Source organism: Stenella coeruleoalba, assembly GCF_951394435.1.
Source record: "Stenella coeruleoalba genome assembly, chromosome: 4".
Lineage (NCBI taxonomy): Eukaryota > Metazoa > Chordata > Mammalia > Artiodactyla > Delphinidae > Stenella > Stenella coeruleoalba.
Window position 1 is genome coordinate 85,895,359 of NC_137149.1, and position 117,236 is coordinate 86,012,594.

Genomic DNA, 117,236 nt, shown 5'->3' on the forward strand with positions numbered 1-117,236 from the left:
TAATGGGTAGGACCAGCAGTTATATACAAGGAAACAAACAGGACTGACAGCACTTAGGAAGCCGGACAATTGAAGCGTTAGTGAAAGAGTTTTAAAAAGGTAGTGTTAACTTCTAACAAAAGTCCCGAGGGTTATCACTGAATTAGATATGAGATTACATTGACATTTTAGAAAAATGACGGGAAAAAGATAAGATTATATGAAAAGAACTTATTTTTTTTACTTTGATAAGTGTTTGGTCCTTATCACTGGAGGTGGAAATCAGAAATAATTCTATTTTGTGGAGCCCCTACTCATTTACTATGAGTGGTGACTGCAATTGACACAAGCCTCTCTTACTACTACATGAGGATGGCGGAATATGGAGAAAGAGAAGTGGAGCCTCAGATGGAGACAGGGGAGTATGAAGTGGTTCATAAATCCTGGACACACTCCCAGTAGAACAGGAGCAGAGGTCACTGTCTAGAGCTGGCAAAGGACACAGAGTTCACCAGGAGTGCTGGAAGGTTTCTGAAGTGCTGCCAGCTGTAATTTGATGGTAGGTAAGATGAAGAGAGTGTTTCTCAGTATATGGAAGAGCATAAGCAGTGCCTAGCTTGAGTTTAAAACACTTGAGTGCCTGTAGAACTTGAAGGAAATGTGAAAAAATCTTATACTCTATCTTTGAAATAGAAAATTAATACATCCAGACAGCATTTACTAAAGGAAATGATTTTTAAAATTTAAATCAGTTTTATGAGAAAATATCCAAATATATTTTAAGTGTTTTTGTTTCAATGGCTCTAAAGGGAGCTGTTGCAAAAATTAGTTTATATAAGTATTTTGTGGTTTAGCCTATGATTCAAAGTTCAGCTCAGCTACTTCTCAGATATAGCCATTGTATGGCAGTGTGCTTTTTATTGATTTTTTTTCATGTTCAAGTTCACGTCAACGAAGGCACAAATTTCTTTGGTTTTATACCATGTATCAATTAGAATACTTAAATTATTTCACAATTGTTAATTCCTTTATTCTTGAATCATCCTCTCCTGCTTCCCTAACAACAGAATCCCCAGTTTTGCTCCTAATAACTAGCCACTCTTTCTTATTCTCACTTCATAGCTCCTGTTTCTCTGTCTCTGCTCTCAATGGTGACCCTGGAATGCTTTAATTACTCTTCATTTATCTCTCCAGATCTATTATCCTCAATTTTATTTTCTAATTTTGGATCTCAGGATGCTCAGCTTTGTGCACTATATCTACTAAATTCCTCTGCTATGTGGCTTCTGGCTGGATTTAGACAATGGGGGAAGGGTAATTGTATTTTGTCACTGTTCTATTCCTGGATTGGGACCGTGTCTTCAGCAATCTCTTTATCCTTCCATTACTACATTTTTTGCCATCTGTTTCTTCCTCCATGTTCCAAATCTCACTAATTTCTTGGAACGTTACTGCTTTACTTTATGGTTTAGCCTAATGGGATATTAATGGCTTCCACTTTTGCTAGCCTTTGGGTGCCTCACTATTCCTTTCAGTTCCCTTCACATTGTCCAGATATTTGTTAAGTACTCTTTTCATTAAAGTATCCCAATTTGAAATGTCTGAGGTGAAATTTTTATCTGCATGGAAACTCAGTGATTCTGATTTGGTAGCAGTCATGGCCTCAGGAAATAGACTATATAGTTAGAATCTGAGGTTGTTATCATATTTGATTAATATATGGATACTTTCCTTGACAGAAGAAGCTAAAACATTGTAATGTTTTCATATAGTGGTGTATTATTCTTCTCAGGTTGCCATAACAAAATACCATAGACAAGGTGGCTTGAACAACAGGAATTTTATTTTTTCACAGTTCTGGAAGCTGGGATACCAAAAATCGAGGTGCTGGCTGATTCTGGTTTTGGTGAGAGCTGAGGGCTCTCTTTCTGGATTGCAGACAGCTGCTTTTTTCTTGTGTCCTCGCATGGTGTAGAGAAAGAGAGAGAAAGAGAGAGAGAGAGCAAGCTCTACAGTCTCTTCCTAAAAGGACACTAATCCATTGGATTAGGGCTCCACATTTATGACCTCATTTAACCTTAATTACATTCTTATAGGCCCTGTCTCTAAACACTGTCACAAAGCTGGTTAAGGCTTCAACATATGAAATTTGGGGAGGGACACAATTCAGTCTATATAAAGTTGTATCATGACTCTTCAAATAACCTTGGTTTGAAATGTGTTATAATTTGAAATGTGTTGAAATGTTTGTAGTGAGTAAGCTTTGTGAGTTCAAATTAGCTCACTGTGATTTTAATGGAAGTTTCAGTTGGAGATGAGTGCTTCTGACTAAATTGAAAAACACAAAAACAGAACAGATTAGGTTAAGACCTTGAACTCATAACTCATGGATGAAGAAACAAAATCCTGTATGGAAGTTGTAAAATAATACCTTATATGATGTAGCTGAATTGAAATCATGACTATCAGTCCCCACATCTAATAGTGGTGGTAAATTACAATGCTCATTGGATTAGGTTTCTAGGGCTGCCATAAAAAAGTACCACAGATTGTGTGGTTTAGACAGTAAATTTTTTTTTCTGAGTTCTAAAGTCTAGAAGTCTGAAATCAAGGTGTTTCCAGAGTTGTTTTCTCTGGGATCTCTCTTCTTGGCATTTAGATGGCTATCTTCTTGTTCACATAGTGTTCTTTCTCTTTATGTGTTTGTATTGACTATGTTTCCTTATTGTCTGTGTACTTGATGCTCTGGTATTTGGGACCTTGATCCTGGAGGGATCCCGGAGCTGCTCCTCCCAGGTCTAGCTAATTCTTAGAGCCAGCAAATGACTTCACGGAATGATTATTTTTTTAAAAAACACTTAACTATATGCTGTCTACAAGAGACTCACTTCAGCTATATGGACACACAGACTGAAAGTGACGGGATGAAAAATGTTATTCCATGCAAATGGTACCAAAAGAGAACAGTCATTATAGTTTTATCTTTCATTTGAAAAGATACATGCACCCCAGTGTTCATAGTAACACTATTTACAATAGCCAAGAAATGGAAGCAACCTGTGTCCATTGACAGATAAATGAATAAAGAAGATGTGGTACATATACACAATGGAATATTACTCAGCCATAAAAAGAATGAAATGATGCCATTTGCAACAACATGGATGGACCTAGAGATGATCATACTAAGTGAAGTAAGTCAAACAAAGACAAGTATCATATATTGCTTATATGTACAATCTAAAAAAAATGATACAGATGAACTTATCTACAAAACAGAAACAGACTCACAGACATAGAAAACAAATTTATAGTTATCAAAGGGGGAAGGGAGGGATAAATTAGGAGTTAGGGATTAAAATACACACACTAGTATATATATATATATATATATATATTATATATATATAAAACAAGGACCTACTGTATAGTACAGGGAACTATATTCAGTATCTTATAATAACCTATAATGGAAAAGAATCTTAAAAACAGCATATATATATATATATATATATACGACTGACTCACTTTGCTGTACACCTGAAACTAACAATATTATAAATCAACTATATTTCAATAAATTTTTTTAAAAGATCAAACACTAAAATAAAGAGAGCAGTTGTAATGATATTGGACAACATAGACAAAATAGATTTTAAATAAAAAACTGCTGAAAAGACAAAGAAGGACACTAGATAATGATAAAAGTATCAATACACCAGGAAAATAAAAAATTGTAAGTATATACACACCCAGTATCAGAACACCCAAATATGTGAAGCAAACATTGACAGAACTGAAGAGAGAAATAGATAGCAATACAATAATAGTATTCAATATCCCACTATCAATAATAGATAGAAATCTAGACAGAAGATCAATAAAGAAGTAGCATACTCAAATGAAACAATAGACCATATGGACCTAGCAGACATATATAAAACATAGCACCCAACAGCAGTAGAATACATATTCTTCTTAAAAGCAACAGAATGTTCTTCACAATAGATCACATATTAGGTCAAACACAAGTCCTAACAAATTTAAGAAGATTGAAAACATACCAAGTATCCTTTTCTATTACAATGGAATGAAACTAGGAATTAATAGTAGAAGGAACACTGGAAAATATTCAAATATGTGGAAATGAAACAACACACTCTTGAAAAATCAATGGATCAAAGAAGAAATTAAAAGTGAAATTAGAAAATATCTTAAGATAAACAAGAATGAAAATACAAGATACCAAAACTTGTGAGATGCAGCAAAAGCTGTTCCAAGAGGAAAGTTTTTAATGATCAACACTTACATTAAAAAAGAAGAAAGATCTCAAATAAAACCTAACTTTACACCTCAAGGAAGTAGAAAAAGAAGAACAAACTATGCCCAAAATTAGTAGAAAGAAGAAAATAATAAAAATTAGAGCAGAAATAAATGAACTAGAGAATAGAAAAACTATTAAAAATCAATAAAACTGAGTTGTTTTCGAAAAGATCAACAAACTCAACAAAATTTTAGCTAGACTAAAATAAATAAAGAGAAAACTCAAAATCAGAAATGAAAAAGGAGACACTGAAAATTATGCCACAGAAATAAAAAGAATCTTGAGACTATTATGAACAATTATATGACAACAAATTGGTGAACTTAAAAGAAATGAATAAATTTCTAGAAACATACAACTTACCAAGACTGAATCATGAAGAAATTGAAAATCTGAGCAGATCTATAAGTAGTAAGGGCATTGAATCAGTAATCAAAAAGTCTCCCAACAAAGCAAAGCCCAGGAACAGGTGACTTCACTGATGAATTCTACCAACATTTTTTTTTTTTTTTTTTTTTTTTTTTTTTTGCGGTACGCGGGCCTCTCACTGCTGTGGCCTCTCCCGTTGCGGACCACAGGCTCCGGACGCGCAGGCTCAGCGGCCATAGCTCACGGGCCCAGTCGCTCCGCGGCATGTGGGATCTTCCCGGATCGGGGCACGAACCCGCGTCCCTTGCATCGGCAGGCAGACTCTCAACCACTGCGCCACCAGGGAAGCCCTCTACCAACATTTAAAGAAGAATTAATGTCAATCCTTCACAACTCTTCCAAAAATTTGAAGAGAAGAAAACACTCCCAAATTCATTTCATGTGGCCAGCATTATCTTGGTACCAAAGCCAGATAAGGACACTTAAAAGAAAACTATAGGCCAACATCTCTGATGAATATAGATGCAAAATCCTCAACAAAATACTGTCAAAGAAAACTCAGCAGCATGTTAAAAAAGATCACACACTCTTACCAAGTGGGCTCTATTCTTAGGATGTTTCAACATAAGGAAAGCAATCAATATGATACACCACATTACAAAATGAAGGATAAAAAAAATCACATAATCATCTCAATATGCAGAAAAAGAATTGAAAAATCCTACACCTTTTCATGATAAAAACATTCAGCAAACTAGGAATAGAAGGAAACTACCCAACGTAACAAAGGTCACATATGAAAAGCCCACAGCTAATGTCATACTCAATGGTGAAAACATGAAAATTTTTCCTCTAAAGATCAGGAACAAGGCAACGATGCTTACTTTTACCGCATATATTCAATACAGTACTGGATGTTCTAGCCAGAGCAATCAGGAAAGAAACAGATATAAAATCCATTCAAGTTGAAAAGGAAGAAATAAAGTCCATTCATAGAAGGCATGATCTTCTATGTGGAAAACGCTGATGATTTCACAAAAAACTGTTAGAACAAATCAACTGATTCAGTAAGTTTGCAGATTACAATATCAATATAAAATTTTTTCCCTGGACTTCCCTGGTGGCACAGTGGTTAAGAATCCGCCTGCCAATGCAGGGGACATGGGAAGATCCCACATGCCACGGAGCAACTAACCCATGCACCACAGCTACTGAGCCTGCTCTCTAGAGCTCTTGAGCCACAACTACTGAGTCCGTGTGCCACAACTGCTGAAGCCTGCGCGCCTAGACCCCATGCTCTGCAGCAAGGGAAGCCACCACAGTGAGAAGGCTGTGCACCACAGCAAAGAGTAGCCCCCGCTCGCCGCAACTAGAGAAAAGCCCACACGTAGCAATGAAGACCCAACGCAGCCAAAAATAAATAAATAAATTTATTAAAAAGAAATTGTTTCCTACACACTAACAATGAACTATCTGAAAAGAAAATTTAAAAAACAGTCCCATTTATAACAACATTAAAAGGAATATACTTAGCCAAATATACTTAGGCATAAACTTAGCCAAAGAGGTGAAAGACTTGGATAGTTAAAACTACAAAACATTGATAAAGGAAATTAAAGAGGACACAAATAAGTGGAAAGACATTCTGTGCTCATGCATTGGAAGTACTAACATTATTAAATGTCCATACTACCCTAAACGATCTACAGATTCAATGAAATCCTTGTCAAAATCCAAATGCAAATTTTTACAGAAATAGAAAAAAAATCTAAAATTGATTTGGAACCAAAAAAGGCCCCAAATATCCAAAACAATTTCAAGAAAGAATAACAAAGCTGGAGGCATCACACTACCTGATTTCAAACATATTGCAAATAGTATGGTTCTGACTTAAAGACAGACATATAGACCAATGAAACAGAATAAAGAGTCCAAAAATAAACCCACACATATATGGTCAACTGATTTTTGACAAGGCACCAAGAATACACGGTGGGGAAAGGATAGTGTCTTTAAAAAATAGTGTTGTGAAAACTGGATATCCACATGCAAAAAAATGAGATCGGACTCTTACCTTACATCATGCACAAAGATTAACTCAGAATGCACTAAAGACTTAAATGTAAGGCCTGAAATTGCAAACCCCCAAGATGAAAACAGAGGAAAAGTTTCATGGCTTTGGTACTGACCATGATTTACTGGATACAACACAAAAAGCACAGTAAACAAAAGGCAAAAGTAGACAAGTAAGATTACATCTCACTAAAAACTTCTGCAAAACAAAGGAAACCATTAGAAGATTTAAAAGGTAACTTAATGAAATGGAAAAAAGATTTGCAAATCACATATCTGATAAGGGGTTAATATCCAAAATATATAAGGAACTCCTACAACTCAATAGCAAAAATCCCCACAAAACTTAATTACAAAATAGGCAAAAGACTTGAATAAATATTTCTGCAAAGATAATATACAAATGGTGAACATGTATGTATATATGAAAAGATGTTCAACATCACTAACAATTAGGAAAATGCAAATAAAAACCAGTTTGATATCACCTTATACCTGTTGGCAATTATAAAACAAACAAACAAAAAATAACAAGTATTGTCAGGGATCTGCAGAAGTTGGAATCTTTATGCACTGTTGGTGAGAATGTAAAATGGTGTGTCCACTATTAGAAACAGTAAGGGGATTTCCCCAGACAGTAAAAATTGAATTACCATATGATGCAGCAATTTCTCTTCTGGGTATTTATCCAAAATAATTGAAATCACTATCTCAAAGAGATATCTACACTTACGTGTTCATTGCAGCATTATTCACAATAACTAAGATATAGAAGCAAACTAAATGTAAACCCACAGATGAATGGATAAGGAAAATGTGGTATATACATACAATGGACTATTATTCAGCATCAAAAATGAAGGAAATCCTGTCACATGCTACAACAGGGAAGAAACTTGAGGACATTATGCTAAGTGAAATAGGCCAGTCATAGAAGAATAAAATACTGCGTAATTCCATTTATATGAGGTATCTTAAATAATCAAACTCATAGAAGCAGAAAATAAAGTGGTGGATGCCAGCAACTGGAGGGAAGGGACAATGGGAGTAGCTATTCAAGAAGTATGAGTTTCAGTTCTGCAAGATGCACAAGTTTTAGAGATCTGTCGTACAACATTGTGCATAGAGCTAACAATACTGTATTGTACCTGTAAAAATCTAAGAAGGTAGATATATTTTTTAACCACAATTAAAAAAAAAAGAAAGAATATCCAAGTGTACCTGCTGTGCTTGTAGCAGATAGCAGAGAGTTAAATAAACATTTGATAAACGTCAGAAAAATAGAAGTCCTAAGATTCTGGAGCACTACTATGACCTATTTTTCTGATGTCTCTTCTCCATTAGAAGAAACAGTCCCTGGCTTGTTATTGAGCTCTGGTTGAGAATGAATACCTGATCATGGGTACCAAGTGACTATGTTACTTATTATGACTATTATTTTGCAATAACAAAAATATAACTGAACATTAGCAGCAACATTCTACAATTAAATAGATATAGTATATATGAGAACAGGCCAAAGCAGTTCCAGAGAAACAAGTAAATTGTCTCTGCAGGTGGCTTAGACTTTTGTGGAACCTACCAATGCTTTTAAAACCTTTCTATAGTATTTCTGCCAGCATCACAAACCAGGGACATAGTCTTAATAAAAATCATGGGCTTCCCTGGTGGCGCAGTGGTTGAGAATCTGCCTGCTAATGCAGGGGACACGGGTTCGAGCTCTGGTATGGGAGGATCCCACATGCCGTGGAGCAACTAGGCCCATGAGCCACTACTACTGAGCCTGCACGTCCGGAGCCTGTGCTCCGCAACAAGAGAGGCCGCGATAGTGAGAGGCCCGCGCACTGCGATGAAGAGTGGCCCCCGCTTGCCACAACTAGAGAAAGTCCTTGCACAGAAACGAAGACCCAACACAGCAAGAATAAATAAATAAATTAATAAACTCCTACCTCCAATATCTTAAAAAAAAAATCATGGTAATGATATCAGCATTGTGTATGGGCAGGAAACGTATTTACAGCTGAGGAAATTCCACAAAGTCTAATATCCATGAAATTTGCTGATTTTACCAGGTTCCCCATTAGGTAATGAGAGCTTTTCAGGGTTTTAGCTGGGGGCTAATACCCTGTATATTTTAGGTTCTGTTTTAAAGAAGGCAGTGTATGCTTTAAATTATGGCCTGATATACGATATATTCTGTATTTCAGTTTGAATACATGGGTTACGATATCAAGGGGTTGAAAGTGGGAATGCTAACAAGTATGCTTCCCTATTTCCCTTAGACAAATTTGTTTTTCTTTACTACAACTTGGAGACAGGCAGTTTAGAGGGTGCATTTCTCAAGAGAGCAGTGATTCCACCCAGGCATATGGACATAATATACTTAGATTGGAAGCATGCATACTTCTTAATTATTTTGAGCTCCTCTGCATCAGAATTCACTTAGAGAAGGGCTTACTCTCCAGGCTGTGGTAATTTATCCAAAATACCAAAGATAAACTAGGTTGCTGACACATGATAAGTGTAGGCAAAATTATGCCTAGTATCCATCTCAATACTCTGATGTCCAATAGTAAAATGTCAGTGGAAAGCTGTGGCAAACCAGTAAGACAAGATATATTTTCACATTGATTTGGAGTGTACAAAGATTTGGATCATCCTACCAGGTAAAGAACCCTGACCAGAGGATAAACGGCATGTGGAATGTTTATGAACAAAGTAAGTAAAAATATTAAGTTCAGTCTCTTGGTCATAACTACGGTCTGAGAAAGTAAGATTTATGTAAAAGTACCTGGCTGATGGGACTTGGTTTCTGCTTTATTATCCTAGAATGAACAGTTTTATGAATGACTGGTAAGGAAAGTCCGTTCTTAACCTTTTTTTAAAAAAAATCCAAATATATGCTGCAGTTATTCTAGCTAATGCAGTTGGTATCACCCAGGAATTTTTGCCAGATGACTTCTGATGATTCTCAGGCAAAGGAAGAAACCTGTAGATGACATGAGGGCAGAAAGGGATAAATCAGGTGAGCAGCAGCTATGGAGTTGAAGTAAGTCAAACCAAATGGGTGCCTGCACTTGGGCAGTGTTCAGGGCCAGGGATGGCCAGCCCACCTCTCATTAGATCTCAGCTATTTGCTACATTTTAATTACCAAAAATAAATTGAGCATAGAACAAACACAAACAGCTCTTCTCGAAACATAATTGTAAAAGTCAAAACGTATCCGTATGAATCACTCTTTTAGAAAGAAAACATTTAACAAACACATTTTCAGCCTTCACAAAAAAATTTTTAGAATTTATTTGCATTTTCAGTAATGTACATATTCTAGAGGAAATACCTGTACGTTCTGGTGATACAATTATTTTTAAATTGGAAATAATTTTCGATATACCATATTAAAATAAATAAGAATTTCAAAAAATTCAGTAAGCTGATAGATGTCATTTATTTCTTCAATTATATATCAAATACTGAAATTAAAACTTTAATTAGACATGTCATTAAGTTTATGATGGGTAAAGAAAGTAAAATCTTTAATCTATTTGTTAAATTAATGCAAAGCTGAATCCAATATGAACATTTCTCTTTAGTGCTTTGCATTGATGCATGTTTACTACAACATATCTTTGGTCAAACAGGTCTGCTAACATCTTATATCCTTGGCATAACAATTATTGATGAATTTAAATTTGTAGGAGATAGAGACTGAAAAATAGCATAATAATCATATCTTTCAGGTAAATATTTGTTTTTGACAGAAAACTACACTTTTGATTATAAATAGCAATTGTAGATTATGAGCTTTAATGATTTTTAAATATAATGAATTGACATTTAACTTTAAGGTTATCAATTGTACTGTAAATTAAAATTTTCATAAAATTATTTTAAAATTTTCCTATATTTGTTATTTTTTTCTAAAAATTATCTGTTCCCCCTTAAAATATTGCTTACATTCTCTGTCTCTGACAAAAAAATCAATGATTCAATCGATCTCTTGTTTGAAGGCAGTGCTCAGTCTCTTGCACTAAAGGGCACACAAGAATACTTGCTGACTAAAGGCAGAAATGTGGGTATGATTATCTATGTGTTTAATGGAAATTTGTAGACCTTCCCTGGTGTGATGTGCCATCACAATTATTATCAATTCGTGCTCTGACCCCAGTAACACTGGGCAAACAGAAAGACTTATTTTTATGACAAATGAAATCATTACTCTTATGATATACTAGTCTCCTGTGATGGTTTCCTAATTTGTATGTTCTAGAGGAACTTGTGAATTTTTTCTCTCTGTGGTCCCTGCATCTATCAACTTTGGCTTACATTTTGTGTGTTCCCCAGGATTCAGCATATTGTCAGTCAGCATATCACTTAAGGTTAAAAGTAAAGGAAAAATTGATATTATTAATAGAATAAACGTAAAATTATTAGTGAACCTTTGTCAGGAATGTTTGAGGAAGAGGGTAAAGCCACCTGGGAAAAGACAAAAGAAGAAGGGGACATGCCCACCAGTTAATGCTATTGTTGAATTCTAGACTTTATCTCTAGCTTAAGGCAGAGAGGAATGCGAATTTTGAAAACAGAATGAAGATGTTATGTTTTCATTAAGGCCATTGTGGCTAGAATGAACAGAATTGCCCATACAAGTCTTTACCAAACTTAGAAAGATCTATTCTCTCTTTTTCTTCTTTCCTGTTTTAACAAATTTTAGACAAGAAAACAAACAACATTTTGTGACCAAGAATACAGCAGTTGCCACACAGGCCAGCAAGAACCCAATCACATCCAAAGAGTGGTACTGGAACCAGGTGAGGTCGTGGGCAGCTGGCCGCAGGTGCTTGGCTCCTTTGTGGTGAATGACAAACTCGATCCAGAAGACTGCTCGGTCCAGGGGCTTTACAGGCTGATCATGGTGAAGCCGTGATAACCTCATAGCATTCTCTTTATAACTGGTAGGCAAAAACAAACAAAAACATAGAAATTATAGAGCTTTTGTTTTCATTAAAAGTAAGCATACAATACATGATATGTGTTATGCAAGCCAAAATCCATAGGTGTGTTGAGAAAAACATTTTAATTCTTGCTGTGACATGAACTTTGCTGGTCACATAGCATGTTAAGAGTTGTGAAAGAGGGGTGTGGAAGAAATATATTCTTAATGGAGTGTGGTAAAATGCAAACATATAAAAAAGATGGAATAAATCAGTTGTAAATGTATAGCCTCATTTTTCCAAAAAGGAATTTTGGTATTGTGTGAATTATAGTTTCCAGGACTGTTCCAGACCAAGACTCTGAATAACCCTGTTTTGAGAGAAAATACCCATTAGAGAGTCCATAAGCATGGCCTCTAATGTCAGACTAATTAATGATGACAGACATAGAAACTGATAGTCAACAGTAGTGAGACATTTTTGCAATGCCTGAGATCGACACTGTGATAATGCCTCCATTGCACACACCTGTGCCTTTGTGATGCAAAAGACAGTGTCTATAAATTGGCAGTGTCAAGATTGGATGAAGATACTAAGGTAATTTTAGAAATGGCAAGGACATGGGTTTTGAGTTTTTGAGGTAAATAGAAATGTCTCACTAGCATAAAGCCCATAATCAATGTGGCATCACAAGAGCAATAGTTAACAACTCTAATAGTCTCTCAAACACCAATGGTTATAGGTATGTCTTCAAAAGGCATGTTCTGAATTCACTGGAGATTTCTTGATGGCTGAGACAAGAATTAGTATGTTTACCTTTGGTTTTGTGTTAGAGATAAAAGTTCCAGCTTGCAGACATGAAGATGACAGAAAGTAGAGATGTGAAGAGATGTCCTGGTGCAAGTTGGACATTGTTGGGATCAGAGAAGAAGAAATGTAATCATCATTCACCAGTGAACATGATACACAACATCCAGCAGCAAGAGGTAATTTACTTGTGTTCTTTTTTTTGTGCACAGTGAGAAAGAATAGTCATACTCTCTCTTTTTGTTTTGTTGTTTTGTTTGTTTTGTTTTTCGTTGTTTTCATACTCTCTTTCAACCAGATTGAAATATAGGTAGGACTAGAAGAGTAGTTACACAAGTTTCATCCTAATACATTTTAGGCAAACTACAGTGGTGATAAGAGACTATCTGTTCAAATCATATTTTTATTCAAGGTTTTCTCCATTTATAGATAGAGATTTAAAATTTGAAATATGCATATACTTGACAGATACACTTGTACATGTGAATACAAATAAAAATACAGTAAGCCTTCCTACAAATGAGATAGGATAATCTATGCTCATTAAGATGATTACTTAATATTTGTTGTACACTGTTTTATGACAGTTATGTTAAAATATTATGAAATTGCTATGGTTTATGTATTTAAATATAAACTTCGTGCTCCTTAACTCCTTTAAGGAATAAGAAAATGGAATACAAATACATTATATATATACTCTACACTAAACACTTTTGTTCCCAGATAATTTCAGACTTAGAATTAAGTTTAGGGTTAAAGTTAAGGTATTTTTTTGTTTGTTATTTTTGTTTCTTTTTTTTGTTTATTTTCTTTTTCAGTACCCGAGCCTCTCACTGTTGTGGCCTCTCCCATTGCGGAGCACAGGCTCCGGACGCGCAGGCTCAGCGGCCATGGCTCACGGGCCCAGCCGCTCCGCGGCACGTGGGATCCTCCCAGACCGGGGCACGAACCCACGTCCCCTGCATCGGCAGGCGGACCCCCAACCACTGCGCCACCAGGGAAGCCCAGTTAAGGTATTTTTAAAATAAATAATTTCAGGTATTTTCCTGGGAAATTCTAAGAGTATAATTTTTTCACATCAATAGTTTTCAAATCAACAAGAAAATTTAGTAAGCCTTCTATAAAATGAAGTAGAATTTTTAAAAATTACAGAATTTACCTACTCTGATATTTAGTAAAATGAACCAAATTATCAGCAATTAACAATTTGGTAATAGCCTAATAGATTAGACATCAAGATCATCATTTATGAGAAACAAAAGATCATAGTAAGCCTTGCTGAACTCCTAACCTCCCTTTCCAGATCCTGATGATATATATAATATTCTGAAATATATGATTTGAATATATATGTATCTTAACAAAAATCTTTTGATTGCAATGTGAGTGGAAGGGGAAAATGGACCACCAGGGCTGACTTTTTAGGATGAGTTCAAGGCAGATATTGAGTGTCTTCCCTTTTGGAAATGAATACATTGACCACTTTGTCTAGAAAACCTTGCTGCTAGGGCTTTAACAGATGGTTTTTCATAGACTAGTTCCACTAAAGAAAGCTGCAAAAAATTCCATTTATGTTGACCTTCTCTCCTAACTCCTAAATTGCAGGTTTCAGTAATGTGAATGGAATATTACAACTATCCTTCAAGTTTTGCCTCTGAATAAAAATAATTGAGTCTGAGATAAACTGGAAACAAATTTTTTTTTTTTTTTGCAGTACACGGGCCTCTCCCATTGCGGAGCACAGGCTCCAGACGCGCAGGCCCAGCGGCCATGGGTCACAAGCCCAGCCGCTCCGCAGCATGTGGGACCGGGGCACGAACCCGTGTCCCCTGCATCGGCAGGCAGACTCCCAACCACTGCGCCACCAGGGAAGCCCAGAAACAACATTCAAAATAAGGTATCTATACAAATGTGGAGCAAATAGTGAAAGCAAGATGAAACACATGACAGCAACTTACACAATACTGGGGAAAAAACATAAAAATGACAGACTTAGAATGTAATTAGGCATAATACATAATTCAAAAGAAGAGGAAAGTTTGAGTAGAGTAAGAATGTGAGAGTTATGAACAAAAGCTCGAGGATCAGATTATGAAACAAGAGGAGGTAACAAAAGACAAGATGAGCTATTGAAATTAGTTGTTAAAAATAGCACTTTAAGGGATTAATAAGAAAATTACAAACAGTAAGTAATGTTCATGAAAAAGTGAATTTACTAATTTATGGACTATTTGAAGGAATCTCAGTAAATTAAGAAAGCAAAAAATGATTAGAACAATTAGAAAATAATAGAGAAAGAAAACAAACTCAAATATTTTAACATAGGGAATATTAAAATCTGATGTCCCTGAAATAGAGATAAAAAATGGAATTAAAAGACATTTTAATAAACAAAAAAAATTAATTTCTGAAAAGGAAAATTGAATAATTTTCATCCTAGATTAACAGTGGTAAAAGAATACACTATAATCCCAGGAAAATGTAGAAAACAAATGATAAGGATATGCCATGTTTAAGTTTCTGAATTTAAAAAATACTATCTATTTCCAGGCTGAACAAGAAACTCTTAAAAAGTAATACTGATCAGAAAGTCCTCAAAACCCTACAGCAGCATTTAAAGCCAGAAGATCATAAGTAACCCTGCACAGTTCAAAAGGAAAGAAAGTGAGATCTAAGTATGTTATATTCAGATAGGTGTCATTCTCCCATCAAGTCAATGAGCAAATATTGTTAATTGTGATTTCAGGGAGTCCATGACTCTTTGATGAAAGAAAATTCCATATGAAGTATTCAGTTAAGAATGAATTCAAAATATTTTGTAGAATCTCTGATTCAATGGTGATTATTGATTCTCTTAAAATATGTGAAAAGATTAAATTACTGTGAGGAAAATAAGTGCCATAAATATTGACAAATTAAAAATTTAAGTAATATATATTAGAGATGAAATAACTTCCAATTTCAACTATTAGTGGCTAAAATTAAAACACATTGTTAAAAATAAACACTATGTATACATATATTAATTCTTAACCTTGGTGAGACCTTTCAGAGAAAAATATTAAGATATAATCATCTGTATCTAAAGTTCATATAGTTTATAAATGTAGTTTACAAATTTATTTTATCTTTAGCTAAATCAGATAAAATTTAAAATTTTGTTTAAAAATGCATATATAGTATCAATTGATATTTATAAAATTATTAACTACTCTAACTACTCCTCCCTGTATATATGCATATACTGATTAATTATATACACCAAGTGTTAACAATGATTATTTTTGAATGATCAATATTGGGTGAATTATCACTTCCATTTTTGTACTTACTGAATGGTTATAATATTTAAATAAACATATATATTTGTTTATAAAAAAAGCAGATTATCCAGAAAATTATCTAAGAATTTATGTAATCACCAACATTATTTATTTTGAAAAAACATTAATATAATATTTGAAATCTTTGTTTTATCATCTCAGACAATCACTTCAGCAATTTGGGAAATGAAATAATAAAATGATTTTTAAATGGTCATGTTATAGTTGTTATTTGAAAATACACTAGTTAGAAATGCATGAAACATTGGACATTTTTGAGTATGATGGGTAGCATAATTAATGACAAGCCTTTAAAAGTAGTAGTACTTACAAAGGTTCATTAATGACTGTTCTCAAGGCATTGAGTAAATCTGCACTTGTCATTGTGTTTATGTTCACCTCCACAGCTGCTCCTTTGGCCTGCATGTGAGCAATGTTGTCAGGCTGATCAGCAAACATGGGAATTCCCACCATACGCACCCCATGATAGATAGCTTCATAGATTCCATTGGTTCCACCATGAGTGATAAAACCTTTTGCTTTGGGATGACCTAGTTTGGGGATTGGATGAGAAGCAGGTGAGGATTTCATGATACATAATACATTAATAGAATTTCAGAGAGAGATGGGGAAAAAACTATTGGATAACTCAATGAAGAACGCAGTGTTTTCTACAAAAGCCAAGAACATGGGGAATTGCTATCTCAGATAATCATGATCCCCGAAAAAGGTGGAATTAACTTCCTCTGCATTGTCTAGAAAGACTTACTGAGGAGGCCATATCAGAACTGAAATCGAAACTTGGAGAACGGTGAGAGTCTTAACTGAAGATTCTCTTTTATGAGCCAGAGTAAGCATCAATCTATAAAATTAATGGTCCATTCTTTAATTATATCTGCTTTAAAACTGCAAGTAAAATGTGGAAATTTAAATATTTAAAATGTTTATTGAATTTACTTGCTGTTAAGCAGCTACTTGCCCATCATCCAACTGTACAGCTTTTTTTTCTTGGTCTTACCAAGAAGATCATTCTGTGGTATCCAATCATAGAGCCGAATATGGGCTCCTAACGTGGCCGGTTTCTTTCCTTTGTATCTCCATAAAACCTGTGGAAGACAGTGCTTTAATTTTGTAAGTAAAAACACAAAATTAAGGCATTTTAAGGCCATAGAGTTATTTCTAAATCATATAGTCCATCTTAGTTTTTTTTTTTTGACTATTTGAAAGCCTGTGTTGAGGTATTACATGAAGTATACAGAAGTTCATAAAAAGTTCAAACAACTGATGTTCATGTATATCTGTTACAGCAGTTAACTTTAAGTCATAAACAAAAGAATATTGCGAAGAAAGTTTTTCAAGAAAAAGTATACTAAAATCTGAAAACAGCAAATACCACTTGATGTTCTGAAAGGATAAAAATGATAATTTGTAAGTTTTATTAATTTAAGAAACATAGATTGTGTTCTAAATAATTTGTTGGATATTCAAGATATAATATATCATGTTTAAATCTATAACCATTATTTTGTTTTCAGATATTTTATAGCTGAGTGCAGATTACTTTTCTTGCATAAAAATATAATTGAATAGAGAGGGTCATGAGCATAATGTTCTTCCTTATTTCTTTGTATTTTGAGAGGAATTGATAAATGAGAGAAAAGTGCAGTTTGCTTCCCTCCCTGACATGCTCCAAGGCATGACAGTTGTATTCCACATGCTTCAAATAGCTCCTGCTTTCTTGGAATCAACTCTGGGCCTTAATTCCCAAATGGAGACAAGTCCAAACGCTTTTCACTTTCATCTTCTGTTTCAGTTATTTGTGAAACTGATCTAGGTTGCATAGTAGTTTATCAAGGAAGATTTTATTCTAAGCAGAGCTTCAGTCCTCTGTACCTAACAGGCTGAAGATCCAGTGGAGAATCTGATGGTGGAAACCAGAAGCTCTTTTCTAGGGACAGAAGAGAGGGTTTTTTTTTTCAGGTAGCATAAAAGGCTGACTCTCTTGTTCCCCAGGCTATGGCTCCAAGGAGTGAGGCACGTCCCAGGCAGAAAATCAGGCATGACTGGAGCAGAACATCACCAGTGTCATCAGCAAAGAGTCTGGGACATTGACATATTGAATGACTTAACATCCCAGCCAGGCCGGTGTGAGGGGTGCACATGTCCTCCAAATTCTGAGTTCTAAGCATCCTGTTCTGCCCTGAATGGCCGGCAGGTGGTGCACAAACCCGCCCTTTCTCAGCCCATCCTCCTTTACGTGATAGTTGAGAGGAACATACAAAAGAGGTAGTTTGCAAACATTGAGAGATAAGGTAAAACTGCTTGCCTTTACCTTTTTTGAAAGGGCTTATACTAATAGTCTATTAAATATACTATTATCACTTAAAAGCTTTTGGAAGTGAGATTGTGAGTGAAGAAATAGAAAATAAATAGGACTAGTTTAGGCAGAATATGAGGGTTAAAAAGCATTAAAACGAACATGAATACTACGTAACTTTGTCATGAGGCCATCCTAGTTCTTAAGTTTCAAATGTAATGTTTTCCAAAAATATAATTAGCTTTAAAATTTTTTTGGCTGCTTTTTGGATGATTTGTTGCCTTTCTGCCCTCCCTCCCTTCCTTCCTCCCTTTGTTTTTCTTTCTTTCTTTCTTCCTTCCTGCCTGCCTTCCTTCCTTTCTCTCTCTCTTTTTCTTTCTTTTTCCCTTTTTTTGTTTTTGAGGGGGAATGAGATAGAGGATTTGTTTATACTCTATTATTTAATGAAGTATCTTGTTAGGATGCTAACCTTTTGTCACATAATTTTTTTCTTTCTTTTTTCTTTCTTTTCTGTATGACAATTTTCAGATTAAATACTAATAGGTGGCAAACTCTTTATCAGAAAAGTTTAAAAATAAAAATCCAGAGTTTTAACAGGCCTAAATAGTACACTTACAATTATAGAGTTTTATTTACTTTAATATAAAAATATAAAGAGACAGGGTGTTTTGTGAATGGAAGTATATAAAGAGTAGAAATCTAGAATTAACAAAATTAAAGTTAATTGAATGTCATAAATTAGAAAATATATACTGTTTGACAATAACACTAGGATCTTTAATTGTTTTAACTGTAGGAAATTTATCTTAGATAGATTAGGCTTCTATTTCTAAACCAACTATACTTTAATTGAATCCTAATAAAGCCTAGCAATATAAAGTATATTCTTGAACATGATTCTACCCTACTCTATGTGTAATCTCTCTTTTCCTGGACCTTGAAGCTAACACACTTTAGAACTTTTGGGAAGAGTCAGTGCAAGTCATAAGGTTTCAAAGAGTAAAAAGTTATTAGAATCTTAACATTTTCATCTCTATTTCATTGAAAATAAGTGACTTCATGAAAAGATGTATTTTCATAGTAATGCGAAGGCTCAGTAGGCAAATGGTAAAATGTCCCCCACATACATTTTAATGTTTTGAGACATTTTTACTTAAAGGTGGTGCCAGTTCTTCTCAGTGTATGATGAGTTACAACTTTCACCTAGAAAGAGTACTATTAGCCACACACTCTCTCCAGTTGGCAGAGCAGCTGCCCACCATGACTGGAGTTTGTACTAACCTTCTGTGGAATCTGGGCAAGGGCTGAGGCAATGAGATTGGCTTTTTCTTCTGTGAGGGTTTTGACCATTGACCCCAGAGAAAACACCACAATACCATCTTCGCCTGAACTTTGGACAAATTCTTCCATTTCCTGCAGAGATAAAATTCTTTCTCTTACACAAGTGCAGGATCACAGGGGGAAAAAGGCTCTCCTACATTTCTAAATAGGCAGACTCAAGAGAAGTGTCAGGGACATTGTTAGACTGATTCTGTCTTCTGCCACATAGAACCATCTAGTCTCTTTAAGAGGAAATGTATTTCTGAAAACTATGGCTTAAATATATAATGAGTGATTACACATAAAGCCATGGAACCAAACCATTATACAAAATGAATAGGCGATAAGAGGCCGATGTTCTCATGGTACATGGAACTATTACTCCCAAGGCTTAATTTTATGAACCAACAGAGCTGGTGGCAAACTTGTAAAAATATTCCTTGGAAGGAAGACCAAAGAAGGGTTCTGAATGAGGCTTTGAAAATTTTTAGCATGCCAGTTTACATCCAATAAATTATGAATAACTTGATCTAACTTCCTGTTAGGCGTTCAGAATATTTTTCTCATGTTTATTATTTCCCTGATTAATAGGGCTAAAAAATATTTTTTAAGAAATGGTATATATAGTAATACATTTGAAAAGATGATAATGCAGTTAAATTCCTGCTACAATCATGATAACACTTATGAGACAGTGTTTCTCTGCCTTCCCACAAGAGTGTGACACTAACTGCATGCCCAAAATTTGAGGCTTAGCACAGATTCTCTGCAAATAAAATTCTCTTGATCATCACTTACAGTTGTGCAAACTAGGCATAGCAAAGTCTGGGATTGGGGTGTTTCACATAATCTATGTAAATGTCACCCTCTAGAGATATGTCATCTCTTTGTAACTATATGTGGTCACCCTGCAATCACTATGTTTCTCAGTTTAAGGCTAGTAAAATTACAACGGGAAGGACAATGCCATAAATGAAATTAGACTGCTAGTTTTACTTAGTTAATGTTAAGAGAATATCTGATGTCCCAGGAATTGGTATTTTACCATTTTGATTCAACTCCCTAAACAGATAATGATTGAATAAAGAAACATTACACACACACAAGCACATATGCAGGCACATATACACACAGGTATATTAAGATTTACACACTTACCTGTTTGATTTGGATTCTTGATTTAACTCTCATTTCTTTTCTATTCTGTGTATCCGGTGACTGGCATAATTCTTTCATCAGAGATATAAGCCAAGATTGATATTGCCCAAATATCTATATTAATAATTGGGTTTGGGATGGAATAATTTTTCTACCTTGTGACCTTGTGAAACATGTCTGAGTCATTTTTGTGAAATTGTCTGCATGTGAAAAGTGGGGTTGGAAGGATAAACATAATAGTGTGGCAAGGTATTACCTAATGAGCCATGGGATATGTCTTATCTCTTTCTGTACCTTTATTTATTTTAGATATTGGTTTACTATCTCCAGTAATAACACTCAATAGAGCTTGTCTTCAGCTATACCTTAGTTGGTGTGAAAAGCATATTCAGAATCCTGAAGTAAAGTTTTAAACTTCAATATTCATCTTACCCTAAACAGAAATCAAGAACTCACCTGGGAGCACCGTTTAACCTGCTATCTTCTACAGAGATTATGTTTGTTTACCCACAACCCAAGCAAATGAATATCTGTCTCTTCACTGCCTATTGATAAAGATAGTTAAATACAATATTCTTACTGTATTTACCTATTATTTTCCTTTGTTTCTCAATATTATTTGCTTCTAATATTTCTGGCAGTCCATATTTATTCTTTAATAACATTGGAATATGGGTGTATGATTTTCTCTTTTACTCCAAAAAAACCCCTGATATCATGGTCATAAAGAACCAATTCAGCATTTGGGTTTCTCAGTTTTATGATTTCTACTTTATGTTGATGACTCCCAATTTATTTCTAATGCTCTCTGCTGAGACTAAACCTTGTATTAACAGATGACTTCTAGAAATCTCCACCTGAAAACTCCTTAGACTTCTTAAAGTGAATTTGAACTCATCATTGCTATCTCAAAAAAGCTTTTTCAACTAACTGTTTCCTGGCTCAGTAAATCTCATTGCTCTCCAAGAGGCCCTGTCTGATTCCATGTCTTCCATCAACACTTAACTTCTTCTTACTGACCAAAGCCTGTCAGTAAGAGTCTGCCCAAGACTCACGAAAGCATCTTTATCACTCAAATGATCATAGTAAATGTCCCTATTCATAACTCTATCATGCTTGTTAGGAAGACTACAGCAGTCTTCTTAATGATTTCCAAGGCTCTAGCTTCCTGTTCTTCAATCCAATATCTATACTATGGACACAATGATATTTTTAACATGTCACATGGCAGACTTCATTCTCTGCTTAAATATCAAAGTAAAGTAAAAAAAAAAAAAGTAATATCATTCACAAAAGACCCCTATGATTTTGAAAATAGATTTGGTGTAGCAAACTGAAGACATCCAGCAGCATAGCTCTGCTATTGACACTGTGGAGAAGAACGAGTATTTGCAAATTACCAAGTCAATCATTCGTATACACAGAAAACGTGTTTTGCATCCAAGTAAAGAAAAATTCAGATGAGAATGTTCCTTTTTTAAGGATTCTATTCAGAACTGGTGATCATGTATACTGCAGGTTGGATAGCCTCCTTTTAGAACCATTACTACTTTGTAATGCTTGGATATATGTCTGAAGTTATATAGGCAATGATTTAATTTGATAATAAAGAAGCAATTTCCAAGGACACTCACCTTGAAATTGCCAGAGACTGGATGAGAACACTGTCTCACATTTTCCCACCAATATGTTATTGTTCTTTAGATGTCTTGTTCCATGCGTGTGACATCCTGCCTTGATTGCTAAGTACTTAGGTGAAATTATTGTGTAAACATGTAGACCACATTTTAAGAAAGACCTAGCTTAAAGTATTCACTAAGCTTCTATATTTGAAACAGTTATGCGCAGTATGAAATACAAAGCCAATCAAATGTGAGAACAAAACTGAGCAAAAGTATGCAAAAGTTGTTAAATACTTTCATAAGACATTCTAAATGTTATGCTGAGGACTTGCAAAACAAAAATATGGAATTAAACTTTACCGCCAATCTTTTTCCTATAGTTATATTATTACACAAAATGAGTTATGAACACAGTGGAAAATTATATAAATAATTGATAAATGGCCATTAAATTTGAATTACCATTGTTTGAATCTATTACTGTAATCCTACATGGTGAGTTTACTGAGATGCCTTTCAGTTTCAAAGAATTCTTAGAGGTAGCCTGAATGTATGGCAAAAGCCTTAATGTAGGTGAGTTGGATGGAGGGAATTGAGCAGAGGACAGTTACCAATCTCTCGGTGGTAAGTTAGGCAAGCCGCAGATATCAACCTAGAAATAACTTTTCTAGGCTCTTTAGCTTATTCATTCCTTTCAAAGGCATGTGAGAAAACTAATATGCATAATTTCTGTATCACTTTTAAAAAATTAATACTTTACTTTTTTAGAGCAATTTTTGGATCACAGCAAAACTGAGGGGAAAGTGGAAATATCTCCCGTGTACCCTTGTCTTCACACATGCATAGACTCCTTCAGTATCAACATCCCCCAAGAGAATCGTACGTTTGTTGCAATTGATGAACCCACACTGAAACATTATAATCATCCAAAGTCTGTTGTTTACATTATAATTAACTCCTAGTATTATAAATTCTGTGGTTTTGGACAAATAATAAAGACATGATCAATCATTATGGTATCATACAGAGTATTTTCACTACCCCAATATTCTTTCATGCTCTGCCTATAAATCCCCCATCCCCATCTAACCCCCTAGCAACCATTGATTTTTTTTTTTATGGTCTCCACAGTTTTACCTTTCCCAGAATGTCAGAGTTTGAATCGTACAGTAGGTAAACTTTTCAGATTGGATTTTTTCCTTAATAATAGGGACTTAAGGTTCTTCCATTGTTCCATGTCTATTTGTGGCTCAATAACTCATTTCTTAGAGCTGAATAATATTCCTTTGTTTGGATCTGCAACTTGGTTGCTTCCAAGTTTATTCATTCACCAACTGAAGGGCAATGTGATTGCTTCCAAGTTTTGCCAATTACGAATAAAACTTCTATAAATATCCACGTGCACATTTTCGTGTAAACATGTTTTTAACTCCTTTAGTTAAATACCAAGGAGTGTGGTAGTATGGTAAGAGTATGTTTACTTTTATAAGAAACCGCCTAAGTGTTTCCCAAGTGGCTGTACCACTTTACATTCCCACTAGCAATAAGGAGATTTCCTGTTCCACAACTTTCCAGCTTTTGGTGTTGTCAGTGTTTTGCATTTTGGCCATTTTAATAGATGTGAAGTGGTATCTCATTATTATTTTAATTTGCATTTCCCTCAAAACAAATGACATGGAGCATCTTTTTATATGCTTATTTGCCAACTATATATCTCCTTTGTGCAGTATCTGTTATGGTCTTTGGTCTACTTTTTAATCAGGTTTCATGATTTCTTCTTGTGGAGTTTTAAGTGTTTTTAAAAAACATTTTGGATAACAGTTCTTTATCAGACCTGTCTTTTGCAAATATTTTCTCCCAGTCTGTGCCTTGTCTTTTCATTCTCTTGACATTTTATTTCACAGAGCAGAATTTTCTAACATTTTGTTGAGGACTTCTGACTCTATGTTTATGAGAAATATTGATCTGTGGCTTTCTTCCCTTGTAATGTCTTTGTCTGGTTTTGACATTTAGGTAATGCTATCCTCATAAAATGAGTTAGAACTTATTCCCTCAGCTTTTATCCTCTAAAAATGACTATAAAGAATTAGTATAATTTCATCTTTGAATTCATTTTTGTTACAATTTTTTTATGTCTCCTTTTTTGGTTTTTCTTAGGATTTGCATCTCACTGCTTACACAGTTCATCTGTTTTTACATGTTGTCCACTTTTTCCATTTAGAGCCTTTAGCATATTAATCATAATTGTTTCAGGTCCTTGTTTTGAAAATTACAACATTCTTGCCATCTCTGGTGATGATTGTTCTGACTACTCGAAATGTGTTTTTGCCTTTTGGTATGCCTTGTAATTTTTTCTTCATAGCCAGTCATGATGTACTGGGTAAAATAAACTATTGTAAATAGGGCTTTTAAATGTGGTCATGAACTGTGAGGAGAGAGGCAGTCTACAGCCCTAAGATTGGTCTCAGTATTTTACTGAGTCTATGCCTCTGGACTCGTCACAACTCTTTCTCAATTTTTTCTCCCACTTTACTTGGGGCAGGATGGTCTAGAGTTGGGTATATCCCTTTTCCATGTGGTAGTCTAGAGGGACCTGGAGTTGGGTATTTTTCTTCTGCAGGTCAGTTAGGCTCTGATAATACCCCAACACATTGTGTACTGGTTAACTAGTTTACCCTGAGGACAGACCATTTTAGGAAGAAGAGTGCTCTAGTTTCTTTCAAAATGATTCCTTTTCCCCTCCCCTAACTGGAAGTAAGGGATTTTTCTTTGATATTTACTATGGAAAATTGGTTGAGCTCCTGGAAGTAAATCTCACAATATTGTGGGAACTCCCTTATGATTGAGTCCCACTGGATTTTTTAACCCTCAGATTTGTCCACACTGAACCTCCAGCAATTCACCAATTATAGTTTAGGTGTTCCTACCCAGGGACTGGTTCCTGTGGTGATTTCCAATCCTGAGTCTCTGCTCTTGAGTGTTCAGATAAGCTGAAACTCTCTGTATATTCCAAAAGAATATACAGATACATTATTAGAATAGAGTTTGATAATTTCAGTGGATACAAAATATTGTGAAATGGCAACTGAAATTTGTGTGTATGAATAAAAGAAAATATAAGTAAAATATATACTTCAACTTCTAATTGTTGAGTAATTGTATAAGAGTTGTGTAAACTATGTCTGATTAGAATTGTAAAGTCTTATTAAAACCCATTGTATGTCATGAAGAACCTAGGGGTAAGACAGGAATAAAGACACAGATCTGCTAAAGAATGGACTTGAGGATATGGGGAGGGGGAAGGGTAAGCTGTGACAAAGCGAGAGAGAGGCATGGACATATATACACTACCAAACGTAAGGTAGATAGCTAGTGGGAAGCAGCTGCATAGCACAGGAAGATCAGCTCGGTGCTTTGTGACCTCCTGGAGGGGTGGGATAGGGAGGGTGGGAGGGAAGGAGACGCAAGAGGGAAGAGATATGGGAACATATGTATATGTATAACTGATTCACTTTGTTATAAAGCAGAAACTAACACACCATTGTAAAGCAATTATACTCCAATAAAAAAATTGTAGAAAAATAAATAGAGCTATCATGTGCATTGATAGGAAAATCAAAATTCATAAAGATGTCCATTCTCTCCAAATCAATCTACAGATTCCTTGTAATTCTTATTAAAATCTCAAAATCCCAAGGTTCATGAAACTTGATAATTTCTGTAGAATTTTACATTTAATTTAAAAAATCTACAATAGAAGAGCAAAGAGCTAAGGATAACCAAGGTGCTCTAGAAGAGATAAAAGGGGATAGGGTATTACCCTTCTAGGTATTTTGAGTAGGATGACCAAATAAGATGTCTCTCATGTATCCTCCTACCCCTCAACAACAATGATTTGGCATTTATCCACAGACAAATGTACCTTTGTTGGAGATTCAGGATACAGATAGGAGACTGTGAAATCCGGGTGCAGTACAAGACAGAAAAAGACCTTTTGAGAAGGCAAGTTTGCAATCAGATGACTGACCCATAGAGTGTGATCCTGGTTGCAGACGTGGAAAAAAGCTCTGTACCCCTGAGAACTCAGCTACAGCCTGTTTCTCTTTGGTTCTGTCACCAACACCATATGCCAAGGAACCCAAGAAGAATCATGCCCACCTGCATGTCGAGTAATAAACACACAAACTTCAGTCTCAGCTGTGGGCCCTGAAGTGGCCCATGAACTGGCTCGAGCACCTATGGGATCCCTGGAAGCAAGTTTGCTAAACTTGGTCAGACTGTAGATTCTGAAAAGACCCTGTAACTGGGCTGCAGCCCCTCCCAGCCACAGTCCTCAAGTAGCCTTGCTGGCACAGCAGCCAGGCAGGAGGCACTCCTGTCTGCACCCCAGGAGATCCTGAAAGGCTCCTATACTTAACTCCAGCTTGCTCACAGCCACAGTCTGCCTGCTGTCCTGAGGGTTCAGGGTCCCAGAGGGAGGCACTTTGACCAACCTGGAGATTCTGAAAGGGCCCTAACTTGGCTCTAGCCCCTTCTAGCCACAGTCTGTGAAAAATCCTGCTAACTTACAGACCCAGCAAAATACACTCAAGACTGTGTCCCCAGAGATCCTGAAGAGTTCCCTACTTAGCTGCAGCTCCATCACAGCTACAGTCCATTAGCAGATCTGCCACACAGGGACCCAGTAGGAGACACTCCTGTCTGTGCTCTCAGAGATAGTGAAATGGCCATACACTTAGTTCCAGCTCCTCCCAGCCACAGTCCATAAGTCTAATTTTTGATGGGTGGGTAGAGGATGTGGTACACACACACACACACACACATACATATACATAATGGAATATTATTCAGCCATGAAAAAGAAGAAAATCTTGACATTTGTGACAAAATGAATGAAACATTCTAAGTGAAATAAGTCAGACAGAGAAAAACAAATACTATATGATCTCACTGAAATGTGGAATATTAAAAAAAAAAAGGCCAAATTCAAAGAAATGGGGAGTGGATTGGTGATTTTCAGGGATGGGCGGGGGAGGCTTAGGGAGATGTTGGTCAAAGGGTACGAACTTTCAGTTATAAGATGAATAAGTTCTGGGGATCTAATATTCAGTATGATGACTATGGTTAACAATACTGTACTATATACTTGAAAGCTGCTAAGAGAGTAGACGTTAAATGTTCTCACCACAAAAATAGTAAATAGGTGGGGTGATGGATGTGCTAACTAACATTACTGTAGTGAACATTTCGCTATACTTCTGTGTGTATCAAGTCATCATGTTGTGCACTTTAAACTTACACAATGTTATATGTCAATTATGTCTTAATAAAGCTACAAAAAAGAACAAGTACAAGAAAGAAAGATAATGAATAGAAGAAAAACCACTTAAGTAGTGAAATTTCTGAATGATAAAGCAAACATTGTAGTTAACTAGGGAAAAGAAGAAGCCTTGAATAAATAGTAATGGTACAACTCCTTATCCCTGGGCAAGGGTAAGAAGAAAGAAAGGAGAGGAGAGAAGAAGAGAGGGAAGGAGGCATGAAAGAAGGAAGAAGGAGGAACAGCAAAGGAAGGAAGGTGAAAAGAAAAGAAATCGAGTCCAACCTACAAAATACACAAAAATAAATTAGTAAGTAGATTAAAATCTTCAAAAGCAAAGCAAGACCATAGCTTCTTTGGAGACAATACAAAAGACAATCTTTATGCTTTCAGAGTAAGAAAGGATTTCCTCAAGTGCATAAAGAAAATGGTTAATTAATTTGACTCCATTAAGTTTAAAACCTGAAGGTCTTCATATGATATTTAGGACAATGAGAAGCACATTATAAACTGCCAAGAAGATGTTTGCAATACATGAAACTAACAAAGGCTTATATAGAGTATACAAGGAATTTATTGAATCCATAATGAAAGCACAAGCAAACCCATTAGAAAAAATGGGCAAAAGACATGAGAAAGATATTCACTGAAAAAGAAATAAAAACGGCGCATAAAATATGAAAAGTTACTTAATCTTAGTAATAGAAATCTAAATAAAACCTAAGATGCAATTTCAGACCTACCATATTGACCAAACTTAAAAAGAAATCATTATTTTGGGGAATTATAAAATTAGAACATGGCGACAGTTGCTGATGACTGTTAATAAAAGTCATTCAATCATATGCTAAGTAAGGATGTGGTACTGTGAGGACTAAAATGCTGTGTTGGTTAAGGTAAAATTTTGTATAGTCTTGGTTGGAGTATAATTTTTTGAGAAAAGTCTGAAATTACCTAGTAGGGGAAATATATTATATATATATATACAATTTACATCCTATTGATACTATTGCTCTGTTATTACAACAGAGGACATATACAAAAATGTTCATAATAGCAGCATTATATAAAAAAAAAATTGTAAATAGATAGTTGTCCACCCACAAAATGTCATGATGTAGTCACACAACAGAACACTATCTATAGAGCTTAAAAAAAAAAACATGATTGCATCTTTAAGAGTATTGAGCATGGGCTTCCCTGGTGGCGCAGTGGTTGAGAGTCCGCCTGCCGGTGCAGGGGACACGGGTTCGTGCCCCGGTCGGGAAAGATCCCACATGCTGCGGAGAAGCTAGGCCTGTGAGCCATGGCCGCTGAGCCTGCACATCCGTAGCCTGTGCTCCGCAGCGGGAGAGGCCACAACAGTGAGTGGTCCGCGTACTGCAAAAAAAAAAAAAGAGTATTGAGCATAAGTAGCCCATCTATGCTTGTATTTGTATAATACTTAAATAAACTAAACAATAGAGTGTTGAGGAAATCACATATAATGGTAAACATCAAATTTCCAAGAAAATGTTCGCCAAAATCAGACTTGTGGTTTTTACTGGAAGAAGCATGTTTCTAAGAAACTGACGACTATCTATTTCTTAACTTGCTTGTATGGCACACAGAAGTTTATTTTATTATTTACATCAACTGTATACTTACATTTTTTCACTTTTTATTGGTATGATATTTTCTAAAATCTGAAACTTCATGTGTAATCTTTTAAACTATATAAAAATATTTTTATGTTGATGTAAATTGGTTTAAAATTCCTAAGTCAATTGATGAGCTTAAAAAGATGTTTGTAATGCATATCATAGAAAGAAAGGCTTTAGATTCCCTAAAATTCCAGACCAGTTAGAGATCAATAGAATAAACAGCCCATAAGAAAATGGAATAATTGCTGGCCACCTAAGAAAAGGTCTGAAGATAAAGGTTAAATGTTTCAAAAATTTTAGAGGACATTGTGGCAGAGATATAAGTACCAAAGTTTAGGGCAATATATATATGTTTTTTTGTAACACCAGAGCTGGAACAATCGAAGTATAGCTTTCACACTAGACCAGTTCAATGATTTGTTATACCCATTCATATGAATATTACTAAATCAATATAAAGGATAATGTAGATTTTAAAATGTTGTGTGGAAAGATGTCAAATATATATTAAGTGAAAAAGTAGGTAAACATGAATATTTACTCATTATTCTTACTGGTAAAAGAAAGAAAAAAATGTATATTTATGTTTAATAATACATAGACAATATCTTGATGTAAAAACAAGAAAAGTTAATAGTGCTTATGTAGGAGAAACATGAAGCTAATTATCATTCATTATATATACTTTTGTTCCATTCAAATTTTTTAGCAATTTGTATTAGTTATTTTTATCATGACATCAGGAATGAAATTATACTCATAGTGCATTCAGAATTGCTTAATAAAGAACATGAGAGTACAGCAATGAAAATCAATGACAGTACTTACAGTAAAAGAAAAACCTATTAAAGATGTTAGAGTTAAAAATTTGCCATTGATCCTAAGGACTATATTTGTTTCATAATATGTATACATACAGAATCCTATACCTTTCCTCTATTTATGTATAATATGACAAATGTCCTAGAAAGTTATTGATTAGAACTAGGGCAGCATCTCTAATAATCAGAGTATTTTTCTAATTCTGTGTTTTGTGTTTATTTGTGAGGGAAGTATTGAGGCCAAGGCCCTAGTCTTATTTACCTTAAATCCACACACTGCCTATACCCAGGAAGTTCTTATCAGTTGTTAAATTATTTACTGTGAAATCAATTCAGTGTAAATTCAAAATCGTGTGTAAATCTAAGGATTTTTAAAGTGGGTTATTTTGACCATTATTTCTGTGAAACAATGTGTCTATTAAAAATCAGTGTTATGGACTGAACTATGTTCCTCTAACATTAATATATTGAAATCTGACTGTATTTGAAGATAGGTCCTTTAAAGAGGTAATTAAAATTAAATGAGGTTATAAGAGTGGGGCCCTAATCTAACATGACAGATCACCTTACAAGAAGAGGAAGAGACACTATGAATTTACATATACAGAGGAAAGACCATGAGAGGACATAGCAAGAAGGTGACCATCTACAAGCCAGAGAGATAGGCCTCAAGGGAAACCAGCCTTGACAACACCTTGGTCTTGGACTTCTAGCTTCCAGAACTGTGAGAAAATAGACTTCTGTTTTTTTATGCCATCTAGTCTTTTAGATTTAGTTATAGCATCCCTAGAAAACTACTACATTAAGGAAGTTAAATTAGTTAATATTTATAATACCCAGTATGATCTTTTGTTTGTTAGTTCATATTTCTTCATGACTCTCAAAAATATTTGGAGTGATAACAAATGCTGGAGAGGGTGTGGAGAAAAGGGAACCCTCCTACACTGTTGGTGGCAATGTAAGTTGGTGTAGCCACTATGGAAAACAGTATGAAGGTTCGTCAAAAAATGAAAATTAGAACCATATGGTCCAGCAATCCCACTCCTGGGCATATATCCAGAGAAAACCGTAATTCAAAAAGATACATGAATCCCAATGTTCATAGCAGCACTATTCACAATAGCCAAGATATGGAAACAACCTAAATGTCCATCGACAGATGAATGGATAAAGAAGATGTAGTATATATATACAATGGAATATTACTCAGCCATAAAAAGGAATGAAATAATGCCATTTGCAGCAACATGGCTGGAACTAGAGATTATCATCCTAAGTAAGTCAGAAAGAGAAAGACAAGTACCATATGATATCACTTATATGTGGAATCTAAAATATGACACATATGAGCCTATCTATGAAACGGAAACAGATTCACAGATACAGAGAACAGACTTGTGGTTGCCAAGGGGGAAGGGAGGTGGGGGAAGGGATAAAGTGGGAATTCTGGGTTAACAGATGCACTATTATATATAGAATGGATAAACAACAAGGTCCTACTGTATAGCACGAGAACTATATTCAATATCCTGAAATAAACCATAATGGAAAAAGAATATAAAAAAGAATGTATACATATATATAACTGAATAACTTTTCTATACAGCAGAAATTAACACAACACTGTAAATCAACTATACTTCAGTAAAAAAAAAAATATTTGAAGTGAAAGCCAGCCTCAGCTGATGGGATCAGATAAGAGCTAGATATGTGAAAATTGCAAAGCAAAACCATTCTTTATTAGAAAAGGCAAGTGATTAAAAATAGAACGTATGTAACTAGTGAAGTGAAAAATATGCTGTTTTTAACACCTCAAGCTGTAAACTCTTTTAAGTTTCTATTTAATTTTCCAGGTTTCTGTATTATGCTCCTCCAAGAAACATAAAACATACTAGGAAACTTTTCAGTATGACCAGCTATGATGAAGCAGTTCACATAGGACTTACTGAAGTTTCATCCCAAATTTATGAGAGAGATAGGAATAGAAGGTACTCTGGTCCAACAGGAGAATGGTATAAATTTTCAATCTAATAATCTATGATATTCTAAATTTGTAGAGCAAAATTCAAAGAAAGTTAAATAACAAATTTAATCCCATTGTTAATATAGCTTAGGTTTCAGTTTATTACTGAAACCAGGCAAGAAGATTATCTTCCTCTTTCAACAAACATTACACTCTCTTTACCAATAAGAAGTCAAACGTCCTCCTTTATGAAAACTCAGTGTACTAGACCTATTTGTGATATACTGCATCTGACAAAAATACATCTTCCACTGGATTGACATTTAATAGCATGTTTTATATTTCATTTTGTTTTGGTAACAATCTTTTAAGTATTGAAGTATCCTACAAAATAGATGACTGGAAAGAAAGAGTAACTATAGCAAGATATTTCTTGCCTCCCCTTCCCAATTATTTATTGAATAACAGTTCATTGCTATCAGTTGTGGAATTTTATGTGGAAGTGAAAGTTTTAAAAATATATTCCTTTCATCTTCCTAGACTTTTCTTAAACCTCCTTAGCTTCTTCTGATAACTACTTTAGAATGAAAAGCAGAGTCTCTTACCTAATACTTTACTGTAAAACTGGTCCCAAAGCTGAGTGTCAGTCATATTGTTGGAGCCAGAAGTCAAAGAAAATGGAAAGCATTAATTTTTTTACCCTTTCTGGAAATGTCATTTTGTCTGTTAGTCCTACCATGGCAACAGGCACATAGGAAGGCGGAGCTGGAAGTTTCCCACAGTATTCCTCCCTTGTGCTACCCAAGGAGAGCCTTAGCGTGTACACAAAAGGGACTCCCAGAAACTCAGCAATCAGCTCTCCACAGGGCATCACAGGGTCTATAATCATAACATTCTAGTTAGTTTCCTGGAGCTTCTTCATGATTGACTGGTTGTAGACAACACTCTCACACAGAAGTGTTAAGTGTCTACTTATTTGAAGAAAAAATTCTTGCAGTTGTTTTGCTGATTGTTAGGGTGACAATGATGGCATGACGTTAACAGACAGGTCTGAAAAGTCATTTAGTGTATTTTCAGCAGTCTTTCTGTCCTGTGGCACAGGGACCACCTCAAAGTTCAGTGTGGAAGGCTTGTTGTGATCAGTGATGAGATTTTGTGGAGACACCAACACAGTTACTTCGTAGCACCTTTTTGTGAGTTTCTCCAAAATAACCTTTAGATTGAGCCAATGACTCATGTCACAGGGCCACACCAGGACCGTCTCACAGAATCCACAGCCAGTGAAGCTGAGCTGCAGCAGTAGAATTGCTGAAACCCATTTCTCAGACACCATGACAGCAGCTGCCTCACTCACTTCTCTACAGAGGTTGAATATTTGCTGGGCACAGAAATGAAATGGCAATTTAGACATAGATCAAGTTAAAAATTAATTTCTAGAGTTAGGAAATGGCACTTACATTCAGAGAACTTTGCCAGTGTTTTTAACTGTGCACAGTACTATATGAAATTTGTTCAGGAGGAGGTATGAAATATTTATATATTTTGGAGGAAATGATTGCCACATTCTAGGAGTTTGTTTTAAATATGTTAAAATAGAAAAGATATTTTTAAATGAAAATTTTAAAATGTGATAGAAGAAGCCATTTAAGTAAGTCTAGTAAATAATATGGTGTATCTTTTGGAACATGATGATTAATAATTTGGGTAAACATAAAATGTAGGTCTTGTCATAAGGTTGGTCACATGCTAGTATGTGGATAAAACACATACATCACATAATATAGGAGGAATATACTAAATACTGTTCAAAGGTACAGAGTTTCAGGGCCTCAGAAAATGCTGTCACTGTAATGTGAAGAAAATCAGACACAGCTTCAAGATGGAGGGGACATTTCAGCTGAGCCCAGAAGCAAAGATTACAGGAGAAGGGTTCTGAAGGTGAGTAGAAGAGCAGGAGAAAAAGATGAATATGTAAGTCATGGTCATTTAAGTATACAGTTATTAGTTCAGTATGTATGGAGCAGAGGCTATCACAAAAGAACTGTGCAGAAAAGGAAAATATTAGTTAAAATAAGACACTTTGGAGAGCCTTGAATGCTATACTCTGGGTTCAGTTTTTTTTTTTTTTGCAGTACGCGGGCCTCTCACCGTTATGGCTTCTCCCGTTGTGGAGCACAGGCTCCGGACGCGCAGGCTCAGTGGCCACGGCCCACGGGCCCAGCCGCTCCGCGGCATGTGGGATTCTCCCGGACCAGGGCACAAGCCCGTGTCCCCTGCATTGGCAGGTGGACTCTCAACCACTGCGCCACCAGGGAAGCCCCTGGGTTCAGTTTTAATCTCCATAAAAATATGTCTACTCAAATTTTCGAATCAGGTTCAGAAAATGATCATATATATCCTTTAATAAAACTATTCTGACCTCTAAATAGGATTTGAGTTGTAGAGAAAAAAGAATATGTAACTGGTTAAAAATTAAATATTAAGAAAGCAAGATTTGATGAGAGTATCAGGGAGAATATAATATTGATTTGTGAATGGAGAGCATAGAATGAAAGTCTTAATGACTGACAGGAAGTGAAAGGTGACCAGTAGTTAACAAGGAAGTGCTTGGTTTATACTTTGAGCAACCAGAGTGTGATAATGACACTAGCAAAATCATGAAACACTAAAGGAAGAGTGGCTATCAGAAGAATTTTTGACCTGCAGTGTGTAAGTTAAAGACTGGACATGTCTGTGAATCCAAGAGAGGGGTAAAATTTAGAAGTACAGATTTTATGTCTAGTCATCCATCCATATTTCAATCCAATTCCAATTCTTCTCCGAATTCTTGATATTTCATACCTTCAACAAGCAATTTTTAGCACTTATTATATACCAGATTCTATATTATTTGCAGGGCATAAAGAGACAAGTAAGATACAGTTCTAATTCAAAATGATCTCACAGATTATTGGAGAAACTAAGTTAACCAGTTAACTAATACTTATTCTGCAAGTATAAGGGAGATGGATCATATAAGGTAGAGATGAATTGAGGAAGGGCAAAGCCCATGAAGGAGGTTGCTTAGTGGAGGAAGGGAATGATGGAATTATGAGTTAGCTAAGTCTTTAAGAGTCTATTTAGCAGGTTGAAAAGTATCACTTAGAAGTAAAAGATAATATTAATGTATTTGTGTTCTAAGATGTGTGGCATAGTTATATCAAGGGTTATATTCAGTTACAAAATTATACTGATTTCAATAGTTTGAAAGAGATATATTGAAATTTCAAATCCCTTGAGAGATTATCTGTTTTGCTAAAATGAAAACACAGAGTAGGTTTGCTTAGAAGATGCCAAGATAAATCCAGGACCAAGGATTGAGGGTTGTGCTATGTTGCATAGTTAGGCTAAGTTCTGGTAGTAATTGGTAAAAAGTAGAATCCAAAAGAGAGTCAGAAAACAAGAAGATAGGACAGAACCATAAATCCACGAAAAGAAAAATTGAGATAACATTATAATCTTAAAGGAGGAAGGTCCTTTTATACAGGATAAGTAACCCAGAAGTGATTTGAAAAAAAAGACATAAATTTATCTACTCACTATGACAAAATTCATATGCTGTAAACAGCTTAAACAAAGTCAAAGAGAGAGCAGAGATATATAATACAGGTCAGAAATTGACCACAACATACATGTGTAATTTGGTAGAGAAATATTTCTAAGTTCTTTTATTATATGAGAAAACTAAGATAGAACTCAGATTTTGAAGGATTTATTTGCATAAATTTAAAAATATAGGCCTTTTTTTCACTTATGTCAAACTGAAACATTTAAAATTCTAGATAAAATATAAAATTGCCCCATTAAAATTCATTTTTGATTTGGCAAGAAAGTAAAAAGGCAGCAGAATTCCTAAACAAAGTCAAAGCAGGAATTCTGATGTTCAAGCTTGTCATTTCTTTGAAGAATACACAGTATAGGGCAGGAGTAGGGAGAAGGAAAGTCTGAAGGTTTGCCTAAGACCCCACACCCTGCGTATGTTCATGTAATGTTAGATTCTCGAGATATGGCCTCGCTTTTATGAATAATTCCTTTACACAGAAGTTTACAGCAAGGAAAATTGCTATTTTTGACTTGGCATTGTATGGATGAAAAAAATCTTCCCTTAGAATTAGCACAGTCAGCTTTTGTATGGATTTGCAGCTCAAACTAGAAAAGGCTCTTTGAAGAAACTGACCCCAGCTTCAAAGGTTCCCACAGATAAAATTTCAAGGGAAATAAACAGCTCCTTTTCACAAGGAAACAAGGCTTCAGGACTGAGAACCAGAAAAAGCAACAGAGACCAGAAATATTAGCGCAATGATTTGAAGTATTATTATTGTTTGAATGAAAAATAAAATTATTTTGTACAATAGATTTAAGGCTATGAAAGTGAAGTCTGAAAATATAGGCAAGGAACAAGAGATTAAAAAGAATAATTGTGAAAATTTGCTAAAGAAATAAAGTGAATTTCTGGAAATTAAGAATTCAACAAATAAAATTTAAAAGTCAGTTTTGACTGAAGAGCAGATTAAATGCAACTGTACAAATGAACAGTGACCCAAAAGAGAAATCAGAAGATGTTATGTGGAATTAAGTTCTGAATTTAAAAAAATGAAATAGGAAATATGATAGAATGGTGAAGAGGCATGGAGAATAGACTTAAGACTTGAATCTAGTTAGTGGTTTTGCCTACTTGGTGCCTCCTCTCTCAAGTCTTTTTTCACTCTTTAAAGCTTGTGCATTTTTCATGCAACCAGTCTGCACAACTAAGCCCTACATTAATGTTCCTTTAACCAAATCTTCCAATTACTTTAACTTTTTAAATAAATAATCATTTTAGACATAAAAAGTTTCAAATTAAGTATAGAAATTTCTGTATACCCTGCAGTAGTTATTACTATGTGTTTGCCTAATAGTGATTTTCTATTTCCATTACTCCTTCTGTAACTATTAATTGGAAATTTACTGTAAAGGATTGTAAAAATATGTGCAGACATATGAATAGCATGATTTGCATAGTCTCACAGTATCTCCCTTCAAGATACTTATTAATTACAAAGGGTGAAATAGGGAGAATCCTGGCAGACACCATCTTAACTAAGTGATCAAAATATGGTCACTAGTAATAACCTATCTCTATGATGTACCTCTGCTATGTCACACTGTGAAGGACACAAGATTGCTTTGGTAGTATTCTTACCCCAAATGCATCATCTCACCCTAATCACAAGAGAATACCAGAAAAAAAAATTGAGGGATATTCTGAAAAATAACTAGCCAGTACTCTTCATAAAGGAAAAAACAAAGAAAGACTGTGGGAACTGTCACAAATTGAAGAGCAGGGAGACTGGACAAGTAAATATAAGGGGGAAACCTGGATTGTATATTGGAAAGAAAAAAGGGTATCATCAGGATAATTGACAATGTTTTAATAAGAATTCCTAGTTTTGATAACTTTATTATGGTTGTGTAAATGTAATGTTAAAAACCCAGTCAATTAAAAAATTTAATTGTTCCTTCTATATTTATTAGTTAGAATTTAAAGAATTTCCTACTTACTCAATTATTTATTTACTTATATCACTATAACTCAAAAATTTATTTTTATAGATTCTATTTAATTTATTATCATTATTCATTTTATTGCTCAAATTGTCACAGATTTTGGAAACTTTTTCATATATTAGTTCCTATGTCCTTTTGATATGACCCCATCATTTTCAAGCACTCTTTACTTTCTGATACCACAAAATGTTTCAGGAACCTCTACTATTTTCACAGCCCCAACCTTAAAATCAACCATTTCTTCAATGAATGCTGGTTCATTTTATTAGAGAATGGCACTTAAAAATCAAGGTATGTTAGGTGTGTTCAGTGCTACTGGGGTTTTTAGTCTTATTCAGAAGACAAAGCTAGTAAATATACTTGCGCATACTAATACTCACATAACAACATGGGGAATGTAGCCAATATTTTGTAATAACTGCAAATGGGAAGTAACTTTTAAAAATTGTATTTAAAAAAGGATGCACTAGGGGAAAAAAAAAGAAAATAAAACTGCCATAACTTTCAAATGCTATAGTTATCTATATTGAAATTCAAAGAAACATATAGCCACTGCCAAGTTACAGCTCTGCACCTGGGGAGACAAACTTTCAACTTATACATATATATATATATATATATATATATATTTAATATTATATATAATGTATAGAGAGATGTTCTGCATATGTAATGTTTTACAAACTTGAACATATCCATAGTATAATATTGCATACACAAACATATATATTATACATATGTAATGTTTTTAAGTTGATATGTCTAGTTTGGTTCTTGCAGAATGAATGGCCCTTCTGCTTCCTCAGAGCTATCGTCCACTTGGATCTTGAGGGTCAGCTCTTAATTGTGTGGGGAGGTGACATATTTAACCTATTTTGTACTTAGTGTCTTTAGTGTTATATTTTACTGACAGTAATAAATGTCATCTTATGAAAAAAAAAAAAAGAATTAGCTCAACTTTGACTCCCTATGCAAAGAATTATGAATCTCCTGGTCCTTCAGGTATAACGTTTAGCTTTAACAGGGCCAAAAAGAACTGGTCCACTTATTGTTTAAATATGAGCAGTTCCTACATTGAATTGGAAGATTGAGTTCATCATTTGATAAGCCAACTTCCATATTAATGCTCAGGGAGTCAGTGCAGACTGTTAAAAATAAAATTCTTTTTAGGGAGAGGGAAGGGAGGAGTGGCAAGATGGGGTAGGGGATTAAGAGATACAATCTACTATGTATAAAATAACTAAGCTACAAGGATATATTGTACAGCACAGAAAATATAGCTAATATTTTATAATAACTATAAATTGAGTATAAGCTTTAAAAATTGTGAATTGCTATGTTGTACACTTGAAACCTATATAATTTTGTAAATTAACTATACCTCAATAAATTTTTTAAAAAGTAAAAGAAAAAATTAATAAAAATGCTTTGATAAACTGAAAAAAAGTTGATATCTCTTATAATATACACTATATATAATATTATATAATATATAATACCACTTTATATAGATAGATGCATATGTTCAACTTTAAACAATATCTACAACATCAATATCGAATAGACACACACACATATATATAATATTGATAATTTTGGAATTAAAAAAACAGTGAGAATAATAAAACATTATGGATAATTCAATAAAACAAAGTGTAATTCAATATTGCAATGTAAATTTCTGTGTAAAATGTTTTTCCTGTACCCATTTATTGAAGAGAGAATCCTTTCTAGATTGTATGTTCTTTGCTCCTTTGTCGTAAATTAATTCTCCATATATGTGTGGGTTTATTTCTGGCCTCTCAATTCTGTTCCGTTGATTTATGTATCTGTTTTTCAGTCAATTCCATGCTGTCTTGATTATTATGGCTTTTTATAGTTTGAAATCAGGGAGTGTGGTACCTCCAGTGTTTTGAGTTCTTCAGCTCCAGAATTTCTGTTTGATTCTTTTAAGAGTTTAAATCTCCTTGGTAAATTATTTTTTCTGTTAATTAATTCATTAATTTTATTCCTGAGCTCATTGAATTGACTTTTGGAGTTCTCTTGTAGCTTGTTGGGGTTTCTTCATGATAGCTATTTTGAATTCTCTATCAGATTGTGATATTCAGTGATTTTAAGATTGGTTTCTGGACAACTGTCATTTTCTTTTTGTGGTACAATGTTACTGTGGATCTTCATAGAGCTTGATGAGTTGTTCCTCTGCTGGCACATTCGAAGTAGTTAATGTCTTTCTATTGTTTTCCAGTACGTGGCACTATAGCAAAGGTTTCTCGTTTCTCTTACCTGCGCTGACTGGTTATATTTGAGAGTAGGCAATTTCCACCCTCTGCTAACTCTGTCATGGGTGTTGCCTAGTGCTGGCATTGTCACTACTTTGGAGTCCTTGGTGCCTTGCTGCTGCTGATGTCACTGGCATTGCTGCCTGAGGCTCCAGGATAGTGGGTGCTTCTGCTCTGTCTGCCATCTCCTGAGTCACGCATAGGCTTGTTCTCCACAGGGGGTGGGGAAAGATGGAGGGAAGTGGGGGTCACAGGTTCCTCTGCAGTGTTCGGAGTTATTGGGTTCACAGGCACTACCACTGGAGGCAGGGGCAAGGGCCTGGAGTTGTGGGTGTCTCCATGGTTAGAAGGACAGAGTCATAGACATTGCTCCCACTGCTGCCCGGTTACCTGTGGCTGCGAGCACCATTGCAGCCAGGAGGCCTGAGTTGTGTGCACTGCCTTCCCTGCTGTAACCATGTTCTCTGGGGCTGAGTTGCTGGGATTACAAGCATCACCTCTGCTGTTCCCTTGGTTACACCTTCTCTAGGTATTCTAGTCCACTCACATTTAGATGTATACTTGGTACATCTAGGAAGGGCAATTGCTGCCAAATCACTGAATAGAAAATTAGACCAGAGATGCTTGATGGATCACAAGTTGAACATGAGTGATAATGTAATGATGTTACTTTTACAGTTAAAATGATTATAGGGTGTATTAAAAAGGTCAAAAAAGAAAAATGGAAGTCCAAAGAAAACAAAAACACTAATTCAAAAAGATATATGCACCCCAATGTTCATAGCAGCATTATTTACAATAACCAAGTTATGGAAGTAATCTAAGTGTTCACCAACAGAAGAATGGATAAAGAAGATGTGATGTGTGTGTGTATATATATATATATATATATATATACATAATACACACAATGGAATATCTCTCAGCCATAAAAAAGAGTGAAATCTGCCATTTGCAACAATGTGGATGGACCTAGAGGATATTATGCTTAGTAAAATAAGTCGGACAGAGAAAGACAAATGCTCTAAGTTATCACTTATATTTGAAATCTAAAAAATAAAACAAATGAATGTACATAACAAATCAGAAACAGACTCACAGATATAGAGAATAAACCAGTGGTTACCAGTGGGGAGGTGGAAGTGGGATTAAAAGATACAAACTACTATATGTAAAATAAATAAACAATAAGGATATATTGTACAGCACAGAGAATATAGCCAGTGTTTTACAACTTTAAATGGGGTATCATCTATAAAAATATTGAATCACTATGTCATACACCTGAAACAAATATGTTATAATATTGTAAATCAATTATAGTTCAATAAAAAAAGAAAAATGGAAGTAAATAAGAAAACTGAACTAAATGGTAGGAGTTATTCAGTCTGATAAGTGTCTAAAAAGTTCTGGAGAGCTGCCATGTTAGAAAGGGATCTTAGAGATTGACGTGTTGGTTACAAAGGTATATACATCTGATAAAACAAAGCACTGTATGCTTTATGTACTTTTTGAAAAACAACATGCAAATTAACCATTAATAAAAAAATAATAATGAGCACATCAACAATATGGTTACAATTAAAATAAAAGAAAAAAAGAAAATGCCCAGTGAGATGAAAATGAAAAGAAAAAAAACAATGGAGAACAATCGGAATCCTAGTAAATGGCTGATGAGATTATCAATCCGTACAAGTGCTTGAGAATCTAGACTTCAGCAGTATCTTCTAAACCTAAACAGATGCATAACCTATGACTTAGCAATTCCACTCTTATGTATATACCCCATACTATGACATACATGTACTCACCAAAAGACATGTGCAAGAATGTTCATAGCAATGTTTATCATACATAGCCAAAACCAAGATAGCCTACATGACCGTCAACAGTAGAATAGATAAGTAAAATGTATATTAATTCAATAGACAGATTTGAGAATGAACATACTATACGTACAACGACTTGGACAAAAAAACATGATGTTAAATAAAAGGAGCAAAATACAAAAGAGTCATAATGTGTGGTTCAGTTATACAGTTTAAAATCAGGCAAATTTAATCTGTGGTGTTCGAGGTCAAGAAAGTCATTACCCTTAGATGGGAGTTGTAGGGACTGATGCGAGGAGGGGTAAGACGTTATGGGTATAATAATGTTTTGCATACTGGCTTGGGTGCTGGTTGCATCGGTGGCTTTATATTGCGAAACTGCAATGAGCTGTACAATTTATGATTTATGTTTTACCTCCAAAGAAAGGTTACAGAGAATTTTTAAAATCTCACAGCAATGGCCACAGGAAAACCGTATGTGAGAAGGAATTAAAAGCCAACGTGAGGGCTTCCCTGGTGGCACAGTGGTTGAGAGTCCGCCTGCCGATGCAGGGGAAACGGGTTCGTGTCCCGGTCCGGGAAGACTCCACATGTCGCGGAGGGCCTGGGCCCATGAGCCATGGCCGCTGAGCCTGCGTGTCCGGAGCCTGTGCTCCGCAATGGGAGAGGCCACAACAGTGAGAGGCCCGCGTACCGCAAAATAAATAAATAAAAGCCTACGTGAGAGCAGAGTAACAGAGATCCACCTTTTCCAGGGAAAGGATGAGATGTTGGCAGTGAGGATTAGAATGGGAGTGAGTTACAGAAAAACAAATTAAAAAATATTGGGCCCAGAAAGGGAGCCAGAAACCAAATGTAAAAAATGTAGTGAGTAACCTAGCCCAGTTTCAGTCAAGTGGGGTAGATGGGAAATGTTATGAGGCTTATTTATTTAATTAATTAATTTATTTTAATCGTCTGGGAAAAGGTAGGGTTAGTTCTAGGGAATCCATCTAAAATTTAGCAGCAGGGAAAGAGGGACCAACATGGAACCCACATGGTACTTAGAGGTAAAAGCAGGCTACACTGGTTGAGTGTTACATAGATTAGTACTGAGCTTTCCTCTCTCCTGTCTGCAGTGTGCTGGGAAAAATGGAGACAGATCAGGAAACCAAAAGACACAGGCAAAATGGGACTATTCAGTTTCTTTACCAGTTTAACTATTTTCATTACAACATTCAAGTCCTTGGCCTTCCTATAGTTGTAGCAAAGGCTAGTCTCAAATCCTTCCCACATGAGAACTACCTATGTACTATATGTACAGCAAATCTCTCTGAGGTTGGGGGAGAGATCAGGCTCAGTGCAACTGGATGCTGCCTTGCAGAACAATTAGCCAGGGCAAGATTTATTAATAGATTCACTCCTTAATATGAATAACAATATCGGCATATTCCCAGATATGCCTGTTCCATTAGGTGTTAGAAACATATTCAAAATTGAATTGATGATCATTTTAATTTACTTCATTCACAAAATATTTCTTCACTGATAAATAAAACAGAATTTTTAACCAATGCAGTTAGATATTTCCTTGTTACTTACTTCTATTTCTTTCAAAATAGATTTTTGAGGGTTTTTGTTTGTTTTCTAACCACATTTAAGCATGCTATTTTTCTAGTCTATTTTTCTCACAGAACTGAAGAACAGTCATTGAAATGGAAACTTCTCAGAAATTTGACATTATGAAATCTCGTATTCAAAGATAATATCAAATATAAGGTACCTGCCCTATTTCAGTGTCAGTTTACAGTTAACAGGCGTCTCTAATACTTTAAGAATGTAATTGAAAACAAAAGACAAATTAGATTTTACCAGTTCTTCTTGGAAATATAGCTTGATTTGAAATAAAATATTCAAGGTAGTTATTTGTTGTTCAACAACATTTAGTAACATGAAGAGCGTAAAGGATTTAAGTAAATAAAATATTTAATTTCTTAATATGTGGGATTTCTGAAGCTAGATTAGTATATTGTGCAAATGACAAGTTGGGAACATTCTGTTTCACAAAGGCTTTTTCACACGTTATATAATTTGTCATGGTTTCCTTTGAGAAGGGAGATTTAGTATATCCCAGAGGCCGTTTATTTTCTACAAATATTTACTGACTACTTTCTATGTACATAGCCCCATGATAGTATAATTAGGGCATTGTCATTACAGAGTTCTTGTGTAGTTTGGTGTAAATAATATTCAGCATAAGTATAAACCTTCATAATTGACATAACATTTCCATCCATAAAGTGTCATATGATCATCCTAAAGAGTACTGTGAAATAATTTCCCCATTTTAAAGAGAAGGATGTGCTGTGACTCGAGTTTACCTGCCTGAGATCACACATTTAGCAAATGGAACTTGAACCCAGAATCTCCTGTGCTTTGCAAGGCCCTTCACCATTTTACTTTTTACATCTCCTTATTTATAGACAGTTACCTTATTCAAAACCCACAGTAGTTGTTGGTATGTGATACATATATGCGCAGTGATAACTATTATAGCACACATTTCAAATGTCTTGGGAAATAATCATGTGAATAACACCTAAATTTAAAGTGAAATATGTTTCTGAAGCATATGAAATTTGGAACCCAGAAAAAAAGAAAATATAGTTATGTTACATTATAAAAGATATAAATACACAGAATTTTACTTTCAAAATTCTACCATATCTACAAAAGTATATGCAAAATTTAATTACCTTGCATATGTTTTATTTATATGTGTATGATATGTTCAATATCTTTCTTCTAGACTAATTCCACAAAGAAGTTTAAAAGTGATGGAAAACAGGATAGAGTATTCCAAAATCAAGGAAAGAAAAAAATTTTACAGATTCTACTTGTGAAAAGTAAGATTTAAGGTCAAGATACATTAAATCTTTATTGTAAATCCTTATGTAAGTCCTGCATCTATGGCCTGCCATGGATTTTTGCACTTGTTTTTACCTATGCCTGAAATGCTTTTTCTCCAGGGATCCTACTGGTTCTCATTCTCACTGCTCTGAGGTCTTTGTCTGAATGTCATCCTTTCAGTTCAGACCTTCCTTTGCCACCCTATTTAAAAGTATAACACTACTTGCAGAACTGTCTAGTCTTCGTGTTTTACTACATAGCATATATCACAGTCTAACACCCTGTATATTTTATAGATTCATTTTATTTGTTGACTGTCTCCTTTTACTAGTGTGAGCTCCATAAGGGTAGAGTAGAGATTTTGATCTGTTTTGCTAACTGTTGTATTCCCAGTACCTAGAAAAGAGGTAGGTATCGGGCTGGTATTTGGTAACTTTTCTACACAAAGAAAGCGAGATGGATGAAAGGAAGGAAGGAAGGAAGGAGGGAGGGAGGAAAAGAGGAGGGAAGGAAGGAAGAGGGAAAGAATAAAGTAAAATAAATGAAGGGAGTTAGGGAGAGATGGAAGAAGGAAGAAAAGAAATAAAGGGAGGGACAGAGGAAAGTCAAAAGGTGAGTGAAAGAATAGTATTTTGCATATTACCTTTATAAGAAAGTACCATTGGTAACATCAACTATTAATTTTTGCTTTTAATTAGTATCCCTGTTACTACTAAGAGACCTAGAGAAAAAAGCATTAATTAGAAAAGAAAACAGAAAAATAAAGAAAGGAAGACCCATGAAGATGAGAAAAAGAAATAATATATACAATGAACCAGAACTGGCCTTGACAGTTTGTTTTATTTTGTTTGATGCTCATAAAGGAATCTGTGAGACAAGGAACCTTGAGGTTTGCCAAAGGTCCCTGAGCAATTAAGTTGGAGGCAGTGCTGCCGCAAGCACCCAGGGGAACCTAAGGATGGAGAGATAGTGAGAGGCAGAGCAGAGTATAAATTCAAGTTTCCAATGCCTAACCCTAGGCTTTTTTTTTTTTTTTTTCCCTAGGCTTTTTAAAGCTTCCTCAGACAAAGAAAAAATGAAGAATGAAGAGGGAAAGTAAATCAGGTATCACTTCAAAATGTGTGTCAAGGTATTTTTTAGCAGTGTCATAATTCATCCTAGTAAAGGTATTTTCATTTATATTTGAAGATTGATTTACACATTGAAAAGCTATTACCTAAATAAGCACAACATTATTTGCTTTGAGACAACAACATACGTATTAATACCACCACTCTATTTTCTAGGAATTTATCCAGAAATAATGTTCAAGGATGTGTACAAAGGCATAATAAGTGTATTTACTTCAGCTTGGCATAGGCGGTGGTATGGAAACCTTCTGCTGTATTAACAATAAATAAGATATCTAGAATCAATAGTAAGATAATATTTTAGAGACTTACCTAGGATTTTGCTATAGTATGAATTCCATTGTCCCCAGTAGGACTGAAATATATAATCTTGCAGTGGATAAGATATGGTATTTTTAACCCTTTCGCCAAAGGTCATCTGGTCAGTGAGCTCTGAAAGTGCTGCAGGTACATAGGAGGCAGGTGCTGGGATTTTTCCACAGTGTCTCTCTACTGCTGAGGCTGGAGAGAACTTCAACGTGTACATAAATGGAATTCCTGATTTCAGAGCAACCAGGTCTCCACAGATTGTTACTGGGTCGGCTAGCAGCACATCAAAGCCTCCTTTCTGAAGTCTTGCCATTAACTTGGGGTTCTTTAATACTCAATCACAGATGTGTATATTAATCTGTAGGTAGTAGTTTTCCTAGTTCTTTGTAAAAAGTCCAGAGCATGAGAGGAGTCAGTCTATGATCTATCCACAGCATTATCAGATGTTCAGTTAAGGAGCCGATGTTGCTTTTCTTGTAGGAAACAGATATCACCTCAAAATTCAGAGAATCATCACTGGAGTTGACAAATAGAGTCGCTGATGAAGCCTGTACAGTCACATTGTGATTTCTTGGATTCAACTCTTCCAAAATGATCTTAATGTTTAACCGATGGCTACCATCCGTTGGCTAAATTAGCACATTCCCACTTAGAACGATTTCAATCGGAGTCAAATTAAAAATCAGAAGATGGGAAAACTTCTTAGGCATGGTGATATCCATTATGGAAACCATCCTACTACAGATCTTTTAAGACGAAAAGAAACTTTCAAAGTATATTTAGGTAGATTATTTTTTCAAACAAAATAATATTTAATGCGATGGCTACACTCATTCATAAGTCAATTGATCTATTGACTAAAAGGAAAACAATATAACTCAAATTCTTGAATATATTAATATGATTAGTCCAACAAAAGAAATGAAATCTGGCCCTATTTTAAAGAAAAAGAAGCAGGCAGGTTATAAGCCTGATATCTGTGTTCTCTGTGAAAATAACCATAATTTATAAAATGTGCCTTCAATTTAGTATACCTTTCCCCAAATTGTTAAATGAAAAATAGTATTTCTCACTACTAAAGTCACTTTGCCTCAACTTGCAGAACTTTCAAGCTGGATATCTTTATTATGAGGCATTTCTACATGCATTGTCTGACTCAATCCTTTTCATAATCTTGTTTAGCAGAAGTGATTTACTCCATTTCATGGATAATGAAACTAATGTTGAATTGCATATCCAGAAGCATATTTGACAGAGTAGTACAATTGGGACAACAATCATAACACTATTTCACTCATTTCTGGCTTTTTACAATGTCATGTCTCATCTTTGTTAAGTTTCAGGAACTTTGGCAATGCCCAGTGACCAGCATTATTATCATTTCCCCATGGCTCATATTTAGGAAAATATTAAAAACAAGCTTCCCTTAGAGGATGTTTGCTCAAACACTTCAAGAAGTTTTAGATTAATTGGGTAATAGAGTTAATTACTACACATTTGAAAGAGGACTGTTTTCTTCTCTGATAAAGCAAATTGATCACTGTCTCCTTGTTACAGGGAAATTTTAATTTTCTTCCCTATGATATCTTTATACACAATCAAGGAGATAGCAACCAGCACGCTGAGAAAACATACGCTTTTTACTCAGAGCTGTTTAGTAGCTTAAATTAGGTGAACTCTAGATTTCAACAGCCCCGGATTCAAAAACTGACCTTTAACAAGATTTGTGACCCTGATGAATTACCTAGATCCTCTCAGCCTTAGTTTTCTCATGTGTAAATGAGAGATGATGCTAATTTGTTATATTAAGTTGTAAATTAGCAATAATATCTGCAAAGCTGCTTTGCAGACTGCTTGGTTCAGAGCAAGAGTTTAGTAATGTTAGCAGTTTAATAAATTTGCCTAAAGATTGACCAGTAAATCAGTGGGTTAGCTACAGAATTACTGGCTAGACATGGATGTAATGATACATGTTGAGGTTCTTAGTGAATGCCAAACTGAACAAGGGCAAATATATACTGGTGCTATTTTAAAAGTTAAAATCTTTGAAAGCTGCCATTAAAAAGAGAAAATAAGAACAAATAAAGTGACTAAAAGGATAGAAACCGGGAACTGAGATTGGAAATTAAGTGCTGGGTTTTCTCTTTATGATCTTTTGCCCTTGAATTGTCATTTCAGGACCTTAAGGAACAAAAGGACCAGGAAGGCAGAGAAAGGGAAAGAGAAGAGAGAGAAGTTGTGCTTTTAGAATGATTGTATTTGTGTCCTTTCAAGAGCTAGCCTCAATTTGGTTATAGGGGCAGTAATTTTAAAATTAATTACATTTTGAAACAAAACAGCAGGAGAAGAGTATGACTAATCTTGATGGCCATTAAAATGGCCTAGTGAAGAGAATTTAAAATAGCTTCATAAAGAAATCTGTTGCTGTCATGACCTTATTATAAAAAGGAGACAAAACACAACAACATATAAAGGATAACTGAAAGTTCATTTATAAAATACTGAGATTTGTTCAGTTATTGAAGTCCTTGTAAGTATAATAATTAATTAGCCATTACTCACTAGCAACAGCTATGATAACATTTAAAAGCTTATCAAAATATACCCAAGAATCAAATGCAGGTAGGCAGCCCTAAATTACCCTGCATTTAAAAAAAAATTCAAGCGTTCAAGGAGTTAACTTTCCACTGTTAGGTGGTCTTTTCAGGACAATAATAAAATTATATAATTTAATAAAGACAATAAGAGATAATAGAATTAATTAGTAGCTGATATATATATATATATTATTTTTGTTTTAAAATTATTCTTGGATGTTAAAATGTTTAATCTCACTACCATCAATGTAGAGTTCTGTTCCATTTATTCTATGGTTTCCTGTATACCTGAAATGCTTCATAATTTGCAAATTCAAAAATGATGAAGAGATTAAAAAATAAATTATGTTTGGGGACATATGCAGTATAAGCTTAGATTTAAAATTCCATCAGTGAAAAAATAATATGCTAAATATGCATAATTTCATGAAATAATGAAGTTCTGTAATTTAAAACAATCACATATTTGTTTGCTTTATGAGTTCACTTATAGCTCTTCTGAATACGGTTTCAGTAATAGCATGTGGGATTGTCATTCTATAGCCAACATAAGTCCAGTTTGCCCATCTCCATCATTTTGTATGTAAGAAAATAGACTAAGAGAGGTTTAAATAATCTGAAAGTCACAATGCTGGAAATGCATAAGTATTCTGGTTCCCAGTCCAATGTTCCTTCTTCTATAATCTACTTTTTAAATTGAATAGTTGAGATATATTTTATAACAGTAAAAATTAGAAAATATTACATTTCACAATGGTGAATATTTGATGATGACATCTTAAACATAACTAAAGAGCTCAGAAAATAATTTTAAAAACATATGCCTGTGAAACAATACATAAGTACCATGAGTGAAAAATAGATTAGTCATAGAAAATTTGCACCAATTATGATATTGTTCTTGTACTTTGAATTGTTGGAGAGGAAAAAAACTTTCCCTCTACCTTTTCTAGGTTATTTTGGCTCATCTAAAAATTAAATCGATGTGACACAGATGAACAGGAGAAAAACCAAATTTAGTGACATGCAGGGTCTCCTCAAGACTATGAGGCCCAAGAACAAGTTAGGCAACTGAGGCCTATATGCCACCTGAGGGAAGGAGAACGGGGTAAGTGTTTGGGGCTTTACAGTGGAGGAAGGCAATTCACATAGAGATGGAAAAACAAATATTTGGTAAATGAATATTTGCTGTGCCATAGAGACAATGAGACACAGATTGGACTTTGGTCTCCAGGCCCTGTTGAGTTTCCCTACCACAGTAGGTGTTGTTCTCTGTAGATTTCTCTGGTGAGAGGGCTCTTCCTGGACAGGGCCTCGTATCTAAATTCTTTTAAGCAGTTAAAGGGAAGGTAAAAAGAAAGACTTCCTGAGTCTTTGTCTCTTAAAAGCAATCAGCCTCAGATAATCCTCAAGCCAAAGAGACACATTTTGGGGTGGAAGATTTTGTTCCCCTCAGAATCAATTGCTCCTTTTCATTCTCTATTTTGAAAGAGAGGACTCCAAAGGATAATAAAACAGACATAACTTTTTCAGAATAAGATTTAATGAGGTTTTGTTGGAGAATGTTAGTCATCTGTATAAAACTAAATTAGAGTTAAAGTATCTTAAAATGTATAATGCTATTAATTTGAATTGAGAATGTTTAAAACAACACTTTTGTACAGGAGTTTTTCTTACAAATTTTTTCCCCAAACACATGCCCTGCCTTGAAGCTTTCCTCTTTCTGTGCATTGCCCTGGATGCTAGGATTTAATTGTGCTGATCATTTCTCATTGTCACTCAGATTTGGAGGTGGCTCCAGAGGCCACAAAAGCCTACAAACCAGTCTTCACACTGTTTTAGGGACCTGAGTAATCAACTCTTTAGTAACTTTAAAGTTTTAGCCTTACGTTAGTACTTCAATTTTATTTGAGTTCCTTGATTGGCATTTAGTTAATTCATTTGAAATTGTATTTGTTTTTATTTTCTTCATTTATACATTTTTAATATGATGGATTGTCTCTTTTTTTTTTAACAACTTTTTTGGAGTATAATTGCTTTATAATGGTGTGTTAGTTTCTGCTGTATAACAAAGTGAATCAGCTATACATATACAAATATCCCCATATCTCCTCCCTCTTGTGTCTCCCTCCCACTCTCCCAATCCCATCCCTCTAGGTGGACACAAAGCACCGAACTGATCTACCTGTGCTATGCAGCTCCTTCCCACTAGCTATCTATTTTACATTTGGTAGTGTATATATGTCCATGCCACTCTCTCACTTTGTCCCAGCTTACCCTTCCCCCTCCCCATGTCCTCAAGTCCATTCTCTATGTCTGCTCTTCATTCCTGTCCTTCCCCTAGGTTCTTCAGAACCATTTTAAATATTTTTAGATTCCATATATATGTGTTAGCATACAGTACTTGCTTTTCTCTTTCTGACTTCCTTCACTCTGTATGACAGACTCTAGGTCCATCCACCTCACTAGAAATAACACAGTTTGTTTCTTTCTATGGCTGAGTAATAGTCCATTGTATATATGTGCCACATCTTCTTTATCCATTCATCTGTCGATGGACACTTAGATTGCTTCCATGTCCTGGCTATTGTAAATAGAACTTCAATGAACATTGTGGCACATGACTTTTTTTGAATTATCGTTTTTTCAGGTTATATGCCCCGTAGTGGGATTGATGGGTTGTATGGTAGTTTTATTTTTAAATTTTTAAGGAACCTCCATAGTGTTCTCCATAGTGGCTGTATCAATTTACATTCCCACCAACAGTGCAAGAGGGTTCCCTTTTCTCCACACCCTTTCCAGAATTTATTGTTTGTAGATTTTTTGAGGATGGACAGGGTGAGGTGATACCTCATTGTAGCTTTAATTTGCATTTCTCTAGTGATTAGAGATGTTGAGCATTCTTTCATGTGTTTGCTGGCAATCTGTACATCTTCTTTGGAGAAATGTCTATTCAGGTCTTCTGCCCATTTTTGGATTGGGCTCTTTGTTGTTTTGATATTGAGCTGCATGGGCTGATTGTAAATTTTGAGATTAATCCTTTGTCAGTTGCTTCATTTGCAAATATTTTCTCCCATTCTGAGGGTTGTATTTTGGTCTTGTTTATGGTTTCTTTTGCTGTGCAAAAGTTTCTAAGTTTCACTAGGTCCCATTTGTTTTTTTTGTTTTTATTTCCATTTCTCTAGGAGGTGGGTCAAAAAGGATCTTGCTGTGATTTATGTCATAGAGTGTTCTGCCTATGTTTTCCTCTAAGAGTTTTACAGTGTCTGGCCTTATATTTAGGTCTTAAATCCATTTTGAGTTTATTTTTGTGTATGGTGTTAGGGAGTGTTGTAATTTCATTATTTTACATGTAGCTGCCCAGTTTTCCCAGTACCACTTATTGAAGAGGCTATCGTTTCTCCATTGTATATTATTGCCTCTTTTATCAAAGGTAAGGTGACCATATGTGCATGGGTTTATCTCTGGGCTTTCTATTCTGTTCCATTGATTTATATTTCTTTTTTTTGGCCAGTACCATACTGTCTTGATTACTGTAGCTTTGTAGTATAGTCTGAAGTCAGGGAGCCTGATTCCTCCAGCTCCATTTTTCTTTTTCAAGTTTGCTTTGGCTATTGGAGGTCTTTTGTGTTTCCATACAAATTGTGAAATTTTTGGTTCTAGTTCTGTGAAAAGTGCCATTGGAAGTTTGGTAGAGATTGCATTGAATCTGTAGATTGCTTTGAGTAGTATAATCATTTTCACAATGCTGATTCTTCCAATCCAAGAACATGGTATTTGTCTCCATCTGTTTGTATCATGTTTAATTTCTTTTATCAGTGTCTTATAATTTTCTGCATACAGGTCTTTTGTCTCCTGAGGTATGTTTATTCCTAGGTATTTTGTTATTTTTGTTGCAATGGTAAATGGGAGTGTTTCCTTAATTTCTCTTTCATATTTTTCAGCTTTAGTGTATAGGAATGCAAAAGATTTCTGTGCATTAATTCTACCAGAAAACTACTAGAGCTAATCAATGAATTTGGTAAAGTAGCCAGGTATAAAATTAATGCACAGAAATCTAATTTGAAATTTTAAACTTAGGTGAACTTTCCTTTTTTCCCTTTGTTTTATCCTGTATACACTGAATATTGTCTAAAGCTTTCTTTTTAGCCCTGGGTCTGGCATTAAATCCTTCACCACTTCCTTGATTGTAACCTCAGGCAAGTTACTCAGCCTCATTACAAACTAGGGGAGAATGACGGTGCCTATTTTCTGTAGTTATGAGTACTAAACGAAGCAATGCATGTAAATTATTCAGAATAGCATTTGCACTCAATAAATGTTAGCTATATTTGATATTGTAGGGAGAGAATCTGACTTTAAAATGATCAATTTAACCAGATCAGATCACCTAGATCTCATCACTTGGACCCACCTCCCCTCTTCCACTACTCAGACAATGGCCCCCTGGGGCACCTGAGCTTCAGTGCAGATGTTCCCAAACACTTGCAATTTTCTCCACAAGTGTCAGTCATGCTCAGTCTCCAGGCACATCACAAATGATCTATCACTAACAATATATGCAGTTGCAAAGTTCAAAAATGATTTAAGAAATACACAGATATAAAGCTCAAGATTATACCTACAAAGATTAAAACCTTCATTCCCTTTCATTGAGTGGGAGCAAAAAAGAGTGAAAGCTCTTTCTGGGAATTGTGCATGTCCCACAGCAACTTCCATCTTTGTTGTCATGCCACCTATGGCTATCATCTGGCTGATGGGTAATTGTGTAAAAGGGAATGCTACCAGTGGTGATTTGAAAAATTCTAACCAATCAAGGTTAACTTAAATTTTGAAATAGAAGAAGAAAGGAAGGAAGGAGAGAGGGAAGCAAAGGAAAGACAGGAAGAGAATAAAAGAAAGAAAAAGAATGTTCCAAACCAAAATGTATTACTCTTCAGGGAAAAGAAGAGTATATCCCAATATACTTTTTCTCTTTTAAAATGACAACTGGAAATCAGGCACTGTGCAGATATACACACTCAAATATGTCTAATTTCTAGCACTTTATTACATTAATTACCTGTGCTTAGTGAGTACCTCGTTCATGTGAAGATCTGAATACTATGGTCAAGCTTTTTTCTTTAATGAAGGTCTACTGTTTTTCCTATTGAACTTAATATATTTGCATGATTATCTATTGTTATTATAGATGGCATTCATTTTTAGAGATTATTCATATATAAAAATACATTGTATATTTATATAAATCTAATATGTAAAAGTTACTCACAAAAAAATATTTGTTTTTATAGTGGCCACAAGGTAAAACTGTTGGTAGCAAGAGGTAATATTTATGGATTATAAATATTTTTACTGGCATTAAAATGCTACATTATCATTTCCCTAAATGTTTCCCCAATTTTGGTGGCAGCTTTTTTGTTGTTAATATAAACAAAAATAAAATTTACCTGGATCAACTTTAGACAAATATATTTGAAATCTGCAGAAGCCGTTTCTAACTTTCAGTTAAAGTGAAGCTCTCTTAAGACCAGAAAGCTATCCTCAGGCAAATTATCCCAGGCAACAGAATTGCTATGCCTAAAGGAATAACAAGGTGCCTAGTGATAACATGGCCCAATTAAATTCAATTCAGCAAATTAAATAGGTGAGAAATAGAATAGCAGATTGTAAAAACTAAATATATTGAAAGGAAGAAGAAAAGTACCCAAGAAAGTTTAAACCTAAAATATTCTGAATAATTGATGAATTTGTACCTGAAGATTTTAAAGGAGAGAAAAATTGTTCTAGACGCTTTGGTGTCAGAAAGAATTGTTTGAAAATTCTCTCAACCTAATAGCTATATGATTTGATTTTAACATGTTCACTATTTCTAAGCCTCAATATTCTCATTTGTGATAGTAGATTTTTCTTCACAAGTTCATTGCAAGGATTAAGGTATATATTACATGTGAAGCACTTATCAACAAATATTGCCTGCTCTTACTATAATGATATCCAGGAGTTTCAACCAAATACCTGTTACCTGAAATAAAAGAAGTAATTTTCACATGATAATATCCAATTCCTAGCAATTAGCAGAGATGGACTCACTCTGAGGTCTTATAGCATACCACTGCAGAAAAATAATGTTATAGAAAGAAAGTTGTCCTCTATTTATTTACTCAGGTGTGACAATTTGAGAACTGAGTAGATATGGATTTGTTGCAATGACTTTGATTAGAGCAGTCAAGCTAAATTAAAAGGTAAATTCAAATTGGAAATAAGTTATTTTTCCAAGTCAGTTCCGTTCATCATCCTCATTTATCATTCCACATGTACAAAGTCTTGCAAAAAAATAAATTACTCTGTCATGTCAGTACTTTCATTTCTTACCTGACCTTTGGAATATGAGTGCTCAAGTCCCTGGACATCAATAAAAATATTGTGTTTTAGTACAACAAAGTTTAAATAGCCATTCTAAGTCGGAAGAGTATAATTTGATTAGAAACATGAGATTATCAAAATCAGAGAGTAAGAACCTTTCTAGAAATCTTCATTACATTCCCATGAAAAAATTGTTAAGAAATATTATTCTAATATCTTAAGATGGGAAAATAGTGTGGTTTTATTACCAGTATTAACTTACAAGCAAAATACAATGAAACATGTGATTTTGAGATTGCCAGCATGGAGAAGGTTTATCTAGGGATAATTTCACCAATATAAATAAAGAACATCATAATCCTGATAATTATTATCTCAAGTTGAGAACAAGTAGTTGATAAAAACATGTGATGAGATGAAAATGTACACACATACTGTGACCAAGGAACTCTCCATGTACATTCCTCTAGTTCATTAACTGAGATTCTGCACATGTTCAGATGTCACTGTTAGTTTACTACATGCATGAGGAGATTAAAGAGTTTTCAAAATTTGACAGCTTTGTTACCTTATAAAATTGCCATTTCTTTGTCCTCTTTCTTAATTTTTAAGGTCCAGTTTTAGCCCTATGATGTTGACCATTCACTTTTATCTTCGTAGGGTAGTTCACGATTGTCATAGTAGCTGAGCTTATTCTCTCTAAGAATCAGAACAGGTAGACTTTTGTTTGGATTCCAGGAGATAAATATCTGTTTTTGAGTTTGGGAGCAACTATTTAATATATCCAGAGAATATGATCAGCCAGTTGTAACTTACATCCCTCTTCATACTCCTCACCCATAAACCCACTCATATACTGTCAATTAATTTATAACAAAGGAGCCAAGAATATACAGTGGAGAAGACAGACTCTTCAATAAATCATGTTGGAAAAACTGCACAACCACATGTGAAACAATGAAACTGGACCCCTATCTTACATCATGTACAAAAATTAACTTGAAATGGTTTAAAGACTTTTGTGGTTTGAACTGAAACCACAAAACTCCTAGAAGAAAATATAGGTGTTAAGCTCCTTGACATAGGTCTTGATGATGTTTTTTGGATTTACTACCAAAAGCAAAAGCAACAAAAGAAAAAATAAACAAGTAGGACTACCTCAAACTTAAAAGCTTCTGCACAAAAAAGGAAACTATCAACAAAATAAAAAGACAGCCTATCATATGGGAGAAAATATCTGCAAATCATATATCTGATAAGGGGCTAATATCCAAAATATATGAAAACTTATACAACTTAGTAGCAAAAATACAAACAATATGACTGAAAATGGGCAGAGGATCTGAAATGACATTTTTCCAAAGACATACAGATGGCCAACAGATACATGAAAATGTGTTCAACAACACTAATCATCCAAGAAATGCAAATCAATTTGACCTTCATAAATACTGAATCATCAGTAATACACAGCACACACATGCTATTTTAAGACTCCACAATATTGGGCACACTGTTTCCTTCCCCACACTTAATTTGCAGGAAAACTTATATTCACTGTTTAAAAATTTCCTTTTGAGGTGCAACACCTCAACTCTGAAGTTTTTCAGAATACCACTCTCTCTCGTCACATACTGTCTGTCTCCTTTATACTATCTCTGTCCTTTATACATATTTCCATTACTCACCTCATTCATACTGTAAGTATTCCTTTTCATGTCTGACATCTCTTCTGCTTGACTGTGAAATCCTTGAATCCAAGAACTTGGTCTCAGTCTTTGTTGTAACCTCTCTATCTAAGGGAGAGCCTAGTAAACAGTAAGAAATCTATGTGCAATAATCAAACATTTTCCATAAACATGTATGTTTTTAAATACACACGCACAAATGTTTACAATAATGGGCTTGTAGACAGCTTAATTTCTTCCAGCTTTTTGCATACCCCACTGAAGTTTCTAGGCAATTTCTATTTTCAGTGCAATATCTAAATGAGAATTTAGTCCTATTTTTAAACTTAGGTATTTGTCACCAGAATGTTATCCATAAAAGAACTTATTTGGTACCTTCAAGTCCATAAAATTAGAAAACAACACACTGTAGCTGCAAATCATAGTGTCTTTTATGTTCTTTCCTGCTGTCAAATGATAGTAATAGACAGTAATCAATATGTAGGATTGAAGAAGAATAGCCATAGGGAAATAGAGAAGAAGTGATACAAAGCTCTGTTTGTTCAAACTTAAATAATAAAAAATGTAACATACCCAAAGATTTACTATAGTAGGAATCCCATGATTTCCAAAGCATATTAAACATGTAGTCCTGTAGATGGTAGGAAATGAAATTTCTTATTCTGTCGGTGAAAGACATCTGGTCAGTAAGTTCTGATAAAATAGCAGGAACATAGGAAAGAGGGTATGGTACCTTCCTGCAGTGTTTTTCCACTGTTGAGGCTGGAGAAAACCTCAAAGAGTACATAAATGGAATTTCCAGTTTTAAAGCTATTATATCACCACAAGGAAATACTGGATCTGATACCAAGACCTCAAATTTGCTTTTCTTCAGCTTTTCCTTTAGATTTTGGTTTTTGAGAACACCATCACAGACTTCTCTAGCCACCATATGGAAGTCCTTGATGACTTTGGCCATCTCCTGATAGAATCTCCAAATGGTTAAAGGAGATGGTCTATTTTCCATCCATGTCAAAACAAAGTCCTTGATCAATCCTTCTATTCTTTCTTTGCCAAAGGGCACTTTAGATATTTCAAATATCAGAGATGGGTTAGAGGTCGGTGTGATGAAAAGTGCACCAGAAGCAACTAAGACAGTCACATTATGCTCTTTTTTAATTAGCTCATCTATAATTGTCTTAACATTTAGCCAATGACTACCTTCTATTGGCCAAATCAAAACATTCCCACCAAGAGTGGTTCCTAAGAGACTTATCTGAAGAGCCAACAGCAGAATGTTCTTCTTCAACATGATGTCGCTTGATGTAGAAGATTCAATGAGGTGTGGCACAAATGAATTTCTCTGCTTGTTAAGCAAAAAAGGAGAGACAGATTATTTCTAAGTTTTGATTCAAACCACTGATACTCTTAAGAGCCTTCTCTCTACAAAATGATATTAGTCATGGTAGCTCTATAATCATAGTTTTGTGATAATTGGAGATTTAGGGGTATCATGTGTCTTGTCTCTCAACCTGTTGCTTTAGCTTTGGTGATGATTCTGGCTCTCTGATCCTTTTCTTGAAGTTGATCCTTCAACCCTTCCTTTGCATCTTATAATTGTTAAATTATTACTACTAAGCTGCTTAAAGCCACTGTGTATCTCAACTCTACACTCAGGCCTAGGTACCAAAACCTCAGAGAGGGCTAGAACTTACTCAGAAATGTAGAGTTGCTAATGCTATAGATTTTCCAAGATTTAATACATTTTATATAATGTCATTAGTAACAATTAAACTTTTTAAGTAGTTCTTAGTTGTTAATAGATAAGATTATTGCAAAGAGAATACTTACAAAATGCAAAGTACAAAGAAATATAGTGAGTGCAATATTTATTACTACTTTAATAATATGTTTAGGAAAATATTTTATGTTAATGAATTACTGAGAAAAAATTACAAGTAAATAAATAAACTATGTGCAAGTAATATATACAAGAGATGATGGGTAATGTTACATGTGAATAGGAGCTATTTGAAGAGAATTGCTAATTCAAACATCCTTCTTTTGAAAGTGCTGCTCAAAAGCTAGCTAAGCCTATGTGAATAAATTATTTTACATCTAGACTCAGATTTTAAAATTGTTACTAGCATTTAAGTGTTCACTATTTGTCAGACATCGTGCAAAGTGTTTTACATGCATTAATGTCATTTACTTCTCACTAAAGAAAAGATCCAGTGAAGCAGTTACTCTAATTATTCCCACATAAAGAAAGAACCGTTGCTCAGAGAAGTTGAGTAACTTGACAAGTTCATACAGCAAAATAAAGAAGGAACTGGTATTAACAGAATTAAGGTTCCTTGCCTCCCATAGCCTACTGTGTCAAACACTAGGATAGATTAGCCCATGAGAACATATCATGTCTGCTTATCAACTATAAGACACCTATGTATATGAACCATAAACTGCCCCAAACATGCTGAGACAATATAAAAGACACAATATAAATTTGTGTAAGTCACACTGAACAATGTAGGATCAAGTCATCCCAGTAACATAATCTCTATGAAAATTGTGTATGTGCATGCATATGTCTATGAGTAAGCAGAGATGAATCTTTTTGTTTTAATGTCTGTTGAAATCAGAAATCTTATTTTTTTTTTTTAGTGATGTCTCTTCTGAGCTCCCCATCACCAAAGATAATCTGTAGTGAAACATTAACTGCTTCATTAAAACAGTTACTACCTTTTACAAAGTACTATTCAAAGCTTAGCAGAGTAATCAGACAGTTCATGGGGTGGATTTCAATTCAAGCCTCTGTGCAGTAGGATTTTATGGTATGCACAAAACTTCTGTCTGCTGCTGTCACCCTGGTCCACAGTTACTTGCCAGGAGACTTTCAAATAGTTGATACACTAGGATGAACAACTGGTCACAGTGTACTACTATTTTATTCATTTTATTTACTAGCAGGGAATCAGATCCAGTTTAAACAACTAAAATATAGTCTTTATTCAGGTTATATGTGTTGACTGGGTACTTACTAGGCACAGAACTCCCTACTAGGCAAAAGATGAATCAAAGAGATACTAATATTCATCTTACAGTCTATCAGAGGAAGATAAGAAAATTGCATACATAAATGTAACAAAAATCGGCATAGCATATTAAAGTCAGCATGATATTATAAAAAGAATTTAGTTTTTAGAATCAGGCCAAGAAGTCCTAGCTCAACATTATGCTGCTTAATATTTACAAAGCTTAGGTTTTTCATCTGGAAAATGAAAATTAAAACAACTTAGGATGCTTCTGTGAGTATAAAATAATACAACAAAATAGATAATAAAATATTTATTAATATATAATAAATGAATAACTTACAATAAATACTATAAATTATGTAATTATATATACAATATATAAGATAAATATATATTTAAATAAATAAAATAATATAGATTAAGCAACAAGTATAGTACCTGGAGTAAAAGACATGTTTAAAATCTATTCTCTCTCTCTTTTAATTCCTTCTCCTTCTCTTAATTAGAGAAAATGCTAAGTGCCATCAGATGAAATGACACGGTTAAAAAAACTGTTTCAGAGCTCTACAGAGTAGAGTTGCTTTCAGGTTTCTTTTTGTGGGGCATAAGGATACAAGAGTCTTTTTGAGAGATGTGGTCTATGACACTCATCTTGGAGTCTGAAGTATCTGGACATTAGTGATGAGTAATGTGCACAAAAGAAACCAGAGTTATATCATAAACTTTTTGATTTAAAAAATATCTTAGTAATATGACAAGTGTTAAGAAATTTGTCAAACTATTGAGGTTAAATTTTAGATTTGTTTGTGTTCTTAAATTTAATAGAAAACCAAATGAAGAAATTATATTGACCATAGACGTTTAAAGAGGGTGTAAAAAAAGGTTTTTTTGAAATGTGAGGATCTGAAAATGTGATTTTAATTATTCTGACCTTAAGAGCACTGAAAAGCTAATATACTCTTTCCAGAAAATTTTTGAGAGACTACAGCTAAAAACATGATTAATATATTTGTGAAATCAATTGAATTCAAAGAAAAAGCTAACATATTTGAAAAGAAGCTAGTGTATATGAATATTTTTATCATAGATGATGATAATAAAAAATGTGCTTTACCTAATTGCACAAAGGAAGCAAGCACAGTATTTACAATAACAAAATTGGTTGCACAACAGGATTTTGTTTAGAGAACCTTTAAATTTTCTTTTGTTAATAAATAAATTTGACTTTGCATAAACTTATTTGAGATTTATTTGAGATATATGTATACTTAAAATATGTAGATATAAAAAATCCACTGCACAATATTAAGAAAATAAAATACCTATCGAAGGATGTCATCTTGATCTTTATACATGTTCTATCGTAAAGACCATAGTGGTCACTTGTGAGAATCACCTTTGCCTTCACCATACATCAGTATAAATCTTACTTGTTACTTTATGTGTTGGCTAATGCAGGAAGAAATAAGTTTTCCACTGGTTGGAACTGAGGTAAGTGAAGTTTTAAAGAGACCTTTGGGCTCACGTTTAGATAAAACTCTCAATTTACTGCTCTATAATACAATTCCCTCAATATCTATAAAATTATTGTGAATTGTATAACTGGAGCTGGGGAGGGACCCTCAAGTTATTTCCAGAAACCTGAAAACTTTTTCAAAGGGAAACAATGAAACAAACCAGAAGTTAACCATCAAACTTGTAATGATTGATATTTCTTTTAGAAGAAAATATAAAGTCTACATGTACATTACACATTGCTTATGTATTGCTTGTCATGAGATTTAAAAATTTCTTACCTGAAGTTTCCAGCCAGAACTTTAATTGTGCTCATTTGCCACCAGGAAGAAGTTGAACTTAGATAAATGCTAGTTGAGTAAGTATAAATGATGAGAAATATGATCTTAAGTGGAGAAAATATTATACAGATCATTTTACTCTTTGCATTCCCCCCCATTACATTATAAAGCAGATTAACATTTTGTTAAAGGTGTATCCTTCTACTGGTTCCCTGGAGACTATTTGAATTGAATATTGCCTTTGCTATCATGGTCTCTGCGGCCTCCCACCTCCACATCATCCAAGTATTTCTGGATGTATCTGAAATAATTACTAGTAATGATTAATAATTGGGTTATTATAAGAAGTAGATAAAATTAATATCTCTCAAGTTCATGAAACATAAAATTATTATTATTATTTATAAAGAGAATAATTTTTTAAATTTGAAGTGTCTTTCTTCTTTTCTGCTGAGTCCTGTAATGGTGATAATAGTTTATGTTAATTCAAATACAGGAACCACGGCAGAGCTGAATTGCTCTGTAGAATGAAGAACCATCTCTGGAAAATCCTGGTGGTTTTACTTATCTTTGCATTTATATATTTAATAAAGGTACTAATTTAGACCATTAAATAAGTGTTTTAAAGCTGCACACTTTCATTATGCAATATCCTTGAGAGTGAAAATTACAATTAAATTTCTTTGTGCAACCATTTTGAAGGGGAAAAAATAATACCTGAGTATGTCTTTTAGCAGTGTCCCAAATATGGCATTTAGTAAATAAGTACTGGAATAGAACATGACCATTTATTGTTGGACCATTTATTGTTGTAATTGATAAACAGATGTGGCAAAAAATTTCAAACGGATTGTAAATAGGGATTAGTCTCACAGAGATGCATTTTATGTGATGGCAATGGAGGGGAAATAAGGAGAACAGTGGAGGTGCCACAAAGCATTTCAAGTTTAGTTCCCTTAGATTGCATACACGTGACTGTCGGTATTCTTTCTCAATTTGTGGAGTTCAAGTTCAATCTAGATAAAAGAAAATCAGTACTGTACATGTTTTATAGAATAATTCTCCATCTTTGAATTGCTAATATAATTTACCTATCAACTAAATAGAATAAGTCTAAGTAAATATTTCAAGATAAGTCTATAGGTAAAAACTTTTCTGAATCTTTCTACACCTAGTAATATATTTTTCACCTTCACACCTGTATGACAGCATGGGTGATAACTGATTTCTTTGACCCTGACATTTTCCACTAAATATCTAGTAGATCATATTGTATTGTGGTTTTCCAACTCTTGTTACAAAAGACAACAATGAAATCGACAACTTTTTCTGCCAAAATGCCAATGTGTGTGCAGTTGTTGGTGTGTGTGTGAGTTACATTATTCCTATAAATTATTTTGTCATAATTTGTCTAGGTAATGTTGATGGAAACAATCAATAAAAAATCCATAATAGGAATAGAAAAGAGTTTTATTTGAGCCAAACTGAGTACTATCGCCTAGGAGACACAGATTCAAGAAGGACTTGAATTGTGTCCTGTCAGACTACAAAATGGAGAAGTCTTATAAAAGCAAAAAGTGCAAAATTACATAAGTTGTTTGTCAAGGATTATAACCAGACCTGGCAAGAAGAGTGCTTGTTAAGCAAAGATTGGTTGTGGTCTGAAATGATTGCATAGTTACAAGGGGAGACCTTGAGACTAGAAGGTTGCAGTTGGCAACTTCCGGTAGATATTATTTTGAGAATGACTCATGATGTCCTTGAGCCTAATACAGTTCAGAGAATTCAAGTAAGTTCTCAGTGACACAGGTACATTGTCTGAACCCATGTCCACAATGGCCATGCAGCTCCATTTTGAATTCCTGAACCATATTTATAACATTTTGATTTTTTAAATGCATTCTTTTCTTTAATGGTTAAATCAGATGTACAATGCATGCTTAATTGGGCACAAACAGGTTGTTTATTGGTTTTGGTTTTTTTGGGTTTTTTTGAAGTATAGTTGCTGTACAATATTAAGTAAGTTACAGGTGTATAATATAGCGATTCACAATTTTTAAAGTTATATTTCATTTATAGTTATTATAAAATATTGGCTATATTCCCTGTGTCGTACAATATATCCTTGTAGCTTATTTTATACTTAATAGTCTGTATCTCTTACTCCCCTACCCTTATAATTCCCCTCCCTGCTTTCCTCTCCCCACTGGTAACCACTATTTTCTTCTCTGTATTTGTGAGTCTACTTCTTTTTTGTTATATTCACAAGTTTGTAGTATTTTTTAGATTCTACATATAAATGATATTATACAGTACTTGTCTTTTTCTGACTTATTTCACTTAGCATAATGCCTTCCAAGTCCATCTATGTTGCTGCAAATGGCAAAACTTCATTATTTTTTATGGCTGGATAGTATTCCATTGTCTATATATACCACATCTTTGTTATCTATTCATCTGTTGATGGACACTTAGGTTGCTTCCATATCTTGGCCATTGCAAGTAATGCTGCTTGAACTTTGGGGTGCATGTATCTTTTCAAATCAGTGTTTTTGTTTTTTGGGGCTGTATACCATGGAGTGGAATTGCTGGGTTATATAGTAGTTCTATTTTTAGTTTTTTGAGAAACTTCCATACTGTTTTCCCCAGTTGCTGCACCAATTTACATCCCCACCAACAGTGTATAAGGGTTCCCTTTTCTCCACATCCTCGCCAACATTTGTTATTTGTGTTCTTTTTGATGATAGCCATTCTAACAGGTGTAAGGCGATATCTCATTGTGGTTTTTATCTGCATTTCTCTGATGATTAGTGATGTTGAGCATACTTTCATGTGCCTGTTGGTCATCTGCATTTCCTCTTTGGAAAAATATCTATTCAGTTCTTCTGTCCATTTTTTAATCAGGTTACAAACAGGCTGTTTTGATTAGCCTAAAGTTCAAGTTAAATCATGTGTAAGCCAGAATGACTTCTCCATACTTTAATATGGAAAAATTTCTTCCATCAGTAATGAACTCATTCAATATATGTGTATTCTTTTTAACTTAAAAATTTTTCTTTGATAACTTTGATTTTTAAAAAAATGCTTTCTTATTCCGATTGGATCTCAGTATTGTAAAACTTGTATTGAACATTTTCTTACCTGAGTTATTGTTTTCCTATGTGTATCACTTATGTATTGCTGTGAAAAACATTACTCCAAAATTTAGTAAATGACAATCATTTTATTTTCTACCAATTTTGTGGGTCAGCAATTTGTGCTGGGCAGTTCTGCTGATCTCACTAGATATCCCTCCTTCTGTTAAGGTCATCTAGTGACTCTATGTGATGGCTAATTTTATGTGTCAACTTGACTAGGCCACAGTGCCCACATATTTGATCAAATATTATTCTGGTTGTTTCTGTAAAGGGGTATTTTGGATGAGATCAACATTTAAACTGGTGGACTTTGAGTAAAGCAGATTATCCTCCATAATATGTGTGGGCCTCATCCAATCAGTTGAAAACCTTATTAGAACAGAGACTGATCTTGCCTAAGTAAGAAAGAATTCTGCCAACAGACTGCCTTTGGACTTGAACTACAACTCTGCCTGGCTTTCCAGTTTTCTGTTCTCCCCTAAAGATTTTGTACCTACCAAACTACCACAATTGCATGAGCCAAGTCCTTAAAGTAAATCTTTCTCTCTACATATACCTCTATATCTGTCTATCTATCTATTATCTATCTATCTATCTATCTATCTATCTATCTATCTATCTATCTACACTTCCTGTTAGTTCTGTTTCTCTGGAGAACCCCAATATTCTCCACTTTAGCTAGATTATGTAAGATAGCCTCACTTGTATGTCTAGTGGTTGGTTCTGGTTGTTGACTGTTTGGTTCCAGGATCCAGCCAGATAGGGCATACTGGAATGACAGTTTCAGAGTACTGTTCCAAGAGAGTGAAGGCAATACCTGCAGTGCTTCTCAAGGCCTATGCTATAAAGTCGTGTTTTACTTCTGCAGAGTTCTGAAGGTCAAGCAAGTTATCTGGCCAAGCCTAGAGCGAGAAAGAGAGGGGAATCATGGTGTCCATATTGCAAACAGTCTACCACAGGGTACATCATTGAAGAGATTCTCAAATTTAACATCCTCGTGAATGAGTCTCTTTTCATGTGATCAATTTTACAATTTAGTAATTTCTATACGAGTTTTTATCCCTTATTGCATTTTCAATTTTCTGTAAGTTAACATCTATTGAGCATTTCCAATATGCCATGTGCTATTCTAAGTACTTCACGTACCTTAACTTATTTAATTCTTACAACCCTTTGAGGAAGGTAATGTTATTATCTCTATTTTCAGATGAAAAATCCAAGGCATAGAAAAGTATGTAACTTACTCATGTCATTCAGAGATTTAATGACACAGCCACAATTTGAATGTAGGCTATCTGACTACAGAGACTGACCAAGTGCTTAACCATAATATGATTAAAGGGAGCTTTTTAAAAAGCATAGTCTTTTTGTCCTTTTTATGCCCTGTGAATTGTGAATGCAGCAATAAATATTGTTCTTATTGACAGAATGAGATGACATCTATCTGTTGCTGATAAATAACAGAAGTGTAAACTGCTCATAAATATATCTCAAGTAAAATGTTAGAAATACATTCCAAAAACATTGTAAAAAAAATACATCACACTTAAGTGGGGTTTGCTGCAGAAATGATTCACTAAAATGAAATCCATTAATATAATTTATATATTAATAGAACTAAGAGAAATTTATATAATTACCTCTCTATGAAAAAAAGCAGTTGATGAAATATGACACTCGATTCTAACTTACGAAGAATGCATTTAATAAAAGAGAAATCAATTAATATTTTCTTTTAAAACATCTTTATTGGAGTATAATTGCTTTAAAATGATGTGTTAGTTTCTGCTGTATAACAAAGTGAATCAGCTATACATATACATATATCCTCATATCTCCTCCCTCTTGCATCTCCCTCCCACCCTCCCTATCCCACCCCTCTAGGTGGTCACAAAGCACCAAGCTGATCTCCCTGTGCTATGCGGCTGCTTCCCAAGAGCTCTCTGATTTACATTTGGTAGTATATAGTAGTCCATGCTACTCTCTCACTTCATCCCTGCTTACCCTTCCCCCTCCCCGTGTCCTCAAGTCCATTCTCTACATCTGCATCATTCATCATTATTCCTGTCCTGTCCCTAGCTTCTTCATAACCTTTTTTTTTTTAGATTCCATATATATGTGTTAGCATACAGTATTTGTTTTTATCTTTCTGACTTACTTCACTCTCTATGACAGTCTCTAGGTCCATCCACCTCACTACAAATAACTCAATTTCATTTCTTTTTATGGCTGAGTAATATTCCATTGTATATATGTGCCACATCTTCTTTATCCATTCATCTGTTGATGGACACTTAGGTTGCTTCCATGTCCTGGCTATTGTAAATAAAGCTGCAGTGAACATTGTGGTACTCCACTATATTTAAAAAGAAAATATGAAGGCCATATCTCCACTGCTATGAAACATGTGTTTGGAGACATGTTTGGAAACATGTGTTTGGAGACAGACAATAAAATTAAACAAGAAAAGATAACCAGTTAAAAAAGATTGGAAAGGAAGAGATAATCTATTTTTAGTTGCAGTTTATATAAATATGTATTTGGAAAACTAATACAACATATAAGAGAGTATAGGATAATAGCAAGATATATAATTTAAATTTAAATATGAGTAGAATTTTATATATGCAAAAATAGCCAGTAGAATAAACACGAAATATTTAATGAACGTTTGAAGTGAGTGAAACAATGAAATGAATAAGCTGTTCATAATTCTAACAAAAACATAAAATTAGTAGCCATAAATTTAACAAGAAATACACAGAACCTGTATGAGGAACAATTGTAAACACTCCAGAAGTACACAAAAATAGTCACATTTCATTAAATTAAATAGGTGCTTTTGCTTCCCATTATCTTTAAATTCTTCAAATTCATTTTTTCCCTCCATTCTCACTAGTTTTAACAGCTTTATTGAGGTAAAATTGATATGCAGTGAATTGCAAATATGTAAGGTGTACAATCTGATGAGTTTTGACATACACAAACACCAGTGATATTATCACCACAATCAAGGTAATAGATATATCTAACACATCCCAAAGTTTCCTTTGTCCCTTTGTGTGTATGTGGTGTGTGTGTGTGTGTGTGTGTGTGTGTGTGTGTGTGTGTAGAGAACAATTAACATAAGATCTAACCTCCTAACACATTTTGAAGTGCACAATACCACTTGGTTAACTATAAGCACTATGTTGTACAGCACATTTCTAGAATTTATCATCTAGCATAACAAACTTTATAAACATTGAACAACTCTCCATATTAATAAGATTATATTGTAAGATCCTATTAACTTGCACCTGAATCAGCTTCAGTTTAAAACATAAATATTCTGCTAGAATAATTTAACAATTGCTAAAAATATAACAAGACCCATACTTATCTCTGTAGCAGGATAGTAGTACAAATACAGAACCATGATATCAATTTAAAGGTAATTACATGAACAATGGAAACAAACTCAAGGAAACATTACTAAAGATAAAAATATAAAATGAAACATATGTAGAATAAAGAGAGAAAAATCATAGCATTAGAACATTGAAATGGGTTTTAATCAATAGCTATTAAAATTTGGTGCATACATGTGGAGACATATTTTATAACTCAAATAATAGCACATTTAATGTGTAATAAAAATATGTCTGAATCTTCTTTTCCTATAATCATAGATGTGACAATCTCTTAATCTTAGCAAAAAACAAAACAAAATAAAACTGAACAACATTATTTCTCTTAATGGCCTACAACAAGAGGATCACTGGCATCTCTTTTCCTGGGTACTTGTAACAATGTAGAAGCGGTTCCTTGATATAAAGGGGGAGGAATCACAAGGTAATCTTTTACTTTCTTATTGGTTTAAAGTTGAGAGAGAAAGAGAGAGAGAGACAGAGAGAGAGCGGGATTTAGTTTTCAAAACTTAAGAAAGATACTAAAGCCATGATAATTATATACTATGTAATAATATAAAATGCTGTTTCAAAACTCTTTATCTTCTTTCCATAGGAACATTTGACCAAACAAAAAATAATTAAACTATAAATAAAAACAAGTCTATAAAAATAGTTTCAAGTCCAGTTCAACTATTTCAAGAATAGTTTCCTTGTTCTTCCTTTCAAGGAAGAACAGTATAATTTGATAGGGCGTTCAATTAACTTCACTTTTTTCTGAGAAATATGTCATATTGCTTCTGAAAAAGCCTCTTAAAATTAAAAGTAATAATAACAATCAGAGTTCCCTCAAGTCTTTGTATGAATAGTAGCCTGCACATGCATGTGAGGATGCCACTGAGACTGGGGAAGGAACCATCAGAAAGAGTGGGTAGTTTAGGGATGGATTATATTTTCCTCCACCATAGTAGAAAGATCCTCGAACACTCTAAGTAGAGTCCTTAAAACTGTATTGCTTCAGTGGTGGGATGAAATTTATTTGAAAATAAAGTATCATCTGAGTATGATTTAATTAACTTAATAGCAAGTTTCTAATGTATCAAATTCAAAATTTATCTCTACTAGAACAGAAATCCCAAATATTTAAAAGAGTACAAAAAAATCCAGCACTCAACAAGGCAAACTCACAATAAAAAGCTATGAGACATTTAAAAAAAACTATAAATATATGACTTTTAACATATGATATATATCTCTTTCACTAGACAAAGTCACAGTAATGACACAGAGGATAAAATTAATTGATAAGAACTTTAAAACAGCTATTATAAATACATTATGGTCAAAAAAGATAGAGGTAAGCATAAGTATGTGAGGAGAGAAATAAAAAGAGATCCATATTAAACTCCATAGAGATAAAGACTATCATCTAAAATTAAAAATATATTGGATAGGATTAGCAGAAAATAGGCATAGTATAGAAAAAGAAATTAACGAACTTGAAGACATAGTAATAGAAGCTACACGAAATGAAACACAGAGAAAATTAGCCAACTCCCCCCTTAAAAAGAAAAAAAGAAAGAAAATGAACAAAGCAGCTTACCATACATGAATAAGAGTCCCTGATGAAAGGAGGGTAGACAGAAACACGTACTGAGAGGCACAATAGCTAAACTATTTTCAAATGTAATGAATTCCACATACACAGATATCCAAGAAGCTCAATTAACCAAATAGAAAAAAGAAACATACAAACAAAATCACCCCTAGCACGTCATAATCAATATGCTGAACATCAGAGAAAAAGAGAAAATCTTTAAAAAAGAGGAAAAGTTAGAAAAGCATATTAGCAACAAAGGAACAAATTAAAGAATAAAAACAGACTTATTATAAGCCATACAAGTTATAAAACAGTGGAGTGACATCTATAAAGTACTAAAAGAAAATTCTTCTAATTAATATATATATACACCCAGCAAATTATATAACCTGTAAATGTAATTTTAAAAACAAAGGCCAATCAAAAACTTTGTTCCATAGCTACAAGAGCCAAGAGAATTAATCTTCTATAGACCACAATATATTATATATATTTTATAGAGAGAGCAAAGAAACTGGTTCAATCTAACCATTAATTAAATACAACACAAAAAACTCATGAAATTGAAAAACATAAAAGAGAAAGAAATAAAACTTTTGATAATACTAGAATGTAAGTCATGAGGGGCAAATGGATTTAAAGTACCACAGGATAATTTATTGTGCAGGAGAAATGTTAAAATACTGATTAATTTTAAGCATTTATAAGTTAAATAATGAAGTTAAATAAGAAGTGTAAAAATGTTACCAAGATTGGGCTTCCCTGGTGGCGCAGTGGTTGAGAGTCCGCCTGCCGATGCAGGGCACACGGGTTTGTGCCCCGGTCCGGGAAGATCCCACATGCCGCGGAGCGACTAGGCCTGTGAGCCATGGCCGCTGAGCCTGCACGTCCGGAGCCTGTGCTGCGCAACGGGAGAGGCCACAACAGTGAGAGGCCCGCGTGCCGCAAAAAAAAAAAAAAAAAAAAAAGTTACCAAAACTGATGCAAGAAGAAATAATAAATCTCTTTGTCCCCATATCCGTATAAGAAATTGAATCAATGGTTAAATAAATTCCCACAAAAACACTCCGGGTCCAGACCAGATGGATTCCTGGGCAAGTTTTACCAAATATTCAAAGAACAGGTAATTTAAAAATTTCTCCTAAGAGGGTAGGTAATCATGATTCGAAAGATACAGAAAGGGAAATTACAGAAAAATCACAGTCATAAGTATAGAGGCAAATAATAAAACAAATGTTAGCAATACATTTTCAGTAATGAAAAACCTTTTCAGTAATGTATAATAAGCTTTAAGTACAAGTCAGAATTATCCCAGGAATTCAGGTTTAATGTTGGAAATCAATTAATATAATCTACAATATTAACAGATTAAAGGAGGAAAAATTATATGATAATTTTATTAGACGTAAAAAAGTCTTTAGGGAAATTCAACATCTCTTCATGATTTTTAAAAACTATAGAATAAAGGATTTCTTAACCTGATAAAGGGTATCTATAAAAAAGAAACTTTTGTTAAAAAAAAAAAAACACTTAAAGATGTAAAAACAAACAACATTAAACTACATTGTTTAGTGATGTATATATATCTGGTAAAATTATGAAAAAAGACCAAAAAGATTCATTATAAAAAAATGAGGATAGTGGTCACCTCAGAAAGAAAAGGAGGGGAAATGATTGGTGATTCAGGGGTCTTTTAATTACTTGAAGCAGTCTAGTTCTGAAACAAGGAATGATGTATACTAAATTATTTAAAATGTTGGAGAAATTTTTGATCTTTTAAAGTCTGTTCTCATGTGGCAATGCCATTTGCCTGCTTTTACAGTGAGATCTCCCATTAGATTGATTAATTTGAATTCCTGGAGTTTCAGGCTCTATTTATTTTTATGACCCAAAAATCTTTTCAAAAGAACTATAAACACTCTCATCAAATTCAAATTCAGTGCATGCCAACTGCAGGATACACACACACACACACACACACACACACACACACACACACACACACATTTCCTCCCCTGCGCATTTCTCTATCTATGTAGCTGTCCAGTATAAAGATAGAATCTTGCCTTTAATTCTGGCAGCATCACAATGGGATGCAAAGAAAAGTGTGTTGTAGTCCGTTGATAAATGCTCCAATTTTAGTTTTACTACCTTCCCCCACCATACACACACATATAGACACACTTGGATGAGGTCTTAACATGTGAACTGTAGTTTTCTTACATGTGCAATAATATTTTTCTCATAGAATTGTGAAGATTACATGAAATGTATGTTAAATTTATATATAAAATCATCCAATCCAGTTTTTCTACAATTTGAGTCTATTTAGACTCCTAATTCAACAGTTCTGAAATAACAAATTCCTAAGACCTGGAAAAATGTCTCTGTTATTAAATTGCAAATGTGAATGTGAAATGTGAAAAACATATCAAAACACAATACCATTAGGATAATGATATCTTGTTTATCATTGACATTTTGTTTTCATTATTGTTGTTGATTTTGTTAATTTCTCATGGAACCAGGGAGTGAAATTTTGTTGGTGAGAAAAAACTATTTTTCAGCTGTATTTTGTAACCCAGTTATATTTTATTTCATTGGTCTTGAAAAATTACATTACACAATCTTAGTTAAGTTGTTAGTATTTTTAGAAGTGTTAATAGGCAAAAATAAGCAACAATTCATATCATTCCTGGCTCAAATTATTTTAAGCAACATGTAAATGGACCCTATATGTTGCTAACAAAATCTTCTTAAACATTTAATATATTATTATTTTAACTTTTAAATAGCAGTAGTCCTAACCTGAAAAGGCTTTTCTAGTGATTGGAGAATAGCCATGACATTTCCTATTAAATATGCTGTGTGAGTTTATACTGGTTTTTTATGTCTATGTATACAGGTACACATATATCATTTGCTTCATATTTTTGTTTTATATTATATATCTGTATATTTATGTTCTACATTTATATAAATACGAAAAGGTATCTAATATACACATCTAGATGAACTTAATTTTTATTCCATCAACAAAATTATGAAAATCCTAATGTTTTGGACTCATAATACCTAGTCAGTGTTATCAGCTACCATCCGCTTGAGGGCAGCATATCCTAAAGCCAGATAAACTGCTTGGAAAAGAAGCCATACCTGAGATTGGCTTTAACTTAAGCCTTAATACTCACATCTTTCAGATGATACACATTTGTATATCCTCACAAAAGTTTTGAGACCTTTATTTTACAGATGAAGAAATCAACATCAGATTGTTACTGAAGCAGGTTTGTTTGCCCAATGTGCAGCAAGCCAGATGCTCAGCCACCACGGTATGGAGCCCAGAAAGGGTTTTTCCTGAGGCAGCCATTCGAGAAGATAGGAGAAGAAGTCTCAAATCAGCCTCCCCCAAGGCGAGGAGCTCAGGATTTTTAAGCGATGGAGAAGCATGGTGGTTGGAGGCAGGAAAAATGTAAGGTAATAGCTGCTCTGCGCAGACTTAGATCTGAGTTACTTGCTTCCTCACGGGATGCTTGATCAGAAAACGACGGGACTAGCATGATTTTGGGTGGAGTTTTTGGCCCTTTGACATAGAAAGATCAGACACTCACTCAGGCCCAAATGAATGGTCAGTGGTCTCAACCGGTTTGCATTGGGCAAGACTAACTCCATGTTCCAGAAAAAAAAACTTAAGAGACAGTCGCTATAGTGACCCATACACAGAGTGTTATCTACTAATATAGGGGGCATTAAACGAATCTTGTAATACATTGTCTAAGCTATGTGAAGCTTGCAGGTTATGTGATTTTTAAGAACAATTAAAGCAAGGTTGGTCAGTGAAGGCAGGTTACAACATATTATTTATTAAGCAAGTTATAGTTTAAGAGATCTAACTGATGACTAGCCTCACTTTCAAGAGAAGTAGAGAATTTCCTGACAATTGGAAGCTGGAATTACATCTCAATTCCAACAATTGCATATTTCTTATTCAATTACACTTTGGTTACACAATAATAGTGATAAAATCATGGCTAAAACTTGTGTAGATTTTTCTCTACTTCATTGTCATTAATTAGAGATGCCACCTATACGGAAAGCAGTTTTCAGGGGAAAATTAAATTTAGAAACCACTATTAAAAAAAAAATCCAAAGAAGTTCCAAAATGTCATTAGCCTTTTATTTTTCTCTAGATGTTTCTTATGCAGACTAAAGTCTGAAAACCACTGGACTTGGTAACTGTACACATTGCAAATAACTAGAAAAAGAAATAACATTTTATAGAATTTGATGAGTAAAGAATTGATTCTTATTCCTAAAATTCAGAAAACCAACTTCATAACAAGAAGCATAGCAACCATAGATTTTTGACTTTTAATTTGGAGAACAAATAATGATTGGAATACTGGAAAAGAAGCACACAATTTATATTGATCGAATTTATGCCCTGCTATGAGCAACTTTAGAAATGAGTTCCCTGACCTCTATTTTTTTTCATTTATTTAAAAAAATTGTATCCTCATATCTATGGAGGGGTAAAGAGAAGAGGTTAAAAGAAGAGAATACTGAGAGACAGGAAAGGAATAAATATTTTTCCTGAATATAAAATCATATTTGTTAAGCATAACACAGTTTTATTTCATGCAGCAATTCTAGTGATTAATATCAAAATGATTTAACTATGCTTAGAGAAAAACATTGAAAATAAGCAGAAAAGTTTTCCAAATTGAATTGCTTATAAACATATATATACAGTGAAAGAACAAATAATTTTTAAAACATTTCCTTTAATGAGCTTGGAAGGGCTTGCTTTTTGCTTGTTACTTTAAATTTTATTTATTTATTTTTAGCTGTGTTGGGTCTTCGTTTCTGTGCGTGGGCTTTCTCTACTTGCAGCGAGCGGGAGCCACTCTTCTTTGCGGTGCGCGGGCCTCTCACTGTCGTGGCCTCTCTGGCTGCGGAACACAGGCTCCAGACGCGCAGGCTCAGTAGTTGTGGCTCACGGGCCTAGTTGCTCCCCGGCATGTGGAATCTCCCCAGACCAGGGCTCGAACCCGTGTCCCCTGAACTGGCAGGCAGATTCTCAACCACTGCACCACCAGGGAAGGGAAGCCCTTTGCTTGTTACTTTAGCATTCCAGTTCCTTATTTTTTTCACAAGGTGATGCTATAAATGTGATTTCCCTTTATTGATTGAAATATAAGACGTCTTTAGTACATTTTGAAATAACGAAGTTTAGCCGCCAAGCTGTTTTGTGGTTACTTGCCAGTTAACAGTAAAGCCTTTGTCAGTGGCTTTCTGATTACTTGTTACTTGTCATGAGAGAATGTACAGGAAATGATTTAGAGAAAAAAACATCTACTTTGCTCTCAAGGTCAGGAGTAAAATCCTTAATATAGCTGTCTATGCATCCCAAAGCAGCACATCTCTAGTTACAATTCCCACAAACATGATAGTGTAGCAAAAACATGAGAACAGAAAATTCTCACTGTGTTTGACTCACCAGGACTAAGCCCAGTTTATTTTTTCCTCTTCTTTTCTTTGTTTTTTTTTACAATTTCAAATTTTATAATTTAAAAGAAATGATGAAGTCTATAAGAACTAAATTCTCCTATTGTGTTAAACTTGTAAAGTTATAGATTAATGTGGGACTCTGGGAATTTGCGTTTTGATGACAATTTTTGTGAATAGTATATCATTATATATATATTTTTGTTCATGAATATGTATATAATTTTGATTGTTTAATTATCTTAAATATATTTTAAGTAGCTGTCTCAGAAAATATATTTATTCTATTTATTTGAATTGTCTGTGGGGAAAAAAAGTTTGCTATTATTTGGAGTCTAAGATATAACAAAATCAACAGAGAAGTCAATATAATGAGATTTATTGTATGAACTTCTTTTCTTTCTCCACCCCCAAAATTGTTATTTTTGTTTCTATTTCTATTTATTTCTACTTAATCTTGAGAAATTTTGTTAGCATTGAGAATCTTGTCTTTTTGTGACGGTGGTAAGGAATGCAGAGCTAAGCATTTTCATCCTGTTTTTGCATTAAGATTCATATAGTCCTCACACACCTATGGCTATGTGGTTTTGTGCTCAGTAGTACTGAACCTGACTTTAGAAACTGGAGTATAAATAAAAATCGATAGAAGAATATTTAGAACTAGAAGGGGACTTAGAAATAATCTAGTTGATTGCCCTTTTTGACATAATAAAAAATATACATTTGGACTTTGTCCCTGGTTGCTGACACAGAGCTCCTAAAACCCGTGGGATTCTCAGGATGATAAGAATGTCTTATTCTTAATGAGTCCCTTTGGACCACACCTGAGTTTATGCATATGCAGTGACTCCTGGTGGGCACCTAGATAGTTTCATTATGGGGCTGATTGCTAGAAGAAAAAGGAACCACCAGATTAGAGGATTAGAATTTTTAGTCCCACCACCAACCTCCCTGGAGGAGAAAGAAGCTGGAGATTGAGTTTAATCACCAATGACCAATGATTTAATTAATCATGTCTGTGTAATGGAACTTTGATAAAAACTCTGAAGCCACAAGGCTAAGGGAACTTCCAGATTGGTGAACACACTGATGTGCTGGGAGAAAGGTGTGCCTGGTGAGGGCATGGAAACTCTGCACACCCGCACTCCCCCAATTCCTTGCTCTATGAATCCCTTCCATTCGGTTGTTCCTGAGCTGTAGACTTTATAATAAAACTGTAATTGTCAGTATAGTGTTTTCCTGAGTTTCGTGAATCATTGTAGCAAAATTTTGAAGCTAAGGGGTGTATTATGAGATTTTGGAAACCCCTCTGGATTTCTAGTTGGCTGGGCTGAAGTTCAAGTAGCCTGGGGGCCCCATTTGTGGCTGGCGTCTGAAGTGGGGGCAGGTTGGTGGAACTGAGCCCTTAACCTGTGAGGTCTGAGTTAACTCCTGAGCTACCCTCTGTGAGGATAATTAGTTGGAGAAGTGAATTGAATTGTAGGGCATTCAGTTGATGCTAGAGAATTGTATGTTGTAAAATCAACACCCTTTTTCTAGTTTCCTCAATACCAAAGGAAAGTTTAAAACTGAGACATGGTAAGTGATATACATAAAATCATGCTGCAAACAGCAAGGGAAGGTGGCAAAACTAACAGAGACTTCAGGCCTCTGAAGTCTGACGGTAAGTGCAGTAATCTTTGCTCTGTACCATGCTGCCCTTCTACTACTTCTGTTTTAACCAGCAGCTACCATCTCTGCTAAATGGACGAATTTGTGGCTTGCACTTCTCCATTCCTTATCCCCTTTAATAAACTCTTTCATGACCCAGTTAGAAGATAAAAAGACAGTGTTTTGGCTTCATTTTTCACCTAAATTCATTGACCTGGGCACAGCAGTGACTACAGGACATATTAAACTGGAAGTACCAAGCTCTTGAGTCACTTCTGTGCCTGAGAATCTTTCCCGCTTTCAACCCCTCTCACAATTCCTGGGTTTTGTTAGAAAACTCTGGGATTCCTGGTCCTAGGTTATAAGTAAATTGTTCCTTAGACCTAAAAATTGTTCTTTTTCTTTTGCCTTTAAATTTTATTAGCTTTCTCATTCTGATTTACAATATTACATGTACATGATTATGGCAACCAATAAAGGATATCAAAGTTATTTAGCGAAAAATTTGATAATTTTTCCTTCTCCTCTTCTCAAAATTTTATTACTCCCATTCCTTCAGCTAATGTTAATCACTTGTTGTGTAGTTTTCCTATTTCTATACTCCTACTCATATGTACCGACATACACTTTTATATGTATACAGGTATGTATATGTACATATATATACACAGATATATACAATATATTTATGATTTATTGATATTATTGTCTATGATATGTTTTAATTAAAAAGATATCACATTATGCACGGTAATCTTGAAAAAGAAAAAGGTAGCTTTGACAGCTGGCAACTGGCAACTGGCTGAGCATATCACCTTGGCCATGTTTCCTGTTTAATATAAAAGATTTCACAGAACACCAGTATCAGATGAAATCACTCTGTGACTGGATAAGTGAGACAAAAGCAAGATCATGCTGTAATTATGTCTAAGCCCAGTGAAAAACAAAAACGCTGTGGAACCATGAAAGTAATTAAACATCTCTCTGCTAATATAAGTGACTGATACTTCTTTACTAATGACAGTTTTAACCTCACTCTATTCCTCCCACCTTCTAGATAACATATTAAGATGTTCATCATAGAATTGTTTCCATTTTCTTACTGGCCTAGTATTGGACAAATCCCAGCTTCCTTGAACCCTTCCCCAAATCACTTAAAACAAATCCAAGTACTCTCTTGATTCAGTAAATAATTAACTTTTTGACAGGTGGCCTTTAACACTCTACAGTTTGCTTTTTAAAAAAAATTTTTATTGAAGTATAGTTGATTTACAGTGTTGTGTCAGTTTCAGGTATACAGTAAAGTGATTCAGTTATACACACATGCACACACACACACACACACACACACACATATATATATATATATATACATGTTTTTTACATTCTCTTCCTTTATACGTTATTACAAGATATTGACTATAGTTCCTTGTGCTATACAGTAGGTCCTTGTTTGCTATCTATTTAATATATATATATTAGTGTGTATATTTTAATCCCAAACTCCTAATTTATCCTTCTGCCCCCACTCCCCTTTGGTAACCAGAAGTTTTTTTCTCTGTCTGTGAGTCTATTTCTGTTTTGTAAATTAGTTCCTTTGTATCCTTTTTTTCAGATTCTACACATAAATGATATCATAGTTTGCTTTTTAAATTTGCTATGTATCATGAGCATCCTCATGACCTATATATGATATTATATTGATCTATTCTGTAGTATACATTTACCACAATTTATTCTACCAAATCCATATCAGTGGACAATAGAAAAGCATCCTTTGTTACCACTACAAACAAATACTGTTGCTTCTATTTCTTTCGAAGAGATTTCCCAATAATAAGATTACTAGGTTAAAATATGGTATTTTTAGTTATAATAAACATTTTTAAAAGCCTGTTGTTATATTTCTACCACCAGCAGCAGATGCATCAATAATTTTCCTTGTCATTTTACTAGGTGAAATTTACTATCTTAGTAGTCAGTCTCTTATTAGTGTGGTTGAGCATCTTTTCATGTGTCCATTCATTCATTTAGTGTATATAATTGAGTACTTGCTACTTACTATTCTACATGCTGAACACACAGTGGTATACAAACAGATCAAGTTCCTTCCCTCATGGAGTTTACATTGTTTGGGTAAAGATTGTCTCTAAAAAAATGATAAAATTATTATATAATATGATAGATGGTGATAAGTAATGTGGAGAAAAAGAAAAGGTAAGCAAGAAGGAATGAATTGGGGATTATTAGATTCTATAGGGTGGTCAGAGAAGCCTTTCAATAAGATGACTGGCTGCAGAGGACAAGGGCTGAAAATATGCAAACCAGTTAGGAAATTGTTGCAATAATCAAAGCAATTGGTACCAGAAGTTTGGGAAAAAGTAACAGTAGAAGATGTGGTAAGAAGAGGTTAATTTTGGATATATTTTGAAGGTAGCTCTGCAAATCTCAGAGAAAAGGGGGTTGGAAATGATTTTAAGATTATGTTGACATGATAGAGTTGATATTTACTGAAATGAAGAAGGATGTGGTGGGAGCAGGTTTGGAGGTTGAAATAGAGAGTTCAATTTGAGACACACTGTATTTGAAATGCTTGTTAGACATTCAGGTACATGTACTGAGTATACTTTTGGAGACAGAAGTTTTGAGTTCTGATGAAAAGTCTGGAACGCAAATATAAACTGTGAAGTCATCAGCTTGCAGATGATTTTTAAAGCAGTGAGACTGGATGAGCTCATCTATGGTGTAATGTGGGTAGAGAAGAGGTCCTAAAGCTAAGTCCTAGAAGACTCCGATATTTAGAGGTTGTCATGATGAGGGGAAAGCAGCAAAGGAGACTGAGGAAGAGCAGCTGATGTGGTAAAAGGAGAACCAATTGGGAGTAGTGTTCCAAAAGCCAAATGTCAGTTTTCAAGCAGAAAATAATTAACTGTGTCCAATGTTGATAATAAACTAGTTAATGTTTGCCATACAATTTAGCAATATGGAGGCTTTTGGTGAACTTGGAAAGAGCAGACGTGTGAGGTGGTGGAGGTGAAAGCTGCACTAGAGTAGATTTGAGGAGGAAGAAGAGAATCGAAGAGTCTAGAGAGTAAGAGGGCATGGGATCTAGTGCAGTTCTGGAAGGGTTGGCATTGTATGACAACCTGGACAGTACATCCACAGAAAAAGGTGAGAAAATCATAAGGGATCAGACACACACAAACTGGTATATAGAAACTTGGATGTTCTCTTCTGACTGCCTTTGTCAGAAATCAGAGGTGGTCTTGGAGGTTTGAGAACAGCAGAGGAAGAATGGAATAGTCTTCTAGAAGAATGGAAAAGTGAATGAAACCAAAATGTTGTGTCAACATAATCATGATTACGAATATAAATGGTACTATTCAGCATGATTGTGTGGATTTCTCCAGTCACCTTTCCCTGCAATGGGGTAAAGGAGCTAATGGGTATATGGTTGATACAAAAGAGTGATTCATGTAATGCGTCATAAAATCTCTGCTGGGTAAAGATGTAATAAGGATATGAGAGAAAATGCATGATAGTGACAAGTGGCAAAGTCAGTGGATTGTTTATACCAATGTGTTGAAAGATTGCTGAATTGTAATACTAGAAATAATGAGTTTAATGGACATTCCGACATCTCCTGAAAAATTTTCTACCCCTAATCTTCACACATTTTTAAGAAGATTGTTTTGTCAATTTTTATATTTTGAGTAATAGTATCTTGTCACTCATATGTGTTACAAATATTTTTATTAATACACAATATTTACCTTTCCTATTTTAAGAATCCTATTCAAGCAGTTTCCAGGCACATTAACATTGTGTATATTTTACTACTTTTTCATTAGTTTCTGCTCAGCACTGTTTCAGGCTCATTTCATTCTATTTCGAGATCTTTGCACTGGTTGAGTTATTTTTGGTTATAAACACTTTTAATAATTTTCTCAAAAATGTAAATGAATGGAATACTGTTTGAACCATTAAATGTTCCCAAAATATTTTGCTTTGGTCTTACTACATGAATAATATTTTGACAGTGGAAACGATTCTTAAGGAATAAACATTTATCTCTCTAAATAGCTGTAGACATTATAGTTTCCAACCAGTAGTGGTCTGGTTGTTCTCCCTTTGAAATAAAATCAACCAATTTATTCTATCTGACAGAACATAAACTTTTTATCTTCAAATTCTGAAATCTTTCCAGTGTGAGATTTTGTTTCTCAAATCCTACCTTGAATTTATTGGGCACATTTCAACTTAAATTTCAATCGATTCTTTAGCACAGTAAAACACTTTTTCTTAAAATCAGTTTTTGATTATTGGTTTTATTGTCTCATTTCTTTCTGTGTTTCTGAATCCCTTGTTGTTCTTTACAGAGTGCTCTGATCTTTCCTGCATTTCTCTTGACACATTTTTCAGTTTTGGGTATTTTTCTTTATAAAATAGCTCTTTCATTGAACTTTCAGGATAACTCAGTTTTCATGACTATCTATTTATGTTTCACTATTGAATATTTTAATTTAGAAAGTATGATTTTTTAAATTATCTTTCCTTTGAAATCTTTAAATTCTTACATTTCTAAGAATTTTAAAACATTATTTAAAATTTTCCTTTTTTTTTTTTTCATTAAGTCTGTTTAAGTAGGATCTTCCTATTTTGTTGTTTCTCTCAGTATTACTTAAATAAGATCTTCCTACTGGTGTGTTATCATGTGATCTTCCTGCTTGAAGAGGTTAAATCTCCAAAAGTGTTCTTTCATAACAACTTACTTTTGCTGGTCAGGTTGCCCATTTTCTTCTACACCTCTCAATAATCATTGGTTAAGTTCCAATTTTCTACATTTTTTACAAGATCTGTCTTTCCAACCCCAAATATTGTACTTATTTATTTATTTAATTAAAAATTTTACACAGCCTTGATTTCACCCTAGTTCTATTTCTTATAGGTTTTATGACTATGTTTTACTTAATAGCTAAGTAAATGAGCTGATTTAGAGTATTTAATTGCTCAGTCTCTCCATTTATAAAATGGAGCTAAATGAAATGTTACAAGGTCAGCCCACTGCTTGGTACAAAAACATATTCTATTCTAGTTATCATTGTTAAATTTATGACTTTAATAGCCATATCCTAGAGACTACTCAGTAAACACTTCATGACAGCTCATTCTAATCACCCACTTTTTAACTCACTAAACTTTGCTCCCTCTCTCACCCTTCATCTTACTTGTTTTGCACAATCCTAACCATAATTAAACTCAACATTCCACCTATTTTATGCCTAAACAAGGCTTGAGAAAACCACACTACCATGGTACCTGGTTTCACTTCAAGTTGAAGGCCATGTCCATGCCCACAGGTGTCTTTCTGTATTTTCTTATCTTTCGCTCTCCTCTTCTAGAAAACCATTTCATATCTTCTTTGCTGTTTTCCTTTGCTTTCTCTTTTTATTGTTTAAGCACCCATCCTAGTCTTTCTTTTTGTAAAAATGTTTTAACCCCCATTATTCAGAGTATGATGGGGGTGGTGTACTAAATGATGTATTTAGTCAACTCAAACATATGGCCAATATATTTATATGGCTTTTATGTGGAGCCTACCCAGATTCAATTTTGTGAGGACTTCATGATAATGTAAAGTGACTGTACACTTTAGGGCTGCTTGTCAGGACTTTAAGTAAGAGTTCTTATCCATCAAGGGACAAAACCAGGCATAAACATTATGGTTAAGGTTCTTACTCACTCATCCTGGTAGCAGGTACAGATGTTCAAGTTTACTCAGCATTCCCGGGGGACTGTTGAGGGTAACCTTTGTTGCAACCCTAAATTAGATATCAAGCCCAACCCCCTTGAATAAGTTCCAGAGTACTAAAGAGATTTAGTTAAAATAAAATCATTATAAAAGTGAAAACTTACATCTTATGCCCTGTAACAATAGTGGAAGTAGACATTTTTCCTCATTGCTTTCAGTGTAGATAAGGACTTTCTTTTTCAAGTTAACATTGCCCTGAAAAGTAACTAGCCCAACAGATCAGCAAATTTCCCAAATATAAATATACCATCTTTCTTTCTTCATGTCTTATCAACCAGTTTTATTTCTCAAACTTAGCTCTAGCATTTTGCAGGAAGTATAGGATTTAGCATGACACAAAGATAAGTCTTTCAACAATTCTGTAAAAAAACATTTCATAAAAACTGCTTATTTTAATGAGCAGTGACAATAAAAGTTATGTGAGCCTCAGGTATTCAGCTCTTAGGGTTCTGATTCCTATAGAGGACACCCACAGATCTCAGAGCCATCTGAAACCAAACCTAAATGGGCTGAATACCACCGTTTCTTTCTCCATTTTTTTACTCTAGTGCTCTGAAAAGTTCCTCTACATAGATGAATTCAAGACAAATGGTACTATTTTAATCAGGAGAATTTCAAGTGGGAAACTTGTTTTGCTGTCTATTTCAGTGTAATTGCCAATTCTAAACCAATTGCAATCAAAAATTCATTTGCAGGTTACATATTTTGGAACAAGTTTACAAGTTTTGCCTGTTCTATAGTTCTCACCCAGCCTAAACAAAACACTTTTCCTAGAAACAATTAACTTCACAAAATGTTGTACATGACAAAATATCCTATATGTCTTAATCACTGTGAACAATAACCTTCTAGAATGTGTACTCAGTGTTCCAACTTGGAGTCTCAGAAAGATGAGGGCCGCTATTGATGACTGTACATCCTGTGACTTTCATTCAGACAAATAATAACATATAGGCTGAAATATATTAATATTTACATCTCTACTGATTCAAGTCTCAGAAAAATAAGTTAATATGTCAATGTGTCTTAAGAGAGAATAGGAAGGAGAATCATTTTACGAGTTACTATTTTTTATTTTTTATTTTATTTTATTTTATTTTTGCAGTACGCTGGCCTCTCACCGCCGCGGCCTCTCCTGCTGCGGAGCACAGGCTCCGGACGCGCAGGCTCAGCGGCCACGGCTCACGGGCCCAGCCGCTCCGCGGCACGTGGGATCCTCTCGGACTGGGGCATGAAACCGTGTCCCCCACATCGGCAGGCGGACTCTCAACCACTGCACCACCAGGGAAGCCCAACTATCTTTTATTTTTACCAAATAAAAAACAAGGTGGAACTGGCCCACTCCTAACATTTGCGAGTTCAGGAGAAGAGTACAAATGGAAGTCTTGGCCCAGACCCTAGCTCCATTTACCACCCAAAAGGATCTCATATAAATGTATTTGGACAGACTAAGCCACAAGCTCAAGCTCTGTCCACACCCCTCCTTCCAAGCAAAAAGCCACCACTTGACCATCCTTCAAGCCTATAAGGTTGCACATGCCTGCAACAGAGGTCTGCCCTGAGGAGGAATGACATGGAAAGAAAACTTCATAGATCTGGGAGTGGGTTAGGGCTCTACAGGTAGGGAATTCCAACATCTGGACCTCCTAAAACATGGTCAAGAAGAAAGGACAGACTCCCTGGCTCCCAGGAGTCCTTGCCCAATAAAGGGAAGTACAGGCAGAGAAGGGCCAGACTATGGTTCTCTAAAGCTTATGATCAGGTTATAGCCAGGAATATATTTCTTTCGACTAAAGTAAGACTAACCAACAGAATAAAAATACTAGAGAACAGATGAGGAATGAAAGATAAGGAATTGTAGCACCATGAAAAGCCAGTCTGGCAGGCAATGGGGAGAGTGAGGCTAAGCAGTGAAGGATAATTTTCACTTTGTGGCATCCTCTAGCTGTTTAATTTTTTTTTCTTAGTTGGGTTACAAGAGGCTGACTCTCTTGCTCCTATGTCTACACCAGACACCTAGTGCTTTTAACTAGGACTTTGTTCTTACTTTACTGAGAGCAAAAATCAGCTGTCTTACAGCTACCTGCAAACGTCTCTCTCTTAGGACAGTTCACCACATAGCTCATAACATACTAGAGAGAAAACATAGGGGGAGCAATCTATACCCCTTCTAGAGATCCCACTGTTATTCTTTTACTTAGAACCAATCTGAAAAAACAGTAATAATAAAAATAAAATGATATATTTTATTACAATGAATAAAACTAAGGGCAATTAAGATTTTAGCTGTAATAGAAAATTTTTTAAAATACTTATCATTAACACTATTGTGGTGGTTTAAAAAAAAATGGCTGTAAAAATTTTAATGCTTCTCTAAATGAAAGGCATCTTTTTCACCTCCCCTTGAGTATGGATAGGCTTGTGACTGCTTTAATTAGAAGAATATGTTAGAAATGATACCATGTAACATCTGATGCTAGATCATAAAATGCTATGTAACAGCCATCTTGTTTACTAGAACACTTGCTCTTGGAGCCCTGAACTTCCTGGAATAAATCAAACTACATTAAGGCCACCATGCCGTGAGGAAGCCGAAGCCACAAGGAAAGAACCTGTTTGGTCTCCCTTACCAATTGAGTGCAGTTTTCAAGTCAACACAGTCCAGGCTCCAAACCTGTGATCCTGTGATTTAAAACACCTCCCAGATGTTTCAGTACCCAGCCATTTGAGATTTGAGATTTGAGTCTCCCCAGGTGAGTTCCCCTACATTGCGGAGCAGAAAACAAACCATACTCTTTTCATCTTGTCGGATCAAAGATTCTCAGCATCTTTGAGGGTAAGAATATAGTTTTGTTTTATACCACTACCTTTTGGGATAGTTTGTTACATAAAAATAGATAACCTGAAACACTAACGATTGCCTATGTGTGTATGTGTGTGATTATTTTGCATATGTATGAATATGTCATATGAGAAATACCAGATATAACAATAAGTAATAAAGCTATCTATAATGTGATTATATAGTCAATGATGTGTTCAATCTTAATTGAACCACTGAATATTTTGCTGAATATTTTGCTGGGTCAGGGGCCATGAACATTTCCCAACTTTCCCAGTCCTAAAGTTTTATGATGGTTCGTTCAATTGTACAAATTAAAATTATTACATACTATGTTGTGTCCATTTTATTTCTGTTCAAAAATAATTTGAAAAATATTGTGTGGCACCTTTAATAGCATTTATTGTATAATTTCTACATTTGGAGAGAGAAGAAACTGAGATTCTTCAAACTCAAATCCAAGCAGTTTAAAATGACTGGCATAGGGGATCTTCACAACAAAACTTCCTTTCAAAGTTCTAATAATAAAATTATTATTCTGTACAGAAATTACTTAAGTAATCTTAATCCTCAGGGGGCTTTATAAGACTTTAATTCTTCTACCCAGTGGTTCTGATTTAGATTTTTTTTTTTTTTTTTTTTTTTTGGTACACGGGCCTCTCACTGCTGTGGCCTCTCCCGTTATGGAGCACAGGCTCCGGACGCGCAGGCTCAGCGGCCATGGCTCACGGGCCCAGCCGCTCCGCGGCACGTGGGATCTTCCCAGACCGGGGCACGAACCCGTGCCCCCTGCATCGGCAGGTGGACTCTCAACCACTGCGCCACCAGGGAAGCCCTGATTTAGATTTTTCACCTTGGAGTTTCCTCATTATATTTTCCTTTTATACTTCCTTTTATCTCCATTTTCTGTTTTTTCCTCACTTCCTATTTCCTACTGGCCACTGATACTAAATGTTCTTGGAGGAAAAGAACCTAAATAAAGCACACACTGCTGCTGTTCTATTCATTTTTCTCTTGCTTGAATGGCTAAATTTTTTTTTTTTTACACCAAACTCTGCATGAGACTTAGTTATGCCAAACCTCACATACCCCTCTTTTGACTCCTTGGAAACCATCTGCTTAAACATCTGCAATATCTCCTTTCTCTGGAGACATTATGGCTTTTCCCCAGCAGGCACCCTTACTTACAGGAGAATCATATTTGGTAATTTTTAACACTCCTCTGAATAGGAAAAGTGATTTAGTGATTGTGGAGAATTACACTCAGGCAAGATGTGTTTCGTCCCATTGTGAGGAAGAAGAAATTAGCACAGAAAAATGAAGTGAGTTTTCCATGATTACATAGCTATTTATGCAGAATTAGAAATCAGATTCTGATTCTGAATGCCTCTGCTCAATTCATGCTGCCCGTGGTTGTCACTTAGACTTTCTAACTTGACTGTGTCCTCAAGAATGATTCTTTTTTTAATTTCACAAAACAGAAGGCCCTAGTAGCATTTTAGCTCAAGTTATTATATTCTAGTTAAAATTCCAAAACTTAGCTCATTAAAAATGCATTTTTAAAAAATTGAATGGGGAGGGACAGATTCAAGATGGTAGTGTGGGAAGAAGTAGAGTTTGTATCTCCCCACAACTAGGGTGCCTGCCGGATACTGGTGGGAGACCTCAACACCCAAGAAGATAGGAGGAACCCCCAGGTGAACCGGTAGGATGTGGGGGGACTGAGGGGGGATGAGAAGTGGAGGTGGGACAGGACCAGCGCCCCTGAGGGGTGACTGGAAGGGGGGAGGGGGTTACACTCCTGGAGGGACCCTCGGGGGCTTGGATCAGGGGGAAGCACACTGAGTGTTTCCCTTGCCCAATTGGCCTGGGAAGCCTCCCTAGCTCTCAGACAACGTCCTATGCCCTCAGAAGCCCCCTCCTGGCTGCGTTGGTCCTGGGGGCATAGGAGGGAGGCCGGGGAAGAACAGGAGAGGCAGGTGGGAGGGGACCTTTAGGACTGGAGGAGTCGGAGAAGAGTGGAGGGCATTTGCCCTGCCCACTTGAGCCCGGAAGCCTGCTGGGCTGCCAGGCTGGGTTGCATGCCCTCTGAGACAAGAGGTACACCTGGGACCCTTCTGTTCCATTGAGTCTAAGCTCCACCCCACACACCCCTCCCAGGGCCTTTTCCAGCCCTGTGGGTCCTAAGTATAGGCCCTGCCCACTGCCTAAACCCCGCCCCTGCCTAAGCCCCACCTCACACAACCAAGGACCTTTCCACCTTTTTTTTTCTTCTCTTTTTTATTATTGTGGTTCTGTTTTACCTTCCAGTTGTTGTTTCGTCTATATTTTTATTTTTATATTATTTCTAACATATCTGTTAGTTTCCTAGTCTAATTTTATTTTTCACTCTTTGGTATTCTCTTATTTGTATTCTTTTTTTTTTCTGGCAACCCAGTGCAGATTACGGGATCATTGTTCATGAGCTGGGGGTTGGGCTGAAGCTCCTGCAGTGGGAGCTCTGAGTCCGAACTACTGGACTAACAGAGAACCTCAGACCCCAGGGAATATTAATTGGAGTGAGGTCTCCCAGTGGTCTGCATCTTGGCACCAAGAGCCAGCTCTACCCAACAGCCTTCAAACTCCAGTGTTGGAAGCCTCAGGTCAAACAACCAGTAAGACAGGAACACAGTCCCACCCATCCAAAAAAAAAAATTAGATGGCAAAAATTATGTCACAGATGAAGGAGCAAAGTAAAAACTTACAAGACCAAATAAATGAAGAGGAAATAGGCAATATACATGAAAAAGAATTCAGAGTAATGATAGTAAAGATGATGCAGAATATTGGAAAAATAATGGAGGCACAGATTGAGAAAATACAAGAAATGTTTAACAAAGATCTTGAAGACCTAAAGAACAAACAAACAGAGATGAACAACACAATAACTGAAATGAAAAATACACTAGAAGGAATCAATAACAGAATAACTGAGGCAGAAGAATGAAAAACTGAGCTGGAAGACAGAATAGTGGAAATAACTGCCAAGGAGCAGAGTAAAGAAAAAAGAGTGAGAAAAATTGAAGACAATCTCAGAGACCTTTGGGACAACACTAAATGCACCAACATTTGAATTATAGGGATCCCAGAAGAAGAAGAGAAAAAGAAAAGGTCTGAGAAAATATTTGAAGAGATTATAGTGGAAAACTTCCCTAACATGAGAAAGGAAATAGTCACCTAAGTCCAGAGAGCACAGAGAGTCCCATACAGGATAAACCCTAGGAGAAATACACCAAGACACATATTAATCAAACTAACAAAAATTAAATTCAAAGAAAAAATATTAAAAGCAACACAGGAAAAGCAAAAATAACATACAAAGGAATCCCCATAAGGTTATCAATTGATCTTTCAGCAGAAACTCTGCAGGCCAGAATGGAGTGGCAGGATATACTTAAAGTGATGAAAGAGAAAAACCTACAACCAAGATTACTCTACACAACAAGGATCTCATTCAGATTTGACGGAGAAATCAAAAGCTTTTTAGACAAGCAAAAGCTAAGAGAATTCAGCACCACCAAGCCAGCTTTACAACAAATGCTAAAGAAACTTCTCTAGGAAGGAAACACAAGAGGAGAAAAAGACCCACAAAAAAAAAAAAAAAAAAACACAAAGAATTAAGAAAACGGTAATAGGAACATACATATTGATAATAACTTTGAATGTAAATGGATTAAAGGCCACAACCAAGAACAAAGAGTGGCTGAATGGATACAAAAACAATATCCATATATATGCTGTCTACAAGAGACCCACTTCAGACCCAGGGACACATACAGACTGAAAGTGAAGGGATGAAAAAAGATATCACATGAAAATGGAAATCAAAAGGAAGCTGGAGTAGCAATACTCACATATATTAAAATAGATTGTAAAATAAAAACTGTTACAAGAGATAAGGAAGGACACTACATAATGATTAAGGGATCAATCCAAGAAGAAGATCTAACAATTATAAATAAATATGCACCCAATGTAGGAGCACCTCATTACATAAGACAAATGCTAACAACCATGAAAGGGGAAATTGACAGTAACAAAATAGTAGTAGGGAACTTTAACAACCCACTTACACTGATGAACAGATCATCCAAACAGAAAATAAATAAGGAAACACAAGTTTTAAATAAGACAATAGAACAGACAGATTTAATTGATATTTTTAGAACATTCCACCCAAAAGTGACAGAATACACTTACTTCGCAAGTGCACATGGAACATTCTCCAGGATAGATCACAACTTGGGTCACAAATCAAACCTCAGAAAATTTAAGAAGATTGAAATTGTATCAAGCATCTTTTCTGACCACAACGCTATGATATTGGAAATCAATTACAGGAAAAAAAACTGTAAAAAAAAACACATATGGAGGCTAACAGTGCACTAGTAATAACCAAGAGATCACTGAAGAAATTAAAGAAGAAATAAAAGAATACATAGAAACAAATGACAATGAAAACAGGATGACCCAAAACCTATGGAATGCAGCAAAAGCAGTTCTAACAGAGAAGTTTATAGCAATTCAATCTCACATCAAGAAAGAAGTAAAATCTCAAATAAACACTCTAACCCTACACCTAAAGCAACTAGAGAAAGAAGAACAAAGAAAACACAAAGTCAGTAGAAGGAAAGAAATCATAAAGATCAGAGCAGAAATAAATGAAATAGAAATGAAGAAAACAATAGCAAAGATCAATAAAACTAAAAGTTGATTCTTTGAGAAGATAACCAAAATTGATAAACCCTTAGCCAGACTCATCAAGAAAAAAAGGGAGAGGATGTAAATCAATAAAACTAGAAATGAAAATGAGAAATCACAACTGACACCACAGAAATACAAAGGATTATAAGAGACTACTACAAACAACTATATGCCAGTAAAATAGACAACCACGAAGAAATGGACAAATTATTGGAAAGATACAATTTTCCAAGACTGAACCAGGAAGAATTAGAAAATATAAACAGACTTATCACAAGTAATGAAATTAAAACTGTAATTAAAAATCTTCCAACAAACAAAAGGTGGTTTCACAGACGAATTCTATCAAACATTTATAGGAGAGTTAACACCCATCCTTCTCAAAATCTTCCAAAAAATTGCAAAGGGAGGAACACTCCCAAATTCATTCTACAAAGCCGCCATCACCCTGATACCAAAACAAGAAAAAGATATCACAAAAAGAGAAAATTATAGACCAACATCACTGATGAACATAGATGCAAAAATCTTGAACAAATACTAGGAAACAGAATCCAATAACATATTAAAAGAATCATACACCATGATCAAGTGGGATTTATCCCAGGAATGCAGGATTCTTCAAAATATGCAAATTAATCAATGTGATACACCGTATTAACAAACTGAAGAATAAAAACCATATGATCATCTCAATAGAAGCAGAAAAAGCTTTTGAAAAAATTCAACACCAATTTATGTTAAAAACTCTCCAGACAATGAGCATAAAGGGAACTTACCTCAACGTAATAAAGGCCATATATGACAAACACACAGCAAGCATCATACTGAATGGTGAAAACCTGAAAGCATTTCCACTAAGATCAGGAACAAGACAAGGATGTCCACTCTCATCACTTTATTCAACATAGTTTTGGAAGTTCTAGCCATGGCAATCAGAGAAGAAAAAGAAATAAAATGAATACAAATAGGAAAAGAAGAAGTAAAACTCTCCCTGTTTGCAGATGACATGATACTATACATAGATAATCCTAAAGATGCCACCAGAAAACTACTAGAACTAATCAATGAATCTGGTAATGTTGCAAGATACAAAATTAATGCACAGAAATCTCTGGCATTCCTATACACTAACAATGAAAAATCAGAAAGAGATATTAAGGAAACAATCTCATTTACCATCACAACAAAAAGAATAAAATATCTAGGAATCAACCTACCTAAGGAGGTGAAAAACTTGTACTCAGAATAAAACACTGATAAAAAAAGTCAAAGATGACATAAACAGTTGGAGAAATATACCATGTTCTTGGATGGGAAGAATCAATATTGTGAAAGTGACTATACTACCCAAAGCAGTCTACAAATTCAGTGCAATCCCTATCAAACTACCAATGACATTCTTCACAGAATTAGAACAAAAAATTTTACAATTTGTATGGAAACACAAAAGACCCTGAATAGCCAAAGCAATCTTGAGAAAGAAAAACGGAGCTGCAGGAATTAGGCTCCCTGACTTCAGATTATACTCCAAAGCTATAGTAATCAAGACAGTATGGTCCTGCCACAAAAACAGAAATATAGACCAATGGAATAGGATAGAAAACCCAGAGATAAACCCATGCACATATGGTCAACTTATCTTTGGTAAAGGAGGCAGAGTATACAATGGAGAAAAGACAGCCTCTTCAATAAGCGGTGCTGGGAAGACTAGACAGCTACATGTAAAAGAATGAAATTAGAACACTCCCTAACACCATAAACAAAAATAGACTCCATATGGTTTAAAGACCTCAATGTAAAGCCAGAACTTATAGAACTTATAGAACTCTTAGAGGAAAAACACTCTGTGACATAAATCACAGCAAGATCCTTTTGACCCACCTCTTAGAGAGAGGGAAATAAAAACAAACAAATAGGACCTAATGAAACTTAAAAGCTTTTTCACAGCAAAGGATACCATAAACAAGATGAAACTACAACCCTTAGAATGGGAGAAAATATTTGTAAATGAAACAACGGACGAAGGATTAATCTCCAAAATATACAAACAGCTCATGTAGCTCAATATCAAAAAAACAAACAACCCAATTAAAAAATGGGTGGAAGACCTAAATAGACATTTCACCAAAGAAGACATACAGATTGCCAACAAACACATGAAAAGATGCTCAACATCACTAATCATTAGAGAAATGAAAACCAAAACTACAATGAGGTCTTACCTCACTCTGGTCAGAATGGCCATTATCGAAAAATCTAGAAACAGTAAATGCTGGAGAGGGTGTGGAGAAAAGGGAACCCTCTTGCACTGTTGGTGGGAATGTAAATTGATACAGCCACTATGGAGAACAGTATGGAGGTTCTTTAAAGAACTAAAAATAGAAATACCATATGACCCAGCAATCCCACTACTGGGCCCATACCCTGAGAAAACTATATTCAAAAAGAGACATGTACCACAATGTTCATTGCAGCACTATTTACAGTAGCCAGGACATGGAAGCAACCTAAATGTCCATCAACAGCTGAATGGATAAAGAAGATGTGGTACATATATACAATGGAATATTACTCAGCCATAAAAAGAAACAAAATTGAGTTATTTGTAGTGAGGTGGATGGACCTGGAGTTTGTCATACAGAGTGAAGTAAGTCAGAAAGAGAAAAACAAATTCTGTATGCTAATGCATATATATTGAATCAAAAAAAAATGGTACTGATCAACCTAGTGGCAGTGCAGGAATAAAGACGCAGACATAGAGAATGGACTTGAGGACATGGGGGCTGGGGATGGGGAAGCTGGGGAAAAGTGAGAAAAGCATAGACATATATATACACACCACCAAATGTAAAATAGATAGCTAGTGGGAAGCAGCAGCATAGCACAGGGCGATCAGCTCGGTGCTTTGCGACGACCTAGAGGGGTGGGATAGGGGTGGGATAGGGAGGGTGGGAGGCAGGCTTAAGAGGGAGGGTATATGGGGATATACCATAGGGGATATCAGCCTATGGCTGATTCACTTTGTTGTACAACAGAAACTAACACAGCATTGTGAAGCAATTACACTCCAATAAAGATGTATAAAAATATTGAATAAGCATTTTTAAAATAAAAAAAATGGATTGTCCAAATTATTGCTTGTAAGATTTTCATGCATTGATTCTAAATTCAAAATTATTTGGAAATATGGTAAAGTTATTGAGATTTTTTTCAACATATGTGTAGTGAGATGAAAGGTATAAGAATACACTAATATTGTGGGAGAAAGGAAATTTTAGAGGGAAAGAAGAAAGAAGAAACTTTTTTCCATTTTAGAATTTTTAAAAAATATCTTATTGAACTGTATTATGACTTTGTAAATTATTTTACATGATCTTTCAAAATCAGGACAAAATGAGAAAATATGCATGAATTCAGGTTGAAAATAATTCATACCTCTTTAGTGATATTGTACTTAGCAAGATTATTTTCACTTCAGAAAAAAGAATAACCAATTTATCTTATTGGCCTTCAGTATCTAAGAATTGTCTTGTGTATAACAGACAAGCCATGAAACATAAAATTAGACGGTCGTTTATTTCTTTGGGTTTCACTTACCTTTTACAGGATCCACGTGTTACTTTTTTTGGCAACCACATCACAGAGATATCTCATTATCACTCACGTCAGAATGTTCTCACTACCTGGGAAATTTTGCTGAGTAAATGCTTTGAACTAAACACACCTGGATAACTGAATGGGGCAGAATCAACACAGCTACAAAACAAGGTATTGTCTAAGGCAGTTTGTAACTTTCTCCCAGTTCTAGGCATGCCTGTGTTTTTCCTCCTTTTCTTTTCTTTTCTTTTTTTCTCTTCTCTTTTTTCTTCTTCTTTCTTTTCTTTTCTTGTCTTCTCTTTTCTTTCCTTTCTTTCTTTTTTTTTGAGTGTTTTAAGTGTACCTTATGTCAGATTAATCATATTTAATTTTGCACTCCATAGTGTACATATGACAGAGATTTGATAGAACAATTATAAGGAATATTCTCTATATGGTTCTTTCATTGATTCATTTTTCAAAATAAATAATATTTAGACACAATTTTCTGTTAAGGATTTTGAAATTCTTACATATATATATATATATATATATATATATATATATATATTCCCTTATGCAGATGTATTTTATTTATCTACGTATACCCTGACTTGCTCTAGAAAAGTTTTCAGACATCTTCTTAAGCAAAAAATGTATAGTATCCAGTCACAAGCCATTCTCTTGGAAAGACTCCTCACTGCTTTCAAAACAATCTCATTATTTTTATTTATTTATTTACTTACTTAAATTGAATGAAAGATTCTTTAAATTCTATAGTGCTTTACAATTTTCAAAAGTTTCACATGTATGATTTCATATAATCCCTTAATAAAACTTTTCCTCCCTACCCGTATATTGCCCCTCCTCTTTTCCCTCTCCCCACTGGTAGCCACTAGTTAAAGCAAGCTTATTATTTAAAACACCCAAAAGACAGGCATTAATCACTAAGTAAGGTCTTCAGATATCTTCAGTTTTCACTGTAGGATGTTGGAACTTTCAAGGCTAGGAAAAGGGAAAGTAAGAAAAATTTAATTTAAATTCACCAAGTTTAAAATTTGCTCCACTCAATAAGTCACCATGGCTGAGGTCATGTAGCTAGTAACTGGGAGCATCCAGATGCTAACCTGAGGGTTGTTTTGTATCTAAAGACTAAATTCATTTTACTTTTGTACCTTGCTGTTTTGAAATTTGTTATTTGCTTTATATTTGTGTGTGCTTGTGTGTGTTTGATGATAACAGAGAAGACTTTGTATAGTTTAACAAAATAATAGATTTCAGCTTCAAATAAAAGATTAAATCTGACACCAAATTGTGCAAACAGAAAATATCGCTTTGAGGGAAATCAGATATCTTAGAGAAGAATCTAGATGACACTTTTCTGGACAAGCAGAAACTAAAATGCTTTTTGGGTATTAGCCAAGTCACATAAATGCATAAATCAACAAGAGGCTGTAGGTCAGCTTATGTTGAACTGGAGACTTTGTCCTAGCTAAAGATATTGAAATTCTTTAAAAAGTAATGATCAAACACACAAAACCCCCAAAACCAGTAACAGCACTGAAAATTCTGCTGTCTAAACAAAATACCTCAAAAGCCAAGTTCCAGTCATGAAATTCTAGTTTACCATTTAATTGCACACAATAATCAACATCTCATTTTCAAAAGTAAATTCCTGCTTTAGAGATTCACAAACAAGCAGACACTTGACTTCATACATTTTAAACATGAAGTCCTCAATGTAGGGAGAAGAAAACCAATTTGTTTAAAATAACTTCATTATTTCCTGTGAACTAGGAAGGGCTTGCCACTTTGCATGTCATTCTGGTAGTCATTTTTATTTAAGTAAAAAATAATACAATGAAACCTATAAGTATAAATTAAGCTCATTTTAGGTCACAATAACATAGGGGTAAAGATGGAGTCATGCACACATTATGAAAACACTATTTTTTCTGTTTTCACTTTACCTACTGTACGAAAACTTCAGTTGCCCTTAAATTTCTCCAGGATTTTTTCTGGAAATCATCAGCAGATGTCTCAGGTCTAGTCCTAGGCTCCCATGATAACCTCTGATTTCCTCTCTCCAATACTCTTTCAGTATTTGCTCTCTTTATTCACTGGGTTTGACCATTGGACTATGATCAATGAAGGTTAAGGTCATTGCCCTTGAGGAATGAGTTCAGCAGTTTAATCAGGACTGTCTTGGTATCAATTTTGCAAGGTCATTCCTCCAAGACTAGTTTATCCTTCCAGGATGGCAAGTGGGTAGTTAGATTTTGCCTGTAAAAAAATGGTGAAATGACTCAAAACAACACATTAATTAAGTCAACTCAAAGGTCATTCTATGGTTTATTTCCTATTATGTTTCTCAACCAAATTTTGTCCAGTCATGCAAATTAAAATAGATTATCAGAGATTCTGCAATGAAATTATATGATATAATTAGGATAAAATGCAAAAAGTTCTAATAAGTTAATGCTAATAGCATAAGGATATTGCGAATTTGACTACATTTTCAGTTCGTTTATCAAATTCCTAAGGGAAGTTAACAGTTAAACGTTAAATCCCATTACAACTTCAGGTCCAAAGAAACCAAATATCAAAATAAAATTTTCTTGCCCTTGAGAAATAGATGTTTATATTCCAAAGTATTTATTTCAATTTCTAATTCTCCTCAGTCATAGCCAGATGGGTTCTTAGTAATTTAGTAGAAAAAGGAGTTCTTTCAGCAATTGCAGCCTAAAATTTTCATCATTAGACAGGCCTGGTTCTTCAGGGTCTCAGAAAATCTAAGACAAGTTTCTGATGTGCATTACATTAAAAATTTCAAAGAGGTGGTAAGACACAAAAATACCACAATGCCACCACAGTTAGAAAAGAAGCTATTCCCTAAAGCATGTATTCCAGGCAAACTTGGGCTTCTGAAACCCAGTACTTAACATGCATCATGATTATAGCATAAACTCAATGGCATTTGATGAAAGGAGAAATTATTCCTAGTTTTAACTTTTCTAGGGTGCCAGTTAGATTATAAGGATTCACATATCCAGATACCATGTGAACCTTCAGGTTTCTCTAGGGAAACAAAACCAATAATATAAATATAGGCACACATATGTGCATATATACATATATGTGGAGGGGTACAAGTGACTGTGGGTGTGTGTAAAGAGATTTATTTTGAGAAATTTACTCACATGATTTGGGGGGTTGGCAAGTCCAAAATCCATAGGCAGATGGGAAATCAAGCAAGAGTTGAAGTTGCAGTCCTGGGTCTGAAATCTGCATGGTGGCAGGCTGAAACTGTGGGCAAAGTTTCTATGTTACAGTCCTGAGGCAGAATTCCTTCTCATAAAAACCTAGTTTCTTGTTCTTATAAAGATAATCTCCTTTACTTAAAGTCAACTGATTGGAAACGTTAATCACATTTACAAAATATTTCTGCAGCACCATCTAGGCTAATGTTTGACCAAACAACTGGGCACATAGCCTAGCCAAGTCGACACATAAAATTAACCATCACAGTATGACCTGTGAACTCAAAATTGGCTGTGAACAAACTCCCAGAAAGACGTTAGTTTTCACTCAAGACTTGCTATATTGGAGAGAAGCGAGCATGTGGAGGAATCTATTTAAGTGTGCTCTGGTTAAACAAATGAGTAGCCCATCTGAGGTCATGTCATGGGAGATGGATATCCCTTGAGTGTGTGTTCAGCATCAGATGGGTCCAAAAGTTAGCCTTTCTACAGCTTCCTCCATGGCCCTGAGCACAGAATAAAATTGGGGTTAATGGTTATACTGTTGTCTATATTCTGCTAAAACCTGATTTCTGTAACACACAGGGAACTAAACTGCTTTGCAGTTTAGAAACTGCCAATACTGTTCTGCCGACCAATCACTAAAAGGCATTAAGGACTCTTTCCCTTATAGGGAGTGTTTGCCCTCAGCAGCTCCAGTTGCGGAAAAGCAGGGCCTGCTACATGGCCTTAGGGCTATAATTTGCTAAGATCCTATGTGCCAGCAATTAAATCTTTGACTTTATTAAGACATAGTAGAAAGTTCTGCTGGCATCTACAAATTCTGTCTTGCAGACCTGAATGCATCCCCTGAGGCCACTCATTTGGCTGCCTTTTGCCTTGGGTCCTTTCCTGGCTCTTCCCAAGGCCATTCTGATGACAACACCGCCTTTGTCCAAGACCTTGTTTAAAAAGAAGCACTCACCTAAGGTTAAATCATGCATAAGCTAGTTACCTCCAAGACCACTATACCATAAGATTGATATAAAGCCTCTCACAAAGGCTGCAGGGGTCAAGACTGGCTCGATATAATCCTTATTAAAGCACCAAGGATTCTCTCCCTTTATACTAAAGTTTAAGGAAGAGAACCAAATGCCCTTCCCATACCAAAAGACTCTACTCATGTATATTTTATATAAAAATTCTGATTTACTTTTCAATGTTCTCAGCCCAAACACAAATGGGTCCTTTAGAGACCTATTAACACTACTTTTCCTGGTCCACCTTCTGCACAATATTAAGAAATATTTTGGCTCTACGTTCAAATGTTTGAAGGTAGAGCCAAAATATTACCATTATTATTGATAGAGGCCAAGCTGGAAAATATGACTTCAGGTCTCAGTCAACCTCAGAGTCAGACAGAATTTATCCCTTAAGAAAGAGTACAGACTTACCCCCAGGAGAAGAGAGTAGCAATGAGAAGAATATGACAGCCATTCTCTCAAACTTTTTATGAACAGAGTGAGTAAAGGAATAAATAATAATTCAAAATGAAAACAACCAAGCTACCTTCACTTTGAGGAAATCTCAGGAATATGCCACTACTGCTGGGCAATGCTCACCTATTCACATCCTCTGCTACCTGGCAGTCAGTTTTTACATTTTGAGATTTTGGTCAAAGCTAAAGAGGGCAAAACCCAGCCTGAGAATGTGTTTTCTGTGCTTAGTTAAAAAGCATCAGAAACACTATTGTACTGGGAATCATGCAGTTGGAAGGAGTTCTACAGTTAAAATATTTCTTGGTTCTTACTACTGCTAAATCCTTGAAGGGATGCTTTTTGTAACCTATAATCTAATCCTAACCTCATATTAAAGAAAAGTAGATTTATGAAGAAAAGTATCTGAAGAAAAGGATATGGTTGAGGAGCTTCATTCTTGGGATAAAATAAAGGATCAAACAGCTCTTCTGGGACCATCAAGCAAAAGGGTTCAGATAAATGCCCATCTATAAACTATAAGAAATATATGACATTCTCAAATTGTTTTCACTGTTATTCTTGTAAACCCATTATATTAATTATCAATAAAAAAGCAAAAAATTTAGTCTAAGATATGAATTTGAGAAATTGCAAGTAATAACAAAAATAATGAAGTGGATACAGTCAGTAGCCAGTTATTGGAGACAAACGATGGGTATATGACAGATGGTGACAACCTGAAAAAGTTGTGGTTAGAGTTTTGAAGAATATTTTCTTTGAAGATATTTCTGCATGTCTTCAGATGTTCTGATAATTCTAACTATGAACTATTGTTGAAAGAGAAAGAGATAGAGATAAAGGAAATGGTCATGAATTTACTATGTGTGAGATAGGTAGATGTTTGTTTATTAAATAAGTCATTTTTTCTCCTCATTTCTATATGCAGTCTAAATTTTCTTCAGAATAGAAGTCGTGTTTTCACTGTGGAACTGTTACTTAAGAAAATAACTTAAGGCCTCAAATGCTTTCAATATGTTCTATGACATATTTGTTAAGAAAATAATTATTTCCACAGTCTGTAGAGATAGAAACGCAGATATAGATCATCAGGTGTGTGAATATGTAAATCTGAGTTTACATATTTTAGTTCCTTTCATTTTTTTAATTGAAATATATTTGACATATAACATTGTATAAATTTAAGGTTTACCTGTCAATTTGACACATTTATATGTTGTAAGGTATTTGTCATTGTAATGATTGTTAACACCTCCATCACATCACATAATTATCATTTCTTTTTTTGTGGTGGGAATAATTAAGATCTAGTCTCTTAGTAAGTTTGATAATTATAATATGATATTGTCTATATTTTCTTTTCCTAATAATTTAGAGCTGGAGATTGATTCATCTGAATTTCTATAGACTTTGATTTTTAGCCATGGTGGCTAACATTCTATGTGAATGAAATTATTCTATAACTAAGAAAATACATAAACCTGTGAATTGGTAGATATGCTTAGAACAAGGCATATTCTCATTATAGTTATTGTTAAATTTTATCATTACTTGCTAGAACGTAAGCCAACTATGGTTGTTTTAAGCTGAAAAGATTTTCTTGAAAAGCTTAGTTTTCTCAGAATCATTTGATGGGGTGTGATGTGATGGAGAGCCAGAGATAAATGCCCTCAAACATTCCACAGAACTTCTCTTGCCCACATTAAGTACTGGATGTGTCTGTTGATAAAGGTAATAACAAACTGTACTCAACAGCGTTCTCCAAAGAAACAAAATCAATGGAAAGATATATATCCATTGGTAGATGCAGAGAAGAAAGAGAGAGAGAAACTTATTATAGGAACTGGCTTGAGATTTTGGAGGCTGAGGAATTCCACAGTCGTGATTGGTTGATGCCTCCCTTGCGATCTTTACTCATTTATCAGTTCAAATGTAATCTCTTCCAGAAACATTCTCACAGATACACACAGACATGATGTTTTACCAGCTATCTGGACATTCTTTAGCTCAGTCAAGTTAACACATAAAATTAAACTATTACACAAATAAATCCATAAATATAAAACCTTGAACAAGGAAGGAGCTTATTTCTTACTCACATAATCATTCAGAGCAAGATTTCTGCCTATGAAGTTATGCTACTTGATATTTTTCTACAGGTTATTGAGGCTCCCTTTTATCAGCCTGTGTATCAGTTTCAATATCCTTAGACTTGAATGCATTCAAGTTGCATTTGATTCTTTCCTCTGTAGTGCTTAATCCACCTTTAAGTCTATTCAGCATATATATATTTTTTTAATTCATATATTTTTCAGATCTAGGATTTTTATTTGGTTCTTCTTTGGTTTGAAACCTCTCCTGAAATTTCACATCTTTTCATCCACTATACTCTTCATTCTCTGTAAATTCTTTAGCATTTTTTAAATAGTTATTTATAAGCCCTTGTCAGATAATTAGGGCTAGGACTACATCAATGCAAGTGAGGTGCTGAGTGCACAATATTTAAGGAGGTTCTCATTCTTAAGTTTGTTAAACTTTTTTTTGTTTTATAATTTATTTATTTATTTTTGGCAGCATTGTGTTTTCGTTGCTGTGCGTGGGCTTTCTCTAGTTGCCACGAACAGCAGCTACTCTTCATTGTGGTGTGCAGGCTTCTCATTGCAGTGGCTTCTCTTGTTGCCAAGCGCAGTCTCTATGCATGCGGGCTTCAGTAGTTGCAGCACGCAGGCTCAGTAGTTGTGGAGCACGGGCTTTGTTGCTCCGTGGCATGTGGGATCTTCCTGGACCAGGGATCGAACCCATGTCCCCTGCATTGGCAGGCAGATTCTTAACCACTGTACCACCAGGGAAGTCCCAAGTTTGTTAAAGTTTTGATCCTACATTTGCACAACGCTGAGAATGATTGCCTCCTGAAAGTTTGTACTTTAAGCACATCATTTGTCTCACCCTAATCATGGCCCTGCTGTTAGTTCTAAGAGCTGAGTCATCTGTGAGTCTTTTTATAAGGACCGATTTTCCTCTAGATCATGGATCACATTTTCATATTTCTTCAATGACTAGTAATTTTTTTATTGATTCTGGAAATTAAGGATGATACAAGGTAGAGACTGCATTCTGTAATTTCTTCTACAAAGTTTCCACTTTTGAAATAGCTGGAAGTTGCTTGTGGTTCCCCTTGATTCTATGGAAGTCTGATATAGTTATATTATAGGTCTATTTCAGTTTTTTTTTTTATGCCATAGATAGACCTCAGTCTTGAGAACTTTTTCCTACTTTCACTTATTTTTGACATTCTATTTATTGTTTCCCACTGGGTTTCTTAGAGTCTTGCCAGAGTGAGATTTACTTCTTTCAAAGGTTGACTGATTGGTTATAAAGAAAATGTCAGTAAACATAAAAAGAATGAAACTTGATAGAATATATTCTATCATTGCTGTGGAATTAAGTTAGAAATCTAATAAAACATTTCAGTGGACATTAACACATATATTTAAACTAAATGTTAATAAAACATAGCACTTCAGAAGTTGTAGGGTTCAGATAAAGAAGTTTTCAAGTGAATTATATCTGAATACATATATTGGAAAATAAAAAGCTGAAAATTAATGATCAAAACTTTCATCTTAAGAATCACTTGATGAGGAATTGAGCTATTTATAATGAGGTGGATGAACCTAGAGTCTGTCATACAGAGTGAAGTAAGTCAGAAAGAGAAAGACAAATACCGTATGCTAACACATATATATGTAATTTAAGAAAAAAAATGTCATGAAGAACCTAGGGGTAAGACAGGAATAAAGACACAGACCTACTAGAGAATGGACTTGAGGATATGGGGAGGGGAAAGGGTAAGCTGTGACAAAGCAAGAAAGTGGCATGGACATATATACACTACCAAACGTAAAATAGGTAGCTAGTGGGAAGCAGCCGCATAGCACAGGGAGATCAGCTCGGTGCTTTGTGACCACCTAGAGGGGTGGGATAGGGAGGGTGGGAGGGAGGGAGATGCAAGAGGGAAGAGATATGGGAACATATGTATATGTATAACTGATTCACTTTGTTATAAAGCAGAAAGTAACACACCATTGTAAAGCAATTATATTCCAATAAAGAAGTAAAAAAAAAAAAAAAGAATCACTTGATGAGGGATGGAAGAGAGTATGGAGTCCTGGAGAACAGTGGCTCTGAAAATTGCTTTGAGTTACTTGAAAAGAACAGAAGATCAAACCTAAATAAGGAAGAGGGAAAGACTGAGAAAAAGACATGAGTGCTCAATTGACTACTTTTATTCAATAATGTATGAGATGTCCTAGACAGCACAGTAAGAAAAAAAGAAAAATAAAGTTTGTAGAGGAAGAATTAAAATCTGTTATTATTCATAGAGGACATGATAGTGTGTGTAAGACACTTGACAGAATGTACAAATTATTAAAATTAATAAATGAAATCAGTAAGATCTTTGTATTTAACATTAAAAACAAAAATCAATCTATACACTAAAAACAGAAATTAAATTTTAAACAGATATTTTTAAAACTGACATTAATATAGATAAAATATAGAGGAATAAATCTAACAAAAGTTGTATAAGATTTTCTTAATATAGTCTTCTCATTTATTTTTATTTTATTTTTTAATTGAAGTATAGTTGACTTACAATATTATATTAGTGTCAGCTCTACAACAACAACAACAAAAAAAGTGCAGAGAACGTGAATAGGCATTTTTCTGAAGGAGACATACAGATGGCTAATAGTCACATTAAAAAAAAATAGTTGTGTAAGATGTTTAGACTGAAAAAAAATCTTAAGGTAAATTAATGAAATCTCAAATAAAAGGATGTGTGTTGTACACTTGTCAGTTCTCCATAAATTGATCAATACATCAAATGCAATCCCAATACATATCATAGCAGTTTTTGTTTTGTTTTGTTTTTGCAGTACGAGGGCTTCTCACTGTTGTGCCCTCTCCCGTTGAAGAGCACAGACTCCGGATGCGCAGGCTCAGTGGCCATGGCGCACGGGCCCAGCCACTCTGCGGCATGTGGGATCTTCCCAGACTGGGGCACGAACCCGTGTCCCCTGCATCGGCAGGCGGACTCTCAACCACTGCGCCGCCAGGGAAGCCCTATAGCAGTTTTTTAATAGAAATTGACAAGCTAAAATGTATATGGAAATGCAAAAGGCCAATAATCAAGACAATCTTGATGAAAATGAAACTGAAAGTGCCATACTATCAGATATTCAGGTAGATTATTAAGTTATATGAATTAAAGCAGTGTGGTGCTGGTAAAATAATAAAAAATAAACCTATGGAATAAAATAGAGTCCAGAAACTGACCCACATATATATGAGGCACTGATTTATAATAAAGTTGGCTTCAGTACAGTGAAGAAAGATTGGTCTTTTTAATTCAGTCATCCTTTGGTATCCAAGGGAGATTTGTTCCAGGACCCACAGTGGATACCAAAATCAGTGGATGCTGAAGTCCCATAGTCAGCCCTCTATATCCACAGTCCTTAATCCATGGATTCAACCAACCATGATTTGTGTAGAACTGCCTACAGTTATCGGGAAAAAAAATCCATGTATAAGTGGACCCATACAGTCAAAACCCATGTTGTTCAAGTGTCAACTTTAAATTGTACTGGGTCAACTGGGTATCTTTATTGGGGGAAAACATATCTGGAGTCTTACAATAAAAACAGATTGTAGATTTATATGTGAAAGGTAAGCAATAAATATTTTAGAAAAAACTAGAGCATTGGAATGACCTGATAGTAAGCAAATAATTCTTGTATAAGATATAAATGCTCACTATAAAGGAAAAATGATAAATTGGACCAAGAATATCAAAAGACACCATAAAGTGACCAAAACTCAAGTCACAGAATCAGGGAAGATATTTGAAACACAGATAATACAAAAAGGACTTACAGAATGTATATACTGTACACCTATATACATATACATAAATATGTATAAACACACACACATATACACAAAGACACATATATCTTTCAAATTAATTTTTTAAAAGCCAGCACATAGAAAAACAAGCAAAAAATTTGAAATGGCACTTCACAAAAAAGGATGTTAAAATGACAAATTAACATGAAAAGTTACTCAACTCCATTAATCAACAGGGAAATATAAATTAGAACCACAGCATAATACAACTTACCAAGGTGAGTAAAATGAAATTACATAAAATACTAAGTGATGGGGAGAATATGGGACTAAAACTCTCATGCACTGTTAGTGTAGTTATTAATCAGCACAACTAATTTAGAAAACTCTTTGGTGGTATGTCTTAAACCTGTGCATATCATATTATCTAGCAATTTAACCCTTAGGTTGAACTCAAGGAAACTGCATTGAATATATATATATATATATATATATATATATATATACCAAAAATATGAACTAGAATGTTCACAGCAGAAATATTTGTAAAAACCAAACAGGAAAGTCTTCAAATGCCCATCAAGAGCAAATAAATATTGGTATATTTCAACAATGGAGTACTATATAGAGATAAAAAAATACAACTGTTGCAGCATGGGTAAATCTCCCAATTATAATGTTGAGTGAAAAAAGTCAGAAAGTTAGAGACCACCTGTATCATTCCATTAATATAAATTTGAAAAAAAACAAATCAAATCTATGATTTTGTAAATCAGGATTGTGTTTTTCATTGTGGGAAATACTGACTGAAAGTGGGTACAAGAGAGGGGAAAGCTCTTGTATGTTGATATTATTCTGTTTCTTGAGATATGGATATGGTTACCCAGATAGGTTTACTTGGGAAAATTTATCTGGATACTTAAGATTTGTACACTTCTGTGTGTCTGTTATACTTCCAAAAAAGTAAACTCATGCTGGAGGTAGAAAATTCAGATATTGGGATAGAACTTTTGGACCACTCAAATACTATGTCTGAACCAGTAGGCAGCTATGAAAAGATTTTACTTTATATCTATTTACTATATTTTTGTCTTTTTCTGGTTTACTTTCCTTGTGTTTTGGATTCTTTGCAGAGGTCCAATGTGCTTCAAACCCAAGACCCCAAAGTATGTCATTAAGAACAATTCAGGCAAAACAATGGGAGAGTACAGTATTCACACATACTAATCTACTTAGAAATTTAGCTCTTACACAATAGAAGGAATAATTACCCAGGAAATGAGCAAAAATGTTCTCAATGTAACTGAATCTACACCAATTGTTTAAGCTTAGTGAATAGTTCACACGCTGGACAAACTGTACTTGGAAAAGTTACCCATTTCTTTTATTTTGAAACACAGTGTACATTTGGCTAAAGGCCCAATGTTGAGTTGTATAATTCACTTAACTTCCTTCTTCCTTTCAAATTATATTAAACCACTGAGTTTGTTTTATTTGTTTATTTTTTTGCATTTTCAAATATGAATCCAATCAGTACAAAAGGAGTGTCATTACCTCTCTGTCTCTCTCTCTAATTTACCTCTCTGGCAGTTACTTGAAAAACAAGAATAGTTAATCTTTGTCATGTGGAAATAGCAATAGATAACACAGCCATTAAATCACCTTTGGTGTTCATAAAAAATGCATAATCTGGGGCTTTGTCTAGGCTATCTTATCAAAATCTCCAGGGAGAACCCCAAGAACCTTACTTTCTTTACAAATGTTTCCAATAAGCTCAGGAATTTTGGTACTCATACTACTAGGAGCAGAAGAAGGGAGGAGATAAAGAGGATACAAGTTGCAAGGAAATATTTTGTTCTTTCTGGTCCTCTTTCTCTCATACTCAAAGTTGCACAGGAATCTTCTCCATAAGATTTATGACAGCTTGTTCTCTTCCTCCCTGAATAGGGAAAAACAGGACAGAGCACAGTCAGACCCTATCTTATGAATAAGTTGCATTACAAAAACTATTAGTCATTTATTTAGACTCTATGTGTTTTATGTGGGACATTCCTTCCTAACTATATCACTCGAAATGTACATTAACCTAGATGAGATTGAACAAAGCTATTTCATCTTTAAATAATAAACAAGTACCAATTATGACATAGTTTATAGAGGAAAAACATTCACAAATCTAACCTTCATAGGTTTGCAGGCAGTGTCGCTTCAAAAGTAGGACTCTGAGACTGGATGGAGCTTGGAACCTTCGTATTGTCAGCTTGGACACCATTATCTAATTATGTTTTCGTTTTTTCTTTTCTTTTCTTTTCTTTTTTTTTTTTTTTTTTTTGCAGTATGCGGGCCTCTCCGGGCACGAACCCGCGTCCCCTGCATCGGCAGGCAGACTCTCAACCACTGCGCCACCAGGGAAGCCCTCTAATTATGTTTATGGGAATGTTTTGAAAGGTAATCAAATATGTAATATCTGAAGGAGATTATTTATATGTAATTTTATGTAGTGTTATATAGTGACTAAGAATGACATTTTGGAGTCAAGCAGACATAGCTTTGAATTTTAGTTCAAAGTTTGTTTCCTTACCTTAAAATGAGTGTACTAATACTTCTACAAGATTGTCTGACATTTAATAAATGTACGCACTGTTATACTTAAAATAGATAACCAACAAGGAACTCCTGTATAGCACAGGGAACTCTACTCAATATTTTGTAATAACCTATATGGAAAAATAATTTGAAAAAGAATAGATACATATATATGTATAACTGAATCACTTTGCTGTACACCTGAAACTAACTCAACATTGTTAATCAACTATACACCAATATAAAATAAATTTTTAAAATGAAAAGAAATAAATAATCAATAAAAATGGCAATAAAATATAAAATATAACAATGATTATGATTCCTGTCTAATGGATTATTGTTGGAGACATCAGTATGGACTCATGTGTTACTTAATATCGCTAAGATAGCGACCTATAGAAATATTTATAAATATATGTGTATCCACAGGTTAGTATACACACATATAACTCCTGTTCTGTTAGCTGAGAGGGCTTAGGAGCAATGACAACACAAGTAGCAATAAACATACATAGCACCCAAATCTTGATTTCTATTAACATTCTCCAAAAAAGGGAAGCAAAGCTCCTTGGAGAAATGTCTGATTCTACAACTAGGACACAGAATATACAAGATGGGTCTGGAGCATTTTGTAGTGCCAGAAATTAATAAAGTGCTCAAAACAAATAAGCAAATAAAAACAACTCTACAATAATGGGGGTATATCAAAGGGATTCAGAAGCGAACTGAAAGAGCTCCCAATGGAAGAACTGGAACAATTTGAGCAAGGAAATACAGTATTACTGACTTATAACCAAAAGTATAATATAATTATCTATGAGCCCTTACTGATTAAATAAATCATTAAATAAATAAATGGTTGAGAATTTAAAAATCTCCCACACAGAGTAATCCTAATTTCTGTAGATACTACACCTTTCAGTAGATGAAGCATTATTTCCTGCTTATTACATATGAGCTGCAGACTGATTTTCTTCCAAAGTGTACAATATGGAAAGGGAGAAAAAAAGAGTAACTTTGCAGTGGAGAAACCTGATAAATACTACTTCAACCAGGTGAGCAAGGTGAACATTAATACTCATAGGTCATATAGTTAGTATGGTGAGAATGGTACCTTAACTCTACAGTCTTTTTCTCCCAAAACATTACCTCAATATAATCATGAGAAAAATATCACATACATACCAATTGAGGGACATTCTAAAAAATAGTTGAGTACTCCTCAAAACTGTCAAGATCATCAAAAACACAGAAAGCCTGAGAAGATTTTGACACTTACGAGGAACCTAAGAACACAGTGATTAAATGTAATGTGATGCCCTGAATAGGATCCTGGCACAGAAAAACAACATTAGAGAATAACCAAGTAAACCTAAATAATGTTTGGGTTTTAGTTAATAGCAATGTATCAATATTTGTTCATTTATCATGATAAGTATGTCATATTAATGTAAGATATTAATTATAGAGGAAACTGAGTGTGAGGTATCCAGGTGTGAGGTTCTCTGTACTACCCCTTTGCAATAATTCTGTAAATCTAAAATTGTCCTAAATGAAAAGTTAAAAAAAAAGCACAATTATTGTATTTGAAATTAGAGAGGGGAGGCCAAATGCCCCTCACTCCATTGTTGCATTCCCAGTCCCTTGGCCTCTTTGAAGACTCTGGGGAGTCCATGGAATATGATCCATAAACTTCTGGACTGACTGCTAATTAGACTAGAAGATGAAAATAGAAGTCTAACTGAGGTCTAGTAAATGAAAAATCTAGCCATTTTTCTTTTTCTTTAAGGCCTGTCCCTCTATTACATAATAAAATTAACTTAATATGGTCTTCTCTTTAGAGAGTTTAATGCTGAAAAATACACCATCCTTAGAACTGCAAATCACTTGATACTTTTTTCAATGTACCTAAAAATTTTGAGGTTTAAGCAATTAGCTTATAATTCTATAAATTCTGGAAAGGAGAAGCTGTGATAATGAGGATGCTTGTGAATACTGTAGACTTCTACCATTTGTCTGAATTTACTTGACTGTTCTTCATTGCTCTTTTTTTTTTTTTAAACCTGAACTAACCAAGCCTTTATATACATATATATTGAAGAATAGCTGATTTACAATGTTGTGTTAGTTTCTGGTGTATAGCAAAGTGATTCAGATATAGATATATATATATAGTCTTTTTCATATTCTTTTCCATTTTGGTTTATTACAGGATATTGGATATAATTCCCTGGCTATATAATAAGACCTTATTGTTCATCTATTTTATATATAGTAGTTTTTATCTACTAATCTTCAGTGTTCTTGAAACAATAAAATACTAATAAAAATAAATCTGATTTAATTGTATAACAATATGGACTGACATTACCAATAAAATTAAATGGCAGATTTAATATGCTAATTATGAATCCCAAAGTTTTAAAGAAAATTTATTTCAAGTGTGTGGAAAAGAATATATATATATGTACATATATGAATCACTTTGCTGTACAACTGAAACAAACATAATGTTGTAAATCAACTATATTTCAATGGAAAAAAATTAAATGTTTTTAAAATTTAAAAAATTAAAAAATAAAGTGTGCAACAACAAAAACATTTTATCAAAAATGTTGAATTGGAAACAGACACATCAATTCCCAGTACTTTCTTTTCCCAATTTTTTCTATGTTTTTCGGGTTAAATAATTTGCCTTTAAGTGAAAATGCAGCAGCACTAATTAAAAATTTTATGATAAGTCTTGGTAAAGTCATTTTAGCACCCTTATTAGAATTGAGACAAAACATGATTCTATTTACTGGGTAGAAAATCCTTTTGAACATCAGATGACTTTCAATTCTTTGCTTTTAGCAAATAACAAAGAAGAAGTGTCTAAGAGAGTTGTCATCCAATATATATTTAACATTTTTATGATTTTGATAGTTTTTGATGTGTGAGTTTTGTCAGAACTAATTTAGAGAATTGAATGACATTGGGGGGAAAATTCCCATCATCTTATTTACTTATTTATAGTAATTTTTCAACACTTATAGCAATACAAAATTGAACAAGGGTAGTATTGATGCTGAATTCTATATGATTTTATCAGTGTGTAATCATATCTGGACTTAATAGCTAATTGAATCAAGAGGAGATGAAGATGTTGGAGTAGGAGGATGTGGAATTCATTTCCCCCTATGAGCACATCAAAAATACATCGATATGTGGAATAATTCTCAGTGAAAACTAACTGGGAACTGGCAAAAAGACTATTGCACAACGAAGGTTGTAAGAAAGGTCCATATGGAATCAAATAGGAAGGGAAGAGAAGTGATATGGTCAGGATCTATGCCCCTGGGAGAAGATTCATAAAAAAAGGGAGATTACATGGACGGAGACCCTTCCTAGAAGTGAGTGGTTTGAGCCACAGATTGGATGCCCCAGCCCTGGGGTCCAGCACTGGGAAGACAAGTCCCCTAGATTTGTTGAAATGCTGGTGGGACTAACAGGAGGACTGTGGGAAGCCTGGACTCCACTCATGAGGAGTATGCACACACTTGCTTATTCCCCAAATTGGGGAGAGAAGGCAGACTGAAACTGCATAAGTCACAGGCCACTTTCCTGTGACCACACTGGTGCACACCACAGCCTGAGCTGAGCCGCCACTTTGGCCCTACTTACTTTACAATGCAGCTCTACACTGGTGTAAGGAATGTTACAACCAATGTCCCAACCCACACCTAGCACTTTAACTGGCCCCACTTGTTCTGTGGTGCAGCTCCACACCAGGACAAAAGTGGGAGTGGTCAAGTGGAGAGCTCAGCTGTGAAAGACAAAGGTGATACCAAAGAATACATAAGTTATCTATAAGATAAAATAATGGAAATCACCCAATCAGAACAGGAAAAATTTAAAAAAAAAATAAAAAATGAGAATAGCTTAAGGGATTGCTGGGAAAATATGAAGTATACCAAAATTTGCATTATTGGGGTCCCAAAAGGAGAAGAAAGAGAGAGAAGAAAGTCAAAAATGTATTTGACAAAATCATGGCTGAAAATTTCCCAAGCTTAAAGAAGGAAATAGATATCCAGGTACAGGAAGCACAGAGGGTCCCAAACAAGATGAATGCAAACAGACCTACACGAAAAAATATCGTAATTAAAATGGCAAAAGTTAAGGATAAAGAGAGAATTCTAAAGGCAGCAAGAGAAAAAAAAAAGTCATATACAACGGAATGCCCATAAGGTTATCAGCTGATTTTTCTGCAGAAACCTTGTAGGCCAGAAGGAAGTGGCATGATATAGTCAAAGTGCTGAAAAGGAAAAACCTGCAACCTAGGATAGTCTACCCAGAAAGATTATCATTTAGAATTGAAAGAGAGATAAATTTTTAGACAAGCAAAAACTAAAGGAGCACATCAATACTAAACCTATCCTAAAAGAAATGTAAAAAGGTCTTCTCTAAGTGAAAAATAATAGGCTATGGCAAGAAGTGTCTATAAGAAAGGAAAAATCCTACTTTTATTTATTAGTAAAGGTAAATATAGTTTATTTATTAGTAAAGGTAAATATATAGTAAAGGCTGAGGATCAACCACTTAAGTAAGCTAGAACAATGATTAAAAGACTAAGAATTGTAAAATCAAATATAACTAAATAATCAATAAAGGAATAAACACTATGTCTTTTGATTGGAGTGCTTAGTCCTTTGACATTTCAAGTGATTACATAAAGATGTAAAATAAGACATTAAAAAAAGGGAGGGGAGGGGAGAAAAAAATATAGATCTTTGGACTTCCCTGGTGGCGCAGTGCTTGAGAGTCTGCCTGCCAATGCAGGGGACATGTGTTCGTGCCCAAGTCCAGGAAGATCCCACATGCCACGGAGCAGCTGGGCCCATGAGCCATGGCTGCTGAGCCTGTGCATCCAGAGCCTGTGCTCTGCAATGGGAGAGGTCACAACAGTGAGAGGCCCGCATACCGCAAAAAAAAAAAAAAAATATATATATATATATATACATATATATATATATATATATATATATATATATATATCTTTTAGAATGTGTCTGAACTTAAATGACTACCAGTTTAATATAAGTAGGTACAGGGCTTCCCTGTTGGTGCAGTGGTTGGGAGTCTGCCTGCCGATGCAGGGGACACAAGTTCGTGCCCTGGTATGGGAAGAACCCACATGCCACGGAGCGGCTAGGCCCATGAGCCATGGCTGCTGAGCCTGCACATCCAGAGCCTGTGCTCTGCAATGGGAGAGGCCACAACAGTGAGAGGCCCGCATACCGCAAAAAAAAAAAAAAAAAAAGTAGGTACAGTTATAGGTCTACATATAGGAAGCCCATGGTAACCACAAATAAAAAAACTACAACAGGGCTTCCCTGGTGGCGCAGTGGTTGAGAGTCCACCTGCCGATGCAGGGGACACGGGTTCGTGTCCCGGTCGGGGAAGATCCCGTATGCCGCGGAGCGGCTGGGCCCGTGAGCCATGGCCGCTGAGCCTGCGCGTCCGGAGCCTGTGCCCTACCAACAGGAGAGGCCACAACAGTGAGAGGCACACGTACCGCCAAAAAAAAAAAAAAAAAAAAACTACAACAGACACACAAAAACTAGAGAGAAAGGAACACAAGCATACCACTAAAGAAAATCATCAAACCACAAGGAAAGAAAGAAGAAAAGAACAGAGAAGAATGACAAAAACAACCAAAAAACAGGTAACAATGAGGACATACCTAGCAATAATCACTTTAAATGTCAATGGACTAAATGATCCAATAAAAAGACATGGTATGGCTGATTGGATTAAAAAAACAAGACCATTCAGTATGCTGCCTACAAAAGATTCTCTTCAGGGCTAAAGACACACACAGACTAAAAGTGAAGGCATGGAAAAATATATTTCATGCAAACAGAAATGACAAGAAAGTGGGGGTAGCAATACTCATATAAGACAAAATAGACTTTAACACCAAGTCTATAATAAAAGACAAAGAATGGCATTATATAATGATAAAGGTACCAATACAAGAAGAGGACATAACACTCATTAACATATATGCAGTAAATACAGAAGCACCTAAATATATAAAGCATATATTAACGGACATAAAGGGAGAAAATAGCAATAACACAATAATCATAGCAGACTTCAACATATAATTTACATCAATGGACAGATCATCCATACAGAAAATCAATAAGGAAACAGTCGTCTTAAATGACACATTAGACCAGTTGTACTTAATAGGTATCTACAGGACATTTCATCTGAAAACAGCAGAATAAACATTCTTTTCAAATGGACATGAAACATTTTCCAGGATAGATCACATGGTAGGCCACAAAACAAGTCTCAACAGATTTAAGAGGATACAAAGTATATCAAGCAATTTTTCTGACCACAATGGTATAAAACTAGAAATCAATTACAGGAATAAAAATGGGAAAAGCACAAACATGTGGAGACTAAACAATATGATACTAAAAACCAAATAGGTCAATGAAGAAATGGAAAAAGAAATCAGAAAATACCTCAAGACAAATGAGAATTGAAACAAAACTTTGAAAATCAGAGCAAGAGTAGTTCCAAGAGGGAAGTTTATAGTGATACAGGTCTACCTGAAAGAAAAAAATTTAATCAACCATCTAAAGGAATTTTAAGAAGAGAAGAACAAACAGAGCCCTAAGTGAGCAGAAGGAAGAAAATAATAAAGATAAGAGAGGAAATACATAAAATAGACAGCACAAAAACAAAATAGGTCAATGAAACCAAGAGATTATTTTTGAAAAGATAACAAAATTAATATATCTTTCACCAAGCTAATCAAGAAAATAAGAGGACCCAACTGAAAAAAATAAGAAATTAAAGAGGAGAAATAACAACTGATATCACAGAGATGCAATAAATCACAAGAGAGTATAATGCACAGTTATATGCCAACAAACTGCACAACCTCTGAAGAAATGGAGAAATTTCTAGAAACATACAGTCTTCCAAGACTTAATCAGGAAGAAATAGACAATCTGAAACAGACTGATCACTAGTAGTGAAATTACATTAGTAATTAAAAAATACTCCCAGGAAATGAAAGTGCAGGTCCAGAAGGCTTCACAGTGGGAATGCTGCCAAACGTAAAAAAGAGCTAATCCCTATCTTTCTCAAACTATTTCAAAAAATTGAAGAGAATGGAACTCTTCCCGATACATTATACGAGGCCACCATTACCCTGATACCTAAACCAGACAAAGACAATAAAAAAAAAAGAAAATTACAGACCAATATCTCTGATGAATATAAATGAAAAAATCCTCAACAAAATGTTAGCAAATCAAATTTAACAATATATAAAAAGGACCATACACCATGATCAAATGGAATTTATTCCAGAGATTCAAGGATGGTTCAATATTTTTAAATCAATGTGATACATCACATTCACATGATGATCTCAATAAATGCAGAAAAACATTTGCCAGAATTTAACACCTATTCAACACCTATTTGATGAGATAAAAACTCTCATCAAAGTTGGTATAGAGGAATTCATAAAGACTATTTAATTTATGTCAAACCCACACTTAACATCATACTCAATGGTAAAAAGCTGAAATCTTTTCCTCTAAAATCAGGAAAAAGACAAGGATGCCCACTCTAGCATACTTGTTCTATTTAACATAGTATTGGAAGCCCTAGCCAGAGCAATAAAACATGAAAAGTAAAATGAATCCAAATTGGAAGGTAAGAAGTAAAACTGTCATTATTTGCAGATGACAAGATGCTGTGTATAGAAAACTCTAAAGTCTCCATGAAAAAATAATTAGGAGTAATAAATGAATTCAGTAAAGTTACAGGATAGAAGATTAATATAAAGAAATATGTTGCTTTTCTATATGCTAATAATAAACTATCAGAAAGAGAAAGCAAGAAAAAAATACTGTTTAAATATCTCATCAAAAATATAAACTTACATGAGTAGGTGAAAAACCTAAATGCTGAAACTATGAAACATTGATGAAGGAGATTGAAGATGATGCAAAAAATGGAAAGGTAGCATGTGTTTTTGGATTGGAAGAATTAGTATTCTTAAAATGTCCATACTATGCACAGCAATCTAGAGATTTAATGTAATCCCTAAGAAAATACTCATGACATTTTTCACAGAACTAGAAGAAATAATCCTAAAATATACATGGAACCACAAAAGACCCTGGATTGCCAAAGCAATCTTGAGAAAAAAAGGACAAAGCTGGAAGTATCATGTTCCCTGATTTCAGACTACACTACAAAGCTACAGTAATATAACAGTATGATACTGACACAAAATCAGACACCTAGATAAATGGAACAGAATAAAGAGCTCAGAAATAAACCCAGACACTTATGGTCAATTAATCTGTGGCAAAGGAGGCAAGAATATACAATGGAGAAAAGGTAGTCTCTTCAATAAGAGATACTGGGAAAACTGCACAATTATGTGTAAAAAAGTCAAAATAGAACATTTTCTAACACCTTATACAAAAATAAAATAAAAATGGATTAAAGACCTAAATGTAAGACCTGAAACCATAAAACTCTTAGAAGAGAACATAGGTAGAACACTGTTTGACAGAAATCATAGCAATATTTTTTTTTGGTTCTGTCTCCTAAGGAAAAAGAAACAAAAGTAAAAATAAATAAATAGGACCTAGTTAAACTTAAAACACTTTTCACAACAAAGGAAAGCATAGAGGAAATGAAAAGACAACCTACTGGGAGAATGGGAGAAAATATTTGAAAATTATATGATTAATAATGGGTTAATATCCAAAATATACAAACAGTTCATACAACTCGATATCAAAAGAAACAAACAACTTAATCAAAAAATGGCAGAAGACCTGAAGAGACAGTTTTACAAAAAGATATACAGACCACCAAATGGGACATGAAAAAAATGCTCAGCATTGCTATTGCTAATTATCAGAGAGACACAAATCAAAACCACAAGAAGACATTATCTCACACTTGTCAGAAAGGCTGTTGTTTAAAAGACAAGAAATAACAAGTTTTGGCACGGATGTGGAGAAAAGGGAACCCTAGTACACTGTTGGTGGGAAAATAAATTGTCACAGGCACTATGGAAAACATTATGGAGGTTCCTCAAAAAACTAAAGATATAATGACCGTATGATCCAGCAATTCCACTGCTGGGTATAAATATAAAGAAAACAAAAACACTAATCTGAAAGATGCATTCACTCCAATGTCCATAGCAGCATTATTTACAATAGATGAGATATGGATGCAACCTAAGTATCCATCAACTGATGAATGTATAAAGAAGATGATGAATGGATAAATATGCACACAGAACATTACTGAGTCATAGGCAGAATGAAATTCTGACATTTGCAATAATGTAAATATACTTAGAGGGTATTATGCTTAGTGAAATGAGTTGGACAGAGAAAGACATACTCTACCTTATCTCTTATGAGTGGAATCTAAAAAATAAAACAAACAAATATAACATAACAGAAACAGATTCAGAGATGTAGAGAACAAATTAGTGGTTACCAGTGGGAAGAGGGAAGTAGGGAGGGGCAAAATAGTGGTATGTGATTAAACTATGCAAACTACTATGTGTAAAATAAATAAGCAACGAGGATATATTGTACAGCACAGAGAAATATAATCTTTATTTTGTAATAACTTTGTAGTACAGTTTATAAAAAATTGACTCACTGTGTTGTACACCTGAAGCTAATATAATATTGTTAATCAACTATGCTTCAATTAAAAATAAAAGAATGCTAATGTATCTCTTTAAATGAGACATTTCCTGTAAAATTTACCTTAAAACATATGAACATTTACTTAAAGACTTATGTTTCAAAGAAACATCTATCAAAGAGACCAGCAGATAGACCTAAGTGTGGAAAAGTAGGTAGAAGGGACATTGGGTCTGGAGGGTGTAGGTGGAGATTCAGCCTAGAGAGTCTCTTGTAGGCACCAGATTGGGAAAGTTTTAGCAGTAGATGTGATTATATGTGGGGTATTGAAAGTGGTATTAAGGGATAAACATCTGTTCAGACACAAGATGAAGAAACCAAAGTTCCCAAATGGTAAACGTATCATGGCAATAAGAAATTCTCAGGAATTCAGAAGAAGCTGTTGAATTTTGGAAGGACTCTCCATAGGAAACAGGTTCCAGCCCTTGACCCAGACTCTCAGACCAGAGCTCCTGTTCCCAGGGGAGAGGCTTAGGGAGACTAATGATGATCTTTCACCTTTAGAGACTCAAAAATTA

At 34.7% G+C, this 117,236-nt stretch overlaps 1 protein-coding gene across 1 annotated transcript; it reads right to left on the reverse strand.

The window, feature by feature from the left end:
• Positions 1-11,208: 11,208 nt before the first annotated feature.
• On the reverse strand, positions 11,209-58,155 carry LOC307185508 (UDP-glucuronosyltransferase 2A2-like). Its single transcript, XM_079919819.1, is given in 9 exon segments — positions 11,209-11,698; positions 16,145-16,364; positions 16,832-16,919; positions 19,412-19,543; positions 20,609-20,679; positions 46,003-46,333; positions 46,337-46,364; positions 46,366-46,614; positions 57,220-58,155. Coding segments are annotated over 9 exon segments (2,121 nt in total). The 5' UTR covers positions 57,942-58,155; the 3' UTR covers positions 11,209-11,418.
• Between the last annotated feature and the right edge of the window lie 59,081 nt (positions 58,156-117,236).